Consider the following 143835-nt stretch of genomic DNA (forward strand, 5'->3'; position numbering starts at 1 on the left):
AATCTTTACTTTTCCTCCCTCTCTTCTCCTTCATTACCCACGGTGCTGTGATTGGTGGCAAACATCTGAGAAGAACTAGGGTACCAAGTCCTGCTATTTAACGTGTGCTTTAACCAGCGAGCCGTGCTTCAAGCAAGTGAAAGCCTTTCTACGTCCTTCTGCTAAGTGAGAAGTTCTTAGGAAAAAGGAAAAAACCAAAAAAGAACGAAAGGCTTCAGCACCGTTTGTGCAGGCAGGGCGAGGAGAGCATGCAGTGCGTGGGATTAAGGCTCAATAAAGAAACCGAGCATACAGAAGTGGAGAGGGAAAGAAACAGCTTCAAAAGACTGACACAAGAAATTCTGGAATGCTCCAAGGTGACTTTATAAAGTTTTATCTTAACTTCGTTCTAAATATACAGAATAAAAAACGTCAGCTTCAGCATTTTGACATCAATCATCTCCGCTAACATCATGAAGGTAAGAGGGGGGCTTTTTCCAACCAAGAGCACGTGCAATGCAGCGGGACACGGCGGGGGTTCAGCTGAAACAGCCTTACCACGAGGGACATGCAACGGTTTGTATCCAACCTGTATTCATTTATATACATTTTGATGGTCTTGAAAGTTACGGAAAAAGCAAACCAGCCACCCTTCAAAATCAAAAGTTACCCTTAGGTCAGCCTGAAGTTAAATCAGGGAACAGAGGGTATTAAATCATCAGGTCTGGAGATAATCTGGATGGACATTAGTGTTAAGCACCATTTAACATCACATTGTCCACCCCGTGTAATACAGCTCAGACTCGTAAAGTGTTTGTATCTTACCTTAGCATTTATAAGTTTGTCAATGAAACGTTTGCTCTAATATCCAAATTGCTTTCAAAATTAAATAAAAACTCGTTATAGTTGAAAATGGATGTTAAAAAGTTTCCCCCATTTTGAATAATGCTGATTTTTAAACACAGGGAAAGATGTGTCACTTTTCATGTCTGCTAAAACCCGTTCTGGGTTTTTCTTTCCAAGCTCATTTGGTTTTTTCTTCAGAGGACATCTTCTGCTGCAGTCGCTTGGCATAGCTTTGGGCCATGGAGTTGATTATAGACAAGATAAAATAACAAACCATGACAATCACCAATTTTTCAAACATCCACGATAGCCAGTTTTCCCCCTGAAGAGACAAAACAGAAGGAGGAAAAGGAAGATTAGTGGAAAAGCTCAATGGAGAAGTCTCCATTTTCTGGGCAAAGGGAAAACCCTGACCCCAACCAATGTTTTATTATGTAATTTATCAAATTAAACCCAGGACCCGAGTGCAAGCTGACAGGATTCCTGCAGGTCCCTCTATAGAGCTGACTTTAGTCCCCTGAAAGACAATGCAGGCCGGCTTGCCAAAGACACTGCAGGGCAGATGACGAACCCTTGATCATTACTAGTGTCCTCATGAAGTGATTTATTATTCCTAGTATTGTTTTGTCTTTGCTAACAATTCATAGAGCTCAGAATTAGCAGCTCCTGACCGTCATTCCCTGTCGTGGCCATTGCAATGAAAACAATCACGTCATTGGTTAACACTGGGTTTTTCCTAAACTGCATATGCTGTGTTCTCTTCCAGTCAGGGTCCGATTCTTCAGGTGTCCCTGGAAGTTACCGCCGTGACCCCACAGTCCCACTCCCAGCGTTTCCCATGGCTGCCCTTGTACTGGTTGTTGTCAAAGGAGGGCAGCAACGCACTACATACAAATCCCTTCAACACGCCGAACAGCAATCTGCATATTCAGTTATTCCGGCCTGACCCTCCCGAATTTAACCTCTTCTGTGGTAAGAAATGGGCAAAGAAACATTTATGAGAGCTTCAGGGATGAGGTGTGAAATGTGAATTAATGGATTTTATCTCAAAATGCCTCAGTATCCTGAGGATTTTCAAGTCAGAGGTGCTCCTATCCCGTGAAAAATTCCGGGGATGTTTTCCAACATAACTTTTTTTATTAATTTGGTGGTTTGGGTTTCTTTGGTTTTCTTTTTTCCATACTTCCCCCCCGCCTGTATGAAAGGGCACTTCTGCCCCTTTGTCCTGGCTATAAACACCTGATTTTTCTTCCCCTTTCGCACACTAAAGGTGTGGGGATTTGGTTTCTCTTATTGGGTATCCAGCCACAGATCCCACTGGCTTCTGCAGTACCGAGGCTGAAGTTTGTTGCAACTTTTTGCTGCTTAAACTCATCTTTCCAAACAGGCAGCTGAGATAAGGCAGAAATGCGCCTGGTCTTGCTTTACTGTTTTTTTTTGCCTTTAAGTCCAGTTGCACGCAACTGCAGCAAGAGCTTTAATTCCCAGGTTGCTTCTACAGTGAGATTTTAGCTATTCCCTGGGCCATCGCCAGGCTTTGAAAACAAGGATCAAGAGTTCCATCAGTAAACCTGACAAGTCAAAAGCCAGCCAGAGAGGGGAAAACGACATAGGGAGGGAGGGAGGCAGGGAGGTTCTTACCTGGGGCACGCCAGTGTCAGATCTGTGGTGAAGTTTTATCCTCTGAGCTTCCAAATATTCTTGAAATGGCTTCTGAAGAGAAGGACCTACACTTGGAATAGCACTGATGCAGAGTTCATCCCAGAGAACAGGACAAAATAGGGAGAAAAAAACAAAAACAGAAAAACAAAACCATTGTTTTTTTTTCTTTCTTTTTCTAACACTTACCACTGACCCAACCAGAACAAAGTTCAGTCTGAGCTAGAGCTCAGAGGGGCACGGCTATGGGAGAAAAGAGATAACCACGCAGTGAAGCGCGCTGCATCTTTTTGATGCATCTGAAAGGGAAGCATTTCCCCAGGTCCTCAAAAAGGGCTTAAAAAGAAAAAGCTTTCAGAGCAAAGCAGTGACAAGGCACTGCTGGTTACACAGAACACTGCTGCGAGCGAGAGCATTTCCTTATAGCCAGGGAGAGGCCAGCTGAGGCTGTGCACTGCTGCGGTGCTGAGAATCAAATGAATGACTTCTGAGAAGTCCCACATTTATCACCAGCAGTTCCTGTAAGAACTGGTTTGAACCGATTAATAAGGAAATGACTTGTGCTTGTGTCATCCCCCAGTTAAAAAAGAAACTGCTCGCCCTATGACTTGCCCCTATCTTCTCCGAGGAGACGGCCCCTTTCTCAAACTAAGTCCTTATTAGGACAATCTGTGCGTCATCCTTACCCAAAAAGAATGCATTAGCAAATTCTGCAGGCACCTCCCACAAGTCAGTGATTAACAAAGGAACAAAGAAGGAACTATGAACCCTGTTCTGAATCATGCCACGGTTTATGGCAGATGACTTGCACAAAAGCTACAATACGTTACCGAACACCTTGTCCTTACATTAACGTTAGAAAGATCACAGATACAGGTTTGGAACCAGGAGCCCTCTGCTGCCTCTGTTGCGGGAAGGTGCTCCCACCGGACAGCCTTGCAGCAGCCTCCAACCTCCATCCTGCAAACACCAGAGCCTGCCCAGGCTCCACCAACCCCAACCTCTGTGCCCTGCCTGAAATCTACACACGGGGCTCTTTAGCAAGTCCAAGGAGCCTTAATAATTGTCAGGACACTTTAACGAGCCCCAAGCAGAAGAAAGGAGCACAAGCAACACCACGAGCTGAGCTGGTGTGGTGAGAACTGTTAAAATGGACAGTTTAGTTATAAGGAAATCGAGATGGTCCTCCCCATTCAAACAAAAGCAGAAGGCTCTCTTAATTTCTGCATTTCAACCCTTCCGTTTTGAATCTCTACACAAGTACTTCAGGGGGATTGAGTGAAACACTTCAAACACCAAGATGCACACAGTTTTACACACTCATCTCCTCTGGCAGTGACTGCAGGAGGGCTCAGCAGTCTCCTCAGCCTCCTGACACAATCTTCCCTTTTCCAGGCTAAAGCCCAGTTAAAACCCCACAGCTCCCCACTCTTAAGTACGTACGAAAAGGCGCAGACTGAAGCAACACCGTGACTTGCCCTCCTCCACTACCTCTATTTCCTTCGCTAGCCAGAGGCAAAGAATTTCTGTGAACATATTTACAAGGAGAACGATTTACAATCGCTTCCCTCATGATTCACCATCACGATGGTACAAATGGGCGAGGAAATTCCGCGCCTGCACTGGTGAAAACGCAGGGGGAAAAAACCCCACCGAAACCTGAGCAGAGACCAAAGCCCATCCAGTGCCTGCTTTACACAAGAGTACATCAACGTTGACAAAGGATTCCCGGTTTGTCAGCACCATCCCTTGGGAAGCCGAGTGTTCCGGGTGAAACCTCTCCCAGTGACTCGCTCATCGCTCGGAGTCACAGTTTTAAGGGTTACACTTTGAGGCTTCTTTTCTTTTCCAGATGCCACTTGGATGCCCAGAAAAGCGACTGAAAAGGAACAGTTTACTTTTAGCCTTCTGCAGGGTTATAAAATGAGGACTATTTAAATGATGAGAGATGAATGACTAACAGAATGCTTGGTTGCTCAAATGATTTCTGAGAGCCGAAGCACATCAGTGCCCAGTTCACATTCAGCAGCCGAACAAAGCCACGAAACCCAAGCTCTGACAGACTGAGGAGATCCTGGGCACCAACACCCAATTTCACCATTTTTTTCACTAAAAATATTCAGGTTTTTTTTTCCTTTTCCCCTTTTGTGAGCATAACTGAGAATCAAGCACACAGCAGGCATCTGAATAAAGCTGTTTTGAAGACCTGCAAGACCCTGACTGCAAGGACCCTGGCTTCTCAAACTGCACAGCCACAGGACTTTAATGCTGAAAAAAGGGGGCATAAATGTAACTAAGGAGTCAAATGAAGCAGACCAACGTCTGGGAAATAATGAATCCACAGATGAGGAATGCAATTCCTGAAGTCCCATCTCAGTGGGACAGTGTCGGCCACTTGTACTCTTTTGACAGGAGTCAATAATTTAATCAACCAGCTAAGGTATGTGTCACCTCATATCCAGAGCGCAGACATAATCTTACCTCTTAAAAATCATAATCTCACATCGAATCTTAGACTTAGAGCTAAGCCTTAAAAATCAGTTTTCATTTTATTTAATTACAAACCAGGCAGTGCTTTTTTCCCTGCAGACCTAGTGAAATTCAACTCAATAACCCTGTTCTTACCAAAGGAGGAGGGGGAAGACTTGTGTGCACATCTTCAGGGGTTACACTCAAGCCAGATACAAGTACATAGGCAGAAGGGACAGATTTGCATCATAATTCTGTGCGGCTTCCCAAGGACTTAAAGACAGACCTTCAAAAGCCAGTTTCAGGAGTCAAGATGCAAACCACAAGCCCATTTACACATCCGACTTCAGAAGGGAAGATGCGGGAAGATAAGCCTGTTTGTGGAACTATCTCAAACCAATTCCTTGCATTTTCCTTTGAGAATCAAGCCTATTGTCTTTCAAACAGGGAATATGAAAGAAAATAAAAGGCCCTTAGTGCACAACAGAACTTTGTTCATCCACACTCTGGGGGCTCTATCTGCCAAAACAAAACACACAAGAAAAGCCCCAAACACACAACCTGCTGCCCCTTCTTACAGCTCTGGGCAAGCTGCTTAAGGACTTGAGCTTTAAAAGGGGAAAACATAAATAAGAGGTCATTCACTACAAGTTGTTCACTGAAATAAGCCACGAAGTCGGCGGCACTGGTGGTTGTCATTGCTATTAATGAATTCTGCACCTAATCAGCAACAAGGATGCACTCCTAGAAGGAGCGGTGCTGCTCTTGTGTCCTTTCAGCACAATTCACTTGGAAAGCAAAGAGGCTTGCTGCACTTTTACCAGGAGATCCAGACAGAATTGCCTGGGATTGGGGGGGAACTCTGAAGAAATTCTGATTCGGAGGAAATTTCTGAAACAGCAACCATTAAAGCACCAGATTTTGTCTGAGTTCCTCCTGCTCCTCTGCTCAAATCGAACGCTTCACAAGGGACTGAAACTGAAAACAGGCTTCCAAGAAACTGCACTAGCTTTTGGCCCAGCCTAAATTCAGTAAAATCATCACACTGCAGTAAAAAACAGTGCTAGCACTCTAACACTGCAACACAAACACCCGTTGAGAACTCAGCTTCACTGAACAAGCCACTGCTGAAGCCTGTTTCAGAGTTACCCGGTATCTGTAATTAAACAGATGCAGCTGGTTGCTTCTGATTTCAAGCCATGATTCCTATGTAAATGAAAAATTATATTGCTCCCCCCCCCCCCCCAACCCCAAATTTCACATCTCTCTGAAGCAGCACGCACAGGGATCCAGCCAAGGCACTCCAGGTTTAAGCATTACACCCTCCATGTACAGATTGTGTGAGTTTGACTTCGAAGGCTTCCATTCGGTTACAGCAAAGCCGTGTTTAAGACACACCACAACTGATTCAGTTGCTTTTCAAAGAATGACCGAGCCCCCGTGAAGTCTCCAGCCAGGAAAAGGCAGGAGGGATTTTGGGAAACCTGGTTTTTAACAGAATCTTTGGAACTGCAGGTAGGAGCTTCTCACACACCTGGGGGTGAAGCCCCAGCCAGGGAGGGAACAAACCAAGTAAGTATTTCCCTGTGTCAGTGCAACAAGGAGGAGGAAGTTAATCAACACATGCCACGGCATTTTTACTGCTATTAAAACTACTTCTTTAAAATGATTCTGTCCTGATCTTGCCCTTCTGACAGGCACGGCTTTAATCTCACCGGATCTTTAGGAGCAGAGGTTACTCCTGAGCTATTGAAATTTCATAACCTCTGTTTTCCGAACTAATGACAGGCTGTGCTGAATGCTGCAGTACAGATCTCAGGCAAATGCTGCAGTTCAGTGTCACTGCAGTAACACTGCACTATGAAATCTACCAGTTCACGATTTCGGATATAAAGTTCCCATCTTACAAACACACACGTGTGCCCTTGCCTGCTTTTCCAGAGGGAAATGGTAGATCTAGCAAGTTTTTCCAAGGAGCACCGAAGCTGCCGTTGCAGAATCACCTCTTAGGAGCATAAACATGATGGGGTTCACTGCTAATTAAAGTTTCTCATTTGTAAAAGGCCTCTTGGAGCCGGTGATGATTAAGCAGCTGAGTAACTCTAAGCAGTTCTTAAAGTCCATTTATTCTGATAGAAAATAAAGATGTAAATACCAGCTTCAGGAGCATCCGGTTCTGAGCTTTATACGTACCCAGCGGTACCACTGGAATCAGTCCCATTGATCAGGAAACGTTCAGCACAGCAGGTTTAAAAACACGGAGGTTGTTTGACCATGGAAATAATAATGTGAAGGGAAATGAGCAGCGCAGGCATCGAAGAGATGGTGCAAACAAGCCACCAGGCTGAAGCGCACCCAAGCCCTGCTTGGGAAGGTGATGCAATATTGAGTCAGAGCCCCATTTTATGGATGATCTCTGGAATAGCCACAGCTGTTAATTTGGGAAAAACCCCAACGTTTAACTGTTCACATGGGGACTGGTGCTCTCAGACCGCCTGGCTCTGTCCTCGTCCGGACCCTCCCCGGGTCTGGGGACAAACAGCATCGTACACAGTTTGCTCAGATTCAGCTATTTGGGCTACAGAAAAACATCCTTTTAGGAAATGCCAGCGCTACAATCCACAAGGACACAGCATCAACAGCGAAGCAAACCAGGAGGAAAACAGCATTGTGTGGTTGGTTTTGTCCCCACAAACACATTCAGCATCTCAGGGTCCTGCTTCCCCAGAGCAAGCATGGCCAAAGGCCAGGGATTATCTCCTTCTACAAAATAGGGAGTTAAGTGGCAGTGAAGAATGTGACAAAGGAAGGAGGGAGCGTGCTGGGCTGGAGCTTCCAGCACCTCCAACCCTCTTTTAATAATGTCTTTAAAGCAAGCCCAGCTCTTGACAGCTAGGCCAGAGGGCCAGAGCAAAGGCTTCCACCTTCTAACAATTGCGCAAAAGCTCATTAAATCATCACACCCAACACCCATTCCTCCCACAGTTTCTCTGTGTTAGATTCACATCCCTCCATTCCCCTGTAAGAACATAAGGAAAATCCCTCCCACAGCTCAGAAGCAATCTGAAGGCATTTGGTAAGAGGCACCGTATTTGGTTATTTTGGCCATCCCTCCCTCAGGAGGAGCTGGCAGTTTTGTTCCAGCGTGGCACTGACTTGGGAAGTTCAGAGACTTTAGAACCCACTGCAAAACAGATTCCGACAGGAACATTTTTATGCCGCTGGACCATCAGCAAGGCTCATTAATTTGCCCCCTGTGCTCACAGCCTGCACAGAGCACCTTGCTCCTGCAAGTGATCTGAACCCTCAAGGGTTAATTTTTTCCCAGACAGTGATCTAAACAGGCCCAACGGTTAGTATTTTAATGAGCTGTCATTTCCTGTGCTGATAAAGATTCTCACAGTATTTAAACCATCCATTTCCCTGAGGCTCCACCAATACCAGGACCCGGCAGTGACTCAGTGGACCTCTGGCTCCCTGACTCAGCCCCACACTGATGCTGCTGCAGCAAACCTGGACCCTGGCTCAGGGGGAGCGGCCACAGCAAAACTTGGGCTCCCCAGTCCCCCAGGGAGTAACCACAGCCTCCAGCTTCCATCCCCACCACCGCCACTTGGGCCAAAGAACATTCGGTGACTTTGAGATGTTATCTGCGTTCAGGGTTCTAAAACTGCAGAAAATAAAGCTGGTTCATGGTCAGGATCAACAGAAGCATTTTGGAGGGTTCCAAGGCCACGTGGCAGAGTCACTTGCTTTAAGAGACGAAGAAAGAAAATGTCTCATTTGAAGATTACTAAGCTAAAATTGTTACATGTTTGACGTCATTTTTACCTTGAGCTATGCTCCAATACCCACGTTAAGCAAGCTGTCTGCAAAACTGTTGGGTTTTTCCTCTGGGACATTCTGTTATGTTAAAATCAAGGCTTTCAAAAATAGGAATTGCAACATCTCCGAACCGCTGGTTCAGCTCTGCTCAATGCGGCTCTTTGTAAGGAAACTTCTGTTTGTGTTCTAAAGATGGATTTTTGAACACGAATCATAATAAAAAAGGTTTGCTTGTTCGGAGTTAAAACCTACAGGCCTTTTGCAAATAAACCCGTATAATTCTGTTGTGATCCACTGGAAGGTTTTCAACACCAAAGCTACTCAGATTTCATCCACATCTGCGTTCCTTTCAGGGCACTAAAGCCTTTTTTGTGCAGACCGAATCCATTGTGTAGAGGGTGTTATTACGAGGGCACAGTCCCACAGGTTTCTGATATACTTGTGGGAAGAAAGCTGTTGATTTACTGCACCAAGGAACGTCAGGTGCATGGGGATAACCTTCCAGAAGCAGCTCTCTCTGGGGATCCTGCGGTCACTGCTCAGTTATCCACGTTCTCAGCGTTACTCGTGGTTGAATTCTGCTCCGCAGGTTTTGTTTTAAATGCTGATCAGAACCTGCTTTTCAAAATCTCCTTTACTGGCGAGGCCAGTTAACAGGATGTGGACTGGCAGGCATGCAAAACAAAGGGCCACCCAGTCAGAAGGAAGGAGTGGCAGATAGGGCTGGGCTCCTTTGCAGGGGGTATGCCCAGAGGACATGAGGCAGAGAAGACGGGCACTGGCCATGCGATGCAGTCAACCCCTGCTGAAGCCCCCCCCTGCCCCAAGCCCCACATACAATGCAAACCCACAAAAGGGCTCATCCCACTCCAGGCCAGCTGATTCCTGGTGCCCTTTCTATCCTTGCAGATTCCTGGCTTGTACTGTAAGTAGCAATCTAAGCCTACATTGTAAATTAGCCTTGAAAACCATACACAATTGTTAAGCAAACTCTCAGTTACCTCAGTCACCATCATTTCACTTGTACTTTTTTCTGTGAAAGGAACATCGTGCTCCTTACAAGAGTCAACCGAGATTAAGTTGTGAAGCAAAGAATTACAGCACAATAAATAGCAGCAAACTGGTTTGTCAAGGCAGCAATTCAAGTCCCTGGTACCAAAAAGCTGGTTTTCCTTTAAGATGTGCAAGCATTCAACCCGGCCCGCATAGCCAGTAAGTAAGCATGAACATTTGCTCCCCTAAAGGCAGAGGGTTAAGAAGCCCTTCAGAAGCAGCGATATTCTGGGGGAGGTTGCTGAGTGACACTTCACAGTGTTATGACACATCTCACCCACGGATCACAGCACTAACAGCTTCCCTGCTGAAATCTGTGGAAGCATGCAAAGGTTTTGTTACATGCATTTCACTTGTTTCTATTTAAACTTCAAATCAGTTTACTGACTCCGCTCACTAACCGAATACATCAGTTTCTGCTGCTCTTCAAATCAGGCGTATTTGCTCCAGGCAGTCATTCACTCCTTTTGTTAAGGAGATCGCATACCTGGTGTATCACATGAGCACTTCTCAGTGCTCAGCCTCCCTCTGAGTAACTCTCACAGCCTGCAATTAAGACGTTCTGCAGCCTACAGGAGTTTATGGTTAAGGTGCAGAGGGAATGTCTCTGCCTGAAGGGCGGGATGTGTCCAAGGGATGCAGCCCTACCACTTGCCACTGAAGTTCAGATGCTTGTGAGGCGAAGGCCACGTGCTGCCTAATGCTATGTAAAGCGCGTTTAGAGGTCTGTTGAAGTTCTAAGGTGATCAACTCACTGTCACAAACATGCATTACAAGGATGCTGAACTAACAAAGCTAAGGTGAGATTGTTTTCTTTCCTGACATTCCACCAGAACTGATGGCAGGCATTTCTGAGGATGGTGTGTGCTTTGAGAACCGTTCTTCCTGGGAATTCTTAATCCACGTCTGCAACTGCCACTTCCAAGAAAACACGACTGTGATTAAAAGCAATGTGCTTAGTGTGACTTCACAAACACTCCTGCAGCTGCAGGTAAAAAAAACAATAAATGGAAAGACTTAGGAGCCAGAATAAACCCCACAACACACATGCTAATGAAACATTTTACGTGGCCTAGGTTTGGCCCAAACCCAGCATTTTACATGGATGATCAGTAAGTTGAACTCTTGTGCAAGTGACGGAACACAAGACAAAACTAACACACCATCTTTCTTCACCAAAGCTTATGAACACAACAAAACCTGAGGGGAAACATTATCCTCTACTAGCATTCTAGACAGCAACAATACCACTGTAAACTATTAACTGCCAGAACAGGCTGATCATCACCAGCCGCATGTGAGCTACCAGTATATTTGTAATCCTCCTCAGCTTTGATTTCAAGACTTGTGCTCAGGTTCCTAAACCCATACAGGTCTCCTTGTCCCTTCCTGCAAGGTTTGCTGCACCTCCCGTCCTTCTCACCTTTTCTTTCAAACCCTGGCTACCAGCAGTGTTTTACCACCATTTCTGCAAACAGCTGCTTAATTTCCTGCCACATTTTCTTTTCCTCTCTTTCTTCTCTTAATCAATATGAGGAGTATTTTAAGAGTCTTTTGTAATGGAGACCTAGACAAAATTGTGCAATCAGATTACCCTAAATTATATTTAAAAAGCCTTGTTGCAGCAGGCTGGGTGTGCAGCGCCAGCAGCATCCACTAACAGAAGTAAACAACATCTGGGCTATGGGCAAGGTCCACAGGTGAATCATTTCTGCTTCCTGACCAAGACTCGTGGAGTTAGAGACATTTTCTCTGGCTTTTAAAATCAAATATTCTCAGCCTTTATCTCATAACTGAATCTTCTGTCTGGATTTTAGTTATTCTGTGTATTAAAACGCCCATTATTTTAATGTATTGTACTTAGCCATTTCCTAGTGAAAGAGCAACATCCCAGGCAAAAAAAGTCTTAAGCCATTGTGTTGGGTAGAATTTGACTAAAATAAAGTTACCAACCATTAAATGAAACTGCATTTTAATTTAATAACAAGGGATTTAATGCAGGCTATTGTTGAACATGTTTTATGCTCCGCTCTAAAAGAAGCTGATGAGGTAATGCTAGCAGACAGCTTGACAAAAGTCAAGGATACCGGGACATTCCGAAATCTTGCTGTCTCCCGAGAACATTTTTTAACTCTGACATCAACCATCCAATAAAATCTGAATCCAGCAGAGGCCTTGTGAATGCATTCGAAGTAATTCAATGCAAAATTATCTCCAAGACAGATGAAGCTGGAAAAAACTACTAGTTTTGGCTTGAAGAGTTGCAGGAGAGTAAATCTTTGGAAGCATACCTGACCTAGTAACAGATCAAAAGTCAGCAGGAAAGCCTCTCCTGTGACTGATAACTGACTAATGATGGTTCAAAGTAACCACGCTTTTCTCTCTTATTTCCTTTAAATAATGTTCAAAGCAGCAAATTAATTTTGGAGTTTGGTACACACCAGACACGCAATCAGAAGATCAGAAGTACTAATGTCAGGATTCGTTTCATTACTGAAAGGCCCTAGAATGTTCGGTGCGACACTCCTTTTTCTTTGTCTAGCATTACTACTTCAGGTTTACGTATTTTAAAAGGAATCATTTCCAGACATTCCTCCTCTGAAACTGTTCTTGTGGAGTGTGGCTTTTTGGATGTTACCTGAAAACAGCTACTACAGTTTGTGTAGCAAAGTGTCCATCAATTCACACCATAAAACAAGTAAAAGACCTTGCAAAAACAGAAAACACCTTAGAATTTATCCTACGGATCAATAATATGTACCTAGTGAAAAACAAAACCACAGAAAGTGAAGAAAAACCCCAACCCACAACAATAAAGCTATTTAAATGTTAGAGACCCACATTTAAAACTTCAAACCGGCATCCCTGACTTTAAGCTGATCGGTGTGCTGAAAACAGGCAGTACCTTCCCCCCACCCCAAGAAGACAATTTTTCCTTTAAACAATTACGCATGAATTTTTGATGCAATCCACCTGATCTGATCTAGCTGCCTACATTTAAATTAAGCTGCATACTTTGTTCGCATTCAAGCGGTTCATGAAACATCTACATGTTTAGAGAGGTGCTGTTGCGATGCCATTTGCTGGATTACCAGGCAGGAACTGTTAACACCAACAATGCATGTTAAAATCACAATGAATTTAATGACCGAACAGATAGGTATGAAGCAAAAATCTAACATTTCATCATTGGTGTCCAACCTCCATTTAAACCCACTGAGGCAACATGGAAGTATGTTGTTTTACTTGTCCTCCCCCCCACACTAACTCTTCCTCCTAGTGCTTTTGCTTAGCTTTCCTGTTTTAAACTGAGATTTTAACTTAAAATATAAACCAGGAATCAATTACTGAAGAACTCAGTCCAAAGAAAAAACAAACCTACAAAAAACCAAAACCAACAAAAAGACCCCAAACTTTCTCAGAATCTGAACCGTTCACCCATGAAAACTGTCCCTTCTCCTCCCCAAAACCCCAGGAGGATGGAGATAAAACTTTACACAGCAAACTTCTCATTCTGGTATTTTATGAGAGATTCAGTATTTTAAATGTATGGGGTAGTTTAAACTATAGAAAATGTTTACTGTCACCTTGAGACACTGCATAAAGCACAGCAGTTCCTTCAGTTTTTGTCACAGGATCGCACTACAGCATTGAAGAAAGTCCTTAAAACTCAGCCTGTTTGCAGCTACCAGTGTGGCGATCTGTAACTGGAAAAGTGGTATCACATTTCGGGGTGAAAGTTAACTGTTGGTGCTGTATACTCAGGCCATCTGACCTTCGGTGCTATTATGTTTCTTGAAGTGCTTGAAGCCTTTGAGGGGAGGAATGAAGTTGCAAGGAAGACCTAAAATAATGTGCTGGCCAAAGCTTGCGCTTCGAAGCAAAGCGCAGTTTTCAGCACAACTCCAGTATTTTTCCACTTAATGAATGTTAAAGAATTACTCACCCGATTAGGGACACCATCTGCTCCACTATATGTTTGCTGAATGTTATAATAACGAAGAGTTTCTGTAGGAAGGAAAACATCAGTTAAGAGAAACATCTGATCAAAAGGGAAGCAGAGACAATGGGGTATGACAATTTAGGTTCCTTTCCAGCCAGACAGCTCCTCCAGCACTCACACACGGTTTTCCCTTCCCTTCCCTTTTCAAGATCTTTATTTTTCAATACTCTCTTCAAACAGAGGCAGGAGAGCAAAAAGCTCTTTATTATTCTGTTCCCTCCTAGGCTTCATTTCTTGCAGTGTTTGTGTAAGCCTGTGTTACTAACCATTCGCATCCTCCCCAAACTTCAATTCCCAGAAGCTCAAGGTCACTTTACTCCGTCAACAATGTTTTAATGGAAAAACAGTCATCACTGTGCAGAAAAATTCACATCCCCTTACACAAACACACGCACTTAAAGATCGCAGAAGGGAAAAATAATAGAACTTTTAGTCCCCTGGTTTGTGTGCTTCAGACAGAGACAAAACCAAAAACTACTTAGTGAAGAGCAAATTAAGAGCCACAGGGTACCTGTCTGTCCAAAACCCCTTAGGATGTCAGTCGCTAATGCATCGGCCTATTTGGAACAGAGCAATTCCAATAAAACTTCTGTGACATAGCTTATTTTGCAGAAAATCCCAATGTCCGGAATTTTACCACTCCCTTCTCTTCTAAGTTCAAATTTTGTTAAAACAGCCTCTGCAAATTCCACTTTTGGCACACTTGACAGCTTGTTCTTTTGCAAAGGGTGAGCAAGACTCTGCGCAGATGAGTATGCACACACACAAACGGTTCCCACAGTCTCCTTAAACCCATTTAAACATGATCTAACGAGAACTGCATTCACCAGTCTGGAAATAAGGGATGTGACTGGGACTACACAAAATGGTTTTGTGGAGGAAGAGGCCAGTTAAAAGCAGCTCCGGGATGGCCACTGCACCCGAGTCACTCGCTTCCTGTCTAGAGAAAGATTCATTAGAAGCCTTTTCCATGACTCTTACATTTCCTAAATTCCAAGTTGCAGCAAGATCACTACAAAATCAAGGCTATTGCACAAGAGTGTGCCTGAAATTAAGCATCGCAGAAAAGAGACTCCTAGTAACTAAATGTATTACAAAATAAGATGGTTTACCAACTGTACAAGACACTGGGAAATATTTTTTCACTTGCATTTGATGTGAGTGGGGATTACTACAAATTACATGGCAAACATTGTGCTAGCTAAACAAGGCAACATAAAAGGAATATTACACAAATACTGTTCACTTTCCTATGTTGCCAGAACTGAGTCTAACAGTACATAGATTTAAAAGCAAAAAAATTCAGATAATACAAAGTAAGCGTGAGGGGAAAGTTGTGCTAATTGCACATGAAGGAATTTTCAGATCTGTTTGTTGTTTCCTCTCTAAGGACTGGACAAAGCAAAATAACCATTTACAAAAAAAAATAGGAAGAAAAAAACCCCAGAGGGTTGAAAACTGAAATATGTTCAGGGCAAAAGGAAGATTTTCAAGCAGCTTGAGGAGGGTACTAGATGAGTAATTTTATAACACTAATAGCTTCTCCTATTTTTAGTGTAGGAACAGCACAGATTTTCAAGCAACACAGCTACAGACACTGCACCAGTCCTAAGGAGATGCTTAAAAACACCCAAATCAAGTCCCATCTGAAAACACTGGTTGTAATCATTACAAATGGAGCACTGTAGTTCATGATATAGCGCTAACCACACCTCCACCAGTAACGAATCACCAGGGAATCAACACTTCATCTTTCAGTGCACAAAATGGTGACATATTTTAAATGAGAGACGCAACATTTTTCAAGGCAAATGGAGATTCTGGTTGCTAAATTCAGAACATCCAATACAGCTCCAAGTTAGCAAGAAAAACTGGACATGCTCTGAAATCAGGCCCTTTCAATATATAGCCTGAGGACACCAAGTATTGCTAACCATGCTTGAAAGCTCTGGATGACGTGCCCAGAGACTCAGACTGCTTTCTGCAGGGCCTGAAAGAAATGGGGTTTCCATACACACTCAACTGAAATAGAAGGAAGCACTTAAAAGTGCCGCTTAACCAGTGAGGGGTAGCTGCAGTGCTCTTTGAAATGAGCATTCGTTACCAAAAAGGCAAGTTCATTATGAGTACGAAGTCCTTTCAGTCTGGTAAAAACCGTAGGTAAATAACTTGGCTAACCACCAATTTCCTGAGCGGTGTAGGCAGCGAGCTCATTAGTTTGTAGCTATAAATTATTCAGTTTTGAGCATAAGAAGCTGAGCAGATCCTTTATTGTAAAACCTTTGCACCAAATTAATTTCCATTACTCAGGTCAGGAAGGGAGACTCCAGAATTCATTACCAACACGGTGTAACAGTCAGAAAAGAAACAAGTCCTCACCCCAGAGCCCTGAGGGAGGTGTAGTACTTGCCTGGATGTGCATTTTAATTACTGCTTTCCCAATCAAGGTTGCACCAAAGAAGGTCCAGAAGGGAACCAGAAAGTGTCCACATGTTATCCCAGCCAGGTCAAACAGAGGGTTTGGAATCTATGAGGTGCAAGGGAGAGAAGTTTGTGAACTGCAGCACACATTTAGATGAACAGGAACACGACAGACTTTGAAACTTTGAAAAATGAACATTTTCCCCTTATCCAACTTGATCCAAAAAACTCTTGCGTCTTAATACTTACAAAAATGCTAATGTCGCACCACATAACTCAAGTTATAACTCCCATAACTCTGGGATTCAGCTAGACAATATCCCAGACAATTCCATTCTCATGGTCCCTCCTTACCCCTGGATTTTAAAAAAGCTAACAAAAAGTTTTCCATGTGAAATGCACAGAAACCACAGTAAAGCCACTGTGAGTGATTTATCAAATTTTCTCACTGACAAGCACATCGCTCTTGGAGGCCAGTGTTTAAAGTGATCCCCAGTGACTTCCATCTGAGAAAGTGCATTAAAATGTGGCATTTGTAGTCATATGTATCCAGTTTAAAAGCACTGATTAGATTTTATTAAGCATATGCACTTCATTTAATTTTAAAATATGCCTTAAACTGTTGGCTTGATGTTTGGTATCGTGATACTATCTGTAAAATATTCCTGAAATTAAACCAAGAAAGTATCCACATTCCAACCTTTTACACTTAGCATGCAGTTCAAGGGCAGTCTGTCTGAGTGAACTCATGGGGTATGTGTAATTCACAGTAGCAGTGTATTACTGGGCTAATATTCTGCAGTATTGGTGTTGGTTTGTTACACAAACAAAGAAGAGTGGAGGCTGTTAAAGACCATAAAACATATTAACTTTGACTGAATGGAAATCTGAAATCTCTGAGAAAGCTTATGAGGGTTATACATAGCTGTTACAGACCAGCAATTCAAGTTTATAAGCACCCACATCACCACCTGCATAGGAAGAAATCTGAAACAGTCTCTAATCATGCCCCGAAACGGTCTCTAAACATGCTCCACTTCAACCAACATGATTCTTAACCTCTGACAGCTGTCTTAGGCATAGGAGGCTAGTAAATTATTTACTTATACCACAGCCAGATAATTCTGCTCTTCTGAGCCAAGTCTGCTCTAGGTCTCAAGCATGTTCTTGGTTGGATGGTTCGAGGGGTTTTTGCAGGTTCACGGTCCATTTTAATTTCTGTATTGCTGTCACCACAGAGGGAGCAACATGCTCTAGGCAGGGGTAACTGTGGATATCATCAATACACCAAACATATCACAGTAAAAGTTACTCAAGTCCTCGTTGGGGTGTTATTAGCTGGCCAGCAAGGTTTTCGCTTTGGTTTTGGAAAGCAAAGGAGTACATGCAGTACTAAGAGTTGCCATAAAAGCCCACAAAGACAGGAGGGCAAATTCTCACAAGTCACAGCAAGCATTTCCAGGGTTAATTCTGGCTTTGTTCCTTCCCCAGAGCTGCCTTCACATAGAAAATAAGCTCCAGCCAACAATATGGCTTTCTTATTGCCACCAAACAATATTACATTCAGTTGACTTCACTGGATAAACTTGCAAAGTCTTAAATTCAATTTGATTGTGTTCTTATGTAACATTTAGCAGCCACTGCTTGACAGACAACAACCTGCAGGCAGGACAGTCATTACCACTTTAGAAGCAAGCTCTCTAATCATAAAAAATACACCCAACTGCCATGATAAGGGGGGCAAACAAATGAGACACCCTCTGGCACATGGAGAAGCAGCAACAAGCAAGAGAAACCCTGAAACAAAGCCCTGAAGCTCATGGGGGGGATGCCTGAATGCAAGGAGCACACCGTTGGGGGACTGTGCCTCGCCTAGAGATGCAACAGAAACCTGTAGCTGTGAATCCCTTTGCTTTATCAGTGCCTCTGCCATGTTCAGCCTCACCCTTTTCACTGCTACTCTGCAGTTCTTCTGCAAACACATTTACAAACCCTCAAGTGTCCTGTGGTGGAGTCCTGATTCCTCATCCCGCTCCCAACCCAGGACAGCCCACGTAAGTCGAAGGGAGCTTAGAGTGCGTGGAGCAGCGCAGCGAGTAGGTAAGAAGTTAAGCAAATGTTTAAGTATTACCAAGCAGGAACTACGAAGAGTTTGCACATCACCTCACGTGTTTACCAGCTCCTTCCTCACGTTCTCCATTTATCCACACTTTTCCTTGTTCAGCCACTGCAGAAACTCCTCCCTGCCATCTACAAGCTGTTGTGATTACACAAGGCAGACAGAATAGCCTATGCAGTGATGTCTCACAAGATGGTGACTAAAGAATAGCGAGTCAGAGGCAGCAAAGGAGAAGTTTAAGAGCTTACTGACTGGAAAGATTTCAAGAACAGGTTGTAACCTACATTTCCACTCTAAAACAGTTCAAAAGATGAGCAGACAGAAGTTCTGTTCCAGCAACGTTAATGAGATTAATTCTTTCCAGCTACCACAGGTTACTTACATTTGAGCAAAGAGTTAGCATTGTCACTTCTACAATTTAGGAAATTACAATTACAAGGTGCTAGGCAAGTGTGGAATTAATACCTCATCATCTGAGCAGCTGGCTAATGGCTGTGGTTATTCCAGAAGAATGGGATCGTAGGGGACCTACACTTCCCCCATCACCATGAGCACATTTCTGTGCATCACATCCCACATTTTGTGAGATAGAAGCATAAGGAACATACTCCTGCCAGTTTTCACTAAGCTTCCAGATTGAGATTTAAGCCTCAACTGGTTCAGTTCCTCTCAGAAACAGTATTATCCTAACCAAAACACTCAAATATCATCAGTGGAGACGCTTGTATGACCTCTAACTTAAAGAGGAAAAAAACCTACAAGTGGTTCATAGTTCATGCAAGTTATGACTTTGAAACTTGCTTCCTTGTTCTGCTTTCTAGTTCCTAATGACCCAAAGATATCTCCTGAGCAGACTCAAGAGGAATTACTGTGGATGGATACCCTAATCAGGATTTATACAGGTAGTTTTCCACTCATCAAGCTGCATATATCTTTGCATTTGAAGGTGTCAAGCACTATAAGCTACAGCACATGAACACCACAGTACATAAAGAAATTATAGCAATGTTCCAGCAGAATTTATAGGTAACAATACAGCTCTTGCTGTATCTTGCCAGCTAATAATCTGGGCTAGGAAGGTCCCAACAGGGTAACTGTCAGTGGGCATATGATCTGATCTGCCAAATACCCACTAACACAATGAGCAGCATGTGCCCCTCTCAGAGAGCATGTGGCCTCAACATCAAATGCCAGGAGCACCCCTGATCTGAAACAGAAACATAGGGATGTCTCCAGTTTTAAGAATGTCTTAGTTCAGTTTCTTGTAAGTCATCTTTGGTGAACTGACCTGTTTTTATCAGGTTTCACCACACCATGTTCATGTGTAGAATGAATTGTCTTTTGAAAAAAAAAGGCAACCATTCTTTTGTGATGGACTAAAAAGGAAACAGAACTCTTCCAAACCCATTATCTTCCAAGGAGAACTAGTGTCAAGAGGCCCAACGCTGAAGCTGAAGGAAGGGATAACAACTGTTCACTCCGCTTTTATGCAGCATTCACTGTGTTTGGTACTAATCTAGGACTGGAGTTTCTCCATGCTATTGTACTTGCCGGTACCACAACCATCCCAGTTCTCTAAGCACCACAGAGAACACAGAAATAGCAAACAAGGCATGAGGATCCATCTGGACTTGAATAAAACCAAGTCACAGTTCACTGCATTCATTCTGATCTGCAATCTCTGATTACAACCCCTCTGTTACTGAAATGAACTTACTGAAGCACAGGCCAAAATGCCAAAGAACCCAACCTTCTGCACCAGGTTCTGGACAGCCAGTTTAGCCCGGGAAGCAAAATCCTGCAAACAAGAAAATAAGGTATTAATGAGGCAAACCTCAAAATGAACATACCTCAAAATCTCTGTGTTTTCAGTATCAATACTCCATGCTTTGGGATTAGTTGACTAGCAACTGGGAGAAGTTTTTAAAACACAAAGGCCAATTTGAAACTCTTGGCTTAGAGGGAAGAGAAGGAAATACACACTGCTCACTGTGACCACCTGAGCACCCACATGCATTGAGTTCTGTCTTCCAAAACTCTGCAAGTGGCACACTAATATGGAAATGGGGTTTCTGGCATTTATTTCCCTGTACCTTTGGAATGCCAGGCTGCTAATACCTTATTCCTTCAACAAGCAAAGGGAATGGATTCCTTCAATACCATTTACAATGTTAAAAATGTACTTTCTCAAAACACAAAGTCAGAATATAATAATTCCATTATATCCTTCCATCTTTTCTCTGAAACACAGGATCTCAATCACAGTAGCTAATTTCAGGCACCCTCTAAAATAGAAGTGTAAAAATCACTAAATCCAGAGAGTTGAATCTAAAACTTTAAAAGCAACAGAGGTGACAGAGGTTATAACACTGGAGCTATTCTTTACAAAGCCATACTAAGAACATGCTGCTTGCTTTTATTTTGTGGTCCTCGCTTTCACCCATTCTCATGACAAACATTAGCCCCAAAGTTCACCCAGTACACAGTAAACATTTTAAAAAGCAAACCTAAAGATTCTCACAAGCAGCTTGAGTGAATTTATATAAGAATAAAAACCTTTTGAAGCAAAACTGCCCATAAAATTAATAACAGGGCCAGTCTTATCTACCCAGGCTTGACAAGAGCAGTTATAGAAAGCTCACTATCTTTGGTAAGCAAACTTGAAGAAAATAATTATTACTCTTTCAAAACCTACAAATAAGCAATAAAAAGCTTCTTGTCCAGTAGCAACAGTCACTGATTTACATTTTGTAGAAAGCTATAAAATCTCACAAGGAAATACCTTTAAACAGTAACTGATGATACTGTAAGCCCCACACTTCAACAGTGTAGAATTTTGAACATCATTAATTATTGATTAAAACTCCAAGAAAATTCATAAAAATTTAATTTAGGCCATTTTAACTGTTACAATTCTATTGAAACATTCAGTGCTACATGCCAATGACAATGCAAGTAATGACAATTGCTTGACAATGTCATGCATATTTAAAGCCTGAACTATAGACCTGACAATTTTCTATGCCAGATAAAAAACAGAGAAACGAACAGAAATCTGTGAAGGACAATTACTCTTTTTACTGCCTTTTTCAAGCAGTAACTGTTCCCTATTATAGTGCTTTAAAGAGAGTTTAATTCTCAACTTAAAAAAAAAGCAACTTCTTGAAATAATAATTTTATTTATTATACTTGATGCTTGAAAAAAACCCAACAACTTAAAACAAATACTTCAACTTAAAGAAAAATGCCAAGTAAATGAGATTTCCTTCACTTTACAGTCTGACATTTTTAACCATAAGAGAACATAAAACCCCTTTAGAATACTCTGTCAGGGGTGCACTTGCTAATTTTCACCAGGAGTAACACCCTGGCATTGTGAATGTCTCACTGCAAAACGGAATAGTTGAAATATTCAGTCTTTTTTTGAAAACTTATTCCTGCTAGTTTTCTGTGCAGCTTCTAGGATACACACAGTACGAAGGAGTGTGTATCCTAGGGAGGCTGATACCAAACACCTGAATTTAGGTTAGTAAAAATGGCTCTGGAACAGGTCGATGTGACAAGTAAAGTAAAAGTTTTCATGTTTTTTCAATAAAAGAGGGCATTTTGACACAAGTTGTGGTAAATAACAAAACATGGTGATTTCCCAGGGAGCCAAGCCCAAAAATCTTGCAACATCGAGGGCAGTTCCTTGTCAAACTAAAATCCTCTCATCATTATTTTCAAGTCAGTAAACAAAACTGAAACATGGTAATATATGATCATTAATATAGGGCAGCACTAACATCCAGAGTCGGGCCCATTGAGGATTTAGGACAAGAACTGAAAAAGATGCAAGACTCTTCTGCAGAGTGTGATCACAGAGCTATCAGCAAAGGAAATCAAATGCAGCACACTAAGGAGATGACAGGTATTCTAATTCTTTAACCCAATAGAAAAGTAGAAACATTGCTTCAGAATTTACCTACAAATTAATTGAAAATTAAAATCTGTGCTAAAGCCCAGCAGCAACACTGTCCTTTCTACATCAGATTTTGCTCTTTGAAAAGGTGAACTGAAAAAGCAGTGCCTTACATAGGAATTTCATAAGATGCCTCCCTCCCGTACTCTACAACAAAGCTGAATGTAACCATGATATTTTCAGTTCCTATTTTGTTCACCATTTCACAGTGCTCAGGGGGTTAGAACAATCTTTTCACTTTTATAAGCCAACAAAATTTTTTTCACAGCTCCATAAATCTCATTGTAAAGCAGCTTTAAAATAAAACACTGCAATGCAATTATTCAAATATGTACAGGGCATATTTCAATGGAAGTTGTTTCTATTCTAATGTTAAGATATCTATCCATCATCTTAGACTGCACTGCTAATACACTGTTGTATTAATTTTCACAAGCTGCAATTGGAAACAAGCTCTCTAGCAAGTGACCTATAAAGTAATGCTTGCAGCACAGCTGGTTTAATAAAATATATTATACAATTACATCTAGATTAACTGTTTTAACCTAGTGTAAGCACAGGGCACCACTTTTCATCAAATTTCTTAAAAGCAAAGAGCCTCCCTCACCCCCATTTCTGGCTGCTGCAAAATTAAAGTTGCCTTAAAACTACTTTCCCCCCCCTCCAGCTAAAACCACCATTTTTGTTAGAAAAGCAATGATGAAAGTGTTGAAAAAAGCATTAGAATTTTGCCTCTCAAAAAACCCACCCCAACCAGCATTGGGGCAATTTTTCTCACTTTATTAATTCATAACTTTTTTTTTTTTTTAAGTTATTTCTCAGTTGTTTCTGTAAGTTTTTCTTTTTTTTAAATTCATTGTCTATTCCCAACTGCTTGTAGAAAGCAGAGCTACAGCTCTCAACATTTCACACAAGAACTTCTGGTTTGTCTTTTTTAAACTTTCTAAATCAGCCAAGAGAAATGAAGGATTTTCCCCCCCTATTTTCTACGATCAAATGTAATCATAGCGATGAGTAATTTGCAGAATAATATAGACACCATGGTTGCATTAAAACTATGTATTTGCAGTCTTGACATTCACTTGAATAAGAACAGCTCAGAAATACTTGTTTGGTTGCTTCCTTAACTTTCATTCGTTAAGTCTTTGCAACATCTGCAATAATAATAATTTAAAAAAGCCTTAAAAGTTTCATTTCTCGGAGAACACAACCATCAGTTTCACAACTTTCACCTATTTCACAATATAATTTTTCTGTTATAAAGCCTGCACAGGGAACAATCTCCTCTATTTTTTTTTTAAGCATCTGAAATAAAAGCAAAATAACTTCCATAACTTACTGCTTTAAAAGAAAAAAAGTAAAAAAGTAAAGAAAAGTTCAGCTACTTACAGACAAAACATTTTCCCCCAAAATTAAAGCATCTAGACTGGACTCGACTCTCAGCTAATGTGATTCATTCGCTATAACATTTCAGGATACGTTAGCTCACTATGTCCCTTTCAAAGATAATTTGTTTCTTTGGTTTGGAAATAGATTTCCTGTGACTGCTACAATACAGGCAAAGGAAGGTTAAATGATTAAACATTACTTCATTGGGTTAATCATCAGATCTCAAGAACTGGAATGGAAATAGAGGCATAAAAAGGTCAGAGCTGAAATACTGATTCACAAGTCACAGCTGGCGGCTCAAGGAAGTTTGCTTCCTATCTGCCTTCAGTAAAATGGCACATTTTGTTGATACCAGCATTACTGCATCTTGCAAAAGCAAAAATCCCTCCCAAAACTCCAAACCTAAAGGGATAGTAAAGAGAAATTACACGTTTTGCTGCTGAGCAAGCTTTACTTCAATATTCCTCCTGTATTATAGTACAGCATTGAGTATAACTTAACGTGGACCATTTATCCCTATTAAAAAAACCCTCCTTCTTGAAAGAGCAAAGGGACAATTCTGTCTTAACTACAAGGCTTTGTCCCATCCCTCTGTTCTATTTTGCTTCCATTTATAATTTAATCTCTATTTCTTCTTTGTCTCTTCATTATGAAGTTGCATAAACTCTGTATTTGAGCAAAGAACATCTCACTAGATTTAGCTAACAAGCTAAGGGAAAAAAATAACTACAAAATCCACTTTTTTCCCTCTGTAACACTGATTTCTTATCAGAAAACAGAATGGTCACAGTTTATTGCTCACACTGAAATTTCCTAATTCCCAAGAACAGAGACTGTCGATGGATCCCTAGCAAGATTACCAAAGAGCTCTGAATAATCGGCACTGGACTGGTCTCCAACAGAAGATACTTTCTCAAAAGACTGCACAGATGAGCCTGTAATACAGCAGCTTATTTTCTAACATTAAGTTGCAATTGGTTTTTAGGAGCATCGAGAAAGCTGTGACTCCCTCGCACAAACCAGCTCTTCCTTGTATGCAGCAGGGATGATAGCTGTCAATACCTGACAAGCCTGATTCAGAGCTCGAAAGATCTGAGGCCCAGAAAACTTTTTCCTATCACCATTTTTTTCTGCTGTTAATACATCAAGCACGTTACAAATACTGGCATTATTGGTATAGTGGTGGATATAGCACAAAGAGGAAGGCCACCAAAGGAGGGAAGGAACATAAGAGACTAAATCACAGGTTCATAGCATGTGCATTTTCTAAGAGTAAGAACAGAGTGCTGTAACGTAGGATACAAGTACTAATGCTCAAGCAGGATATTGATTACCTACCAGATGGTAGCCTTAAGTTCAAAATAAATTTCTGGAAAGCCTGGAAGGGTTTATAGAGGATTTGTTACTCTAATAAAAAACAGGATTGGGAATGAACATTAAAAATACAAAGACATAAACAGAAACCTGGAGTCAGTGTGTTGCACCTTGACGGTTTTCTACAAGCAAGGAGAACACTTAAGTTGCTGTAGCAGTAGGGTGCTGGCATTAGGGTGCTTAATGCCAGCAGACTCCCCTGTTGCCAATGTGTAACTTACATGTGAGAGAGAAGTGGACAATCCTTCACTACCTGAGTGTAATTTATGCTATATTTTCTTACTAGAAACAATATTTAATTATGCAAATAATGAAGAACTTTTTTCCCCAAAGACTGAAGATGATGTATGAAGCTACCATCTCAGATTATTAAAATTATAAAGTCCTTAACATTTAAAAAGCTGCCTACAAAGACAGTGCTCCTTTTTATGTAAAAATCTGAGTTATGTTAAAAATGAGCTGCACAATATTTTGTTTCTTCGGCTTTCTATTACAACACAATGGAATCAAACACAACTTATGGGAGAATGACCATTTGTGGTTAGGCAATGAATTCTAGAATTTCAGAAGACTGGGAAGAATTATTAACTCATTGATATAACATATTAACTGCAGAAGAACAGTTTTAAAGAAGTCCCATAGCTACCTAAAGGCTGAGAGGTTACAACATATATCCATGCTAAGAAAGCAGTAGATCAGCAACAGTATTTAATGATCCACACAGTACCCTGGAGTTAAGATGAGGAGAACAGAGATCAAGATACAGTTGACAGTCATTGCCCATCATTGCAAACAGTTCATTACTCAGTGACCAAGGAAACCATTTCATACTTCTCCTGCAAGACATCAAAGGCAGCAGGAATATTTTGATCGTGGTTCATGACAGTACTGATCTCCCACTCCAGCTGCAATGACTCTCAACATCTAAATGTGTATGGAAAGGGCTACGGATTTCTGTTCTAGCTTTCTCAAAAATACTTCCTGCTTACTGTAAATACGGGGCAAACTAAAAGGGGTTATTTCCATCTCGATGCCTGGAGAGAAGAGGGGATGAGAGATAAGGTGTGAACTTATCACTCCAAACTCTGGGGAAAAAAAAGCCATATCATGGAAACAGGGCTCAAAAGACAGTTAAAAAAGGGTTTTCAAGGATTACTGAAAGCAGCTAAGGGAAGGTGGCAGATCTAAGCAAGCACTCAAGTCTGATAAAAGAAAGGTATTTACACAACAGGCAAAGCACAGACATTCCAGATTAATAGGACTGGCTAAAATTCTGAGCTTGGAAAGGAAATAAATTTCACTTCACAAGAAGTCAGGGTTTTCTGAGACATTAAAATTTGGAACTGGAATTGGGTAATGATGCAGGAAAGTTACAATAGAAAAATACTTCCATGTTGAAAATGAAAACACAGGTTTAGAAAGTACAATATTAAGACAACTGAACAGCAACAAAATAGTGCCTTTGACTTCACAGGCTTTACCAAAAAGACAGCAGTACCCACAAAACCTCACTAAACAGACTATGTCAGAGATCTGAGGACTTAAAGCTTGTAAGATTTCAAATCATCATGCAGAATATTCGTAGGCAAGGATGCCTATGCAGTAGATACTATATACAAATCCCAAATCATCAAGAAATCAAGTATACAGGTCAATTCTTCTACCAGCCTTTCCTAGGACAAAAATGCTGTACACAGGTTGTTGAGGGAAATGCAGAGATTTATTTCTGCAGCTGTTTGTGTTCAAATTCTTGACGCTGGTTGCATGTGAAGGGGTGAAGCTGCAATCCACAAAGATAATCAGAAAGATGCTCATCTTTGGGACTTTGTAAACTCAGACATATGAGTAACTACGATTAGTTCTTGTATAAAAAAAAAAAATTGAAGTTTCTCCATAGAAAAGGCAGTTAAACTTATTGTCTCCATAATCAGATTTTAAAACTGCTATAAGAAGAAACCAACATAAGAAGCAATAGATAGACCAGTGTTCAGAGCCGAATCCTTTGCAATTCATATGGGAGCAGAGTGTAATAGAGTGAAGTGCTCATTCTAACAGGAAGCTTTGCTTTCCCTGATCATTTAATTTGAACCTGTCTTGAAGCAAGAGTGTGAAACTTTTAAGCATGAGTTAATGGGTCCATGATGTGCTAAATAAGACATCCCATTAACATGAGCGGGAAGGAAATCAACCACCTCTGGATTAAGCAGACTAAATCCAATACCATGCTGAAATTTATAAGAAATGTATCAAAATGAACACGTTATAGAGCTTAGCAAGTGAGTAGGCACTCTCAAACTTAACACCAGCATTCTCCACAGCTAGAACTGAAGCTCTCAGACTTCTACATAAAAAGCCCTTTTGATTCACGCTAGAATAAAGAAATTTTGTAAAGAATAAGACACAATTAAAGGAAACAGTCTGAAGGAAGAGGAAGGAGCATGTCCTTTCAGTCTTATCAGATCTGCCCTATAGAGCGGTAGCCCTTTTAATCACACCCCCTGCCACCTCTACTCCTCAGTTCAGGTCTGCGCAGTAGCAAGAAGCAACATTCCCCTTGACACTTTGCAATTTTACAGTGCACAAAAGAAGATTACCATTTCTTTGCTTGCTAAAGACCTACTTCCTATTCACATCTTGTAGGAGATGTGGCACCTAGCAGAGCCTGCAGTCAATTCTGTGGAAGACAGTTGTCAGTCTGCATGCCAGGTAAGCAGCAAGGCCTGTAGGACAGTCCAGCGTTAAAAGAGATTACCCAGGGAGGCTGTGCAGTCTCCAGTCTTGGAGGGCTTCAAGATGAGACTTGACAATGCCCTGAGGAACCTGAGCTGATCTGAAATCTGTGCAAGAAGTTGGACTAGAAACTCCTTCAGGTCCCTTTCAAGATGAACCTTTCAGTGATTCCATAACGAGATACTAGCAGGCACCTACTGAAAGAAGAATGAAGTAAGTGAACGTCCTATCACCCTGGGTCCCACGCATCAGCCATTGACCCCTGCAGCTTTTGCTTCTGCAGCTGAAAGCATATGCTGGCCTTGCCCCCACCAACATGCTGGCTGCCTAAAATACCACTACAGAAGCACAGTGAGGGCAAATCTGACAAATCAGAGCCAAAGTCAGCAGCACTGAAAAAAATACACTGCTCCTTCACAGAGACCTTACTTCTAAGTTAAGAAAACCTATGCTCAGAAAACATGAGTTTGAAAGTAAATGAGCTACTTCTTACACTGCTGACAAGTCCTTTTACACACGCAAGTCTTCCTACTCAGCCTAGCCAGCAGATGTACAATGCTAAGCATACCTCTTGCTTGTTGGAAGTAGCAAAGGTTCCCAGACAGCTTAGAGAAGTGGTCTGCATACCAGACTCTTGTACAACACAGATATTTAAACAGTGTCTGGAGCAGGAGCAAAACCAACCAAGCCATTTTCTTGATTATGATACCATAATTAATGTCTATCAGTTACTGAAGGCTCTCCCTGAAAAAAAGTATTTTTGAAGCAGCTTATCTGACTCAAACTTTTGATCATTTATTGGTCTTGGAATACTGGGCAGTGAAACACCAAGTACTTAGGACCAGATTTTTCCCTCAGAAACTTGTGTTGCACATTCCTGACACACACAGGACGGGGCATGCAAATCCAGTGGCAGAGCTTAACTAACTGCTTCTCTGCGACTGCAGTGCAAGATTTCCAGCCAGCTTGGTGACATTCTTTCTGGAGAGGATCATTTCTGTTGTAAAGCAAGAGATGTGCTACTGACAAAACTCCCCTGAGCTAATATCCCCATGCTGAGTGAAAATATTGCAAAGTAATACAGATTTCTTCAGTGGCTCCATAATTTCCAATTTATGTATTTACTAAAGTAATTTTACACACTTTAATGTCAAAATGACAGAGGAGTTTTAGGGAACAGAAAGAATATTTGAAGAAGTTTAAAAAGTCATCTCTAGATTACCATTAGCAAAGGTAATGTAATGCTCATTGCTGTTTTTGCCTTATCTGTAAGCAGGTGTGCAAATGAATAGAACAATGCAGGCACAAGACTACCCCATTCTCTTGCCAGTGTCCAAAGAAGTACAGCAAGGAGGTGGCTTACACATTTGTTACTCATAGCTCCTATTGTCTACCCTCTGCCTACATTAACTCTTTGCTACCTCTTTTCTCAGGAAACCCTCTATAATGTGTTCCCTTACTTAAAGCTTTTATTGACTCATCCCAAAGCTTTGGAGAACAATTTAAAACTAAGCTGTTCCTTAGTATATTTACTGGTTATTATATTGTCCATGGAAAAAAACAACCACATTTACTATTAGTTCACTCTCAGTTTTCCATCTCTCTCCAGCATTCATGAGAAGTTTCTAAAGTAAAGCTTTAGAAGTAAAGTAAAACTGGTTAGTTGTGAATTTCCATTTAATTATGGGTCGTGGTAAAGGAGGTTAAGATACCTCCCCTACATATATTAACAAATGCAGGCATCAAAGCTTCAGGAGCACAGTGTGCAGAGACAAGCCTCCTGCTGGCAACCCAATCAGGCAGCCTAGACCCAAACACCAGCAATCTCTTGTTCAGCACCATTAATAAAGAGAGGGAGCTGATGAAGAAAAGGGGTGACTGGAAGACTGAACAAGACAAATTATGAACAGGATTTAATGCTGGGTTTACCCAAGTTATTTCTGGGAAAGCAGAAAAAAAGAAGTCGAGGTTTTCTAGTTACTGTATGTGACACTACCACTTCCATTTTTATGACAGCTGCTTTATAAAAACCTGCTTGTGGTCTGCTTTAACTTCTTTTTTCTCATACCAAATACCCTTAAAATATTAAACAAGCCAGCAGCAGGGAATCCTTTTCAAGCCAGAACTTATCAGGTACTAGTTGTTAATTTAATCATGGGAGAGATCCATCTTTAATTTGGCCATCTTCTTTTACACTGCTAATTAAGTAGCTTTTTTGCTTATTAGTTGAACCTAATCATTCCATTTGGATTAAGTCACAGTGTCATGTCAGAACACAGTGCTGGGTTCTTCAAGGAACCATGGCTGGGTGTGGTAACGTACTTTGTTCTGCTTCTGCAGAGAACCCCCACACGAAGATGTGGAAAAGCAATCCAGCTCAAGACACCGGACCTTTCAGAAGTGTGGGAAAGATGGCTTTAACATGTGTCTGACTGTCACTATCATCAAAGTTCATCAGTTTAACTCCTTGCAGACAAGGAGCCGACGCTCTGAGCAGGAAGTTGCTTGGTGGAACTCCTGATGCAATGCAAACTGAAGCAGTTGCAGCTTAGTTTAATACAAACCCTCTTGAGTCCACGTTGACAAATTCTTTAACAAGCCCTGTGGTTACAGGGAAGCTGGTTTCAGTCTGAGTCACTCCTGTTCAAACAGTTTACTGGAAATGGAGGGGAGGGGGAATTTTCAGAGAAGTCATGTGATGGCCAGACAAACCACAACCAGTAAAGGTTCAGTGGAGTCAAAAACAGGTCCCAGCAACAACTGACGCTCAGCGTGCAGATGGCACTCAACCACTTACAAACGAGTCCTGCTGCATCTCAGCATTTCTATGGATTTAACCCTTTTCCGAGTTTGTGTTCTTTCAGATCAGTACAGTTTGGAAAGTAAACAAACAGCACTGGCTGATAGTATCATAGGCAACTAGAAAATATTTTTACATGGAAATTTGGCTGCAGCAGCGCTGCACAGAAGCAAAGCCTGATGTGTAAATCATTAGTTCTTAAAAATATGCCACTTAATGAATCCAAACACTTACAGTCATTAAGGATTAGATATACAGCAAAGATATTAGCTCTTTCTCCTCTTAGCAAGAAGTACCATGATGCAGCAAGGGCCCACGCATTACATGTTATCACTAGGTACCTTGAGGGAAGCTGGTATTAAAAACTTCATTTTCACCAGAAACCTCTGTTGGCTTTAAGTGTTTCAGCATGACAGAGAAAAGATGAGAATACTTAACAACCAGCAACTGTTAAACTGGCAAAAGAGAGTCCCTGCACACGTACATGTAGACATGAAACTGTACAAAAGTATGCTTGCACTGTATTATTACCAATGTGCTGCCCCAGCACTAAGTAGTAGACTCACTTCCCCCTAATTGAGAGGTTGGTTTGAACGGCTGCACTGGAGATACTGCCCATGGCTAAAAGGGGAGCTCTGATAAAAAAAACTTCTTTGCTCTGGAATTCAACTGAAAGAGAGTTAACAGCAACGGAGATACCATTTGAAACATTTGTAATTTTCAAATGCTGCCTCAAGTATTAACAAACCAGACCGGGTTGCTCTGTCTCTATAGCATGCTGGGCTCTGCATTGTGTGGAGCTCTAAGAAAAAAGAGCCCTGCTTGTAAACCACACTCCTTCTCGAGGGCAAAGTTGCTTGATCCCAACAACAGCAGCCACAAGGCAAGAGAAGCTCCGATGCTCCCTTTATGTAACTGGGACTAACTCGCCGGTGTGCTCACCCAGGGACAAACAGAAAGGAGAAGTGACTGTTCCTTTAAAATGAGGGGCTTTTTCTGAAGTATGCTAATGGAAAGTACAAGACAGACTTACACATCATCTGCAAACTAATCAGTTTGCTCAAAGCCCAGCTCAAAGAGACAGGTCACTTGGATCCGAGATTTATGACAGAAAATCCATCAAGAGACTCTTTAAAGTAAATAGCATTTTATCCTCTGTAACTTGGAATGGGGCACTAAACCTTTAAGCTGTTTAATCCTTTTAGGTTCTTTTCTGTGTTGTATTTTAAAGCGCCAAGCCAGCAAGCACATTCCCCTCACAGATCCTTCAGGCTGGATGTTATATTCACGATCTATTCTCACCATAGAAGAGCCTCATCTGTTTCTCAAAATTACCATTGTTTTTGAGAAATAGCAGCTACAAGCTTTCTAAACAAAACACACGCAGGCAGAAACGTCAAGCCATTTGGCTTTGCCTTGTAGGCATATAGCAGCTCAGCAGAAGTAGAGGGGGAAGCTATTCTTCCAAATCTAACACCCATTTTCGTGCCTTTCAAAAAGGCAGGATGAAGCGAGACCTTTATCCTGAAAGAAGGCTCCTGTCACTTGACGTCAAACATTTGTAGAAGCCTCCATGGCATAACACACTTGTCATATCCCCCTTATGCTTTCTTAAGCATAAAGCTTCAACTTGGGAGAGTGGGAAAAGCTGGTGTAGGTAATAAAAGTTGTTATTGAGCTGCGTAAAAATAGACATCGTAACTGCTCATGAATAGCAATTCCAGAACAAAGTGATAAGCTACGCTGAAGACTGGGATTTACTAAAGGTCATAGGAGAAGGCAGGCCTGTCTCCCACAGACATCTAGCAAAAACACGCTTGAAGCCAGAAGCAAAAAGGAAGTCATATTAGCAAATGGAAAAACCCGAACTGTCAGTTTTATGAGCACAATACAATTTAATCGGATTGTCAAGGCCTCATGTTAAAAGAGTTTTATAGAAACCAAACCACAAGTGCAGTTTGAAAAGATGATTTTTTTTTTCCTGGCCATCCATCCATCCATCCATCCATCCGCAGAACAACATGCTTCCATCCAAACCCCAGTGCCAAGGAAATAAAATCAAAAGGACTGGTAAACAGCACCATCGCTTCTCTCAATTACACACCACCAGTCGCTTACGAAGGGCACTCAATGCAGCTCGCTATATTTTGGCCTGTCCTGACAAAATGCTCTCTAGCAAAGATTTTCTTCCCAAGAATCTTACTGTGCGTTCTGGAAACCACCCCTGGCTGCTCCCACAACTGTACACGCATATAATTTGCTGGGAGAGTTTCAGTAAACACAGATAGCATTTCAGCTCTCGAGTCATGTATTCGACTGGTTTCGTTGGGCTTTTTTTTTTACCACAACTTGATTTTTATACAGTTAAGGATTACTTTGCAAAGCAAAGACTGATGAGAGAGTAAAGAAAGCATATTCCCACCCCCACCCCCCCCCCCCCACTGTATCTGTAAGGAAATAGAAGAACTTACAATAAAAGAAAAAAACCTTTGTAACTTTCTAGTAGGGGAAGGCTCTCAGGAAACACAGGGGGTACTGTCAGAATTACTAGACTGTGCCCTGTATTTCCAGACAAACCACTTTTTCTCATGATAAAAGCTTCATCCATTCTTTGAAGAGGAGGAAAAAAGTAGAAGTATGTATTTGTATAAAGAAAATACTTTGGCAGAACAGTTTAAAGACAGCAGTGCATGGTAAATAGCATCTGCTGTTTTAATAGCAGTCTCATGACCCATTTCAGCTCAGTGGCAGACAAAACAGGGTGAGAAGGAAAAAATACCAAAGAGAAATTCAGTGGCAAGTAGTCTGAGGAAAAAATGTGACATTTCTTCTAATTGAAAACTTGCTGTGAACAGGACTTGAACTCCTGACCTGAATGAAAAGTTATCTATAATAATACCTGACTGACGCACAGCATCAGTTGCAAACTATGTTGTAACACAAGCAGTTTTCAGTCCATCAAGAAAATAAATGACAAGAGAAACAAAAAGGGATTCAGAGCGGTTTGGTTACATTTTCACATCAGGAAAAATATGTTTCCTCAGGCTGATGAATGGGTCATGCACTAGCCCTGAGGATGTTAGTGGCAAAGCAGGCAAATGTCATCCGAAGGGGATAAGCTGAAACTGAAAGTCATCTCCTGGCCCAGAGAGGCTTTAAATGCAGCTATAACAACCATGATTATGGAATAGCACATCCTCTACCACTGTTCTCTTAGCCTGCTTCCTCCCTGCATTTACTGTGCTTGTTCTTGGAAGTCTAATTAAATGCAGTATTTGTAGCAAATACTTTGGCCGCACTACTGTATCTGCTTCAACAAGCTGCATTCTTGTCTTCCCATCACCAGAGGTATCTCTGCCCTGTGGAAGATCTTTTTCCATCCCTGGGAAGTCCCTTGTGAACTCACAACAACTGATTTTTGGCCCATTCCCACTTCATTGGAATGGTTATTTACTCCATCTAGTTGTTCCGTGTTTTATTAATTCTGTCTGCTGTTTTGCACTGTTCTTACTTGTGCAGTCTCTGCATGTTCCAGCATCTCCTCAAATTCCTGGTACTCTTCATCATCAGGTTCAGCACCAGATAGTCGGGCGGCCCTCGCCATAAAATATGGAGGCAGCTCTCCAATGGCTGTGCCAGCACCCTGGGAAAAGAATAATTCCGATTTATTTTTGTGTTTATTCTTAAATAGGAAACATGTGATATGCACAGCCCCATGGACATTTCAAATGATCAGAACTGATGAGACCAGCTCATCAGTTTGCTTCCATCCGCCAGGCCAGACTTCTCATGATTTCAAACATAATGCTGTTCCTTTGAAACCCCACCTTTCTCCTTTCCGTGTGTAGCAAAATGCAGTTTCTCTCAGCACAGCCTATTGTGCCGCAAGTCAGTGGCTCCTGAGCCATGATCTGCAAGGTCAAAACGACGTGATCTGTGCCTCCCTGGGGCCCTGCAGAGTGGCACGTTGCCCAGCTCCGGCCAAGCTCTGGTGGAGAGGCTGCAGCTACTCACTGTGCTGCAGGCGGATAGCCAGGGGCCCCGATGTCCCACACGATCCCTGACTCAGCACAGTGCTGCCATCTCACCCCACCGCATGATGCCAGACACATTTGCTGGCATGTGACAGCCCTTGCTCCTGAAGCAGCATTCGAAGTAATCTGGGAACTCCTCCCTGGTGCCGTCATGCAGTTTACTTGTTCAGTCATGAGACTCGGTGCAAGTGTTTATTAGAAACTAGGCTTGAGTTTTACTACAGCTATGGGCAAGGAAAATAAGGTTAAGCAAAGCATGCTTTTTTTTCCTCTCCTTTAGATGGAATAAAGGAAGCCAAAAGAACCCGAGATGAAAGCATGGTTGCTTTCTCACCACAGGAAAATTATATTTGTTTTCTCAGGACATCAAATGACTCATTTCAATCTTGTGGGTAAAGGCAACTTCAGCTTAACCAAGGAAAAGAAAAGAGAAAAGAGAGACAGCTAAGAGTGAACATATGGATAAACAGAGGCTAATGAAACAGGAACTCGGACTAAACTCAGAATGGTTTAAATATAGGACAGGTAATAGTACAATAGTTGGGCACCACACTGGAAAAGTGTTAGAACTTTGCTACATGCAGATGGCTTTTCTCTCTTAGGATCAGGAGCAACAAATGCTTTTCTACTCCTTTGAAGAAGTGTGACAGCTTTTCAATTTCCTTTGTTCCTCCTCCATATGCAGCTGCAAGCAAGGGAGAATTCCAGCTGCTGTGGATATTCCAAATCAACAGGTTGTGGTTTTCAATACTGCCACTCTCTGCAGTTACCCCACTGGTACATTCCTGGTTTAAGCATACAGAGTGCACAGCCTCACATGTTTATGCCCTTGTTTTCCAGAGAAGAAAAATTTAGATGAGTGCAGCAAGCTGAACTTCATCAATCTGCCTCTTTCTGGCACAAGGGAAGATAAGCCTGAAAACAGTAGCAACAATGCTTCAGAAAAATTAACTTGAGGTTATGTTCGCAGGGTGATGCAAGAACAAAAAGTCACATTGCTTCTCCTGGCTCTGCCAATTTGCTTTGGCTTCATTTTGCTAACCGAGGAAGAGGTTTGCATGTGTGTACTGGACATGAACTTGCTTTAAATTGGGTAAGTCACATGCTCTTTATTACAAAACATTTCAGAAGCGCAACAAAAATCATATGATTTCATGTCTGCTGGAGATAGGTTCCTTAAGTGCATCGAAAAAAAGGGCAGCAATTAAGGGATCCAAACCAGTAACTATTTAACTGCTTTTTGTAACATGAGCTGTCCATTTTCACCATTGAACTTTACGTGCCAGTTTTACGTGGAGATTCCTTGGACTAGCAACATGTTGGAAAGACAGATGCTAATCAAAATACTTCTAAACAAATACATTTAGAGAAGGAAACTGGGAAATTACTCCATTAGAAAGAGTCTTAAACAGATTTTATCCTGGTCAGGACACAGGCAGCCTGTTCTGCTAATCCTGAGCAATTAAACATTTTTATTCTTTCCCCTTATTTCTTGTAAAAACAAACAAAAAAAGCTGCAACACGTTAAAAATGTAGGGCACTATTGAATTCCCTGTCCCTGTGGGATGGAAGGCTGCGAAAACTGGCACACACCTAGCAGATTGTTTTAGGGAGTCCTTCTGCAGGCCAGGACTGGTGGAGCCAACTGTTATGGTGATTGAAAAAAGCATCTCTTTCATTTCACCTAATAATTCCTTAGATAGTGATATTTAATCCTCGTAACACTCATTATCAGCAAAAAAAAAGGCTATCACTGACATGCAGGGGACTAGTAATGATTTTAATCTCTGGAAAAAACTGTACCTGATGTAAATTGGCTGAAACAGCTGCCCATGTTTTTGTGATCTGAATCAAATCTCCCGGGCCGATAAATCCCTGCACTCAAATCTTGCAGGATACTTAGTCTGGGTAGCTTTAGTCAGAGGTCTGCAAAGTCCCCACTGGGACCGACCTGCTTTCACCATTTCACATGAGAACATATTGCTACCACCCTCCTGTCTCCCTCCAAATAATCAAGGAGATTGGCCAGATTTCACATTGGAGCCTTTCAGCATAATTTCACTTTATGAGTTTAAAGACAACAGGCTGCTGGTGGTGGCGTGTCTGTTCTTCACAGGGCTCCATGTGTTGCATTAGGAGCACATCTATATGCATCCAATAATTCCTTTTCTTTAGCATTTATCCAGTATTTTTCATAATTTCAGGTTTTACATCTAAATAGAAGTTACTGGTTCCATTAAAAAAAAAAAAAAAGGATTTGAGCTCCTTCAATCATACCCAGATAAGGAATTAAACCTCATATTCCTGATTTCAGTGTAAATTATTGAGGTTTTTTTATACCAATGTTCCGATTTGCAGAAAATTGGCTTTTTTACGTTCTGGAAGTCACCATTACTTTCGTGTTAAGTGGACATTTGGTTTTAAGAGTGACAGAATAAAAAGTAAGCTTCTTCAACAGCTTCCATAAAAAGGTGAACTGGAATTATGACAAAAGAAATATACTGGAAGAAGCAGCAGCAATTGCCAACTTGATTTGGCTTACAGGAAATTAGCAAGCAATGTTTATGTACTCATGCAACATTCCAAGAAAGCATAACATTACACTAGACACCACTGGTAGACAGAGGATGCTCCCAAGGGAAAATCTAGTGGAGACAGAGTTCAGTGTGAAAAGGTAGCTGACAGTGAATTTGAAGGCGAGAAGAAAGGGGGTGGATGGGGAGGGTTGGGGAAGGGAGAGAGTGGGATACAAATGTTCTGGCTCCATCCCATTCCCTTCTCCTTTTCCTAGCCTGAATCCAGAAATGCAGCTCAAATGGGAGACTGACGGTACTGTTTGTTCTCCCTCATGGCTGCTTAGATGGATAGATGCTTTCAACGCTTTCAACTCTATTAACTCATTTCTAAACTACTTAATTCTCATCATAGTTTAGTTATTTTACTGAAGATTAAGCAATGGATGTTTACTCAGAGCTACATTTTTATTTTGCAACCCTAGAAACGTAATTGTAAATGCCGTTTTTATTACTCCAGTCTCCATTAAACAAACTTAAGCACAGGAGGATGAGGAAGAAAACAAAGAGAAATCTTGTATTTATGGTCTTACAAGTACTTGTATGTTTAGCTACTCATCATGCATTCAGGCAATTCTGTCCTTTCCTTAGAGTGAAATTTAAGATGTACTTTGCTTCTTGAGAGGGCTGTAAGTCCACTTACTCAGTTACTGTTTTGACTTTGATACTGCTATACATTAGCCTGTAATGTGTGCAACCTAACCCGAATTTTTCTAAGTAAAACAGCTGCTGGTGATTTTAAAAGTCACAGTGACCAAAGTTGCCTTAATATATCTTTCCATATCATTAGAAGGAATACAAGGGCAGACATCACATCCCATGTGTTTTCAGAATTTCCTCTCTCTCCATTTGAATTGTACAACTAAGAATAATTAAATCATCAGCTAGAACAGGAAGCTGAGTAAAATAAAGTTAATTTGGCATGTAGTTCACAGCAGATGCATCTGTGTCAACTGCGATTCAAAATAATCTACAGGGCATGAAAAAAAACATCTTAGCTGACCAAAATCCTTCCAAAAACTCCAAACTTCTATAAAAAGAGCTGTGGGAGAGGGGGTGGGGGGTGGAAGGGAAGGACAACGGAAAGGAAGTTCCAATGGCAGCATTTCCTCAGACCCTGATTCACTGAAAAGCTAACCTGCTTTTCCTGTTTTAGTGAAAAGTTTGCCATGAGGGAAACAGGCAGAGAAACAGAAATATAAAGATATGCACCATAAAACTCTCATTTAATCCAATCTATCGATGCAACCCAGAAGAATATTTCAGCTATGATATTAGGGGCTGAGTCCTTCCTGTGAGTAACTGCAACTTCACTCCAGTTACAGGCTCCAGATTTCCTAAATTGTTTCTTGCTTAACTGCATGCAGTGTTAAGACCTGACAGCTGCAGGATCATTTGGGATGCAGATACCCTTTCTGAAACTTACCTTCTACATCAACAGCTTTGAGCACCTGAGCCTTTTCTGCTAGCGTTTAGAGAAGTAATCAGCACTGCAGCTGATAAAAGACTGCTCAATAATATCCTATTACTTCTCTGTAAAGGCATTAAAATTATCCAGGGCTAGAAGGTTGATCAGGAAAGCATCTATTCACATTGTATATACACATGATGCTGCTGGCAGTGCAAACCATCACTGTTTTGCTAATTCAGTAATTTGTGTGTTTGTTGGACACAAATTATTGCTGGACACAGAAATTAAGTGCATAAGTTAAAATTGCTCAAATTTTATAAACCAACACTTACCCACATGCAGGCCTCCAGCCTGACTTTTGAGATGATAGCCCATAAAGAAATGGATCCTTCAGTTGCCTCCTCATCAGGGCAGATGATCTGATCCGGGTAAGGAGGCTCAGGAAAATTAACCGAGTTACATTCATACGCAGCAAGAGTAACTGATGCTATGTGTGGACCCTGAAAAAACACAAAAGCATTTTAGGTCAGTTATAAGAAAAGTTAAAATTAAAACCCCACCTTAATCCCTGATGGACAGAGCCTAAGTTAAAATTCAGTGTTTCTCACTTTGGGCATTAGTAATGCTACCTATGTAAAATGTTGGGGGTTTTGGGTTAAGGAGCCTTTCAGCTTTTGCCATGCCACGGTATACTAGTATGAGGTTATCAAGGAGAAATGAGAATCCTGACTTCTTAAAACCAGGAAAATTTTCAAAACTTTAAAATGTTCTCCTTAAGGTATTTATGAGCTACAGCTTTATTAGAGCAGGTGTTTTCCCTACTGCTGCTTTTAGAGGATGGAGGCATTCAAATTCTATATTACATTTTTCTTTAATGACTGGTCCTTTACAACGCCTTACAGTGAATTCCTTAACTTTTGGGTACTCCTCCAAAAAGCAGCTGCTTATTTTGTGCCAGTTTGCTGCATATACACAAGAATGATCTTTCTGCTGTTTGCTGAAATTGGTTTGAAATAGAATTCAAAACTTAAACCTTATTTAAATGCCATATAACTGAATTACTTCTAGTCTCCATCTTACAGGAAAACATTATTTCAGAGAGACCTCCAAATAAAACTAGCACACAAATCTATTCAAGAATTGAATTGCTACATATTTAAAAAAACCTGAAAGAATTGCCATTATTTTAATACAATAGAAGTGAGAAGCAATTCTAATAGTCTACGGCCTGAACCCTAGACTTGTAGCTAAAAATGAAATCCCTTCGCAAAAGGTCAGGGAAGCATTGTCTGGGAAAGAAGGAAAAGTACGGAAAGGAACTAAGAAGAAAAGTACTGAATTGAACCAAATCTTTCCATAAAGTTGCAGATTTAAAGAAATCTTCAAGTTTTCTTTATGTGCAGATCAAATTACACAAAGCTTGACTTCTGCTATTAATTATTTCATGGGTTTTAACATCATGTTGGGAAACGTATTGTCAACTATTTTCTTTTACGTTTTTTCCCTTAAATGAGTCATATTTATTAGACCAATAAGGGACCCACCCAAATCAAAGCTAAATTTCTTACAGAAGAGTGAGCGTGATAAAACCTCAGCACTGCCATTCCCCTGCACAGCGCTTCCAAAGCTCACTTTGAAATGTAGGAGCCAGAGATGTATGCAGAGGACCCTGCAGGTTTCATTTGCACATTAAAGGGTGAAATTCCACAGGAGGCCTCACATAAAAGGTGAATCCATTGCTTTTTCTAGACTTGCTGGGAAAAGATTTCAGTTGGGTTCAGTCACATCAACATTTCAGGTCAGAGTGGAGAGACCAGAGCACTGGACTTATGCAATTACATTGACACTGTGATCTTCTAGTGGCAGTGAAACAAGAATGTTGGAGAAAAACACCCCAAACCAGTTGTATTTTCTGTATGACAGTTGTGACTACTGTTGTCACATGTAAACAATGCAAACCAAAACCATTCTTATGGCATGCAATCAGTACAAGCCAAGCTGCTCTGATACCAAACAAATTCTTTTATTTATTCCTTGTTATGGGAGAATAATTCAAAGTGCTTTGGGTTACATGAATACACAGATAGACACAGCCTGCTGAGATGGTAAGGCACAGTCTGTCTTGCCAAAGGTTCATTGAAGTAAGACTGAAAAAGAAGGGATCCAGAAGTTGATACACAAAAGTGATTTTGATATGGAATGGAGAACAAAGAATGGATGAATGAACCTATGACTAATAAGATATAGTATTGACATTTCTATAGGCCTCAGAGGCAGTGAACTCCTTTTTGGTGCTTGTAGCAAGATCATCGCCGTCCCCAGCAGGTTCATATCTAAACAAAACCCACATCTCTTTTACTCAGTGAGGACAGACGCAAAGAGAGTAGAAACTTTCCTAAAATGGTCAAGTACATTCATAGCAAACCTGGGAACCTCTTTCTCCACCGTACGCTGAAATTTAGGGACCTTGATCCCAAGCCCTGCTTGCCCCTCCCCAGCTGGACAGATACCTTGGGGCAAAACAGGTCTCAAGCCATCTTCTTAAATGAATGGTTTTCACCAGTAGAAATTTGCAATAAAACGCTCTTGAATAGCAAATCTGCATGGAGGAAATCCCCACTGTACTTGAGTTGTACATGACCACTTCCTATGTTCCCCTGAGAGTAAGGGTAAGGTTGCTGCCAAGGCAGTGAGATACGGTGTGTGAATTAAGTACAGTTTTCAGTTCCACAAAATTTGGAAGACATACCCAGGTACAGTCTAACTACAGCCAGCTGCAATGGGAGACTTGGTTTCAGTTTTACAATAGTAAGAGACAAATTTAACCATGACTATAGCAAGGCCTCCACCCCCTTGCAAGGTTTCAGTGTTGGCATTACCAGCATTTCTTCTCAAACTGCACACCGGGTGTACAAAGACAAGATACAACTGCAGGACAGCAAGGAATGACAAAATGCCTAACTGGAGACTGCTTGCTCCATGAGCATCTTAGAATCATGGAATGATAGAATCAGATAGGTTGCAAAAGACCTTTAAGATCATCAAGTCCAACCTCTACCCCAGCACTGCCAAGACTGCCACTAAACCATGGTACTAAGGGCCTCATCTGCAGGTTTTTTGAACACTTCCAGCAATGGTGATTCCAGCACTGCCCTGGACTGTCTGTTCCAATGCCTGAGCACCCTATGCAGAAGGAACTGTTCCTAGGACAAGGGGTAACACTATATCAAATCTAAACAGGGGAAGTTTAGATTTGATATAAGGAGGAAATTCTTTACTGTAAGGGTGGTGAGGCACTGGAATGGGTTGCCCAGGGAGGTTGTGAATGCTCCATCCCTGGCAGCGTTCAAGGCCAGGTTGGACGAGGCCTTGGGTGATGTGGTTTAGTGTGAGGTGTCCCTGCCCATGGCAGGGGGGTTGGAACTGGATGATCTTAAGGTCCTTTCCAACCCTAACTATTCTATGATTCTAATATCTAAATCTAAACCTCTCCTGGCACAGCAGTTTCCCCTCAACAGAGCTGCCATCCTTGAAATGGCCTAATGGTCTCCAAACATTGCCTCGTGTTAATAGAGCTCTCCCAGTACCAACAGATATCTGCAAAAGGAAAGATTTTATGAGTAACCAATGGAAAAAAAGGCATTTCACAAAGCAGCTGTAAACGGCCAATGAGCCACCTGAACACTATGCCAACTGGACACAATTCTTCCACTGCAATGTAAACAATTCTATAATGGAAAAAAGTTGGAGTTATGGAACCCACAGAAGCCACATTTTAACTGGAATAAGAAATAAAGCATAGACGGTTCACTTAGAGTGATGAAGTGTGGAGCACTGGAACTTGGAGTCAGCCAAAGGAAAGCAGAAGAATCCTGTGTCCTCCTCTGGCAGCGCAGCCCGGCTGTCCTGCTAGTCAAATGGACAACATCGAGAGCTTGGCAAGCTGCATGCAACATCTCCAACATCTGCTTTTGTTCTAGCTCAGCTAGGAAAGCTTACACAGAGCAATATACTTTCACAAAGCCGTGGTTACCAAGCACCTCAAAACAATGGCTGGCTAAACAGGACTGGTTGCAATGAGGGTGGGGGATCGGGAAGAGTGGGAGGGTCACTGCATGTTTCATAATGGAGGTACCATTTTGCTTTATATTTAGCAATAGTGGTGGTTTAACTCTGCATGGAACACGGAACCAACTTCAAATGGGCTTTAGGTGCCACCTTTGGAAACTCCCAGTCAATTTACACTCTCATGTTTTCTCTGTGCTCCTTCCTGCACCAGAAGGATTGATTCTCATGCAATTTTTTAATCCTCCTCACAAACAATACCTCCTTCACCCTCTCCTCCTCCTTCCCCACACAGGGCCACAGAAAATACTCTGAGTGTTTTGCCTCTGCAGTAGCTCAGTTTATTTTAACACCTTAGGAAAACCTCTATGATATCCCCTCTTTGACTCTAACTACACCTTTACCTTTGAAAAGAGCCTTTGCAAACCAGCTTCAAACCCTGTCATACCAGACAACAAATAATATACGCAGGCGATTTAGTAGACATGCTGCTTGCCAAACCAGGAAGAGTTGCTGAAATTCAAGGCATGTAAGATCCTGAACACCAACTGTCTTTCCGTCACCCTCTTCCAATGATTTTTTTTCCTCCTTTCTCTTTTAAGTTGCAGGAGGCACTAACAAGGGTGAACAGAGAAGAAACTGAGAAACATTCTGCTGACTCGAGTGAGAAACATTTGCTTGCCACTACTGACGACCAGAAGGAGCCTGTGGTTAGGCTGGAATGTGATTTGTTAGAAATAGCTGTACAATTTAGAATCAAACAAGACAAGATCTGGTCATCAAGATCAACTCAACATAAATCCATTTTTAGCAATAGTAGTTTAGGGGAGTTTGGAAATCCCTATCTAGACAACCCTAATGCCTCACAGAAGGTAACTTCGAACTCTTGAACCCCCCAAGTTAAAATAGACACTGCTAAACCACAGAAATAAATTTAAATCCTGTATCATGAGATTTTTAGAAAGTGCAATCTTTTAATCTATAATTTATGCTTGGAAATTCATCAGTGCAAGTAGAAAGAGACGGCAGGCACATGTAAAAGAAAAATCAAGAATTTAAAACCCACAGAAACATGCTGATATGTATAATCCTCACAACAGAGGAATTTTCACCGTAAGGAAAAATGACTGAATATCCAGTTAAAAGTTAGTAATCTTTTCACATTATTAACCATTCTGTGCACCTAGACTGTGAACATAATAACATCTATAAACAAACTCCATATCAAGCGTTGGTTTCTCACATGCCCCTTCACAGCACAGCCATCCTGCTGAAGTGATACGAGCACAAGAACAACTCCATCTAATTTTAACCTTTTATTTTGGGGGAAGATACAATTTTAGACTGGCTCTAACTTAGAAACATTTCACAAAGAAAAGTGATACGTCTGCCAGCAAGAAAATATTACACTGAACTCACTGCTGAACTTCATGCACTAAAAATCTGCTTCCCTCCATGGATACACTGCTTTTCATACTGGGTTCAAGACTCAGCCCCTCACAGGGGGGAAACGTGTCATGCTATTTGATTAAGATAAATTGAAAAAGTAGAAGCTTGCTTCTCATGGGAAACATCCTGCAAGTGTTGCCCCAGGCTGCGACTCATCTCATACTTATCTATGGAGTCAGTACACCTCTCAAGAAAGTAACACTGCATTACAACATCTTTTATATCCTCAAGAGCAGTGGACAACTACCCACAAAGAAAACTGCTCTGTGATTAAGAGGGGAAAGCTTGATTTGGAGGTGACCATTAAATATGTCAATCTAGACTGTCTGTCTGTGTTACAAGATTAAAGTGTCTCGTGATTTTATACAATGTCTGGTATGAAGTGCTGGCTGTACAACGGGGCTCAGAATGAAGAAGGATCCTGTACCTAGGGCATCCTCAAGTGACACAAACATCCATCAAGTGGTCAGGGCTAGTTTTAGCACATTGTCACGGCATTTCAAGAGATGCATTAATTTTACAATCATGTGTCTGTTAGCAAGTTTCTATTCCCACTTCAGTCAAGCCTTGCCCCACATCACAAAGCTGATGGAAATTCCAAACGATGAGCCAAAAGCTCTGAATATGACTGAACAAAAACCACTGAGGGAGCAGGCACGTGGTACCATTGCATGTACAACAGTGCCACGTTGCTGCTTTGAGGAATAACACAAAAAGCAGATATTTTGTAAGCCTGTACCCACACTACATTCTGTAGGAGCAAATAGACTGATGTCAGGAAAAGGCAAAATTGGAAGCATACAACTTTATACTCCGGTGCTGACAGAAGACAAACATAATCTGTCAGCATTCTCTCCTTGCCCTTTCCTAGCTATCCACTCATTATTTCTGAAGAATAAATCACAGCATCTATTCAAATTGACATTAGCAGTGATGATTTGCCTTAATGGCTCTAATTGGAGCTTGTCTTGCTATCATTATTTCCAACCTATTCAAGGAAGCAGTGACATGAAAAGTGTAAAGTTCAGGCTGTGCATTAAAAAAAGAGAGCAGAAACTCCCAGGGAACACATGAGGAGATAGCACAATGTGACCTCCCAGCAGAGTTATGAGATGCAGAACCAGGGAGAAGGAAGTCAAGAGCAGATAATGAAAACAAGGTGTCAGAATCTAAAAGGTAAAGTCCAACAACCTTCAAAAGGGAGAAGAAGGTGTACTGATCACCTAACTCCTCAGCTCAGTACAAGTTTAAATCACTACACCTGGCCAAGATGCTCAATACAGCTTAAATATTAATATGACATTGATATTTTGTGGGGTTCTGGCAAGTCAAAGTAAGGTATCTAAGACTGCACAGATGGAGGTGCTTCACATTCGCAGCTTCTTACCACAGTTCCAGCTTCAGATAAACCACCCAGACTGACGTACGCCACTTCCAGCAGCACTGGAAGCCATACATGGAACTCGCAGCCACACCACGTCGGGCTGACTCGTGAGGTCCAGCAATTCACAGTGGGGCAATACAGGAGGTTATTGCTTCCAGCTGATCCAGCCCCTCAGCCAGAGGTTACCACCTGGGAGCAGGACAGGGGACTGGCAGTGTCTGCTTGGCAGTCGCCAGGCTTGCACTCAGCCGAACTTACAGCACCATCGGTTTCAACTCACGTTAACACACCAGACTGAGGACTTAGCCCAAAGTCCCCAACCTCCCAGCCTGAGCTGCAGCAGCTGAAGGGATTGCTCTTCCACAGCATAATCTAAACCAGAGGCGTTGGGTTTATTCCACACAGGTATGGATATCCAACACACAGAAGCACAACGGGTGCATGCAGAGGGACTAAGACACCAAATGAGTACTTTTCTCCTTGAAAATACCATTTTTAATCTCAGATTTTCTAAATGCATGCAAACCCCCAGATGATTGCAGAAACACTCAGGTTACACAACTAACCTGGCAACAGTTCAATTCACTGGCCCCTTCATCACTGTATTATTAACATTAATGCTTAAGCAGAACAGAGCCCATGAGCAGGTGTTCCCTTCAAGAGACGGTTAGCAAAAGTGATTATTATTTTGAAGTTCTGTGTTGATTCAAGTATTCCAGGATGTTTCAGTTCATTGTAGAAAGCTCAGGACAGCTGGAGGAAGTAGGTTTAAAGGCATGAAGGAAACAAATGAGAGAGGAAGAGTCACAACCCTCGCACAAAGAGGATCCACTTCAACTTATTTCAGAATTGATTTCTGTCTTCTGCACGCACTGTGTGTTTTTCTTTCAGCCTCCTTAACAGGCCAATAGCAATCTCTGTGCTCAGATTACTAGAAGTTGACAAGTGAATCAAAGAACAGCAGGGACTGGAAAGGAACACTTCACTTAGCAAAAATAATTCAGGGCTGGGAAAGGGAGCACTGCTGCACCCTCCCACCTGGCCGGGGCAGCTCGGCTTTTGTTTCTCTTTTTCCTTTACACACAGAACCCATAGTGTTCTGGGTTACTCATGCTAGTTTTGAACCATCCACGTGGAAAGAGCAAAACTGCTCCTGAAGCTGACAATCACTATGAAAACACTCCTGTATTAAAGTCATGAATCAATAAATGGAGGGGAAAAACAAGATAATAAGCTCCATGGATTTCCAAGCTTTTCTGCATATTTCATGAAAGTGGAGTAAGCTCCATTGTGTAAGCTCTTCTTTTTAGAAGCACTTTGGTAATTTCAGCAGGAGCCTCCTTACAAGCTCAGCTCCTGGAATCAGATTAGAAAGAGAATTCAGGTTTATTTTTAAAAGGTTTCAGTAGTCCTGTCAGGAAGAGGGGGTTTTGATTTGTGGTTTGGGTTTTTTTAAATTATGGGGTTTATTTTTAATTACTTTGAGATCCTTTTGTTTAAAGCTGATGAGGTCACTATTGCACAAGGTGTCTGGATTTTAAACCTTCAGATTCTAACCTAACCCGGTTCAGACAGGGCCAAAGTACAACACATTTCAGCTGCAAACCACCACACAAAAGCGGTGAGAGCCAGAACGTGCCAAAGCCAAACCCTGGAACCAATTCAGAACAAAAGCAAGACACCGAACCCTCAAGCCCAAATAGACTCAAGCTGGTTTCCTAAAGCCAGCTCTGTCAGTAAGGACACTATTTCTAATTCACTTCTCTTTAAAGGCAGTTTTCCATTCTTTTCCATGGCCTAAAAGTATTGCTATGCTCTCTTGCAGACTGCTACAGAACACCCCAGAGGAAGAGCTGACAAACACACACATTACAGTTCTGAAGAAATCCGAACTCTCGTGTGACACCCCTCCGCCCCAAACATTCCTACTGCACCTCACGTTTCCTGTTTGTGTTAGTCCACAACCCGGCCACCAGCAAAAGCCTTTTCAGCAGTTGCTCCACTTGGCTCTGTCAGCAAGCAAGCAGAGATCCACATTTCAGACACAAAAACACACACAGCCAAAGCTCGCGCCGCACTTTTGACCTGCGTGGAACTTGCTTCCATTCATCCCCCTCCAATACAGATGTTAACAGACCGGCCGCAGAGGGGGTGTTTATCACCCGCTTCCTGAGCAAGACTTTGCCATGGGCATTCATTAATTCTAAGCCCATTTTGTTTGCCCCAGCCTCATCTTTTGCAATCCATTTACCAGAGCTGAACTGAAACCAGATCACGAGACAGAGCATTGCATGAAGATGGCAATGGCAGCGGGTCCCAACCCGGCACTCCACCTAGTGTTCCTTGGTCCAGTGCCCTCCAGCAGCTTGTTCATTTCACTCTGTGGCAGCAAACTGACCTCTCCAAGACACACAAACACACGAAATTCCTGATGAGTTATCCTCAGTCATCTTCTTTTGGTAACTGAGTGACTCGTGCCATTTATGCTTTAACACACCACCAAGAGAAAACATCTCAGGACTAAGAGGAAAAAGCTGTGTGCTGCTAAACCCAGTGTTTAGAGTCATTAATCATAACAGCTTTATTTCCTACAGAACTAGATCATGATTACTATTTTTAAAATGCTGTTTCTAAAGAATTGTGAAAAACCTTTCATGGACTTTGGGAAAAAAAGCCAGCAGCCTTGTTTTCAAAGTGTCAGAATAAAAAGGGTTCTTGGAAGAGTGGCCTGCTTCCCTATTCCTGCACTGCAGACCTGCTCTGTGCCAGCCCTTAGCTCAGTGCTGATTTGCAGCATGAGAACTGTTTCCCAAAAAGACATGTAAAATTCTACATTTAGTGCTGACTACAACTAAGGAAGCAACATTAAACTAGGAACCAAGACAGCAGAGAGTGTTCAGACCCTTTATAACACAGAGCTCTCAAATCACAGAAACAGCAATAAAAAGCCTATTATCAAACTAACAAAATTGACCTTTCCCTCCTACAGGGGTGTTCTGGTGACCAGCAAAATCCAAATCAGATGTGAACCAGAATTAACCAGGGGCAGTAACATCTCTCCGCACTGGGACTGCTTTTAAAGCTACTTCAAGCAAACTGTTTCCAAGCACTCTCCTTCTCAGCTAACCCCAGGATCTCTTCTGGCACTTGGAATTCACACTGCTCCAAAGAGCTGCTGGTGAGAGCTGCTCAGAAGAATCCAGACAAATGACAGTTTTCAACATTGGAAAAACAGCTAACGAAGCCAGGGAAAGCAAACAGCCAGAGTCATTCATATACTGCATCTGTTGCATAACTACCTCTGTGATTTGCCCAGCTAACAGGCTGTGCCTGTGAACAGTTTGATGTGGAAACAGTCGCAGGCAGTAACTGGAGGGCTCTATTTAGGAGAGGTGCACCTGTGTCGCAGCTGCAGCACTGAGGCTCACTGTCTGAGCAGGTGCCCACATGCCATCAATTCCTACCCCTTGGCCCTTCATGGCAGAGACAATGCTGCAAGCCTCAGCAAGAGCTCTGCAGCACATGGGTGGGCCCGAGAGCATTGTTCTCCAAGCATGTAATTGCATTCCCAACAATCTCACTGTACATACACATTTAAAATGAGCAATTAATTAAAAGCAATTTTGAAAACACTTACTGAGCCTGTTCTCTATTGCCAGCAAATCCAGGCACTAAAGCAGAAGAGGATGTGCTGGTTTGTAACTTTTCATTTCTTTGAATCAAGAGAAGAATAAGTTTTACCATAAAGAAGAACTGTGATTAAAGCATAGGGAACATGAAAAGTAGATACAGAGTAATGTAAGAGTTAACATAGCAAGTTACCAGGTTAACGTGTTGGATTTTGAGAGACAACTGCTGAACAACTAACAAAGCAAAATAGTTTAAAACTCCTCTTTTTGGAAGCTGGACAGCCTAATTGCATTGTTTCCAGATGGGTTAAATCCAGAATACCATTCTGAAATAATTTACCACTAAAAGATGCATCAACAGCTTTAAGTTAATACTCCATGTTCCCGTTCAGACAAGGCATAGGCCCAAATTGAGGAGCTACGAAGCAGTGTATTACTACATTGATAGCTTATTACACACACATATTGCTGATGCGGCTGTATTGACAACATTATCAGTCCAGATCCTTATAATGGCAACACCCGACAGGACAGCTCTGTTTTTACAGCCCCAGTGCCATCTAGTGGCTACAAAGCCACATAAATTCCCCCAAATTATGAACTGTTGGGTGCTCAGACAAGCCTTCAGTGCACAGAAAGTGCTGACTGTGCTTAATTCGATCACAGATCACTAAATCCTGCACAGGGGAAAAGAGGAAAACGAATCCCTGCTTCTCTTACACTCAGTGCCTTCACGGAGTTCCCTCAGAGTAACAGAAACATGCCTTAGGTATTTAAAACTAACAACTATTTCTCCTGCAGTGCTACACATTATATACTGGTCATACAGCTTTATTACATTATATTCTATAACCACTTTCTAATTATCCAGTGCCATCTACTTTGTCTGGTTTTTATGCCTCCTAACAAAGATTTGTAAAACCTTCCCTCCTATGTTCCAAATAGATACCTTTACTCTCACAATATTAAACTAAATTTCATTTCCTAGGTGATACACCTCCCTGTAGTCTTTGGAAGGCTGTTCACCTCCTATACACCCACCATAAGCTATATTGATAAGCCAACAGAGAAGCTGTATTTTGTATAGACATTATTTTAATGTGAACTCAGGTCAAGGCTTAAATATATCCACTAACTTTGCATATCCCACAGGGAAAGGTAAATGATGTGTTATGGAATTTAATTTGATTTCTAGTAAAGTAATTTAGAACTATTTAAACACCTGGATTGTTGAATACAGAGCAAAAGAAAGGTCAACTAATTCCACCTTCTTTTAGAAAAGAGGTGGTGCTGTCTTAAGAAGACCTCTTTATGTGAGAAAAATCATCTTGGAGTGGCCTAGGGTATAAAATAAAAGCAGTTTTGCTGCCCTCTCTCTGTCCTGCTGCATAGGCTGGCAGAGGACCCGAAGTGAGCTGAGTTTGACAAGCTCACCTCACACATCACTCGATGATGATTTGCCTCTGCAGCGAGGCAGAGCACCTGGTTTCAGGAGTGATGATTTTGACTGATTCTCCCTCTGTGCAGCGCATGTGTCTTACTGTCCCCAAGCTATCAACAGCATCATCTCCAAGTCAGAAAAATCCATGTATTGCCAATTCACTGCTGTCTAATAACCATCCAGTGTTACATAAAAATGTTTAGACACTGTATTCATTAGCTTTACTGAATGTTCATTTCCAATCATTTAGACTGACAGCAATATTTTTGCCTAGAAGGCTATGCATGCATAAACTTATTTCTGTTTAGCAGTAACTTCCTTTCTCTTGTACCTTCTGCCTCTGCAGTCTTTAGGAAAGAATCTACACTAAGAGCAAGGCTATGACTTGCTAATGCAAATGCAGCCCATGCAGATGCCATTTGATCTAACAGGCACTGCCCTGCTGTGTGGAAAAGCACGAGTTTCTTGTTTCTTGTAGTGTTTTCTGTGTTATTGTTAATGATTAAAGCAGTTCTGAAAGTAAACATCTTTAATTGTTCAAAATACAAGATGACATTTGTTGCATAAACTGGTTTTAATTATCTTGTGGCCATGAATCCTTTTCTTAAATCCAGGACAGTGGTTTCATAAACAAGGAATTAATCCAATGGCCAAAAGCAAAACACACCCAAACATTTCCCTGTCTTTCCTAGCTAAGTTGAGAAAACAACCTCATATAACATTTCAGAACAGGTATTATCTTCGTAGTCATTTTTCTTGCTATTATTTTCAAAGCAAAATCAATACTTTAGCATAGCTGCTTATTTCAGCTGTTTCAGCTAGAAATGACCATTTCAAGCCACCAAAAAGAGTATGCTGTAAAATTTTAAACGGAAACATTGGAGCTGCACACAGGCCAGAAAATGTATCATTTAAATCAGGAAATCAGAGGATAGAGCATGCAGATTCTGACTCATTGTTTCAAATGAGGATTAACAACAGTTCAACAAACGTATCATATACAAACTACAAAACAAGGTTATACAGCATAGAATATTAAGAGCATTTGCTAGAGCCCAGGAACATTGCACCAAGTATTTATTTTCCTTCAGAAGTACTTAACATTAAGGACTCATGGAATATTCTTTATTCACATACTTTAAAATATGCAACAATAACCTGATTCAGAAAGAACATGGTATGGAAATATACTTACCAAATAGAGCAGAAAGGTGTGGAGACCTGTTCCAAGTCCAACAGAGGACAGAATGCCCAGTCCTACCCAGTAGGCACACCAGAAGAACTTCTTCTCCATGTATCGCACATACTGAAAAAGAGAAGTCACAGAAGAGAAAGAAAAACCAAGAATGGTGATATCTCCTCGGGGAGAAAGTTAAAGCTACAGAGTTATCTAGATTACAGTTGAAACAAAATCCCAGATACTTCTATTTGCAATTTATTACAATTACAGCACAGCCATGTAGAGAAAAGAGAGTACTTCAAAAGGAAAAGCTCACATGCCTTAGATTCAGCAAGTTTCCAAGAAGATAAATGAAAAGCTCAGGCGTATGAGATGTGAGCAAGGAGCAGCAAGCCCCAGTGTCTACTAGAGCCCAAGCAGTGAGCACACAGCTCAGGGAATTGCCTGAGCAGATTAAATAAAGAATTAACTGAATTCTTAGAATTAACTGCACTCTCAATGTGTTGAATGCTTTATCTTGAATTAACAGCACTTTCAGTCTGTTGAACGCTTTATCTTGGACCAGTGAGTAATCAGGTTTGTTACTTTTAAGAAAAGATTAAAATGTTGGTTGTGTGTTGCACACATAAATGAGGGATTATGGGGAAGTCACAGCAAATTCTGGACATAAAAAGTCCACTTGGGTACACTGGAGAAACAGGAGACAGTATCCCCCTCCCACTGCCACGAGAGCAATGTGAAGGGGATGAGCCAGGTCATCAACTTCTCTGCATCAGAGCCCCAAGAAGAGGTGCCATGTTATACTATCTAGGTTTGTTCCTAACAGGCTCAAGGAACCCTTGAGCATCACTGCTCAGCCATGCCTTGGCGCAGAGGAGGTCCAGCAGCCAGTCCAGTGCCCATGCGCCCCAACACCAGTTTGCAAGAGCCATCTAGTGGCAAATGTTGAACGTGTCACACTCCAGCCTTCATGCTGACAAAGCCACCAACCAAGGCAGTTTTTAATGAACTGCTTCATGGCGTTTGTGCACCAGGAACAGGACACCAATTTACCATCTACCAACTTGCTCTGCGTGTAAGTGCTTAGATCTCAAGCGTGGGATTGAGCGAGCAAGAACGTGATGAGCTGAAGCAACTCATTTCCTTGCACTGCAAGACCCATCCTGGGAAGCCAGGATTCATGTTCCAGCCCCAAGTGTCCCTCAGGCAGTAGCACACCAGAGCAGTTTGTATGTAGCAAGTTCTCTGAGACTGGGAACCTGCCGATTTCAGAGTCAGAGTGGAAAGACGATTCAGCTGCACAAGGAAACACTCTGCAAGGTTTAAAACAGCTGTCTGCCCTCAGGGAAAACTCAAAGAGAAAAGGGGAGAGGAAAAGTGCAGACAACACTATCACCTCATGCTTTAGCAATGGCTTACACTTCAAAGGATGCAAAAGCATCAGTCTTCACGTACACCAAAGCACAAAAAAAGGTTTTAAACAACCATATGAAAACAATGGGGGTATGAGAAGCATCACAGAAACAGATTTAAACCATGAAACCATTTTATATCTAGAACTATGCTTATCCTAGCTGGTCAGAAGGCCCTTCCAAAGAAGCAGATAAAACATTTATTTGGAACCCAAAAGTTCTATTATGACTCAATTTAACACTGTGTCTCAAGAGCTCACACCACTATTAAAAGCTTGTTAACAGCAGATGTGAAGGGGGGCTGCAGCATCAGAGGTGTGCTTATTCGGGAACAGATGAGAAGTGGAACACCTACAGGCATAACAGAATAGATCAAACGATACAGCTCATCATTCCCCATCTCTGAAACACAACTCATCCACACACAACAGAGAGGAGTCATGACATGAGAAACAAATATCCTTAGTGAGTAGGAGTTCAAAAGATACATTACTATTTCATGGAGACCCCATTCAATTACCAGGACACCCAGGGACAGAAAGCATTATCACTAAGGAAGGTAACTTGAAATCCTCGTACCTGTTGATGTGTTCCTTCAATGCAATACGTAGCTGTGAGCACTGCGAGCATCAGTAAAAAAGCCACCAAGATACTTCGCCGATGCCACAATCTTAAAAAACAAATGGCAGTTAGGGGGTTTTCATAATTTAGCACACATTTCAAAGTAACTGAAGTTATCCCACAGTCTGGGTCTGTGTGGATGCAGCCAGCAGGGACAGTAACAGCTGACAAGTTTGCTTGAAAATAAAAGCATAAACGTCCCCAAGAAAAAAAAAAAATCTCCGGACCCTTTGGTCCTTAAGGAAAAAATCTCTGCTTTGCTGTCAAATGAGATCAAAGTTTGTGGGGTTTTGTCGGGGGGGGGGGGGGAAGGAGAGGGGTTTGCTTGTTTGGGTTTGGTTTTGTTTTTTAATAAAAGCAAAATAACCACCTGAAAATAAACACAACCTGAAAACAAATAATCCAGCTTCTGCAGCCAAGATTGTCCCAAACACAGCGCCACCACCAACATCCATGATTAAGCAAAGTGCAATGCAGGCATTGCACTGGTCCTGCACAAGGGATGAGCAGTGGGTGGAACACAAGTGCCAATTTCACACTGGGTACTGGTGGGTAGAACCACACTGACAGCAAGAAGAACAAACTTTACACTATTTTGGTTCCCCTGATGTATTGAAATTAATCTCTCTTAACAGCTCAAAATTTAATAAATACATTTTTGCCAATTATTAAGCATAAGGAAGCTATTACAGTAAGGGGAGAAAAGTGTTTTCCTGTGGAAGCTGATACCCAAATACCTTTGAGCCTGTTAAGTTTTACATACACAGTCTGCTTGATGCGTATGTGGCCACACACAGCAAATTAGCAAATACATTTACTGTTTTCTGAGAAACACTTATTATACTGTCATTTAATGATATAAACTAGCAAGCACTAGGACCACTTACAAATCTCAGACATGAAATAGCAAACTCTGAAAGTAATTGATCTATTTAGACAGAAAAAGATAGAAGTGAGACATGTAATATAAGAGTCACAATGTTTGCTGTTAAGCAAGCTGAAAAAAACAGTGTAATTTTTGTTTCATTTTAAAATAATTTGTGCTGCTTATATTAGTATGACAATTGGATTTAAGTGATTGTCATAATTTAAATCACAATTTACTTACAGTGGAACACTGTCTATCTGAGGTCCAAACAGCTTATAATAGTCAATATTATTTTCTGCAAAGATATTGTCATGCTAATGCCAGACAATGTAAATGTGCTGCACAACAGAGGGTGCGAGCGCTATCTGTAACGGAATTTGATGTCTAGGAAGCCAGGTAATAGCTTAAAACAAGACCTCAAATGTTATCTCTGCTGGGTTTAAATAAATGCTTTAAGGTTGTCAGAAACGGCTAACACAAGACCCAATAAAACACTTCTTTAGAGCAACTCCTGATGATAGTTGAGGGAATGCACATAGTAAACCAAGCAGGTTTGGGGGTTAGGTTGGGCAGGGTGTAAAAGAGTGTTAAAGACTGCACTACATAAACCTGGTATTTTTCATACAAATAATTTCAGAAGATCAAAATGGAAAATGGAAGTTTCTCTCCATGGATCTTATGTGTCAGCTCCTCAGTCATAGGCCAGAAGGGTCAATGAGCATAGCCCATTACCACCAATGTCAGCTCATGCTGCAAAGGAGTGCTCCAATGGCTAGAATCACCCACAGTGATATTAGATCCTATCTTCCAACCGGGAAAATGACTGTAAACTCAATCCCAGACACAAGAGATTCCAGTAACCAACACAAGCACTAGAGTGGCTGCTACTCTTGGCTTTTGTTTGCCTTTTGACACTCTAAACCCTCTCAGTCCTTGTAGGTTAACAAACAGCTATGCATTTCAGCACTAGCAGGGGATGTTAGGACTGCTACTCACATGTTTCCTAACTGAAACAAAAACTTTTTATCCAGTGTGTAAATAATGCTTAAGGAAAGTGCTTTAATATATCATTTCTTCCTGTGAAATGGCCAACATAGCTTAGAAGCAAAGTCCTCTCTGCAGCATCATAAACAGCACTGCAAATTCCACATACTCCTGAACTCTGCCCTATTTGAAGATCATTCACCAACACTAGGACATACATTAATAGATCAGTACTTAACACTGTAGTCATAAGTACAATATATCTTGCCTTAAGGATCCCTAACCACTGACTCCTTCAAATTGCAATATTCAACTCTTCAGAAAGTAAGCTTGCAATTTTCCTCTACTGACACCTTACTGTATTTACACTTATGTAATTGAGGCAGAAGGTCTGAGTACACAGCTGCAAGTGGGAGATGTTCCAGCAGCCACCTTTAAGGTACAAAAATAAATATGTTTTCTGAAAGAAGAATTTTAAAGTTGTGAATCATCAGGGAAAGTGAGATGTCAGAATGACCTACTGAATCAGAGCATGGGTTTCCCCAGAACGCTTAGTAGAACTTAAAGAAATTATCTTTACTTTATGGTCCATTCCTTCAAGTTTATTAGAGTTTCCAGGAAAAAATACTGCAAGGTAACAAGCGGTTGTCTCCACAGTACAATATTCAACCTCTCTTCTCGGTCCCTTCGCTTCCGTTCACTCAAAGAGGAATCTGTAAATGGAAAGCAACAGAAATGTAAAGCACAGGCTGACAGTTCAGATCCCACCTCCCCCCAAACTATACTGACTTTTTTTTTCCCCTGCTTTGTTAGGCAGTTAATGTGAGCTCCCAATCATCTTTTCTACTCATCACAAAGCATTTGCTTCAAGTGCATCAGAAATCTGATGGCTTTCTCCTTCATGCAGCTGGCAACCATTCAAGAATCTATCTGGCCCAGGGTGCAAAAAGCCTGGTCTATCTGTTAGCCTTTATGCAAGGTACTGCGCTACCAGTTACAAATCAACTAATATGTCAGGCCAAATGCGACTCTATTCCCTGTACGGAGACCACATCTCACTTTGAACTTCTGAATTTGGCTCCCTTCCAAAGCTATGCTCAGACTCCTCCAATCAAACTAGATTGAATTACACATGATCCTTACACACTTCAGTCAGCATGCAACTGGGTAACAGCATCTGCCCTCCCAGTCAGGATCCTCAGGCCATAGCAAGCCTTGCCACACTGCTCAGCTTCTCCAAAAGGAGTCCACCAGAGAGGAAGCGAATCCTGCTTTTACATCACAGTCCTTCACTGGGCTGACACTGGTCATTTGCTTGCTTTCAACTGCAGTTAAAAGCAGCTTTGGTTATAAATGCAGACCTCAACACTGCTGTAACACCAGTCACTGTACACTGCCAGAACAGGTACAAAAGAAAGGTTCTAACAAAAAATGTGCCATTTTATGCTTACAGTACAGTCCAGATTAATAAAAACCCCAGCTATTTTATGGATGAGAATGGCTATCAGGCTAATGAGTGATAATAATTTTTAAAATTTTAAAGAAAATGAATTCTGAAATGAGAGAAAAATAACTCCGAAACAATGGAAAAATACTCAATAGTGCAAGTATCCAAACAGACACCAAGCTTGTTTTAAACATCATTTGCTACACAAAGTCAAAACACGTATCCTGTTTTGCATACATTTAAAGCAATGCAATAATATTCATAAATTTTAAATTTGTAAAAAGCTGTTGCATTTATAATATTAATCTCATCTGAATCCTCAGCATGATGTAGTATTTCAGTCTTACTCCAGTAATTGAAACATGCTGCCTTATCAGATGCTAATATTTACATAGAAATTGCATACCTCATCCGTCATAGTCCATTTGATTTTATATTCTTTAGCTGAACTAACAGAAATCTTACAATGGCAGATGCTGGATAACATCCACATTCCCTCACAGTTACAGAATGATTTAAGCCTTTAAGGCTTTGATTTGTTCCATACATACAGTTCCTCTCTAAATTTTGCTGTGTTCATTGCTTCATGAATTTCCATTCTCTACTTGTCTAATAAAAACGCTCCAACCTTGTTTTTTATGACCTTGTTTTTAGTAAAGGTCATAAAAGACAATGGTGTAAGACTGCAGACAACTTGAGAAATCACTTGGTTACAAAACTTAATTAAATATGGAACTGGCACATTGAAAGCTGAAAGAAAACAAGCCAAGATGAGGACAATTTCTGTGCTGTACTACACAGCACAGATAATTCAGAGACACAAGGCTCTTCGTGAAATGCTCTCAGGTTATTTTTCATGAATCCTAAACATTAACTTAAGCCTACTTCAGATGTACCAGTAGGAAAAACAGAGGCAAGGCTGGAGATGAAGCAGTTAAGGTTTTGTTGGTGATTTGTAATTGAAAACTAGTAAATTACAGTGAAGCTAAATGTCAACAGAAAAGCTAAAAAACTGGGAGACTAATAACTGGATTTCTCCCAGTGTAAAACAGATTTTTATTACCAAGTACTAACTTTCCAGTGCCAAAGGGTGGGGCTGGACAGTCAGACTTTGACAACCACGTATTTGCCAACATAGTTCAGCTTTCTAGCTCAGTTCTATTGCAGCCCCCATTGGTACCCAAGTCACCTTTACAGGGCTTACATCCAGAGGAACTATAGAGTAAGAACTCTGGAGGGAGAAAAGAGTGTAAAGAGAAAACTGAATGGAAATACATAGCATAAAGCTGAGAACATCAAGTCATTTTCCACCTACCTGTAAAGTTTCCATTGTGCTGTTCTTTGATCATTCCTACACGTCTCTGGTCACAATCTGTTCCATTCTCTGCCATTTCATAGATCAGTCAGGTATGGGGATCTTGCAGCAGAAGAAAACCAAAAAGCACAATGTCTCAATTTCTTGTTATAAAGACTCCATTTACTTCACAGTCAAAGGATACAGGCATACATCCAGCAGTTCTCCAAAGCCAAATCACAGTTATCCCACATTACACCACCAGAGAAAGTGATTCAATTCCCACAATGACAGAGATTAAAACAGTTCCACCTACAGAAATCTAAATTTTTTACTTAAATGACAAAACTCCCTCAATTTCAACAGTTGAACAAAAGCTTGTTAAACAACCTCTTCTACTACTCAGCTCACTGTTTGGGCTCCAGCAACAGCAGAGCTTCGCACAAACCTCAGTTCAATACTAACAGAGAGACACTTAAGTTTTGATTCTCATGTTAGAAAGTATCTATACTGACACTAAGCTTCCAGGTAGGTACTATGCAAACAGGCCTCAAAAACCTCACAGTCTAAAAAACTGGCCCTCAATATGGTAACTAAGATACAGAACTGCATCTCATGTTTTGCACAGTCTCATATCTCTAAACCAGGAAAGCTAAACCCTTCAGTAGATGAGAGCTCTCTGATGGAAAGCTGTTTCGAAAAGCATACATTCTGTCTGCTAGTTCAGCCAATGGTTAGATCAACCTTAAAAAGCCCCAAAGAACAGTTGTGGTATTCCTTATCCAGGAGAGTAAATAGCGAAATGATTGGAAGCCAGCATAAACTGGCATGTTGCAAGAGGTTTTTTCTCCTTAAAAACCAAACAAAACCTGAACAGCTGACAATACTTATGCAATCAAACACAAAGAAAGTAGCCAGTCAGACCCCTTGCTTTAAAACCCCTCTTTGGAATCTTAAAACAGTTTCTGGAATTTTATTTTGGAAAAGAGTCCCACAGAGCTAAAGCATCTTATTTGCATTGCATTTCTCCCTGTAAGCAAACATGATTTACAGCTTCTGACATGCTGCTTTTGTTGGAAAGAAAAGCAGTGTGGTATTAAAATGACAGGTTATATAAAACTGTCTAGTGGAGGAAATTAAAGTTTTAGAGAAAAAATACCTCCCCTGTGATTTATGTCAGGCTTAAGAACCATGCAGCAGCTCGGACTTGGTAAACAGGGGTGAGATCAACTCTTTGACTCAGACTGCAATAATGCTGTCAATTTTGTTTTAATAAAATGTTAAAATATTTCACATACTGTATTGGCTTAATACTGCCAGGGCTACACACATTGATTTTAGACAGATGTTCTTCTGAACAGGTACAAGCCTTGTGTATTACTTGTAATACAGACAAAATTGCTAGCTAGAAAGTGATTATTATTTATTACTTAAACTCAACAGTAGTCCTTCCTTCAGCACCTTCCTGAAATGAAATGTGCAGCAATAGAAATCTGTCTACTTAAAACAAGCTAGCAGAAACTAATTTCTTGCATGTTACCATTTTTAGTCATTGAAACTTGGGCCCCAAAATATCCAGACCACCAAGAAAACTAATAGAACAGCCTTGCAAAAGTTTGCTTCTGAAAAATGCTGAAAGGCTCCATGGTCAGCCAAGGACAACAGAGGACTGGCCCACTGCAGTAGGAGGCTTTACAGCATCACTCTGCAGTCATTTGCAACTCAAGGTTTGCTCTGAACTGCTATTCAAACGCCAGAGAAACGTGAACCTCGTCTCCTCAGATCAGTTTTATAGCAGTCTGACACTCTGGAAGTCAGCAGTCACAGCAGTACTGAGCGGTGGATAACCAGCCAGTTGCTATGGTGATACCAGGATCAAATGTTTAGCCATCTACTAATTTCGTTAGGACAGGAAGTCCCTGTAAATGGTAGACTGCTTCTACTGACTGCACTTATGTGGGCTTATTTTTACGTATATAAAAATATGTATTTATACACATAGAATGTAAGCTATATCCACACATCTGAATATTGCATACACATATAAAACTCAAATTGCAGAGGGGAAATATTTAGCTTTGGCATCCACAGTTAGAAAACCTGATGTTCACAGAAAAGCTGCTTAAGAAGCAAAAGCCATCAGAGCTGTTCTGCCCACATCACCCTTAAAATAAAAAAGTTCTGGCTTAGGGAACTTCAGTCACATTTTGTTGGTTTAAACATAACAAACATTAAAAAAACCCAAGAACTTAAGTGGAAGCTGCATGTTCCTCATTTTGAAATCCATCTTCTTTCCTTGTGCAAATCCAGCCTTCAAAATTAAAGTCTCAATTGGTTTGGTCTCTGCTTTCATCTTAATTACATTTACAGAAAGTTAATTTACTAATACAAACTGCTCTCCCTGTTTGATGCTAAAATCTGGGCTGTGCACAACGCTTCCTCTCCATGAACTGAATTCCACAGAAATCCATTAAACATCTTACTGGCACATAAACCCCATCAATCTCTAGGGATCTCAGGTGCACTGTTACATACATATTACAGCTCTCCCAAGCTGAACTAATAGAGCCAGTTTTACCCTGCCTGCTTAGAAAGGCATTATTCTGGGATTAGTTTTGCATAACTCCACCTCAAGTACACAAGTCAACAGTGACAGCAAAGCAGACACATAATCCCTTTGCACACTTGTGTAGTGAACAGCTGTCAAGGAGGTCTTAAAGTTCAACCATTCTGCAGAAAAGCTCTAAAAACTTGTACTTAGATATAAAGATGACTAGGCTATCTGATACGTATCACATGACAAGTCTAAATGGGCTGCAATTAAGAAACCAAATTTTACTGGTTTCAGAGAAAACTCCTTGGTTTATCGAAGTCTGATTATTTTTAAAGCATCTTAGAATAGGGCACTGGAGGATGCACATCCAGAAAGCTCGGCTCTCAATCTGCTGTTCTGTTTGGTGCCTATTTGAATCACTAATGTCTTCTGATAGAGATCAATGGGAGTGGGAGTCTGACCCAAAATGGAGTTATCATTCATTAACTGAGTCCACATTCTCAAGTCTATACCAAACCCATGATAGCTCACAACAGGAAATTAAATTCTATTTGCTAAACAGAACTTCACTTCTTATGAATGCTGAAAAATACAGAGCCCATATCTAAATATAAATTTGCTTAATACATGGAGTAGTATAATATAAGTGTTTAATAAACATAAACCCAAACTATTTAAAAGAGAAAAAAAACCCAAACCAAACAACAACTTAGAGCAGTTTTTGCTTGAGGGTTGCTTAGATCATTTGTTAGAGCTGTGCTCACACAAGAACTTCTTTGTAGGGCTGAACAAACAGCCCACAATGCACTATTCAGCTTTAGCGCAAACCATAACGTTAAGTATAAAAAGACAATTATCACTAGTCAAAAATGTAAGTTGGTTAACAAAAAAGGCTTATGGCAACTGTGACTGGCACTTCACAGCATAAATGAGACAAAGCAAAACAAGCCATTAGAGCATGAGAATGTACCAAAATTAGGCACCGCAAGCTCTACACTCTGTAATCAGAGAAAAGGACAAAAGCTTCTTCTTTGCTGAAGCTCTGGGGAGCCTGCTGGAGCACCCAAATGTTGGGTGCACTTATGTAAAAGCTTAAGAGAAGGCAGTTGGGTGCTTGTGGTCTCACCCATAGGTGCCAAACATGGACTCATGTTCTATACTAAGGATTTTTTCAGGACTCCTTTCCAGTGTGCTGGAACAATTAAAATTAAACTATTTTAATGATCTCAATGTTTTCCCAAGCACTGTTTGAATCGCTTACCACTTCTCACTTAGAGACCCTAGGACTCTGACTCTCATCTCCATCAAAGTTACTTGTCACACAGCTGCTAGACCCGGATTTATACTCAGACCATTTTGCTGACGTTTTCTCCCAGCCACCTTAGCAACACACCATTTTGTCATTTCTTGCATTTTAAGCCAAATGCTCCAATCCTGCTGGTATCTTGCTGCTTCTTTCTCCCCAGCCTTTCTGATAATCATTCCCTTCTTCCTTATCTACATCACTGTTCTTCATAGAATCAATTCTGTGTTCTTCAATTACAATAAAGAGAACAAAAGAATAAAAAAAACCAGACCTTCTCAGGTGGATAGTAATTGCACTAAACTAGACAGAGATACACATCTGTAACAGTTTGGTTTCAGTCATCAAATGCTCTGCTCAGGCAACAATTTTCAAAGGGACTAAGTTAGCAGTTTCTTGGCAAAGTAAGACTTTGGAGAACACTTCCCTTCAAAAGTCAAAGACTGCCTGGCACAGGAATACATTCAGGTAAAGGATGAGATCAGTCTTGTGAAACATTACATACCCTTTCAGCTCCGTACAACTATGTCACTCTTCACTACTTCTATATCTGAAGCCAGTAGAACAGACAACTACGTCCTCAGCTCTGTAGACATTCAAGACCAAAGTGACCGCTTCTCCAAACCTTCTGTCCCTACAGAGTAAGATAACACTGTTCATCATGTGATATAAAACTGGCACAGTCCCTAACTTGGAGGTTAATAACTTCCCTAAAAATGACAGGAAATACAAAATGTAACTGCTTGATTTTTTTCCAGTCCTTAACACTCATGGGAGGCATTCAATTAAAATAAATTAGGACACATCAGAAAGACATTCAAACCTCCACAGAGTTCACTATAATGGGTGACTTTGATATCAGTGCATTTATTCCCATACTAAAAATATTTTTCTAACTAAAATAGTTTAATCCCTCAAAGGAAAAGTAATTCAGTTAAAGACGACAAGTTTCCATTTTGTGGGTTATGCCTGTCTACACCAGACCTATTTTCCAATTCTTAGCCAAATACCAGTTCAGAAAAGTTATCTGACAATTTGGAGCTAAAATTTCCAGTTTTCAAAAAAGACTTTGGGTGGTGTTTCAGGAAAGAATGATTTAATATTGTTACAACACATGTTTCAGGGGTGCCACACATTTTCTTTTGAGGTTACTAAGAGTTCTGCCCCTCCTGTTTACGGCCACTGGTTATTAAGCTGCTCTCTCTGGTGGACTTTCTCAGGTGAATCATGAATATTGATGGTTGCCTATGTAGAGCGCAGCAGTAGAATTGGGTGCTATAATAATACAGTAGAGTCATCACACAGTATTATAGATGAAGAGGCACAGAAGATGGTAGGAAAGATAAAATTCATTTTGTTTGGGTCTCTGCAGTGATCTCTTGCTGAAACTTTAAAAATAAATAAAATAAAAGGAAATGGCAATAAGCGGGAATGTGAATATTATCAGTGTAGCATCCCATGCTATAACCAGCTCGCAGATCAGTCCCGTGCTCTTTACATTGGCAGGAAGCAGCAAGCCTAGGGTGCAGACTGCAGCTGACAGAAAAAGACTGCTCCACTGCTGCTCAACTAGCTCCTGAGGAAAGCACTCCAAGGTTAGCAGCAAGGGTGAAACACATTGCTGAGGGGGTGACCCATGACCACCACAGGACACCTCCTCAGAATCACTGCTGTGCTGCCATACTAACTTCACTTTCCCAAGCGCCCAGCTTCACCATATCTAGATTTTGAATGAGACAGCATTATAGTACACTGTACTTCAAGCCCTCTCTCAAACAGGGAGTCAGGGACAAGAACTACCACAGCACTGATCAGTGCTATGATAAGGTACCTCTTGGGGAGGGCATGACATGTATGCCCAAGCAGCCCTTCCACCAAAACTGATGATTTGAAAAGTCTGATATGAGCAGAGAGAAAAGTTTTGGAGAGAGAAACCACAGAGCACTACAAAAAAAAGACCATAGCTTAATATTCAGGTGACTGGACAAGTACCTTTCACATCCTTAGTTCCAAAGGGCTATACACAAATCCATGCTCATACTACCTGCCAAGATGTTTGTCTCACAGCACTTAGACAACATTCTACATTCAGGTGGCAGTCAAACGCTGCCATCAGCCCCCCTAAGCTTCCAAAAGGCACAGAGGAAATAAAGGTCACAATTATTGTGACAGGACAACACACCCTGCACAAAAAAAGCCTTGCAAAAACTTGGCTGGGAAAGAATGAAGAGTTAGAAACGTAAGAGTATAAACCCAGCCTTAAGCATCACCACCTGGCTCCTCCAGCAGCTTGTGCACAGTGTAGATTTGGCAAGAACTCTGCCTTTTATACTATCTTGTAAGTGCTGGGAGACAGGGTCCCCACAAAAAGATGTCTGAACCTGCCCAGCTGTTCTATCCAGAGTGCTTCTTCTGAAAGAGGAAGTACAGCACAGATGAAAGGGAATGAACAGAAGTCACTGCCAAGCCCCACAGAAAACTGTAGCTGAAACATGCTCCTGAGACAATGACTTGTGCTTTTCATAGATGGTATCAGTCTCTAACTGTAACCAATTCAGGTTACACTATGGCTGCCTTGACCATTCAAATGTGAATACAGATTCAAATTCACCACACACATGCTGAGGCTAATTCTGAGCCTTGTAGGAGAGAAGACAATTCTTCTAAGAAGTTTGAAATAGACTGAACAAGTGCCTGCCTCAACACAACATATTCCTGTTTCCTGGGTCCACGTGGACAGTGCAGCCTCAAAACCAGCAATGTCCTGCCCCATGACTACAGCTGCAACCTGCCACAGGAACAGAAAAAGCTCAGTGTTGGAACAGCTTCAAGGCTGTGCCCTTTGCTCTTATGGAATAGCAAAGTCCATCCAGCTCACACTTCTCCACAAGTACCAGAAGTTAAAGTTCTACTCTGCAGGTAGTAGTACATTTCCCATCACCATTATACCAGAAAAACTGGCCTACTCTTACTATACATCAGTAAGTTTTCTGTTTTAAAACCAAGACTTGTTAAGAAATAAGATCTCAAAATACGCACTATTTACACAGAACAGTCTAAGGAGAGATATTCACAAGATGTAGTCAGACCTCATAGCAGCCACCCAGTATCTGAAGGGGGCTTATAACGATGCTGGGGACAGACTCTTCATTAGGGACTGAGTGACAGGACAAGGGGTAACGGGTTAAAACTTAAACAGGGGAAGTTTAGATTGGATATAAGGAAGAAATTATTTACTGTAAAGGTGGTGAGGCACTGGAATGGGTTGCCCAGGGAAGTTGTGAATGCTCCATCCTCGGCAGTGTTCAAGGCCAGGTTGGACAGAGTCTTGGGTGACACGGTTTAGTGTGAGGTGTCCCTGCCCATGGGGGGCATGGCAGGGAGGTTGGAACTGGATGATCTTAAGGTCCTTTCCAACCCTGACTGTTCTATGATTCTAAACACTTCTGACATTCAAAAGATGTTTAAAGACAAGCACAGGGTAAATGTTTCAGGGTGGGAACAGTACAGACATTGCAGCTAAGAGGCTTGCTTCCAGTATACTCACCTTCCTCATTACCACTACCCACTTAAAAGTTACTGAGTCTCCTCCTATCCTTTCCCATAGAAACTACAAGTACCATGGATTTCGGCTGTTAAGTAGGACAAGAAGCTTACCCCAAATTAGTAAGTAGTGCTCATCTCCCATCGACTGACTGGAAACCTGTTTTTCCAACCTCTCATCTGAAACCAGGGGATGAAGCCATCACTACAGCTGTCACTTATGACCAATAAGGAATAAAGACAAGTCCACCCACGCTGCAGAAATAATGGATTGAAAGAAAGGGGACAGACATACTGAAGGCCATTTTGATAGGCAAACTTAATGCACTAAGAAGAGCTTGCCTATGCCATCATAAGGTAAAAAGGTATAAAACATGAGAAACCCCAGTCAACCTATCTGGCAGGAACCAGGGTGAAACAACTTCAGAAGAGCGTAAGTCCTAGCAGTAAAACTGCACCAAAAGCCACTGCTCAAACAGAACACATATGCTTCAAGGCATAAATGAGTAGTATTCCTCCACGTCAGAGTGTTCAACCCATATCACTAACATTGACTAAACCAGGACACCCACCTGTTGGCAAGCATATGCCAGAGAACACAAGGACAGGAGAGAACCCTGAGGAAGTGATGTATGTGCAGGTCAAAGCAGATAACCTGGATTCACAGCACTTTGTAAATAAAGAGTCACCATCAAACAAACTTGTTAGCCCTTCCCTCAGGTCACCTAAATGACTTGCCAAACATCTAAGGGTCAAAACTAGAACAAAACGGGAATGTCAGTGCTATATTATCTTCTGCAAACACCAGATGACATTGGCCAGAGAATTAGGAACCAGACAAACACATCCAGGTCCTTAACTTTGGTCAACAGGGATAAGACATCGAGAGTCTACATGGATTTGGGCCTAAATCTGCAGAAGGCAACAGCAGTCTATAGGAACACGATGCAGAAGATGCAACCATCGGCTCAGAGGGAAACACAACACATTTCTACTGGAGAAGCACACAAAGACCATCAGCGCCTGACTCCGCAGCCAGAAGGATGAGTTTCTCCCTGTGTCATCAGGCACCGTCCCCTGGGCCACAGCAGGGCGATTTCACCGTGCAGTCACCGGGTTTTGTCCAGCCTCAGGTGAAACGCCCCGAGCACAGCAGGTCTCCGGCGGGCCAGGGGATGAATTAGCAGCAGCAGCGGAGCTATCGCCCTGAACGGCAGCAGCGACGAGCTTCCTCCCGCACTTCAAGGGCCTGAGGCGGCTTCCCCCCGCCCCAGCGCTCAGCCAGCGGCCACCTCCCGGCTGCCTCACCCGCGGCTCCCGCCAGCTCTCCTGCCTGGGCCTCTCTCGCCACCCCTCCTGGTCACGGTGCCCCGGGACGCCGCCGCCACCCCCCCGGGACCGGGACTCCCGCCCCGCGGCCCGGCCCAGAGCGCGCTGTCACCGCGGAGACAGAGGAGAGGGGGGAAGAGAGCGCGACCCCGGGCGCGGGTGGCCGTGAGGGGAGCGGCCCCGCTGCTGGAGCTGAAGGGGCGGGACGAGGGAAGCGCCACGGGTGCTGCCGAGGGGCCCCCGCCGCTGTGGCAGCCCCGGCCCGGCCCCGCCGCACTCACCACGCTCCGAGCCGGCGGCTCCCGCTGGGCCCGGGCCAACGAGGAAGTGTGGGCGGGGACAAGCCCGCCCCTTCCCGCCTAACCCCCTGTTCGTCACTTCCGGCGCGTCTCACGCCCTCCCGCTCCCGGCCGCCTTTGGTAGCGTCATCCGCGGGCGGCGGCGGCGGCGTGGTGTGGTGTGCCCGGTGTGCGCGGGGCAGGTGAGCGCTGGGAGCGGGCCCGGGGCCTGGCGCGGCCTCGCCTCCGCCCCCTCCTGCCGCAGGCTCCAGCGGCCCCGGTGCGGTCGCTTCCGGTGCGCAGCCGTTGCCGCCGCAGCCCTCGGTGGGGCCGAGCTGGATGCGGCTCCGCTCCGCACCCCGGGCAGGGGCCCTGAGGTGAACGTGGGCTCTGCCTTAAACCCTCGGCGCTTTACCGCTTCTCCCAGCGTTTTTAAGCGTGAATTTCGCGTGATTCGCGGGTTTGTTTCTTTGCTCTGCTTCCCGAGACGTTGTTCGCGCACCGTCAGGGTGCTGTGGCGTTAGAGCTGTCGCTGGGAGCGGCTGTGGCCACGTACCCGGGAAGGCATCTCTGAACTGCTTCCCCAACGCGTGTGTAACGAGCACCGTTTGTCTCCACGCACCCGGGTGCGCGCTCACCCACTGGCAAACCCGACTAAATTCTGTTTTCCCCTTCTTTCCACAGTCAGTCTCCGGGTCCCGTCATGGATACCCTCTCCCAGCCCGGCCTCCTCAGTGTCATTGCAGGAGTTGCCTGCGGTGTGTGCCTGGGATGGGGCATTCGGGGGAGGTTCCTCCGGCAGCCCTTGGTGGGAGGCAGCGCGGCCGCCAGCAGCAGCCTGGGCAGCGAAGCCATGGGCGAGTCCGGGGAGTTCAAGATGGTGCTGATCGTCCGCAACGATCTGAAGATGGGGAAGGGTAAAGTAGCAGCACAGTGTTCCCACGCCGCTGTGTCTGCCTACAAGCAAGTGCAAAGAAGAAACCCTGAGCTCCTGAAGCAGTGGGAATACTGTGGACAACCGAAAGTGGTCCTCAGAGCTCCAGATGAGGAGACACTGATCCAGCTCCTGGCTGATGCAAAACACCTTGGACTGACTGTGAGCTTAATCCAAGATGCGGGTCGTACTCAGATAGCTCCAGGCTCCCAGACTGTCCTTGGGATTGGACCGGGACCAGCTGATGTGGTAGATAAAGTTTCTGGTCATCTAAAACTCTTTTAACTGGGGACCAAAGAAGTCTCAACACATTGGTATGTAGAGCTAAAATCCAGGTTTATGGATTTTTACTCATATGTTCTCTCATTATAAATAAAATAACCAGGTTTTGTAAGAGATTCCACGTTTGTTTCTCCAGCTTTTCCTCATTTTAAGGTGGGTAAAAAGATGCTGGGCTCAGTGGGGTTGAGGGAAGTAAAGCCAGCAACATTTTTGATACCTATAAGAAGGAACTTGGTGTATTGAAGATTCGTGCAACTGAAGATTTTATTCTAGGTTAATGGCTGAAGAAAAGCCTTTGTGAAGTTTAAATTAATTTGTCCCATATGCAAAAATGTCAGGTTCCTCCTCTCTACCTTAACAGAAGGTATTTTTAAAGAGAAATTCTTTAATTTGGAAAAGATGAGCTGCTGTAAGCAGTTAAAATTGACCCGTACAACTGGGGGTATGTAGCCACCTTCCTTACTCATTGAGTAACTGATGCAATAGATTGTAGCCAAGTTAAACTGGCTTTGCAACTGAGGCCTTAACAGGCTATAATCAGGTCTGCGGAACAGCTGTAAGCCTTGCTCCTTTCTGGATCTGTCCATGCAGCTGCTGCACTTGCAGTAATCTGCAAGCAGTTAAGCCAAGTTCTAGGCTGAATAAGCTCATATAAACAGCTTGTCCTGCAGGGACTAAATTAAATCATGTTTTACTTGGGATTAACAGGTTCTCCTGGGTATAAGGAAGCACGCCATCACAGCAGGTGTTGGGCAGAATTCAGAGCACACTGATCATGGCTCTGCAAATCCACTCTGCAGCTCCACTGTAGCTTAAACACAGTAAAAGGCAGGTTCCCTGCACTTGTAAGTAGGGGGACTTTGAGACTGTTTTTGAACAAAGCTATTTTGTGAGAATTCTGCACTTTTACAGCCTTTTAGCCATGTCTCACAGTTGTGAAATAGGTTGTAGAAGAAAATAGAAGGATTTGCCTCCATCAGTCAAATTCACAAACTCAGGGGAGCTGAAATGCAAGCATAAGCAAGCGTAACAAACAGAACAGGTTTTTGTACTGCACCTCTTATTTAGGCATAATACTTCTCAAAGACTGAGACTACTGACTGTAGATTTCTGCTCCAGACTGAACAAAAGCCTACACACACTTAGAGCCTGCGGCAGGCGAGTTGCCTCCAGGTGCCAACACCCATCATGACACTGCTGTTGCACTGACAGGACCCCAAAACCTCAGTTCAGGTTTCACAGGAGGAAGCAGGAAGGAGATGCAGCTACAGAGCTGGAACCTGACACTGAGAATAGGATGGCTCCTGGTTAAGAGACAGAAGTGCCTACAGCTACCACAAATAGGGCTCATTACACTCAAATATGACAGTATTCATAGAGAAACATTTAAGTCAATTTTATTTGAAGCTAAATATGTTTAAGGCAACTTACATACCTAGAACATGATCTCAATTTAACTGACATACCCTACTACAGTCCTAATCTATCACCTGGTCAAATATGCTGTAGTTGGCCACAATGCAGCCAACTATTGAAAAGTGCTATTTTCTTCTCTCTGGCATAATCTTTCTATAGAAAAAGCATTACATATTTTCTTGTATCACCCCCTCAGTGCAAGACACCACTACCGGTCTCCATTGCTGCTCTTCTAATGGCCCCTCATACCTTTGAATGTACGCACTTGCACGTCCTGTACTAGCACTGTAATACTTGGCTTGAGTTTGAAGGTCCTGTTTGAAAACAGTAAAGTGAAGCTACCACTATGCAGCATGTCCACAGTCCAGTAATTTATTTTTTAAACTGAGTAATTTCAAATTGCACAAACAAAACTGAACAGCAATATGCTTGAATTCTCTCTTCTGTACACTCAAAACAGTGATCTAAAACACCACAATATCCAACATACACAAACCTCAGGGCAGGGTTAGTAAATACACAGATTGGAATCATGGTGCTCTGTTCCTGAATGGAATGTCCCACAAAAGCACAGGATACAGCACAACATAAGGTCATCTGTTACATATGGAGTGAGCAAAAAGACACTAGCATTTTCTATATGCATAACTGGAAAAACCTGCATAGGTTAAGAAAAAAAAACTCCAACCAACTTGTACTCATTTTAAGTCAGGCAAGGTTGTCTGTACGCATTTTAAATTCTTTTTGAGCTATGCAATCCAACCAAGGCAGGATATGCTGATTAGTGTTGTCTCTTGTCAGCGGTCTTGCAAGGTCAAATACAATCTTCACTTTAGCTTTCTCCGAATATACAGTGATACTTAAATGCTGTTTAGAATAGACAGTACATACTGTAAGCTGCTCACATACAATGAACTTAAGATTCAATATTAGAGTGTAACACTATAGAGTGCAAATCAGAATCTTCACAATAGACTTAATGGTAATAAGCAGTCCTGCAAAAGCCCACTTGAACAAAGTCGTTTAAACTATTCCCCTTTTAAAGTCTAAATGACATGGAATGTGAAAAAAGATTTAACGTAAGTGATTCAAATAGTTTGCGCTAGAAAAAACAGTCCTTCATGAAGTAAAGGTTACAAGAACACGAGGCAGAACTCTTGCTTTTCCCTGTTATGAGTTAAAGCGGGGAGGGACGGTGGAAGTTTCAGTAAGAAAATACACTAGCTCCAAACTGACTTGTGCTGCATCTCACATGCTGTACCCAAAGCCAGGCTGCGGTTGCCCATATGGGGGTGCGGTGTAGCCATAGCCAAAAGGTGCTTGTGGAGGAACTGCGACACTGGGTCCTGCTGTCAACATTAGCTGGGGCTGACCTGGAAGACAGAATGGATTCATCTTTATTCCTTGGTACCGAGAGATCAGCCAGCAGAATGCCTGCAACCTCCTTGTAGACATTTGTATGCTTAACAGTAAGTCCCTATTGACCTGGTTTGGGGTCTTCAGAAGCCAGAATGGCCATTTTCCCACAAAACCTCAGGATGACAGATTCTATGGTTACAAATACTACACTGTGAAGTACCGGGACCCAGATTCTTGAATTCTGGGGTAAGAAGTTTAAGTTCTTAGACATCTGATGCTGAGAGAGAAAGGAACAGCTTCCTGCTCCTGAAGCAGCAAGTTCACCCAGTCCCAGAGTCAGTCTGGCTCTTAAAACAGCACTTCCTGCTCCAATTGCATTAGTAACTCTGCCTTGCTGAGGGCCAGAGCCCTATGCTAGAGTGAGCCTGATGCAAAGGCTTGACCCCTGCAGCACTGAAGCAGAGGCACCTTCCAGAACATTCTCATAAACTGCATTCACTACTCTGATAAGCAGCTGATAGTCAGACACTTACACTTCAGTAAGACAGCCCAACAGTTTGCAGTTTTTATAGGGTGGCCAAGACACAGCTCCAGCCTGGTTCACCCTTACAGTAGCCAGCAGCCAAACATTTTAAGAACATTAAGAGTGCACACACAACTGTTGCAAGATTTTTTGCTTTGACAGACAGTGTTGATTGGATTACTTATTGAATCATAGAATAGTCAGGGTTGGAAAGGACCTTGAGATCATCTAGCTCCAACCCCCCTGCCCTCAAGGCTCTTGTCACATTAGGACTCAGAACTAGGTTTTGTAACATCACACCCTGTGGCTTTATTGCTAATATTCCACACTTCTTGTACTGCTTCGCGGTGTGGAGACTAGAGCTGTCAACTATACAGCAAAGGCTCCTTTATTACTGGATAGAAGTCACATTCTTACTAGAATTAGTGGGATAACCTCAGTACAAAGGAAATACCCAAGACAGACAAAGCAAGCTGAGCAAGATTCAAATAACGCACTTGCTAGAAGTCTGGAATTATACAGCTTCCACACTCCTTTCCTTTAGGAAGCATTTCTTTAATAAGGTGGGACAATCTTAAATCCTGCAGCTCATACGCTCCTGCTAAAATTGGATTAGAGTGGTACTTTATCCAGTAGTTTGGAACACATTTCTTCAAGACTTGATTTCACACAAAGAACATTCCCATTTCCAAGGATACCCTTGGAAAAGCCGCAAGTAGAAGAGTGGTGTTTTTAAAGCAGAGCACGCTACTGACAACACATGAATTAAAGCATTACCATAAACAATAGGTTGTGTTTCTGTAGCTTGCTCCTCTTCCTTTCTCAAAGACTCTGATGCATCCAGTTTATCCACCTGGAATGGAAACCAACAATTAAAAAAACTCTTCTAAGAAGAGGTACTTATTCATGGCAGAGAAGTGGAAAAGCCTTAGTGGTATGTTAACACCCATCAAGAAAAGGAGACCATTTATAAGTTAAGATCAATTCAAGTAGCAATGTTGGTACTGGTGCAGTCAAGATTGTCCGTTTCCTGAACCCCTAATTGAGGGATTTGTGGAACTTCTTTGAAAGCTCACTCCAGGTTGAAGCTTAAATGAAAGGACTTGAGCTACTGCGACATCAAGTAAGCTCATCAGTCAGTGTGGCTCCAACTACTTCAAACCAACAGCCTTTGGACACAGATTTTAGCACAATGTCAGTTGGAGACCTTTGGCGTTGGAACAATTGCTAAGATAATGCCCAGACCTGGAGGAGTTTCCCTGAACATTGAGGCAAAGGAATCTGAAGTTGGTATTTGTGTACAGCAGACTGCAATAGCATCCGACATGTCACTTGAGCCTCAAGATTTCACTTTCCAAACTCATTCACTCATGCAATTTAAGTTCAAATGCAGAGAATGCATGTGTATAAGACTTGCTTTTTTCCACTCTAAAACTGTGTGGCAGTCAGCCTAAACCCACAAATACTCAACTTGTTTGAGCTTAATTCACAGTGACAAGACAAGACTAGCCAGCTTCCCTCTGCTGCACAGCAAGTGCCATTGTGCTGTTAAGCCCACCCCTAAAGAAAGGCAGGAGAAGAAACTTATTCTTATGAAATACTCCTTGCTACTAAAACAAATCCAGGGAAACTCAGCGTTACTACAGTGTAAGGCAGGCCCTGAAACTGAAACCACAAAAAAAAAAATAAAATCAAGAATTGGTATTTGACCTGAGAGGTAAGATTTAGAATTAAGTCAGAGACAATCATGCCAATTACTTTTTAAGACAGTAAGACAACTCACAAACCAGATTAATCTCTCACTTAATTTCCTTAACAAAGGAGTTTGAAGACAGGTTTCCTGCACTTACACAGGGTCAGCTATGCTAGCATTCATGAGTTGAACAGTTCTTAGCTTAACTGCTACATTAGCAAATACTTGCAGGCAGCTCTAATGGCTTTCTTCAGGTTAGTTGTGAGTTACAACATGTGTTCCAAGAACCTGTTAATCTGTAACCTCAATTAGAGGCATACATCCAGGAAGTGGCATAAGTCCTGAGCTTCACAAGTTCATTCATTGACTGGGCTTTCACAAGCCTTTTTGTTGCCTCACACCAGTATCTGGCTTGCTGCTCTCAAAGTGCACAGGAGTGTTTGCCAGTGCTTCAAGACTCATTTCCAGGCACCATGCTGAGAACTGCGCTGTGTTTAAGTCAAATAGCAACACACTCAACACAGAAGCACAAGTTTACAGATGCAAATCCAAGGAAAATGTGCAGAGTTTGCCACTCAGCAGAGGCATTTGGCTTACACACACTTGGAAAGTCTCCAGCCCAGGACATTTAATGCAGTTTTGATGCCTCCCCTCAGAGCTAAACAAATACTGACAACAATAAGCGCAAGTTTGAAACCAGCCTGCAGGATGGTTTTTACACCACTTGCTTGAGCATCACCAGGTTCAGTACCCTACAGACTTGTAGCAAGAGTGTTTTAAAGGCTTTTCCACAGGGACTGCAATAAGCTGCAGAGGAAAAGTAACATGCATTCAATGTTATTGTGTTATGTGTGCATGAAAAAGAGGCAAAAGTACTGAAGCAAGAGTGAGGTCTGAAGATGACTGCCATACAGGCTCCCCCCAGAAAACCACACGCAGCCCACAGCAATGCCTTGTAGCTTAAGGAATAGTGGGATGTAATTGCAATGACTGCTACACATGCGTAGTCTATGCAAACACTGCAGTTCAATTACCTTTTTTCACACACACGCTTTTTTACTGCCTCACTTACTAGCTGCCGAAGGACCTTACACTACGCATTTTAGTCAGGTTAGCCTTGAGTTCCAGTGGTGTAATTACAGACATCTTGTCACCAAAAAGGAGTCTGCATTTAGTCCATCTTCAAGCTATTGGTCAGTTTGTTCGTCCTTTCCTCCACCACATTAATGGAAAACTCAACACTAGGGCTGACCTCTGGTCTGAGGAGAATCAGAGTGGTATTTGTACAGAAACAGACAGAAATCTAAGGGATTTGTCCTTTGGAAGGGCAAAATTGCACAGCGGAAGGCAAGCCTCAAGAGCAATAAGCTTTTTGTTTTGTTTGGTTTTGTGTGTTTTTTTTTTAATGAGGTAGCAAGAGAAGTTTAGTGAAGCTGAGGGGCTTGGAAAGCAGTCTCCTTTGCACAACTACAAGAAATTTACTACAGGGAACAGAACCATAGACTTTCTCTAAGAGCTGAAGTTTTAAGTTGCTATGTGAACTAGAGCACCATGTGGATTAGACTAGCACCAGAAGAACTGGACACCTGAGTGAGGAAGAGTGAAAACGTCTCTTCTGAAGCAGCTAGTATCTACGCTGCCTACTGTCAGCACGCATTAGTAATGATCAGAGATCAGAAACTGGATCACAGTCCTTGAACTAGCAAATGCCTTATCAATTTATGGTTCAGAGAGAGTGGTGCCAGACTTAATGATTTCTTATTGTAGGAGGTTCTTCCAGTCAGATTGATTGTCCAATAACAGCACTTATGTATCCCTTTGATACCAAGTTGACTGTGATCCAACCGATCACCTGCATACCCTTCCTGAGGCTCTATTAGCTCATCAGTAGCAAGTCAATCTACTTTTGTCCTACAGCACTAGCTACTTTTAGAGTTAAACAATTTGCATATGCTTTAGTGATATTGTTTGGGGAAAAAGCAGTAGCAGCAGTGTAGTAAACATAGGAAAGAAAAAAAACTCATGCAGAATCCTTAGACTTAGTCCTCCAGACTTAAAGATGGAAAACAAGAATCAACTTTCACCTTTTCCTTTATTGCATCAACCTGCAAAGGAATTCAGAAGGTGCAGCTTAGAAAAATCAAATTCCATATTTAGCATATAAAAGGTAGAAACAACAGCGTCAGGGAAGAAATTATTAAGGTACAGGTGAGTAAAACCAAAGATACACCAGAAGTATCTGCTTTAGAAAGGCAGCTCTGCTTGTTGCTAGATCTTACTGCATTGATTTCCTTAGCTATACTACAGTTATATACTAATCCTTTAAAGATTAGTATTTCATGACCTGCTAAGAATCCTACCCCAAGACTCCTACTCTCAAGGGAAGCCTAGTATTAGCTTGGTACATCAGGCATATCTGACAAGCAATGTTACCACTTAGATAGCTCCCCCCCTCTCCCAAAATACAACATTTAAGGATAGCAGATTGGCTATAGGATTACAGAGTAGTCCTGCCTTCAGCAGTAACAGCCAGGCAAATCTTCTAGATAGGCACTCTAGTCTGAGTTAAGCTTTTACTTATCACAGAAGGAGTCCTAATCATTAAGGAATGTATTCCAAAAGCTTCAGCTGGGCAAATATTGCTAGCAACACTTGGTATCTGGTTCAGTCTGTCAGAGCATTACCAAGTACTTTCCCCAAACTAAGTTGCTTCAAGCAAAAGCTGAGTTGTAATTAGTGCCACTAAGCATCAGAGCCACATTTTAGAGTTAAATGCAAAGCAGACCAAGTTAACTCAAGATTTAGCTATAAAGCTTTTTTTGGTATACAGTCTAGAATTTAGTTAGAGCTAAGATTCCTGACTGACACAGCATATGAAAAGCCTAAATCCTGGAGTTACTTTAAGACACTGCCCATGGTCAGGCAAATACTACTGATGTAGGTTCTGTAATTGGTAGATAGGGTGGAGTCTGCAAGTGTTTCAGCCTCCTAGAGGGCGAAGTCTCTCCCCAGATGGACTGAAAAATAAGGGTGGACATGGACAGACACTTGACAAAGCCCAAATCAATGTTAGTAGCAAGCAGTCTCAAGGCATAGACCACAGTGACTAACAAGCTTTCAGCATTGGAGAAGCACATACTCTTACCTTGGTCAAGTATTCCTTCATGACCTGAATGAAGTATGGCATGGCAAAGTCCATGATGTTGTGCCTCCACGCTGTTTCCAAGACAACATCTGGCCTTAGGAGATCATAGCAAGTGAAGAGACAAGCACCAAAGCATTCTCTCTTGTTCTCCTGCAAGAACCACTGCAACAACTCTTCTGCCAATTCAGTATCTTTGGATTCTGAAGCATACTGCATTGCATCCTACAACATGAGAGAGCCTGTTTAGCCTGAAGTACCACAGTACAATCATCAATACTGACGTGCTATTTAACTAGCCTGCAATCTATCACTGACATTAGCAGACAGGAGACAGTCTACCACTTGTTTCCAAGAAACCTGCCCGTCTACTGCACTTCTGAAGTAAGATTTGCCACATTAGAAGCCACCTAGTGGCATCCAAGAAGATGCAGCTTTGCTAAAAAAGTCACAGGCCTCCAAAGAAGCCAAGTATGCTAAACCAGACCTCTGTGGTGGCCTTACCTTATACAGTCTGTCTTTCTTACAGAGCTCTACACTCTGTTTCCAGCGATTATTTCCTTTGAAGAGATAAGCAGCAATCCTTCGGAACTCTATTAGCTCATGTTTCTCCAAACGTTGAGCAAGAGAAATGTTGTCAAAGTTGTCATAAGCATCTATAGAAGTCCTAAGAGCCTAAGCAGAGAAAGAAGTTATTCACACCTCAAATGTACAACTGCGTCCACAAAAATGCAAGCATTTTCCATACAACTTAATTCTGTATTCCTGATTCTAGGAGGATAAAGCATTCTCACCAGACCTGAAGAGATTTCTGAGAAGCCAGTGTTTGATACACATGTAGTTTAGGATGTTCCAGTTTGTGTTTTCCAGTACTGATTGCTGAGGTTCAGAGCCTCTGAATACCAGACAGCTGTTCACCAAAACCAGTAGAACTAGACATCATAACTGTCTGCCCTTTCTGTGAGTTTTCCTTAACATCCACTTTTTGCCTTAAATACGAACTCATCTATCACACTCAGAGCAGCCAGTCTATCCCCAGAGCCCAAAAAGCTCTCAGAAAGCTCCTAACAGTTCTCCTCTTAATCCTTGGCTAGTCACCACTAGTTCAGTTTGAAGTGCCAAAGAACATTTACTTAAGGAACTCAAGTTCAGCAAGCAGGTAAAATCTACTGAAAATGAGGGAGAAACCTCTGCTTCCAGACATTACAGACAGAACATCAGGTTAATACTGACACAGAAACCAGCTTGAGTAGAACTTTGCAGTTCAGGAATAACTGCTTCTGTTATATGCAGACTATGCAGCATGCAAGTTGGCACCTGTTCCAGGCACTAGTTTCAAGATGAGACTTACCTGGTAGTCTTCTTCAATAATGAAAAGGTTGTTCAGGGACTCATTCACGGATTTGTTGTTGTGATTTTGAACAGAGCGCAGGTAAGGTTTAACCAGTGGTAGCTGTTTAACCTTCAAGGAATCAGGTAGATAAATTTAAGTCAAAATTAACTTTCTGTAGAGGTCTCCCAGCATCTTCCCTGACAGACAATGACATAGCCAAGTATTTTAAAGTGCCACTAGAGCTAAATACTTTTCCAACTGTAACTTTTTCTTTGATTTGAACAGTAGGAAAATTACCTTTGTGAAGAAGGTGACAGCACGAGTGTGGTCAAGTCGGGGAGACAACACCATCAGCAGATCATTGAGCAACAGAGGTTTAAATTCCAAATAGAACTGAACTGCCTTGTAATACAGTTCCACATTGGCCACCTAGAGATGAGTAAGGATGCACATTCAGAGCAGAAGCATAACTGCAGAGAATCTTCGATATTCCAGCACAACTCAGCCACCCAAGACTCACTCTTGTCTCTAGAAATCTCTTTAGTTACTGTAGTTTACTTGCTTTGAAATTGTGCAGTACTATCAAGAACTCTGAAATTTAAACGGGCTACTAGTGAAGGAAAAAGAACTGAAGCAAACACAGTGAAAGGAGGTACAGTTCTTGCTGAGTAATACCTTTGTGATGATATCTTTGAACTGGCCTTCTTTCCAAGCATCTGTTGGGTGATTCATCATTGTGATTATGGCATTATCATATTCTTCATACTTATCATACAAGAACACCAATTCAGCCCAGAGGTGGGCTTGTTCTGCAGCTCTCAGAACCTAAGCAAAAGGCAGATCAGAAATTCCAGTTAACATGTATTGCCATTAGTGCACATCAGTGCTCAGGCTTTAGCACTATTAATAATCCCAAGAGCAGATACTGCAAAAGCTAAGGTACAGGCAATCCCAACAGATGTGTTTTAATTTAAGGCCTCAGACTTTCACCTTGGGGATGTTGACTCTGGACCAGAACAGCTCCAAGTGCTCCCTCATCTTCTGTGGCTTGAACTTGGAGTAGAGAATTGCTAGCTCTGTAAACATCCCCATGTGTGCCCGCTCAAGTCCAAGTGCTGCTTCCAACATAGTTATCAGCTCTTCAAAGTAGCCACGATCCTAAGACAGAGATGTCTCATGTTAGGAGCCAACCTTGCTACATTTCCAGTTTTCAACAGAGTTACCATGAAAGAATTTAGACTATGACCATAAAACAGGAGTTAGCCTAGTTACCTGGTAATAGTTAATGAGCTCTTCCAACTCATCTGCATGCACTACAATATGAAGTCCACACAACTGGGCCAGGCGGAACTCTTTTCCGTCAACACAAGCAAAGCAGACCTGGAATTGACAATTATATTATTGCTTATCATCAAAGCTTCTGAAGAGGCTACAGCTCTGAAGTCCCTTAAGTTATTCAATCAGTAAGTTTACCTCTTTCCATGTGCGAGTGCTGTTTGCTTTCCGAGCACCATCCACAGCTGCCTGGTATTCACCTAGGTGAACCAAAGTTGAGGCTAAGCGGCCAAAGTTGGACACATTGTTATACAACAGCTTAGCTGCTTCATACATCTTTTCATCGTAACAGCGATCGCCAACCTACAGGAGAACATAACCAGGTTATTCTTGCAGCTTTTCAGTCAAATGCTTACATAAAACATGTAGTGTTCAAGCCATTACCAAAATGGAAACGTCTTCAAAACCCAAGAGAGAGAGAAGTCCCAACACCCCTGTGGTTAGCAAGGCCTAAGGAGCCTGCTGCTGTGATTCAGTAAAACAAACTCAGTCTCACTCACTTGCTGGATATGTGCATTGTTGGGTCCATTGATAAACTCCTCTAGCTCTGCTAGACGGTTTGTTTTAGCAAGAGCAAAGATTAATTCTGTTTCCACATACGACTCCCGGGCCTTCTTGCGTGCCATCTGGAGATACTTCACCAGTTCCTCCCAGTTTCCTATGAAACAGAGTTCAGAACACTCACCTTCCTGCCACTGAGAACATGTGTGCTGAAGCTATACTACCAGCTCTACCTTGTCCAAGTATTTCTACAGCTATTCCCCAGCAATCAAGACTAGCCTTCATACTGCACATACTATGTTAGATTAATGGTCACCTTACAATAGGCCTAACTAAAATCCTGGTATTTAACTTCATGCAAAGACGTGCTTAGTAGCACCTGCTCTACCAGAAGTCTCCAGCTACCTAAAGAAGGCAGTTATAAGCCCACCAATTATCTGCAGATGGAATACGCTATCTTCCCCTCTTCTCACTTAGGACAGTTTTTGAAGAACCAGATTCCTCTACTTGCATCAAGACACAGGTTTAATACAACTGCAGTTTGAGCAGGCCATGCAAAAGAGCTGAGCAACACCAAAAGCAAGGCTTTAAATAAAATTTAACCATACCACTGGCATTGGCAGCTTGAACAACTTCCATGTACGAGGAAGGATCATCTGCTTTAATATATGAATCAATCGCTTCCTTTACCATCCCCTTCTGAAGCTGTGCTTTAGCCAGCTGACTCCACACAGCAGGCTCATTGCAGCGTTCAGCAAATTCATACGCACGATCCAGGTTGCCAATATGCTCTATTAATACCTAAAGAAAGGGTTACCATCATCAGCCACTATCTATAAAGGTCAGTTTTTACAAGACACTGTGCCGTGGTTTATGTTACTTCTTCAATGGATTCACAGCTGCTTTTAAAACAAGGGCTACTCTATACAACCCATGCAGCAAGAGTGACAGTAGGCTTAAAGTGTCACTTACTAGTGGGTTTAATACAAAACATCTGTTCTACTTCAGAAGAGAAAAACACTGAACAGCTTCGGTCACTTTGCTAATTGGTGTTAAGCACTAAAGTCACAGGTTAACAGCAAAGTCCTTGTGTGAGGATGTACATGTCACAGGGAGATACTACAGACTGATGTTTTTCAATACCTGTACAGCTGATGTGTTGACATCAAACTTCCTGAAGATAGCAAACGCCTCCTCGAAAAGCTCATTGCTAATAGCTATATTGGCTATGTCTGGAGCATCATAGTTATCCAGGCGATTGATGTATTCCATGACACGGGTGCGATCAGCCTTAATAGCTGTAAGAATGAGAAGGTTCTGCAGATTCCTAAACAGAGAAAGAAAAATATTAGTACATGTCAAGTAATGAACAGAAATTCACCCTTCCCTCTGGAGAAGGTATCAGTTTCTTTGCTGTTCCACATTACAGCAATTTAGTACCTCTACCAAGTATAATTTCAAGTTTCCCAAGACTTAATTTTGACTTTACACACCTGTGCTCACTGAACACAGAGTTATCAAGAACTATTTTCTCCAGCAGTTCAATAAGCTCATTTGGAAGATCTGCAGTCATGAAGGCCTTCACAGTAACAGAGACTTCCTCAGGGTCTTGCGTCTCTGACAGTGCAGTCTGTACAACCTGTAGGCAGAGTCAAGGCATTGACATATCAGCTAAGTGACACGCTAGCAAGTCAGGCTGGGACAGCAAAGGATTTTATTGGTTTGTCAGTTATACCTGGTCAATCAGTGGTCTTCTGTAAGGGTTGCTTTCCAGCAGGACACTGGCCCACAGTTCAGGGTCCTTACGACGAACTAAGTAGCGGGAAAGACTTTTGAAGAGGGAGTTCTCATTGCACACCTAGCAAATGGCAAAGTTTATTCAGAGTGCAGCCACAGCTATTGAGCCTACAGTTGATGAGCTAACTGTATTGCAACATTAAAGAAGCCTGAGACGCATGCTAGAAATCTCGGGCTTTGACACTTTGATTAGCCTCCTATCCTAGGATGTCCAGGGGAGTCTCCCAGTTCTAAGATGCAGAGGGATATTAAATAGCTACCTATTCTATGAGACATTACTAGTTCCTAGCTTAAAACTTTTTAGGAAATAAATGCTTCTGACAGTCTGAGCAATCCACATGCCACAATACTCAGGTTAGAACTTAACACACAATACAGCTGCCTTGGCATACATACATTGATAAGTTCCAAATCGCATTGTCCACGCTCATAAGCCACACAGGCCAGGTGAGGGTCCCTCTTTTCACAGTACTTGCCAACAACACGACTATCATAATAAGGATTCTCACGCAGGAATCTTTCCGGGTTGTTGTTGCTATCAATGTATATTTTGGCCAATGCATTGTGAGTCGCAGGCTCCTCACAACCCTCATGAATTCTTGCTTCCAGCCAGGGCAGAAGCAGTTTCAGCCTAGACGGAAGGAAGTAGGTTTCATATTAGAGAGACTGAGTGAATAAGCAAGTATCCACTTGCACAATATCTTCACTACAGAAGTCAGCTTCAGTATAGGACAGTCAGTAACTAAGAGTTATGGTACTCCCCTTTGACCTGAATTCTGTTTCATCATTACATGGTGTAACTTTCTGACACTGTGAAGAACATCACATGCCAAGAACTATCAGCTGGAAGCTGCTTAAGGGAGATCCGCACATCAGGCAAGAAGTAAAGCAGACTCTTGCTACTTGCCCAGCCAACATCAGTTTCTTGTTCTGTCAGTATTAGCTGTACCTGTGTAATGAGGGCATGCATGGACAGATGAGCAGTACTACTGTTACCAGTCTGGCAGCGTTAAGAGACTTGCAAAAGTTTAATACCTGTTTCTCTTCTCAACCTCTGCAACAAGCTCATCAGTTGAAAATTGACCTCTCACTACAAGAATAAGGTTCTTTATCACATCTTCAGAGCAATCCACATCAAGCAGTCCCCCAATAACAACAGGCAGACGACTTGGATTCACCTAAACAGGATTATTTAAAGTCAGTGTATTGTCATGCAGCATAGGCAGTCAATACTTATCCCTAGAAGTAGACATGAAGGCTGTTTGTTAAGATTCTTATCCTCCTGCCTTTACTCCCAGCTTCCTGAGGTTTCAGACTAGCTTGAAAGTCAATTCTTCAGTGAACAGGGGTTCACACCACAGTTCAGTGGCTCACTAATACTCAGTCCCCACAGGAGAACTCCTGAGCAAGCCAATTTGTCCCTGCAGGAAGTATAAAGAACTTTCCCACTCCTAAAATGCTGGAAGTTAGAGTGACCCTAAGAACTCCAAAGTTATTCTACCAAGTTTCCTTCATCAACAGGTACATTAGCTGGGGTTACTGCTCTGCTTGGCTGAGGAATAAGAGGAGACCTGACTCACATAAGGGCTACCTTTCCAGAGGCCACCAACAGCTACTTAAATGACAGTCTCAAGTATGAGTCTGCAGAACGCTTAGAAGCGTAATACCTATAGATCCATATAAACCTAGAAAGACTGATCAGTTTTATTCATTAAAGCCAACGAATTGTAACTTACCTTCTGTACATATATCTCAATATATTTTTGGAGATTATTTCTATACAAATACAGCACCAGGTCGTGCACAAAGTCAAAGCGATCACATACAATGATGAGTGGCAACTGGTCAGTGAGTTTAGCTTCCTATAAAGAGAAGAGCTTTAGTAATTTGGTTTTGTTCTTTGGCTTAAACAGACAAATACAGTCACTTAAACTGTTAAAGCAGCTGAATTTGGAAAGCCAAAATTCAACACTCAACCAAGTAATGACAACTTACTGTTCAACTAATTGTTTGCAATAGGGAGCAAGTAGGAGTACTCACACCCACTTCAGGGCCTACAGCAAGAAGCTTTTTGAAGTTTAACCCTGCTCTTTTGCATGGCAGAGTCCACAAAGTTTTACAACACATACAACTATTACAAGCCTAAGCTATAGACAGCATTTTTAGTTGCCACTGATGTTTGGTGTGCAGGATTAGCACTCTGGGATTTCAAAAGAATTTAACCAAAACTAGATTAAGTTGTGGCTCCTAATGTAATAGCTATATGGCACTCAAAGTCAACTCTGTATATATCTTGTGATACCTTCTAACTACGGATATAGATAATGGTAAGACTCCAGCTAGTAGCAGTAGTACTTAAATTGCTAATCAGATTAGGTATCTAAAAGCATTCCAACTTTCAGCATAAGATTATACAATGATTACAGTACAGAAGCTTAGTCTATGTGGCAGACAGTATTCCGGATGCATTATTTCAGATCACTTATTCGAACATGCACATCCCAGAATATAATCCTACATGTCAATTACACTTAAGGACTTTACACAGGAAGGCCTGTACTGGGAGATTTACCTGGTACATGTCCTGCACATTCCAGACATGGAACAGCACAAAAAACAATAGCTTTCATCAGGAGTTTGACAGCTTGATAACATCTTAGGTGGCTCAATCAATTGACATACCTTACACCTCAGTGACACCAGGTTATTTTTATGGAATTCTCATTTGAAGAGTTTTGCCATCTTCAGATATGATCAGCAAAATCCAAGACTATGCTATGTAACCAACAAACACGAAGGCAGGAAATGTTCCCAGATAAAACTTTTTCCCTCCCACACTGTTTCTCAGTTATTCCTAGCAGTGTTGTATTTGTTAATAAGCTCAGCGCTAGCAACAGGCTACAGAGTCTGAACTTGAGCACACAATCTTCTTTTCACTCTTCAGAAATGTTTCAACAATGCTCCAAATCCTAGCAAGTCAGTTATGTACTTACACTGACTGGCACATCCTAGCAGAGCTAAAGTGTGGTTCACTTGGCTGAAATTTCAGCAAGTACGTACAGTGAGATAGATCAACCCTGAACTCTGACAGCATTTATGGAATTAATTTACACAATTCACTTGTTGTTACTGTAACTGCTCAGCTGAAGCTGATTACACTGTAAATAAACATAAAGTTACGAACTCATTAAGGTTTTCTCAACCTCCAAGTAACCCATTTCCTACTTTATAGCAGACATCTGTAACAAGTTCTAGATGAGCTGGTGCTGTCACTACAGTTTGGGAGTTCAAGCCAGGTTAACCCTATTAAGAGCAGCAAGGACCTGATCTGACAGCTTCTCCATTTTTTAGGTATTGTTCCAGGTTCAGGCTTCATTAAGAGGTACTGCCGACAGGGTAGATACCTCTGGTTTAAAAGGACAGATGGATCCTTAAGCACAAAGATTAAGACTCATTTGTATTTTCACACAGCTGCCTCATTCCACTGATGACACACACCATGTTTTATCAGAACCCCAAACAGGCCAAGACAGTCCAATGCTACCCAAGCATTACCTTGAGGAAGTTTTTAACACGTTCTGGATCATAGCAGTTACTTTCCCTGCAGATTCTTTCCACTTCTTTAATTTGTCCTGTCTTGCACGCAGCTTGAATATATTTGAAGTGCACATCTGGATCCTGGCTGAAGTTTACAATAGAGCCCAGGAAATAAAACAAACCTCGGAGGGAAAGAGTCACCATGTTATTCTGCTAAAGCATTTGATTTTGATCACCGCTAGCTTTTAAGCAAGGCTTCCAAATTAAAATACATGAAAACTTGAATCTGACTACTGCAGAAGTTTAAGAAGAACTGAAAAAGAAAAATTCAAGCATTGTAATTGTTTTAGGAACACCAGACTACCCTAGCAGAGCTTCTTGTTGCTCTCCACGTATTATACAGACTAATGTGTTACATGCAACGTCAATACTGATGTATCACCAATTGTCATAGGTCAGCTTAGATAAAACATCCAGCACGTGCCTTCCATACACCCACCACACAGGAGGCAAGGAAAAGTTTAGAAAACCAAAATTAGTTGTGCCCAGCAGCTATCATCACACCTTTCACTAAAACACACAGTGCAAAAGCTGCTTGCCTTGACCCACAGCTAGAGTTCACTGAAAGCTGATGCCATGTAATACTGGACTACTTTAGATAAGTGACAGCCAAGTCACTTAGTCAAGAAAGATTCACTCAGCCACACATCTGCAGAGATTTAACCACCAACATACTGCCATGCTGACAAGATTACACACAACTAGTCTTGTTGAGAAATACAAAAGCCTGAAAGCCAAAGGCTACACAAATTTAAGATGACCATTTTGGACAGAGGACAAAGACCAGCAGCTTCTTCAGTTAACTCTTTAGGCTGTCTACAGCTCCAAGCTATTTGGTAACATTTCATAAAACCAAAATATGCAACACTGATTATTGGTGCCCCTGTTAATGGGCGAACTTTAAGGTTTAAGTCAGGTTTCAAGACAGTTTTCAGGCCTAGGTATTTAAGTTCAATATTGGTTTTCTGGATTTCAACAGACAATCCTTCATACACATGTCTGATGAAGTGAGCACTAGCTCCTTTTGCTAGAGGCAAGGGCACAAACTTACCTTCAAAGCTCTTGAAAGACTCAAACAGCTCAATAAGTGACTGTGTTGAAAGCTGTTCATGGTATTTTGAAGCTACCTGGACACAGATCTGCAGGTTCTGACGAATGTTAGCAGACAACATAGCACGCAGACACTCCAGGGAGTCTTCTACTGATAAGGAACCAAAGTAATTCACTAACCACTGCAAAGACACAGAAGGCATTTTAGGCCCGAGTAGAACACTCTACACTGAAGTCAAACGTAGACTCAGAACGTTTGATCTCATACCTCAGGATTGAGAAGATGAGTGTGAACTACTGCACGCTTGATGTCATATAAGTCTGTGAAGTGTTCAAGTGCTCTCTGTAGCAAGCCAGCTTTCTCACACAGTTGAGCTATGTGAGCCCGGTCATAGTGAGTAAACATTTGGTTTCCCAGTATAGCATCTGCAACCTAGAAGGAATAATAGAAAGTTTTCATTTAGATCCTGAATTCTAACACTTAATATGGACCACAACACAGCACCCAGTCTAGCCACCAGCAAGCCTGATCTAGTAATTCTGAAAACATACCTGAGGTGCATGCATGAGGTTCATCTCAAGTAAACGTGTTTGCAGGGGGCCTTCCGAGGGACGATTATTCTTCAGTGCATCCAGCAAGAAGGCTGTACATTGCTGAATTAAATTATATTCCATGAAGACATCTACAATCTGGAAAAAATTAAGCTTTATTAGAAGCTGGAAGCATATTTACACAAAGTAACATCAAGTGCAGCTCCCAAAGCCAAAGTCTTCATTATGGCACTGAAATAAGCTACCATTTAGCATTCTTAAAAACAAGCAAGAAACAGCATTGTCCTGATAAGGGAAATCTAAACTCATAGTTTGAAAAAAAAATTTATATAATTTTTTTTTCCTCTTTCTCTTGTGGTGAGAAACCACACCGTTACCAATTTAAGGCCTTGAACTTAACATTTCATAGCAATAGTTACTTACTTGTGTTATGTCTGCAAGAGGCTCTTCGTCTTGAACAAGCATTTGTGCAAACTGCTGTCCTTGATCAGGGCTGATTCTCATTACATTCCTCAGCAAAAAAATCCAATCTGGAGTATATCCAACCTGAAGAGATAATGAAAAGTAACTACTCAACAAGAGCACACACCTTGTTAAATAGAGAGCTCAGTAAAAGCTACTGTCAGTAGCTTACACAACCCAGACAGGATTTCCTCATTTGGTACATAGGGAAGTATGAAAGGACACACGCATGAGGTCTATCAGTAATTATTCATAACAAAACATTAGGCCAAAGTAGGGACTACACAGACTTTCAGATTCCCCCACAATTCCTTTTACTCACTTCAGAACATACACTGGTTATTCTTAATCACAGGACAGATGTGGCAATTTAATTTCCTCTCACCTTCTTAGCATACAAAACAATCTTCTGGACTTGTCCCGTTTCAGCAAAACACTGGATGACTTTGTTAGGTACGTTGGCTCTCAGATAGACGCTAAGTGCTAGTGTAGGATCTACAGATTTTACAAGGTCTCCCAGCTCCTCTGAGCACTCCAGCTGTTTAACGATATAAATACAGTCAGTCCACCCTGACCATGCCATGCAACGCATTAATACAATCTTCCTCATTTGTCTTCCTTTTGAACTTCTTAACAAAACCCCCAAAACCAAACCATAGGGGTCAGCTTGAGAGCATTATCTGCCTCTTTCTGTAGTGATCTAGTGGACTCCGTTCTTTACGCTGTTCTACAGGAGTCAGTACTGTATTTGTAGAGCTAAAAAGAATCAGGTGATACATTATATCAGCATGTTTCTTCACCTAATTACAGAAATGTAACCACAGCTCAAAGCATATGCAAGACAGTATCCAAACACAAGCCTGAAGTTGTTGGGAAAGAGCAGCAGTTCAAGCAGCTTTTCACACTGTTACCCTGCTGTAATTTTAAGCAGAATGACTGAAGCTCTTGGAATATTCAATTCTCTTGCAGTAATGTGGGTCATAGATACAGGTAGAGTGAACATACTTTGCTCAACTGCTTGATCTCACCAGCACATTAACGAGTTGAACGGGTGAGTTTTCCTGGGGAGGGGAGGAGGCTGACAAGCCTGTATGCCCCTTTCCTTCCAGAGCTCTAAAGAAATCTACCTCAAATTTACCTTATCTTCCTTTAACCATTTTTCCAAGAGCTGTTTGCGGCCCTGCTGAAGCACTGGTCTGCAGAGCTCCAGCGACTCATACTTATTCAGCTGCCCTTGGTCAAGCAGAATGCCAAAGTATTGGAGTAAAGGGGAAGTCTGTCCTGGCTGAGCTGGAACACTCTGGAACCGGCGTATGGTGTCTGGAGTACGCAGGATTCCCTGCCAGAAATAACAGATGCATTTTAGTTTTCTGTTCAGCTACTGTGGCTTAGCAAGAGTTCCTCCAAAGAGCTGAGGTTACAAATGTTTGCCCCAGTGACACTGTTTGCCAGCCCAGAATAAGTCAGAAGCAGTACAGTTGAACATTGGCTCAGACACTGACTTCAAGATGATCCAACATAAGATGTGCAATAGCAACCTATTGAACTTGTTTCAGCAGCAATGCAGATTTAAGTCTGGGAGACATTCCTACAGAACTGAGACACCATGTCCTTGCAAGCAAGTTCCTCTAATGTGAGTTTAATCTCTTAGTCTGTTCTTTTTATCCTTAGATGCAGCCCCAGCTAGAGGCTATCTTCTCAGAGACTTTATTTAATCACTGGAAATGTTTACATTAAGCCTTATATAGACATTACTTCATTATTTATTCCTTTCCCCTTCTACAGACGTCATACAAGCTTTAAAACTTTCCAGCATACAATCAGTACTCTCGGCACATAACATACAGGTTCTTCCCAGATACTTTAAGTACTGCATTAGGACAGGAGCAGTAATGAGATTCTAGTCTTGCCCCTTAGGAAATTCAGCAAGCTTTATTGATGCACGAAGCTTAAGCCAGTAAAGTTCAGCACTGTTCTGAATATCAGTCTATTACCTTTGGGGCATTAGCTGCCACTTTTGCTGCCTCCGAATAGTTCCCTTGTGCAAACAGTGCATTGAATTTTCTGGCAAAGAGTTCCTCAGCACCAGCCAGGTTGTTGCGGACAGCCATTCGTAAAGCTAGGTCAGGATTCTGCAGCACATTTGTGATATAAGGAATAATATTCTCTTCTTCCACACACACTGAGAGCACCTGAATAAATCATCAAGGAAAATTTCCAGTTAATCCAAACACAAAGAACAAGCCAAGGCTAAGCTAACCTCCAAGAGGAAAGGTACGGCATACATGAAAACTTTCCATCCCTTGATAACTGCAGTCTTGCAATTTTATTTAAGAAACAGATCTTTAGTTAGAAAGAGCCTCTAGATCCAAATACTGCATCAAGACAGATGATTAAGTTAAGTTGAGGTATTTACAGCAGTCAGAAATACAGGAATATAAGTACTGTCTTTCTGTAACCTGTACTCAATGTCTAAGGATAAACTAGGGACAAGTCTTCTACTCTGTACTACCCACACTCAACACCAACCTTTGCAGTCAATTCAGTCTAAAGGCCTAGCTGTACAATGTTAGTGGATGTACAGTGTTAGTTTAGATGTGTATGCAGATGAGGTAGCAAATTTGGGGCTCAGAACCCTGTCAGGCCTCAGATGTTCTGAGCACAGGGTTCAAACTTAACATATTAAAGACTTCTATTAGCATGTGCTCTGCAAGAGGATACAATTCGCCACCAGAAGATGGGTGTATTCTAGCTCCATTCTCAACAGCAAGACAGTGTTTAGATTTGTTTAGATTCACTGACTGCCATTACAAAACCCCCAAAATTATGCAACCAGAACCAGAATTGTAGAAGACATTAGAAGTCAGATAAGCTGCACTCCTGTTCAACTATCCACTACTACTATATTCCTTACGCTATTAATCTCGCTTGTTAATTTCTGGAATCTTTTATACACTGATATAAACCCTACAGTGTATCATTAAGGGCCAGTGGGATTAGCTAAACAAGTGGTTTCCCAGCCAAGCTTCCTTACTTGTCCCTTTCTGTTCACGCCAATAATTCCAGCTGTTGCTTCATGCTGTGCTGTAACAAATATGGTCTCTCCACTGATTCTGTTCATGTAGATACAGGTGCCAGTTTCCAGGTCATACAAGTGGATATAGCCATATTTTGTTATGAGAAACACCACATCATGCTTGTCACTGATCTGCAAAACAGGCATAAGCAAATTTAGTATTGCACAAAACCAATTAAGTACTTCAAAGAATCAGCACACAGCTGTGCCATTTCTGGACAACTAGAAGTGCTGTTATATTTTTACTTAATATTAGAGTACTATCACAGTAGAACAATATTTCATAAGCTTGACATACAGTTAAAAATACATTAATACTTCTTCCATAAATAAGAACACATTGCCTTTGAATGCTGCCTCAGTCGCCACCTTTGCTTAACACCACTGAAGCAGGAGCATTCCACCTGCTTAGTGCCAAGCCTCAGGTCAATATACTGGCCATCCAGCTTTTCAGTGCCCTGTTACAGTGTCACATCGCCCAAGAGAACTAGACTTGTTCTTGTCTCTTGTTTACAGCTGTCATACCTGCATGGCAACAGGAAAGTCATTTTGTGCTTCAGGAGGAAAGAAGACATCCACTGCTTTCTTTGGAAATGGCTGATTCCCAGTAGGTGGTGTGCCAACTTCAATGATATGGAGCTATGCAACAGATAGGATTAGTCTGTTAGTTCTTGTACTTAATTTATGTAACAATAGATTCAACAATGAGGATACAGCAATTCTTTCACTGATGAGCCTTAATCCCAAGCTTATGCAAAAGATAAACTAAATCAGTCTTCCTAAATATTTTTACTGGCTAGAAGTGTGGCATACTGTATTCATGTACCATAGATGAGGGGAACAGTTAAACATGATCTTTAGTTACTCCTAGCTACTCAGAAGTTTAAGGATTCAGTTAGGTCACTTTACACACACTCTTTCAACATGGTTAACACTCCACACTGACAGTCCTGAGGATGTTTCTCTGAATCTAGCTTTGGTTTTCCTGTTTTAGCTGTCACAGAGTAGCTCACTTAATTCCAGTGTTAGTATTAGAGCACTAGTTACTTGTCACTAGTGTTTAATTTTTTTCATCCAGTAATTTGGAAATAAGTTAAGCCTGATACTGGGGATCAGCACCAAAGAAAGATTACAACAGCTTTTCCCTTAAGCTTAGCCTGTGAAGCCAAGAGTCACATGTTTCAAACAGCTAATTAGGCTGGCCATGACATGCCACTTCATGAGCTCAAAACAGCTCCTGCTACATCAGGTAGTCCCTGCTGTAAAGCTCTGTATGCACCAGTTTTCATACATATTACACTGACACAGTCCTTCACTTTTTTCCTAAAGGCAACTTCGTGCATTAAACCACTTGTTTTTGTGGGAGCAGACAACCAGGGTTAGTCATTAAAGATTACAACATATTTAGAGCCAGTCTTACCTTACCCCCAGCCTGCCCTCTTACTGCAAAACAGAAGAGAGTAGATTCTTCAGCATTTCCTTCCATCTTGAACTGCGCAAAGCTAGCCGCATGTCCCTCAATTGGTTGTGACACTTTTCTATCCACAGAATATAGCTGCATTGCTCCCACAACACGATTTTGCTAGACAAGACAGAACAAGAGTCAGGGGTAACACACACTCGGACAGTAATTTCATTAAAGTTAGCATTGGTAAGTATGTTGTCATACCCAGCTGAAGTACCATGCCAGGCTTCTCTTACACAGGCATCACTTAAGACTGAATATTGTACTATGCTTATACCATTACTGTAAGAGTTTGACTTATTTATGTTTATTATTTGATGATTAAGACAAACATTTACATTCCCAACAATGTTTAAGAAAGAAAAAAATCCCTATCAGTCTTGCTGCTACAGAAGGAGGAAACAAGACAAGCTGTGGGCTTCCACAGCAGGCCTCCCTGGTAGCACGGTACCTGTGCAGATATGCCCGTTAGCAGTAGCCATTTCTGCTTAGCATCAGTACGGTAGTTGATGATTTGGCAGCCAGCAAGACTAGAATGGCGATCAAACATTTTCACAGGCTGGGACTCTCCCTCCATACTCCAATGGTAGACTGCATTATCCGTTACAAGGGCAACAGTATTCAGAGAGATCCACTTCCAGAAGGTGACATCGTCTGTCATTGTATGAGCCTTCATTTTGCTCTTCATTTCAATGTTAAATATTTGAAGCGTTTTCCCAGCTAGAAAACAACATTGTTAGCCAGGTTAGTTTCCACCTGTTCCTTCAAGCACTGGTTAAAAGTAGATGAGCTGCACTATGACACTGAACCCCCCATGAATTCCTTCAAGAAAGCAGTCAGATACTGGCAGTATCTTCAGTGACCAGCCATTACTTTTAACCAGACCACACTCCTAGAGCTAATTTTATCAATTTGTCACTACTGAGCAACAAAAACAGATGTGGAATACAAGTTGGTAGGAGACAAGAGCTTTAGCTACACAAACAAGTTGTACAATACTTCATGTACATCAAGACCAAGCTACAATAATGCTGAGTCTCTTGAAAGTTATGAGGGCTATGCCAGTGCCATTAAAAACTATGTCCACATCTGTTTTAAGTATAAGAAAAGCACAACATGGAACAGTCAAGTCAGCAGAGGGCTTTCATAACTGATCCATTAACCAAAACCCTTGGGTTGCACTAATGGGATACATAGCTACTGGCTGCAAACCAGGCTAACAAACTGTACAAGGAAAGGAATCTAGGGACCAACACAAGCTCTAGAAGGTAAGAGGAAAAGTTCTCCTAGTTACACCGAATGGTGCATACATACATCCTGAACAGCCACTTGCAGAAATTCCTACCAGTTTTTACAACACAGTGGCATATAAGAAATTATTTTTTCCTGTTGAGAAGGTAAGGAAGGTTCTGACCAACTTCTAGTTTTAGGAGACAGCTATTTAAGCACATGCTCCTGTAGCCCAAGGTGAATATAAAAGACCATGTGAAACTAGGTGCAGGCCAGAATTTCTGCTGCAGTTACTAACTGTACTTGGCTTGATAAAGTCACAGTGCCATACAGGCAAGTGCCTTCACTCACCAAGGATTAGTTTAGTTAGAAGACATTATTAGTTCTGCTATTGACCCAAGATGCAGAGCCAGAAGTTTCTCCAGGGCTTGAAGAAGGCTGTCTAACAGAGTTACTCAGGCTACAGGCTAGCAGTTTGTTTCTATATCTAGTACATCTGGACCTCCACAGTGAAGGGAAATGACATTCAGGGAACATGTATTCTACATGATTTGCAAGGTAGAAGAGGCAAAATTTAGACTTAAGTCAAAAGGGTCAGTCCTGATTATAAAAAGCTTAAAATCAAGATCCCTATAGCTTAAGTACACTCTGAATCTTCAGGATTTCCTTGTTTGGGAGGGCATGAAAAGCCTCTGAATTTTAGGCTTTCAGCTGCTTAACCACCACTGTTCAGCCATGTGCACCATAGATTTGAGCCATTTTATTCTGCATCTTCTTGTCATAAGACACAAAAGGAACTAGTACAGTTAATTGAAATAACTCACCATCTGCACACACAAGAAAGCATTAAAGTCGTGACAAAACAGTAGCACAGTTAAGTCAAACTTAGACAACATTGAATACGTATATATCTTTTTATTAGCAATACATGCATTTCTAGAGTGACAGTATTTAAGGCTTCTTGGGGAGAGACTGAGATTTCTAGAGACTCCAGAGGAATGCTTGTTCTCTGTACTACCAGAGATAGCAAGTTAGCTGACCTTGTGCTTTATCCAGCACACAAGTCTTTCCTGCATAGTTTAACTCTTCTTATCACTGACTGATATAATAAATATGCAGACTGGTACACCAGCCTCTTCCAGCAAGGCCAGACTAAGGCCTTCAGGAATATTTCCCCTCCTCCCCAGTCTTAGTCTTCCTCTCTGTAAAGAGAGGCTTAGTTGACAGACCTTATACACTGAGGAGATCAGCTCTCACTTCCCTCTAGCATAATTCCAGAACTGAGCCTACACTTCCCTTCCAGCTCTCCCGGCGCAGAAGCTGTAAGCGTTCCGACCAAAGCAACAAACCCTCATCCTAATGATGAGCAAATACCAGAAAACTTCAACTGAAGCTTACTGCCCAGCTGTCTTCAGAGTAACTTAAAACGATTTAAATTTGAGCTCCCAATAAGCTACGGAGAAGTAGTAAAGGATCCTCCCACATAAACTGCCTGAGACTTAAGTCAGTCATAAACTAGTCTTACAGAAAGCTCTGCATCCATTTCAGACATTTCTTTATCAAGACTTCCATACCATACCTTTTAATGCAATGACTTTACTGGCAGGGTTCATGATAGCACTGTCAGCTGAAATTGGTCTTCGGATGGGGTTGCTGGGGTCATTCATGTCAATGATCACCACTTGAGCCTGTTCTCCTACTTTCTCTCTTATGCAGATGAATTTGTCAGACTCCATCGTCAGAGTGCTGAACCCAATGTTTGCTGGGTTGATGCCCAAATTTTGGAGCTGGAAGAGAAAGAAAAAAAGGCTTAGCATTATGTTACTGCTTCAATACAGCCATGAACAGCTTTTGTGAAAGCCACAAGAGACACAAGGCTTCATGCATCTTTTCCTAACAATAAAATCATACTATGCAAAATGGCAGGCACACAAATTCTTGTGCTTCTTCAATTAAGCCCAGCAAGCTTCCTGAAGAAGCCCTTCAGCATTCAAATGCTTGATGCCTTGTCTTCAACGTCCATTTACAACTTCCTGTTTTGAGAACTCAACTTTTGGGCCCCTCATATGGTTTGAGGCACATTGAGCTTGCCTGCTCCTGGTAGCTGTGCTAGAGTTGCAGCTTCAGTAGTCACTCACCAGCTTTGCTTCCAGAGTCCTAACTTACTCCACTGAGCCTGGCAGCTCTCACTGTTTCAAGCTTAACATCACATGTGAGGGGAATGAGCTTTATCTTTATCCTTGTGGAGTTAAAATAGCTACCTGTGTAGCAATTAGCCTAGTCCTGTCTAGCAGCAAGGCTGTATACCACCCAGGAGGCAGAGCTAACATGACACGGATATTATTGAAATTAGAGATGGCTCATGCACAATCATGCTTCACACAGAAGATACCAGTAAACCACCTCCTTTTCTGCTAAGCCAGTCTGCTTCTGTAAACCTTTAGATGCATCCCTTTTAATTATGTTTTAGTACAGCTTGTAATAAAACACAGTTTAGGTAGGAGCCCTTCATCACGTTTTTAACAGGCTAGTGTGTTAGGATGTCAGCAGTGAAACAGTTTATTCCATGTTTAACAGTGCAAATGCAGAACAGTTCACTGCACATCCAGATACCCCGCTTCTGGGAGGATACACCTTAAAAACTCAAGCTCGGTTTTCTACTGCTGCAGGAATTATCACTTTAATACTTCGAATACTTTTCTCTCTGGGAAACAACTTCAAGCCCAAGGTCTCCCAAGAAGGGCCAGACCTTCAAAGCCATTTTAGTACTAGTTTTGTACTAGTTTGTAGCAAAACACTAGGCTCTTATCAGCTGTGCTCTGTGCCAGCTCTGAGGTGACCACGCCTCAGCTGCTCTGTTCCTGCCTACTTGCAGCTTCCGATAAAGAGGGTGTTTTACTACACTTCCCCTTTGCCATGGCTCTTAGGCAGCACATGCAAGGAACGTCTAAGCCGTGTCACACCCAGTGAACAGAACAAGCTTCACAAAGAGCACTCCAAAGTATGACCTATACCACATAGTGAATCAAGACAGCTACATCTTGGGACAGTTTAAAGCTGAGACTCTAAAGCAAGTCAGTTTTAATTCCTTGGGTTTGCTGAAGGAGAGAATTTCTAGACAATTCACAGGGGTTGTGTATGGTTCTTTGGTAACACTGCATTTAAGTTCTTTCTCCTGAAAGGCACTATTTCACTGAAGCGACTTTGCTCTTAAGTGAGGACTTCACCACTTGAAGCTCTTCAGTCAGGTTTCAACAACAGCAAAACCACATTCAGGGTCTCTAACGTTTAAGGGTTCACTTCACAACTAACTCACAGGACTTAAGGTCATGCAGCTTTTCCTTTTCAGAAGATTTTGAGATAAGACTATAAGCAGAACAGATTTAAATGTAGTTCTTGAAATCAGACATCAAGCTAGTTACCACAACTGACTAGCCATTCTTCCACACCAGAATATCTACACTTCCTGTGACTTAACACAGTGAATGGCTTCATTCAGAAACAACTCTTTTTACATCCATCCACCTGACAATAAAGCCAAGAAACTTTCAGGTGAAAGACAGTGTTTTATCAGCTCTTCCAAGAGAAGACTATTAACACTACAGCTATTTAAAAGGATAGTGTTTTCTAGTAGAGAGAGTTTGTAGATCTGCCAGGCATGGCTATATGCAACCCAGTCAAACCCTTCAGGAGAGAAGGTCTGAGGATGCAACAGTTTCATCTGATAGAGCTGGAGAGACTTATTAGGATGTGGTGTTTATTTTTGCTAGGGCTGCAGGCATAACAAGTGCAAAATCACTTACCAAGTATTCAGTTTCCTTGTAACTGGTAGAGGAGGGTAGTTTCAGAGTGCCAAGTACTCCCTCCACCTGGCAGTAACTCACAACACTATGCAAACAAGCATTGTGGACAGAACAAATCAAAGCAGTAAGTCCTAGCAGATGGCAGACCTCCTCAGGAAGGCCTAGACATAACCTCCGAATCAAAGTTGCTTGGATACTGTAAGGCAGATTTATTTTAATCATGATCAAACTGCCATCTGAGGTATCCAACCCTAGTCAGTAGTGGAAGAGGGACTTAAAAAGGACAGCATTTTCAGAGGCTAGATATTTCTTTGAAAAGATTTACTCAATTGGCACTGGAGCTCTGAAGAAAGCTTGGAGAAGCTTTCTTATGGAGGCAAGACCATTAGTGAGGTCTTTAAGTACACAAGCTCTTTCTGCTAAGATCTCATCTTTTAACCTCAACAGATCCAAGCATATGAACCAAGTTGCTTCAAGCACCAAGGCAGGAAGTTGACTTGATCCATGACAACCCCTGCATTTGATTACACAAGGGCTCACCAGCCAAGAGTGGCACTTGCTTTGCTCACCTGGTAAAGCTAATGGTAACTTTTCTTGACTGCACTCTGATCTGATGCTCAGAACTCATGTGAGTATAGATCATTCCCAGAAGTATAGGTTCTTTTCTCCCCCACACAGGCTAAAGTTCAGGAGTGTTTATAAAGCTAAGCAAACAGAGAGTAAGATTACTATCAGGAAATGTGATACTCTTTTATTATGAAAATGTCAGTATTACTCCACAGGCAAACTCCTGAGTTTGCACTACAACTGAGAGTACAGGGCTTTATGGCAGATTTTCTACCCCTTCTCCTCTGACCACAAACGGAAAACATACCAAACGTTTAATATTGCATTCATTTAGGTCCACCACCTTTCACCAGCTCATAAGCAAGTACAAAAGACTGGGGAAGAAAAACAAGGAATTGTAAAAAACTCCTACATTATACTATGAAAACCACTTACTTGGCTTTCAAGCAGATACAAAACCAGAACTTGCTATCTGTGCTTGGGCAACCAGTTTACAGGGCAAGTTAGCTTACACCAGCATCTGTTAGAAAGCTCAGTTATACCAGTCTCCTGAAAGCATGCTGAGAAGAAAGTGTTCTATGAGTTAGCTGCTCCATTAGAGTGGAATCACAAAACAGGTTGCCAGAGACAGCAGCATCTCTTCAGTTCAGCAGATATGTCACCCTGAAGGGCTCATCTAACCCAAGACTGGATATTTCAGTCAATTGCAGGCTGTACTGAATCATCACATTCTATGATGGCATTTATCTCAACAGCATTGAGACATGAATCATTATAACATAGTAAGTGAAAACCTGATTAGCAAAATCGTTTTTTCTCTGGAAGATGATTCAAGTAGGTTCTTGGTAATTTATTCAGAGAAGTTGTCCTATTACATGCATGTTTGACACCAAACTGCATGGTAAAACTGCTGACAAGAGTCTCTTTGTTGACCCCTTCCTGGAACATTTGCTTTCTTGTCACAGTTTGCTTAGCTGTCAAATAATTTCTCCTTGCCTACAAGGAAGGGCACAGAACTGCTGAGTACACATTTCACCTCGATTCTCACACTCAACAGGATATAACCACCATTCCTGTAGCCACAAGCAGCTGCTTAGTCTCTACCCAGAGACTCCTTATCTACATGCAGCTAGAAATCACATAGCTGGAAAATAGTCAACAGAAAAGCGCCCCTGAGAAGCACAGAGCTCCCTGATGCGCACTGAGTCACATTAGCTCTATTGCAAGACCATGCTTTGTCCAGTTTTGACTGAACAAGGCAGACACCTGGCTACATTGAAGCCATTCGTTTAGTTCCATCTGTGAAAATGAGCAAAGCAAGCACACCACACGAGATCTGTATATGCACTGATCTGTTTGAGCTACCGCAAACACATCAGTGTAACATGAGCTCCACAGCCAGTCAATGGCTCCAAAGTACTTCAAGCTTACCAGTACAAGGTAAGAGTTGGTGTTTGTGACAGGCTAGGAAGTTATGTTTTCAACAGATAAGAGACCTCTATAATGTTCAAGAGCTCTTCTATATCCTTCCTATTTTCTGCCTCACCCTCAACGGGCTGAGGTAGCCATCCGGTCTCAGCAGCACCAGGCAAGCTGTGTTGTGACTATTGCAGCTACAAGCCACTTGAGTGCAGAACCACTGGCTTTTGGTTCAGCCACCCCCGCACAAAGTGCTAATGAGCACCCCCACCTAGACAAGCAGGCCTCTTGACTTCAGCACCTGCTGTGAGGGCCAAACCAGGAAGAATAGCTTCTAAATCACTTAACTAATTGTTCCCATCCAATTAGTTGACACACACACACACACACACACAGAGCTCAAGGCACCTTGATTCTTCACGGCATTCTTTGTTACAGATTCTCCATCCGCAAGAACACTCCAAACTCGCTGGTTTTAGGAATTCAGATCCACTAAGACGAAGAAGGCAAGAACCCCACCAAAACAGCATTCAGCACAGCAGGCATCTGATTCCTGACCGAAATTACTAACAAAAGACTTAACTGCTTCAAGCTAATACTGTTATAGCAGAGATTTAGTGGTTTAGGATATATTAAACAGTCTCACTGCCAGCAAAATACATGGAAGAACTTTGTTGTTTGTCACTGCTAGAGTGAAGTAGCAAAATTCTAAGTTTTATTATACCATGCTATCCAGTTTTATTCAGTTAGCTCTTTGCCATAGCTAGCTATAGTTCCAAGAGCCATCCAAGTACCACCACACTAGATCAGCACAGCTGCCATTCAAGTTTGTGCCATTAATGACCAATAGGTACAAGAACCCCATTCGTACGTAAAAGAGTAGTTCTGTCTCAGGATCAAGTGCACAGCCTCAGCTGACAGGTTTCCATACCGTCTAGACAAGTCTACAATTTTCTTTTAAACACACTGTGGTTCAGAGGAGCACTCACTGATGCCTGAAGTCACACCAGTAGAGCAGTGTGCCTGGCCCAAGGTCAATTTTTACATATTTCAGGGTAGTGGGGTAAACTAATTTGCAATTACAGTTTGTCACTTGCTAACTAGTCTGGCTCCTTCTCGCTCATCAGGAACTTGTTATCTTAGAACAGCTCTGTGCACCTACTACAGTAAGCGGCTGTGGTTTACTTTCACCCTCAAGTATGCAGTCACCAACTTATGGAATGCATAAAACCTGGGTATGAGAAACCAGATTTGCAATCACTTGACATACCGAACTCTGATCTCCCACTACATACCCCTTGGACTGTTTCCTCACAGCTAATTGAAAAGAAAAAAGTAGCACTATAAAGCTTTATAACAGGAGTCCAGTAGTTTTGATAGCACAGGAATCAAGTTTTTCCTTGGAAACTCCCAAGGAGAAGGTTTCTGCACAGTGTATTGTTGATATTCTTTTGTGCAAGGCAGGCATCTACCATAGACAATACACAGATAACATCCTGCACATCTGCAACTACTGAGATTTCGGAGCTATGTAACGGGACAAACAAACCAAACCTGAAGCCTGACTACATGTTTTCAGACTTCACTTGGGAACTATTCGGAAAGCTTACTTAACCCTAGAAGCTAAATACTTGCCACATCTTACTTGCCCAAACTAGACTTTTAGCTCAAATTGCAGGCACAAAGCATGCTGTACTGTGTATCCAGGAGACAAGACATTCAGGAGCACCACAGTGCAGGGCTTCTGGAGCCTTCACCTCTTCATTCCCCTACCACCCAGCCAAGAGACTGACAGAAACAGACACCACCAGTGCACCTTGAGCAGCGCAACATGGAGTGCAACTGTGCTCAAGCTGGAGATCAGGAAAGCTTTGTACATAATTACATGACTATGTTCTGACCTGCAGTAGTGGATCCATGGAGAATTAGTGTCATACCACATGTACTGCTGACTGCCAGTCTTCCAAATCAATTAAAAGCACCTTTCAATAACGGCCTAACAAGAACTTTCTCCTTCATACCCATCACCTTCCTTTTTATGAGTATGGCTCCAGTTGGATACCTTGTCTTTTGTTAAGCACCAACTACAAGCTTGCAAGTGTTGCACAACACCTGTATGACAGGTTTCCTAGACAATGTAGGTCAGGCACAGTTCAAGAAATTTTGAGTCCATGAGGATCTCCTATGAACAGCCTGGAATAGGATAAAGGAGCTCTAGGTAGCAAGAATGCAGTAACATCCATGTTGCTCTGCTCAACATTTACTCCAACAGTAAGTCAGAAGTTTCAGGATGAAAGCAGCGTCCCTGACTAGTCAAGTTCCTCTGAATTTTTTTCAATGAAATAAAATGCAGAAGTTCAGCAGCTACAGCAAGCTGAAGGGTTCTGGGCAACATGCATGCAGGACCAGACCGCTATCCACCAAACCTTACCAGCTTATACATGCACCTGTAAAAGATACTGGTGAAGCCAGTGCTCTACACTAAATAGGAACAGGGGAAGAAATACAAATAAATGGATAAATCAGCCTTTAGTCAGAACAGTCACGTTCTACAACAGCGTTGGCCCTACCAGTACTTGTGGAGTGAAGCAGATAGTACTCATGTCATTAGAGACCTGGTAGTGGGTCACATGCAAGGTTTGTATCTTAAATAATGCATCATAGATACATTCCTACAATACTTTATTAAGAGCTGGGCTACCCAAAGGGATGAGTTTCACCCAAGTATACTGAGCCTTCTCAACACCCGGTTCTAGGCCATACCACTACCAGGAGAGGATGCTTGCTCAGATCTGAAGCTCTGGCCAACACATGGCTGCTCCCAAAAGAAGAGTCTAGGGCTACATCTAAGCTGTGAATTCTGGCCTGGTTTTAAACTGATACTGAAATAAAATTACCAAATGCTCAACAGTTACCTAGCTAGATAAAAACCAATCAGAGCAGCATTCTTAAAATCTAAAAACAGCACTATGGACAGTGGGAATTTACACAGCAAAGTATTTTGCAATTGTTCTTTTAACAAGGTGTCTATGAATTAAATTCTTTCCATCTGGGTTAGAAAAAGGTCACTATAAACAAGCAGAGCCATCACTGTGTTAGTGCCCACCACAGTCCTCATTAGTTAAGCACAAACTGCATACAGACACCAGCACCAGAGGACCCTGCCTAGGTACGTCCAGGTAACTTTTATTAGACAGCTTCTCAAAAAACACTCCTCAGTACTAAAGCCAAGCTTAACACCATCACAGCTACAGCAACTGCAGACAATAAGCGCAGCTCTTATACTTCGCCCTATAGGCTTGTCAGATAGGAAGTCACATTGCACAACTGGATCCTGCTTCCAGACCCCTCCCTGTGCTCCAGCTTCACCCACAGACATTAAAGGTGTGTGCTCATTTGAGAAGATAATCTTGCATTCCTGCAGCAGAGTAAGTTTAGATTTGTTATTAGCACTTTTAGACAGCTGTGTTAAACTAAAGGCCATCACATGGAAGTAGCCTATTAGAATGTGGTTATGGTTTAATGATGCCCAAATGCAGCCTTTGTTGGAGGCCAGCAGGCACTAGACAGAAGGTGCAGACCTGGCACTCGGGTGCCTGCACTGCCACAGCTGTACTGTAGGGAAGCCCGCAGTAGCTTCCACGTTTCACTGCAATACGTGTATTTTCTTCACGGAAGATGTCATTACAAGTCAGAACATCGATAAAATGATTTATTAGGTCCCTACAAGAACTCCTACCCTCATTAGAAAATACTGAATCAAGTAAACCCGGAGCCAGCTTGGTCACCCCGTTAATCCCTCCCGCCCTGCGCATCCCCTGCCGAAGCGAGACTCCCGCTCGCCGTGCCCCGCAGGAGAGGGGCTCTCTCCTCGGAAGCGAAAACGAACCAGCCGCGCTCTCCCCTCCCACCGCCGCACCGCCCAGCAAGTGCTACCATGGGCACGGCGCCAGCCTCGCCTACACCACCGGTACGGACGCACTCCGCCACCCGACCGTGGGAGACCAGGCGGGGACCGGGCAAGGGCAGGATGCCCAACGCCCGGCAGCAGGACCCGCACCTCAGCCCCTCACAGCCTCCCGGTTGTCCAAGAGCCCCGCTGCGCCCCAGCTTTTCCCCTCCGGCCCAGGCCCTCCCGGAGGCAGCAGCGGGCGAGCTGGAAGGTGCCCTTCGGGACGGCGCGGTAGGCAGCCGGAGGCGGTAAAGAGCTACACGAGCCAGACACCGACAAGGCCCGCGGGAGGGCGGCCGCCCCGCAGCCGGAGAGGCCCGGACCGCCCCACCGGCCATCAGAAAGGAATCGCAGACAGGCCCAGGACCTCTCGCCCAGGCACCGTCCCCGGGCGACTCCTCCATCCGAGGGAGCGGCCGGCCCGCCCCAGCACCCAAGGCCCCTCCGCGCCCACCTGGAGATGCTCCTGGAAGCGGATCGGTAGGATCTGGGCCATGGCGGCGGCAGCAGCAGGCTGGGGCTCCAGTCCGAGGCCGGACCGGAGTCGCAGCTCAGTGGGGTCCGGGCGGCGCGGGGAAGCGGGGCCGCAATGGCGGAGCGAGAAGTGAAGAGCTGCGGCGATACGGAAGCTGCCTCCGCCGGCGGAAGGATACCGCCGCGGAAGGAAGAGGGCTCCCCTCACCTGCCGGGACCGGCCTTAACTGCACAGGCCAGGCGGAAGGATCAAGGCGCGCGGCGTGACTCGCACGCCGCGGGACCAATGGGAGCGGCGGAAGGATCCGCCACCGGAAGGGACTACTTGTGCACGCGCCGCCCCGCCCCCCGCGGCCTTTTTTTTTTTTTTGCCACATCATGCGACCGGGGTGAGTTACGTCACTTCCGCTCCGCGCGTCTCGCGCCGGCAGGTCACGTGGCGGGGGACAGCGCGGCCGGGCAAGGTGACTCGCCCGGGAAGGGGAGGGGAGGAAGGACCGCGGTTACCATGGAGACGGGCGGGACCGGCCCGGCCCGGCCCTTCCCCTCCCGGCCCCCTCCGCTCCATGGGTTGCTGCTGTCGCGCCGCACCCAGCACCCCTCGGGGGTTGGGGGTGATGAGTTCCGTGCCCTGCACTACAACTCTTATTTAGAAGAGAAAACGGCAAGCGTAAGCCGGCACCGACCTTCCCTAGGGCTCCTGCAGGCCCTGGAACCCAAGGATGGATGGCCTGAAAGACGTCATCATGAACACGTACAGTACTGTAACAAAACTCAAAGCTTTCCCCCTGTGTTTACCCTGCACTGTTACTCCAGCCCATGGAAGGATTCTGCTCAAGGACTGCAGCATTCCAAGCTTTACCAAGGGACTGCATGTGCTGGAAGGCACGGCCACCCCAGCAGAGCTCACCAGGCTCTGCTTATTTTGCAATCTCATGGTTATTTCCTCAGACCATTTTTGCTTTGCCTGAATTCACAATTTCAGAGCCTCTGAGCAGCCTTGGAAGGGGGAGGGTAACCTCCCTCCAGATTAAGTAAAAAAAAAACCAAACCCAAACATACCAAACCCAACCAAAAATTAGGATCTGCCAAGAGATGCACAGCCCCAAGCAAGAGTGGGCATTACAGCTCCTGAAGTCAGATACCGTGTGGAGTGCGGATGCCATCTGACTTGCTAGGGGCTACACCACTGCAAATATAAATCAAACAGCAAAATTCAGACTATAGGTTTAGTCACAGAAAAGAGCTGGCTTCTGAAATGCTGAGCCCGAGCAATAGCATGAAAGAACAAACCCCTTTTCCATCTGAACCTGGATAAACAGCCTGACGGAAGAGGAATTGTAAACATGCCACTTCCTACAGAGACTGATCGCAACCAGGAATAATTGATTCACACATCCCCTTAGGAAACAGAAGGGCATTAACCTCCCTGCTGCTTCTACACTCTGAAACATGGAGCAGCCACTGGCATTGCTGTTTGCTTCTCCCGTGGCCGTTGACAATTGCGGTGTTGCTCAAGTTGAGCCTCTTAGCTGACGGCAGCACTTGACCCTGCAGGGAACTGGCAGTAAATGCTGCAGCCTCTCCAGCTCTTGGAGTTGTGAATCACACCTTCTTCACGAGGTTTGGCAAGTACGCAGACCAGCCTCAGCTTTTTCATTTTAATAGGTACAACCACAGATAGAAGAACAATTACCAGATCCACCTTCCTTGTGAAGAATAATATCATATATTCCCCAGAAGAGAATCCCAAGGTGGTTCTAGAGTTTATGATCAGCTACAGCCTGCACAGTACAGAGGTGGAATGCTTAATGTTTTACACCAAATGCTAAGGCTTAGTTACAACTTCAGCAGTGTAAGCTAGTTACCTGAAAAGCAATTAAAGGTGACAAACAGTGCGCACAAATGAGGCATGAAAAATGACAGTAAGTTTTTCCAGGTTTTTTTAACCTCTTATATAAAATGTGAATTAGTACAAATGGAAAAATAGCAAGACAAGCTCCACACCAGAGCACTGGAACATTTTAAGATTAAGGTGACCTCTTTACTGAGGAGGAAACAAATTTTATGATGACAAAGCAACACAACTTTCTTTTTTATATACCTGAATTGAGGAATAAAGCTAGTTATTTCCCTGGGTATTTTCTACACATTTGAAAACAGACATTCTACACATCTTCAGACCAAAATGCATTCATTTTAAAAATAGCAGTCATCAAATTCATAAAACCAGCCTACTGGGCAGCAGGCCTGCAGGACCTAGTACTGGATTGACTGCTGAGTACTGGATTGACTGCTGGGTTGTTGTGGGTTTTTTTTCCAAATGGAAAACACACAGTGCTAAGTCATCCCTGACAAAAATTATGCATTGTTAGCAAGAATGTGAAAACATCTACAAAAAGTACTTTGCATTCAAAGACACCTTCACCCAGAAGCATCACTGTACATGGTACAGCACAATACAGAGCAGGAACAACACTGTCTGCAAGAGAGAACATTGGTGGCAAATGTCCTTTTGAATTTAGATCCTGATAGTTCTGTTATTAAAAGAGCACTTCATACACTGCTCAGGAAAATGTGTAGAGCATGAAGACTGTATAGCCACAATCATACAAAGAAGTAAAATGGATAAAAGTGGCAGTTCCATTCCTTAAACCTTTAAGGAAACTTTATTATTAACAGCAACAAGACCACCAAGGCCTTTCTAAGTCAATTAAATGCTACAGAACTGGCCCCATACTAAGTACCACGTCTTCATTCCCATTGAGGGGATGGGCACTTGAGGCCACTAACTTGTTGCCAGTGACATGTAGCAACAAAATTCACCTTGGTAATTTTTCCTTGCTGGATGCAGCAAAGGAAGATTGTGTTTTATGCTTCGGCACTCAAACTTACCACAAAGCAGAAGCTTTCCTTCATTCTGGTTAGACATTTTGCATTATGCAAACGTACCCAGAACAACTGCACCAAACTGCTTCTCCTCCTAGTGGGAGCAGAGAAACTACAACTATTACCCCATTTCTTTCAATGGGCCACTTAAACCCTGGGCTTTTTGCTGCTTTCTCTCAAGGTAGCGAGCTCGGGCATCTGATATTGACTGATCATCATTCCTTCTCTCCATCTTCTTTACAGAGTTGTCCATGACTCCTTCTGGAGGGAGAAAAAGAGAGAGAAATACACTCTTCTGTGTCAAAATAAACCCCAGCATTACAGTTCCTACTATTTGTAAAATACCCAAGCCCTCCAGCAGAATCTCCTATGTTTTTCAAGTCCCAGTCAGTCATTTGAATGAATTCCAGAGAGGACAGACTGTAACTCAGTGGGAAAGGGAAAAAAGTGAAAAATAAAATCATTCCTTAATTCCCATGGCAATTTGTATCTGGGCTCATCTCATCCCCAAACAGATCTCTTGCTTTCTATTGAAAGAAATACAATGCATCTTGTGTCCTATGCACCTGTTTCTCCTCTAAATTACATATCTCAGGCTGATGTTTAGGCAGGAGAAAGATGGCATGATCTGTATAAATTTCCAGAGGTAGGAAAAAGGGAGAGGATAACATACAGATAAAGGAGTGGGAAAGGCCAATACTCCAGATCACACACCATTAGAAACACACTCCCCCTGAGCTGAGACCTTGGGAGTGCTTCTCCCAGAAGAAAAGCAGGAAATATTTTCAGTTAAAAATAAAATTTACAATAATAATAATACTAAAAAAATCATTCAAAGACTCTGAGTGCATAAATATTGTGTGAATGAAGCAGTCACTGCAGCCTGTTCCCAAGGCTCTGGAGCTGGGCACCATATTCTTCAACATGAGGAAGAAGCTTTAATCGGCATTCATTATTGGAGTATTTGTAATTATTCTCTCTTGGAGTCAAATAATAATTCAGCTCATGCTACAGCCCTTCCTTCCATTGGGCACTAATGAAGCCTTTGGCAGCTAATCAGCCACCTATCTATAACAAAGCTCCCAGAAATAAAGTCAATACTAAGCTCAAATTAATTTACAATTGCCTGATGAAGTGAAAAAGTTAAGAGGGACAAAAAGAACAAACCTCAGCTCCTTGGGCTTTATCAAAATAGATGAGGCTCCTCTGCATTATCCAATACTACAAATATACTCTCCAGAAAAAATTATAAACAAATCCAATTCATGTTTTTAGCATTTCAAATAGTTGTTTGATACAATAATGCAGGACAGAAAGAGACAGTGAGCTGAGCACAGGAGTCTACATTTTTTGTATTGTTAAGAAAACAAGAGAATTTCTACAGTCAGTGCCTGTACTGTACAATAAATCAATGTTTTGAAAGGGTCATCTCAGGAGTAAGGGGGCCCTTTGAATACTTGGCTGCCTGGTGAAACCTGCTGACAGAGGAATTCAAAGAATGTCAAGCAGCCACATCAGTTAGCAGGCATCAGTTTTAATTAAAACTGACTATCTAAACATATGGCATTAAGTTCCTTGTCAGAATGAGACATTCACCAAAATGTAACACTTTTCTCCATGTTTTTTGTTTGGTGGGGGTTTGGGGTTGTTTGTTTTTTTTTAATTCCTGCCACCACCCCATAGCCCTTAGAACTTCTCTCTCTCAGGACCGTGTTATTTTGGGTATCTATGGCTAGATACCCTTCACAAACTTAAATAACAGTCACACTCAAAATGCTTTTATTCAACTCTGTGTTAAAGTTCTGCTCCTGTCAGCTACAGTAAACCAGAAGAAGGGGGGAGCATGATAAGAACCAGTAAGCAAACACCACTACATCCTGCACTGCAGAGGCAGGAAAATAAGGATTGCAGAGCTGTAGTAAGACATGAAAACAGCTAGATCTACACGTATCAAATATGTTAAGCACATCCAGATTAATACCGAATGCATTTAGTTGCATAATATATACACACGTCCAAAACAACCCTGGAAACTATACATGCCATAGCTATGGAGTAGTAGTGCGCTTACCATACTGCCTCTTAAGGTCCTCCTTATTTTTCCACTTGGTTATTTCCTCTTCAGTTACTTCTTCCCGTGCCACACTGCTCAGTTCATACGCATCAATCTGATGCAATCTGGGCAACAAGTCTTTGACCCATTCATAGCGAATAGGACAAACTGTCCGGACGTAGATTTTGGATGTCACTGTGACATCATGGAAGATGATCCACTCAAGGAGAGTCTCCTGGTTGTACAGCTGAAAAATTAAAAGATTATTTCAGAACTGGTAAAAGAATTTTTATTTCTAAAGCATCCTCCACTGGAATATCTTCCAATGCAGACACAAAAATGAGAGAAAGCTGATGTTACCCTAAACGTTCAGACAGGGAAATTAAGGCATATAGACTTCCTTAAAATTGCTCAGGAATTCCAAAGAGCCAGAGAAAAAACTTCAGCATATGTCACACTCGTTTCATAAGCCAAACATTTACTAAATTTGAAGAAGTGAGGCTTTTCCCCACTCTCAAGATGAACACTGATGCTTCTCCTGACCGTAAGTCAGGACAAACCAAACAGAAGAGCAAGTGTTTGCAGGGACCAGCCTCTTAATCCTTTTATAGAACCTTTGCCATTTTATTAACAAACTTTGGTAACTTACTGTAGATGAAGGATGGATATACACTATGCTGCCATGTCCATCCATTGTGCAGAATGTCTTGGCTGCAGATCTGAAAGGTTTGGGGAAAAAAAAAACCAAATTAAAAATGATGAAACATGATCAGACAGCAGCACTAAACTAAGCAAATCAGCAGCAGTATAGAAGAAAATACTCAAATATATAAGCAAAGAAAGAGCCTTCCAGAATTAAACTGCAAAAAAAAAAAAAAAAGAAATAAAATATAACTAATTTACTGCAGAAACATTGCAACATAATGCAATAATAAACAGGGCTTGTGATTGAGACTGGAATTGACAGCCATGATAACTGGAGATTTCCAAGACCTTTAGTTTCGTATCTGGAACTACTCATCACCTTGCAAGCTCATTTCACAGACAGAAAAAACTACTGTTCCAAGAATGTAATGAGAATGAAAAGCAGTGTACTCACCAGGCATCTAGCCCTGTGCAGAAACACCACCTTCAGCTGCAATTGCTGCTTTTAACATCACACAGCCTTACTGTTCTGTTTCAATATGCAGGTACACCTTTAAAGAATATGTGTAATATCTTTTCCACTCAATTCTGCAAACTTCATCACTTACCTCCTAGCTACATTGATAAAGTATCCTGCACATAGACATCTTCTTAGTATTTCAGTTTTGGAACCTTCAAATGTCTCTTTAGGGAAGTCTGGCAGCTATGTAAACAAAAGATGTGAATTAGGATCTTTCCTAAAAAAAAAGTGGCTATACTCCTTCCACCCCATGGATTTTAAACTTTGGATTTCTCACCATACAGAAACCACATAGAAAGGAGAAAAACCCTCTTCTTGCTTGTTACCAGCATCATATCTGTTAGTTACAGAAGCTATAAGAAAGATGCTCTAATAAATATTTAAGTGGATTAGTTTCTACTGGAGAAAGACAGCAACCATGTGGCAAAGGCTCAGTAGTCCAGTACATGTCTCAAATATAAACTTATATAACTCAGTGATATTAAAAAAATCAATTTTTACCTGTTTCAGTTTACTGATTATTTCCCGAAGCTGTTTTTCCACACTAAAAGCAGATTTTAAAGCTCTCCAATGGATCCAGTATTTCTGGCACCAAGCTGAAGGAGACTTGCTGAGAACAGAAATACTTGTATTATAAAGAAGCCCTTTGTCAGCTGCAGGCAGAAAGTTGCCTCTATTTTTGTTATGGTCTTACAAAGAAGGCAACTTACACAGCCAGCTACTTTGTTTGTTTAAATAATACGTGTCTTGACAGAACTTACAGATCACAATAACAAACAAATCTACAATTAGGTATGAGTACATACACATGCATGTATAAAATATATCTAAAAACCATCAGCAGCTGGGAGTAATGAGCAATGCATAAACCACCTAATGTAAGGAATCATGTTATACCTTGCTTTGCACTGTTCAAAAATATTTAAGAGGGTTGCAAAGTCATTGCATCCTCCCACTTGTGAGGAAAGTTCCTGGTGTTGAAGCTCAGCCTCCTTTTGTTTCTGAGGATCACCTAAGGAAATAAGTTACATCTCATGTTAGCAAAGTAATTTTTATTTATCACCCCTACTTAATTTTCTATTAGCACTCCTCCAAAGTGTGTTTGACAGCCTTGGCTCTTTTCATGTTATTTTCTAATCTGTCTCTCCTCTGCAGCTGCATTTACTGTTCTTCCTCCTTCTACTACTACTGAACAAGAACAGGTATACGCTAATAAATCTGTGATTACTTTCATCACTCAGCACTAGAGATGAAGAATTCCAGTCTCCTAGAAAGAAACATTCTATGTATTTCTCTCTTACAATCAATTCAGATGTTGACATGGAAATATGTCAGAGCAGTGACCTGAAACAAAGAGCTCACAGGGGTCAAGTGAAAGTTTTGTCCTGAGAGAAAAACAAGACCGTTGAAACCACCCCATCAAAGCACAGTCTGATCTATTTGTCCTCGTACTCAAGTGACACAGTAATGGAAATCTTAAGTAAATAAGAGACTATTAAAAATGCAATCTGTGAATTTAGTGGGAATTTACCTTCACTAAATACTGGGAATGTACCAGGCAAAAGCAACATTTCCAAAGTGTTACTTCAAGATTTAAATACCCAAAGAATTTTGTCCCCAGAACAACCCATTCCTCTTAGCAGAGAGGGATATGGCTGCAAAGGTAAATGCATCCTTTGCTGCTCTCCTGCAGACAATGCCAGAAGTTTATGGGTATTAAAAATAACACCAACAAATTCAGAAAGCCTTTTCATATACGTAGTGCACATGAGCAAGTGCCTTCAGGATGGGAGTCTGTGTCTGTGTCCTAATGTACGGGGTTGCTGGAGAGTAACGAGCATGCTGTGTGTTAGCTAGCTGAACAGATAACAAGGGCATACTGCCAGATGGAGGATGGGAAAGCAAATGCACATTTGTGGGAATGGCAAAGACCCCAGAGCAGAATCCAGGCTATCAGTACTGTCAGCAGTGTCTTTAGCTATTGCACTAATGGGCACAGTTAATAGACTACAGAGATAACTGGAAAAAAGCCAATGAATGACTAGAAAGGACAAAGGTCTCCCAGAAAGGCTATGCTACCTATAAAGACTATATGTAGCACATTGAAGGGGAAAGAGGGAGGCAGACAGTAAGGGAAAGAAGGTAGGAAGGAGGAAACAGGAGAGTGAGTTTAGTGCTAGTGAGAGGTGCGAGCTTGGAACCACAGCAGAATTACATTTTCCATCCAGAAAAACACTGAAAATTGAGTCAGTGTTCAGCCTCTCACAGTAACTTCACAGGTTTATTTGGTTAAACAGAGTTATTGAACAGAGAAGTCAATTCAGAGGCAGCAATCCCATTTGTTAAGAATCAGTCCCTGTTGTCTGTACTTAGACCAACAGCAAAACATCTGCTGTAGTGCAGTTTGGATTTCTGGAGGTGTTTGGTGGGGTTTTGGTGTGGTTTTTTTTTGGTGGGGTTTTTTTTTGGTTGTATTTTTTTGTGGGTTTTCTTTGTCTTTCCCTCCTGTGACACAGTTCCCCCCCTTACAACCTCTCAGCAATCCATTCACCCATATGTTGCTTTACAGCTCACAGCCTTAAGACAAATACAACTCAATTCCATGCTATTTTGAAGTCATTGGAACAGCTGTTGTCCAGTTCCTAGTGTCCAAAGTGCCCTGACTCCAAGACTACAGAAAGTTATAAAAGCATTCGAGCAAAGTACCATTATGTGTTTGTCCTAATCTTACCATTCTTCTCTACAGACCTGCTACAATGCACTGTGGGAGACAAGGCACTGCACTTGAGGATGCTTCCTCACACTGTAACGTAAGTGTTTTTTAAAGCATTCATTTAATGTCTCTCACCAGTGTTGGGCCCAGCTGAAACACACTTGCTCCTTGGCAGCAGTATCCTTACACTGAAGTAAAGGCTTGTGCTACCATTGTTCAAAATACAGAATCAGTACCTGCTTTATAACCTTGAGATACACCTATAAGATACTGTGGCCTCACAAACTATTAGCACCAAAAACTACCAGGGGCGAAGCTGCAGGTCTCCCAGTGAAGCATGTGTGCTGCCTGACGATTGCCTGGTTGGACAGAGATGTCCCTGTCCAAGCAGAATTCCCCTCTCTAACCAAAGCTGTGCTTTGGGATAAGGGGCTTCCTACCTGGACGAATAAAGACATTTTCCACAGACAACATGGCTGCTATGGGAAGCAGCAGGTCTTCACAGTCAAGAGAAGCAGCTTTTATGACAGCACAGGTCAGGTTGGGAGGGAGGGGAAACTGCACCAGGAATTCACCCAGTCTTGTCACGTGGCCTCTCCTTATCCCAGGAAAAAAAAAAAAAAAGATTCAAATACCAAACTGAACAAAACTGTGTTTAAACATAAATCAGAACATGCACACACAATGCCAGCCACCATATACTGATAAAGAGCACGAAAGAAGCATTTCCCTCTGGACTGTTGCAACACCACAGTCTGTGTGTGCCCAGGTAGGTGCTGGAGACATGAAGCAAATGTCACTAGCAGAAGAATGTTTCACCTTTCTCCAGCTTCCTTATACCTGCTCCATGGCAGGCAAACCCAGCTCTATGAGTTTACCAGATGCTTAAGATTAAGAGGGGTTTAGTTTATTAAAGAATTCCTGGAAGCTTAGGATAAGATCTCACTTCCTGTCCTGTGCTCTTGGATGGGCTTCACAGCTATTGCCTAAGTACCTTCATCACAACAGTCTGGGATCTGCTGTCAAGAACTACAGCACACAGAGCTGAGGTAATTTGTCTGAGGTCACTCAGGAACTCCAGGACAATGTGGAGAAATTATTCTGTACCTCCCAAGTCCTAAGCCAGACTCTAACCCTAATTTTACAGGCAGTATATTAAAACAGAGTTGTTAACTTCCTGGTCTAATAAGGAAACATATTCTACTGCTGGGGGAAGTACTTTAATCCACACGAACAACTCCCTAACACCAGTTAAACCATTAAATTCTTGTAGAGACTACACCCCTTTTTTACCTGTCAATAGCATCACACTGGTAAAGTTCTTTGAGAGCTTCTAAAATATGCCTTTCTTCAGGACAGTCCAAATAGGGAAATCTATAGTAAAAAGTTAAGATTAAAAAACAGAAAATAAAAAAATCTCACTGTTCAGATTCAGAAAAGCTTTGTTAGTTTTCATATTTCTTAAAATATTGTTCTAAACTTCCAGTACAGGTTTGTGACCCAAGTGCACATGAGCATCTTCAGCATATGGGCATGTAACTACATGTACAGCCTCAAGCTAAAGAATTACCCTGACAAATCCCAGCATGGCACTTGCAAAGATGAACTGAATTCTCTGCATGTGTATGATTCTAAAATTAGACACTTCCACAGAGATGAAGCTTTTGGGATATAAAACATGGCTATTTTAAAGGAACACTATTAACTACTTAATTTTGGAGAGAAGGAGCTAGTTTTAGCAGAACCTCAAACTGAACTGGGGCTCAGGATCCAATCTGGCACTAATGACTGGGGAGAACAGCAGAAAAGCTGATTGTATCCAAGTGCCACAGCTGGCCAGAGACAATCCTACCTCCTGTCAACAGGCTGTTGGAGCCTGTGCTGCCTTGCTGCTGACAGGAAGAAAATGTTAATCCCCCCTCCATGGAGGTTACCTTATGACATCATGCACAGAAAGGCACTTCAAGGTCAGGATGACAGATGTCAGACTGGTTCTCTTGATCTCTGGCACAGTGTGGTCAGGCATGCACTGCTCCCAGAATTCTTTGCTGTACAGCCGATAGCTCTTTCCAGATGATGTCCTGCCAGCTCGGCCAGCTCGTTGCTTTGCTTCGCTCCTTCCAAACAGAAAAGCAGGGGAAAAAAAAACAAACTCTTGATCCCTTCCATTATTATCCAAAGCAGCACACTGTAACTATGATAAATTAATAGCAATTTCTGTACTTGTAGATGGAAGATATATTACACTGTACAGCAACTGAGAACTCCAGCTATACAAGAACTAGCAGCATGAAGAAGCACTTCTGTACAAGGGAAGATTTTTTTTAAGCTTCTCTGAATCAGACTGTTGTATTCAGCAAAGAGAGGATAACGTGTGAGCCACTGTTCAGACTACAGTCAATGCATTGTCAATGCCTTCTTACTGCGTGTAACTTACAGAAAGTTTTGTGTCCTGAACCACTTTCTGCTTAGCAGCAAACAAGAAGGCTTTAAATTATGGAGCCTCAAAGCCACCTTACACCCCTTTTTTATTAAAGATCATCCAACACACTGTATTGTCAGAGCAACGCCAAGAAGCACCAAACACGTGACCTTTTTAAAACTCACTTTGAAATGGGAACCACCTCCAGTATGTCCAAGCCAACTCGGGGGTTATGATTCAGCTGCTTCACAAATCCACTATCTACTACATATCTGAAAAAGATTCATACTCTGTCAGAGATAAAAACAACAGAGGTCTCAGGAGACAGACAGGTAACTGCCACATGTATGTAATCAAAGCGAGAGAACACATTTACCCTACAACTGCTGCAAACAGGTCATTGCACTTTGCTGTTCAGCTGCAGCCCTGCAATGGTTCAGTCTATAGGATGTTACAAATAATACCTCCCAGCACCCAAGGAGATTATGTTCATTTAAAGGAGCTGAGATTTGGTTTCATGTTAGGGTCCAACAAAATTAGTCATCTGTAAGACTACATAATACTATCAAGGGTTTTATTATTCAGTACGTAAACAAAAAAAGGTAACAAGTAATCATTGGACAGGTGTAGTAGTGGAAGGAATTCAGACACATCTTTTCAAATTTAGTAGAACTTCCTAAATTCCCTGTTACAGCTTTTAGGAAGAACAGGAAACAGTACCTGACTCCTTCAATCGTCAGAGATGTTGCAGCAATGTTTGTTGATACCACACATTTTCTAATGGCTCTGGGAGCTGGCAAAAATATTGTTTTCTGTTGATCTAAAATGACAGTTGGTCAGTCAAAGAATGCTGTGTTACAATGTGCTGATTTCAAACTGTATCTCTAACGCTGCGCAAACTCAAATGCTTAGTGAAAGTCAGTTGAATGAAATCAGAAAGTGAATCACATAACATTCTAAAATACAGATTTGGCTCTACTTTAGCACATACCAGAAATCAAAGAATATCTTCTTTACTGCTTGCAAAATCAAGATTTTGAGATCAAAAAAAGGCCAACCCTCCTGGATATTTCCTAACCCAGAACTAGGAAAAATAAACAAGATGGTCTTAATAGAATCTTCACAAAGGATTTGAAAGTTTTTAACAATCAGAGCAAGTGAAGGTGAAGATTCAGTTAAACGCTCCATGTTTCCAGCAAGTCTTATTTTAACATGTAACAAAGCTGCATGTGCAGTTTCTATTAATTCATTTGCCTTTCCAAAGAACAAAAAAGGGGAAGTGGAAATTCAGCTTTCCCCTGAAATTTTCTCACTCACAATACTTGAAAAATATAAAAAACTCTTTAATTAAAAATTTCTCTTGTGCATCTAAACATATTCAAATACAACAGCCTCTTAGAAACTGCCACTAAATAAGCAAGCAAAATACCACTCTCAGTCAGGAATCCAACACCTATCATGGAGCAAGGAAGAAGCTCTACCTTTCTTTTATGCAACTTTTCATTTTGCTCATTCAAGAAGGTAAAAGTTTTGCTCCCTCTCTGCTGATCATTACCAGTTTTTTCCTCACAGCAGTACTTCCACATGGAAACTGTTGTCCTGCTCTTTTGAACACTTATTCAACCTCTTGGCATTCTACATACCACACCCTCATATTTAACCACCACACTAAAGTTCATCTGAAAACACAGTGTCTGTGTTCAGTAAAGGCCAAAAGGCCTTTTAACTTTTTGAAACCAACTGTAGTATTGCTGCCAAATAAAACAGACTTATTCTGATAACCCGTACTTTCTTGTATTGTGTGACAGGCAACGACTTCTATCTTCCCTCACAGGTCTACTCTCATCACAAAAAACCTACTGGTAATATAATATGTTTTCCATATAAAATAAAAAGTGCCTAAATAAGACATCTGAAGTTTTAGTTACACAATATCCCCTTTCTAAGCTGGAGACCTCAATGCCATGAATTTTATCTGCAAGATTCTGTGCCAGTACACAGAAGGCTAAAGTTTGATAAGTTTATGAACATGACAAAAAAAAACCATAGAGCTACAGTATTGTAACAAATGGGTTAATGAATGCCATTTTTTTCCAATTACAAAACAAATACTTGATTAGGATACTATTTATAACAACTCTTGAAGTTAACATTTATGGATATCAAGTTCCATATGATGTCATGCACTGACCTGTTGACATTGACCCATATAATGGTAAGATAAGCAGGCCTTCAATAGATCGATCATGTACTTCATACCGGTAATCAATAGATTCTGCTTTCTTGAAAAGTAAGTCACAAGCTCTTTCTATCTCAATTTGACCTAAAAAAACATACAAGAGCATGAAAACACCTTATGTAGCTGCAACTCTGCCTTCCTAGTTTGCAGCATCTTGAAACAAGATTGTTTTGCCAATGTTACAAGAATCATCAATACAATTACAAGAAGGAAGGACTATTTGTGAGAGTTAGATAAGAAGGTGACATCCAGTCTTACCATAGTACCTCTCACCAAGGCTTTTCCTTAAAAGATGAATGACTAAGTGCCTGGCCCATACACTGATGTAGGGCTTTGCAGCTAAAGAAATTCTCCCTTCCTGAATTAGCAAGAAAATAAGATAGACAAGATGGACAACACAGAGTAAATCTGGCATAGGAAGAAAGGATTTTTAAGCTAATGTCTTCTTATCTGATCTCATAGACAGGGATATACCTAAACATACTCTGAAAACTGTCACTTCACAGGACTCTGTGTGCCAATCTGTAACTTTCCCTTCTCTGCTTACTGCTCTGCGACAAATTAGAGAGTAATTGGAAGGACTGCCTTTTTGGTTTTTGCTGGCAGTGTCATGCTTCACTTGGAAAAGCCATCAGTTGTTGAAAGAAAAATTCTCACCTGTCAGAAAAACCAAGATATCACCTTCTGGTTCATTTAAGTGGATATCCAATGTCACTTTTACAGCCTGAAACAACAAATAAGTCAGTAACAGCTGGAATCTCACTCTAAAACTCATAGACCTAATTCATCCCTATACCTGCAGAGATGCTAAAAACACAGCACTATAGCAGCTAATTCTTGTGGTCTTTCATATATGATAACCACACCAGAAGAACACAACACAGAAACAAAGTAAACCAGGCCAGACCTCTGTAACATACGCCTGGCTGCCAGTGTTCCGGGGGCTGAGCAGGTTGCAGAATATTGACTTGACAGGATAACTTCTTCCTGGAATATGCAGCACTGAACAGTGTCCAAAGAACTCTGAGAGCTTGTCTACCTCCAGGGTGGCTGACATCACCACCACCTTCATTGCAATCTTCCTGTCTGGTGGTTTCTTCTGTAGAAATAGTTTCTTCAGCAAACCAAATAAAATATCCTGACAGAAAACCAGAAATAACTTCTATTAGTGCCCTAGTTTACTAAGAAGTGCCTGATGAACTTGGAAGGGACTGATTTTATCCTGCTAGTATAGTGAACACAGAAAATCACATTTGCAGGGCCTAAGCACTCAGAAGAATACACGCACGTCCCCTGGCTGGCTTGTAAGCACACAAATTGGTTTCTAGAATATAATGATTTTTTGTCAGCTCTCCTCACTGCCTATAAACACAGTGAGTGCAACTTAAAATTCTTTGGTTTTCATTTTTGTACTGTCACACTCAAGCCATTTGCAAGCAGTTACCTAAGACCCATTTAAAAAAGTCATCACCTCTGTCCAGCATACGTTACCTGACTGAATGTGCACCCTCCTTTGCTGTACTATTTATTGTTATGACTTCAGCAAGTCTGTTTTACTCTGCAGTGCTCTGGATTAAAAATCTTAGATACAGGTGAAGGAGCAGAAACTTCTTACATCACCCTAGCTCAATTACTTGCAATACCCTCAGATGCTTGAGGACAGAACTGGGATTCAGAAAGCATTTTCCTTTTTCCCCAGCTGGACTGGCAGATTATCTGCTGAACTGGTAGGCTGTTTTGACACACAACATAATCTATTGAGGACTGAGTGACTTGAATCTCACTTCACTTGCCACAGAAGGGTTAGAGTGACATTTGATAGCTTTTGGTACTTAGGTCAGTCTAGATACTTCCGTGAACCCAAAAGCCTTAATCTCTTTGCACAGGCACATACACACCCTAAGAAACATCAGGCCTTACAGTGACAGAGATGTTTTAGGGGTTTGGTAGTCTGTGTGTGGCTTGGGGTGTTTTATATTAGGATTCTAGAAAATTTGCATTCATTGTGCTGGCTTCAAATTCCTGGAAATTCGGGGAAAGTATCCAACAGTCAACCAAGTTTTAACTGCTTTCAAATGCAACAACAGCTACAATTCCAACAGGATTACATGACACATCTTATTTTCAGATTATGCAGCATGTCATAAACAGAGAACACAGCAGCAATTCCATGGTCTTAGGACAGCAAAGTTTAAAGCACATCCATGTGAAGTCAGTCAAGGTCCTTTCCAACCCAAACTGTTCTATGATTCTGTGACTGGGCAGAAGTGAAAGAAGGGTATAAAGAGAGCCGAGTAAAAGAGAGAGTAACCCAAAAAGACAGATACAAGGTGACACTCACAGTGCTGAGGCTCCGCTCATGGGCTTCATCCAAAATGATGATACTGTACTTGCTAAGAAGGGGGTCTACCAGTATTTGCCTCAGTAAGCAGCCATCTGTCATATACTTGATGGCAGTATCCTGAAAGGTTTAATTAGACATTAGCTGTTATCCTGAATTTTTACTTCCAAGCAAACACTTCTACAAAGATCACACACTTGTCCACAACATACATCAAGATCACAGGTGTTTGGAAATGTTTTACTTGTAATGTGTTCAAAAAAATTAAATCAAATGAGTTATATGATATATATAACTGCAGCTTTCCCATAGTTTGGACAGACAGCTTCTCAAGGCTGAGACCTTCTGTGTGCAAAGCCCCAGGAGAGGCAATAGGGCTGTACCACTCCATACCTATGCCACAGCCACTGACCCCACCATGACAACAGGGCCAGGAACACAGAGCCCTACCGTGCTGGTGCAGTCATCGAAGCGGACCTGGTACCCAACGACACTGCCCAGTGAACAGCCCATCTCTTCTGCCACCCGCTGCGCCACTGAGATGGTGGCAACGCGCCGGGGCTGGGTGACACCAATGGCTCCGTGCTTGGCAAGGCCTACAGGAGAAATGGGGAGAACACGGACACTGAGTAGTGCCACTCAGTCTGTTTATACACAAGCACCAACATAATACATATATGGCCTGAGTTTCTTTGTTTAAAGGGTTTAATCAATCATAGAATCCCAGACAGGTTTGGGTTGGAAGGGACCCCAAAGCTCCTCCAGCTCCAACGCCTGCCACGGGCAGGGACACCTTCCACTGGAGCAGCTTGCTCCAGGCCCCTGTGTCCAACCTGGCCTTGAACACTGCCAGGGATGGGGCAGCCACAGCTTCTCTGGGCACCCTGTGCCAGCGCCTCAGCACCCTCACAGGGAAGAGCTTCTGCCTAAGAGCTCATTTCAGGCTCCCCTCTGGCAGGTTAAAGCTATTCCCCTTGGCCTGTCCCTACAGGCCCTTGTCCCAAGCCCCTCTCCAGGTGTCTTGGAGGCCCTTTAGGCACTGGAGCTGCTCTAAGATCTCCCCTTCAGGAGCCTTCTCTTGTCCAGGCTGAACAACCCCAATCACGTCACCTCCCGTCACCACAGCCACGGGCAGAGGCCGCGCCCCCGCGATGTGACAGCCGCGTTATCCGCGGCTACCTGCGCCCATTCCCACGTCTCGGGGCCGAGGCCGCAGAGCCGACGGGGCTCTTAAGGGCTTCCCCTCTCGGCGGCCGTTACCTGCCTCGAAGAGGTACTTGGGCAGCTGCGTGCTCTTGCCGCTGCCCGTCTCTCCGGTGACGATGAGGAAGGGCTGCTCCTTCACAGCCTCCACCAGTGCCCGGCGGTACCTGCAGATGGGCAAGCTGGCTCCCGCCATGGCGGCCGCGGCCCCCGCGTCCGGTACAACACAACCCGCACCCCCCGACCCGGAAACACACCCGGAAGCTGCGCCGGCGCGCGCGTGATGACATCACTGTTGACGCAGGAGCATGCTGCCTCCTCCTTAAGCCCCGCCCCACGAAGCCACGCCCCTCAATGGGCCACGCCTCCTGCTCCGGGCCGGGGCGGGCAGCCGGTGCCCCGCGCTCTTAGCCGAAATCGTTGTGTTTTCCCCCAAATCTGCTGCGGTTTCTCACAGTGGGACTTGCTCCTTCCTGAGGGGCGTTGCCCATGCAAGGAAGCCAGAGGCACCTTTCCTCTGGGCTGCCTCTGGCTCGCCCAAGCCCAGCGCCTCAGCACCTCCAGGTGTAAAATCACAGAACCCCAGACGGGTTTGGGCTGGAAGGGACCTTAAAGCTCATCCAGCTCCAACCCCTGCCACGGGCAGGGACACCTTCCACTAGAGCAACTTGCTCCAAGCCCCTGTGTCCAACCTGGCCCTGAACACTGCCAGGGATGGGGCAGCCACAGCTTCTCTGGGCACCCTGTGCCAGCACCTCAGCACCCTCACAGGGAAGAGCTGCCTTACATTTAAGCTGCACTGCCCCTCACCATCGACAGGGTGTGGGGAAGAGACATGATGAAGGGAAAACAGCTCCTTAAAATGACAAGTCTCTGTGATTTACCACGCAGGATGAGTTTCTGCTGCCTGAGGCCAGACCAAAGGCCACAGCTCTCTAGCAGTGTCTGTGAGCTCACAAAAGGCCTGAAGGTGGCAAGCGATGTACATTGAACTTAACACCAGCCTGCAGTCCAGCTGCCCAGCTTGTGCCTAGCTGGGAAATCCCTGTTCCTGCTCCAGCACAGTGTTTGCACTGTGTCTTGTCTCTATGTCATAACGTTTGTTTCCTTACGAACCCTGTGTCTGTTGATGTTTCACACTCAGGCTATATATCAATGACAAGAATCACACAGTGAATTTGTCATCATACCGTGACTGAATTTAGGCCACCTACTGACTCCGGTTACCATCAATCACCTCAATTTCTACCTCTGACACAATAGGAGGAATATTCACCTACAGGCTCAGGCATCACTGTGAGGGCTGAGCGCTTGCAATGCACTCTGCAGCTTGGAAAATGTTCCATCAGTCCTCAACGTTGCCAGCTTCAGGTATGTCTAATCTGAAAGTGTTTGTTTGGCCTGTCTACAAACTGGTATTGTAAAATCCTGGCAGACAGATAAGCTGGTTTTCTGCCCTTCATTTCTAAAGTAGCCAGAGATAAGACAGCATTGCAGGAACTGTGTCATGACAGTGCCGCAACTAGGAGAGATACCTGATGTTACATCTTGGGGTTTATTGCTTTGAGATGTTTGCAACAGTCTGACCAAAAAAAAGAGATTCCCTTCTCTAGGGATGAATCCCTTCTCTAACAGTGCACAAACTGTCCATCAGCTACTGACAAGTCATTTGTGCATGGGTCTTTTCTTGCAACACGCAGATTCCTACTTTGGGTAACACTAAAGTGTATAAATCTGCCATTTCTCCCTGAGGCTCTCCAGCAGCAATTACCTGAAATAACTTAAACACTCCTCCATAAGCATGAAAAGCATGTCAGTCTGGCAGCAAGATTACTGTAAGCAGTCTATAGCTCTGTTCATTCAGGTACGTAATGGAACGTGCCAATACACTACTTGTTACATCCCTTTAGGAAAGCATATTTATTGCCTCACAATGTACAAATGCTGTGTTGCCACTAGTAACTCACCTAGTTAATGGTGATCACATACACTGCTGTATTATATCTGATTGGAAACTTCACACTTTATTACCCTTTTTGGTGTACATTTACTGGGAAGTGTTTTCATGGATCTATACGTCTGCATGAATGCATACACACTTGCACATTCTGCTTGATTTTATTTAAATCACATACTGCTTTTGGCAGGCACAGAGGCAGGTAAGGTTTTTCAATTTTCTTTTTGTCCTCTTAACCTGGGAATAGCAAATTTGGTTTTAATCAACCTCTTTGCAGTCTTGGACTTTGTGCTCTTGGAATACAGTGCCATTCATTTAAGGATTTCCCTCTGTCTAATAAACATTAATGAATCACACTCTACAATTCCCTTGTGATCTTATCTCAGTTTCACAGATGGGCAAAACAGAAACAAATTAAGGGGTCTGCACACAGCACAAATCAAATGCAGGGCTGGAGGGAAAACCTAGTAATCCTACCACAATTCCCTGCTCCAATCACTGTAAAAATGTGTTTCTATCCATGCAGCTGCTCTGTCAGTAACTGCCTTGCGCAGGGCCGCATGGTTACTTTCAGGTTTGCCAGGGAGACTGAAATTGCTCTTTTCCTAAGGTTTAGCTTTACACATAACTGCAGATTCTGTGAGGTGATAGAGGGCTGTATGTCTGCCAGCTTGCTGTGCTGAATTATTCCTGAGGATGTCTTTTTTTTTCCCTTTGGAGGAGAGGGTATTTTTCCTGATTAGCAGAGATGTAGTAGGATATGGGGAATATTCCAGCCCCTACTTGCACACCACAGGTTTATCCATCTTCCCAGAGGAAAGGCTTGACTTCCTGTGGAATTTTCTTGCCCTTGTCTTGCACAAAGTGGTCCATTCCATGATGCACACGGCATCCCTTGGTGCCTGTGAAGAAAACCACATCTATTAATTACATTGAGCGAGTGAAGGCAGATAATTGCCTTGTGCCTGGAATCTCTGAGTAGGGCCACTTTCTAGAAGAAAGATCCCCAGGCTGTGATTTCAGTACAGACAAGCAGAATGAACCAATGTTCCCTGCAAGCTGCACTCCTGTCAGACAACCAGCAGTTCTTCTGACAGCCAGGATTTTTGTGACACTGGCTTGTGAGTCATTATTGAGAAAGCGTCATTCTTAAAGCAGAGGATGAGCACTGTAGAAAGAAGGTGTTAGACACAGCAAAAAACAAAGCCCCTTTTACACCTCCATCTGCTATCTTACAGTGGCGGGCTACAAAACATTTACAAATTGGCAAGTTTCGTTTCAAATTTTGCTCTGCTTGTTAAAAACTGCTTCTTTTTGAAGAGAGAGTCAGCTGCTTTAGCCTTTCTCCTACATAATGAAGAGGTTTTCCTTGTGTTCAGCTCCATGGAAAACAGCAATTTCTAGAGAGCAACCTTCTGCCAGGATAGCCAGGTTACTCATAACTGCATTCAGAGGTTTCTGCTGAAAAAGGCTGCAGGAAATACAGTGCTGGCAGCTATCTGCACTTCTATTGACTTAGCTTGTTTTGTTCAGCAGGTGGCAAGAGACAGTGTATGGTCAGATCCGGGTTAGGAATTGCTCTGCCAGCATGAAATACCAGTATTTCTGTGCTGAGAGAGGATTTGCAGTGTCAGTCTACCATGAAAGCACATCTCAGCTGCAATCCTGTGCATGACACAGCCCCTGTAGAAGCTCCTCAGCCAGATCTCACTTAGCTGCTGCCGGCACAAAGGCTAAGAGAACTGCTACAGCAATTGCTGTTCCACTTGCTGTTGGCCAGACAACCCTGCACAGCTTGCACTGAAGCTGTAACCCTTACTCCTTCCTGAGCCAGCACCTCCGAGGGTTCCATAGCTCAGCCTGCACATGGCCACAGTGATAGCCCTGACATACAGTGAACCACAGTCACAGATTTGGGTCTCTGTGTCCCCGTTCCTCAAACATTTCTGCACAAACCTCATTGTCTTCAGCACAAGAGACCTGGCATACTCACTGCAAGCCTGAAATATTACTTTTAAAGGCCTGGGGTTTTAATTTCTTTCAAGCTGGTCTATGACAGGCTAGCAATTGATTTTGTTCATTTACCACCCTCACACGTCCACAGGCATCACCCTTTTTAAATTTAACTGCAGTGTCAGCTCTGCAGCTGCTTCTGAGGCCACATACATGAATGATTGCTGCTCCGGCCGGGTGCATGTCTGAATAAAAAGGTCACAGGCTGGCGGGAGGATTAGGCTTTGGCTTAGATTAGGCACTGGCTCAGCTGTTTGCATTCTCACACAGAACACGGTCCATCCACCCGTCCATCCGTCAGCCCGTACTCACGAACCAGACAGGTGAGGAGCTGACTATTGGACACACTTCAGTGATGCCTGTACAAAGCCACTGCCAAAGATGTGCACTCTCTGTGGTTTTAAAAAAGCTTTTACAGCAATCCTCAAGCAGCTCTTGGATCGCTGAAATTCTCTGTACAGAAATATACATGCAGAATGGCATGGGAACAGTCTCCCCGGAGACTGGGGTGGGGGAGACTGGAGAATACCTCAGTCTTTAAATGGTGCCTGAGATTTTCATGTTAAATTGGGACATTTTCTTCCCACGCTCACCTCAGAAGATGAAGGCAGGCAGCTACTTATGGGCAGTTAGCAGACAGCCCAGCTACTGAGAGCCATCAAGGCAAAAACATCCACCAGGCTTGGACAAGACCAATCTCTCCGTATCTCCAATTTCACTAATTCAAGGCCTTTTATACCTGCAGTTATGAAAGCTGATGGCTATTTTAAGACCTTCTCATGCTTGCACTTCTCTTACAACCCATGGGAGGCTTCTAATCTATTTTTGTATATTAGACATAATTTCTCTTCTGACTTCCTTATCAAATGGGCAAAATAATCAATAATTCACTTAGGCTCTATATTCCCATTAGAGTGTACCATGGCTGTGATTTAAATGTATTTCTGTGACTGTAAAATAAGCAGATGTCCTAAACTATCCTGGAATTGTCCTCTTGTATGTGACAGCATCTCCTTCTACCCAGAGGAGTTTTATTTCCCCAACTGTTAAATCTAGGACAAAATACTACCCTTTTGTTCTATATTAAGACCAGAGAATAAAAGCAGCTGACTGCTTTCCCAGCCTCTGCCCTCACGGAGGGGAGCACGGGGTGAAGAATTAACCCCTGGCATGACCTTTTCTTTAAAAGCTAGTCACTAAAAAAGCTAGATCTCCTCAATGTTTCCCAGAATCAGATGGCGGTGGAGACACCCATTGCCTCCCTCCCCTTCCCACAGCCCTCACCACACACTGCAGTTAAAGGCTTACTGGTGGTTACAGGGTAATTGCCTTCCACAGACTCATTTTGAAGGACCTCAGATTCATGTAGCTTAATTAAGACAAAAAAAAGCAAGTATGAAAATCTTCCATCCCTTACCACTGATGCTGTCTCACCTCCCATATCAGTAGTAACCTCATCCCTTACACCCTTCAGTCTGGGGTCAGTTCGTTTTGTAGGGGGGAGCTGGGCACCAGAAGATTAAGTGACTTGGCCAAGGTTACATGTGTCACAGAGGGTGTGCAAAGTGAGAGATGCCCAAGTGCCACATCCCCAGGTTAAGAAGTTTGGCTAGACCCAACCAGCACTGAAGCTCCTCCTTACCAGAGACTCATCTCTGAGACCCAAGGACAAGCAAACAGGCCTATCACACCAAAAAACAACTCAAGTATTTTTGACGTGAATGGACAGACCAGAGGTCGCATTTCCCAATTTCCTCTGGTCCCTGTGTTTAACTCTTCAGTATCATCAACCATGGGGGTCCACAGCACCCCACAACAAGGGCAGAGCACGTGGCAGCCACACATGTCCTGGCAATGACTTCATTTCTTCCACCAGATCTGGAAAAACAAAAACAAAACCGAATCCCCTGCATAATTGTGGCCTTGTTGTTCATGGATCTTAAATTGTACTCCTTCATGAATTTTAATGTGCAGACCATTTTCTTTCCACTAATCCTACATTAGGCTGGAAGCCTTTATAGACCAAACATTAGCCCTCCTTAGCTCTTTATTCCCTGCAGCATCGTAGCTGCTGTGTCCCCAGGCACTGCCCTTGTCTCAGCTGGTCTGACAGTTAGGCTCAACCAACATTAAAGTGTTTTCTTACTAGATACTGCAGTTTTGTGTATCCATGACAAAAGCAGCAGGCCTGTTGAACAGACACCCTGTGAACAGCACCTTATTTATCTTGCCCATGATTTGCTGATCTCTTGGCGTGTGTATTAGTTGCACAGCACTTGAGGCAACACCCGTCTGCAAATCTTTAGCACTATGCTTTTGTAAATCCCTCTTTCCAGCTAAAGTCATCTCCACATCAGGAGCCATCATGAACAAGTGAAATTCTCCTTTCCAAGGGATGGCAGAATTTCTGTGTTACTAGTGAGCAATACACAAGAACAAACCAGCCATGGAGGGTCGTACACCACCGGAGACAGTAACTTGCTCAACAGCCTTATTTAAAATGGTATTTAGATCTGAAAGCCAGGCAGGACTATTAGATACTCTAATCTGACCTTCAAAATGTAGCTTGAGCCAGTTATTTCAATACTAAATTTAGTAATTTGTTCAGCTGGATGCTTCCAAATGGAAGATACCTAGACTCGATTTGAAAAGATGACAAAGCCCCAGCTTCCTTTGGGAAGCCATCCGGGCAGGATCGGTCTGCCAGGTCTGCCTCAAGGAGCAGAGTGCTCGATAAATTGAGGCAAGATGTGTTTTTGGTGTAAATTGCTAAGAATATATCAAGCCCTGCACTTCCATGTGTCTCACAGAACCATTATTAGGTGAAAAAGAAATACTGTACAGTCCTCAGCTAGAAAGTTCTAAAAATCTGGGAACTTTGATGTATAAATGCACGGTGAGGACCTTTCTGGCCCTGACTACAAACATTCCCAATTGCCACTAATTTCACATCACTTGCAGAACCAGCGGTAATGTTTATTTTCTGAGATAACAGAGAATATCCTTAGTGTTTTAAGGATTCCAGCCCTGGGGATACTTTGTGCTGGTGTGTGCCATTAGTGCAACAGGCAGAGAGGCAGAGGCAGAAATTAATCTGATTTAAAATCTGATTTGACTTAAACAACACTGACCTTATGAGAAGTGTGGAGTCCAAACAGGCCTGCAAATGCCATCTGTTTCTTATTTCTATAGCGGGCAAGTTAAAATCCTAAATCCAAACAGCTCTGAGATTTGAATCCAGATTTTGCAGCTTGAGTCCATTACTAGCAAGGACGACTGCTAGCCCAGCACGGACTCACTTCTTCGAAGGGAATGCTGGGATTTATAGCACAACATTAAATGAAGGAGATGTATGGCTAGTTGACTAACAGCTAATCTGGGAAGGTACTTGGAGGCAGATTCATGGGTTGGCCACTAAATTGACCCACCTCTTTTTGCTCCCCATAAAGTTGTTATTGAAACACTTGGGGACTTCTGTGGTGTTTTGAGGGTTAACTGGCATTTGAGAGTCACTCAAATGCTCCTCGGCTGCTAGGAGCTAATAAAAACCTGCAGTAACTCTCTGTGTTACATATTATATTATGTTACAGGGTTTTTTTCTGCAATTTGATGTAGGAAAAAGAACCTAATCTGTAAAGCAAGCAGCTTTTTAGGCTGGTATGAAAAATAATAGTGGGCATAGTCAGAAAAAGCTTCATCTCTAACCTTTAATTCAAAAGGACAAAGCTGCTGAAGGCTGGTGTCTGAGTGTAAATGGAGTTTGGCGATACCGTTCCCATTAGTGCAGAACAAACCCATTAAATACATAATGGCTCCAGTACAATGCAGATTAGAAAAGTAAGTGTGAAACTGTAAGGGTCCTAATTATTTTCAATCCATCTACCTTTACATTAAACACCAAGTTCTGATGCTTCCCCAGATGCTGGGTAAATTGTTCATTTTTTGAAGCAAATGCTCTGTTTATAGGATTGCAATTACTCAGTATCAGCCTTTGTTTGGAGAAGAATCCCTGTCCATCCTCACTAATGGCTTCTTCTGATCTCATCTGACGTGGAGGATTTCTTGAGCATATTAAAAACATTATTCACTCTGCCTTTTTAGCTTAGCCAAAGATTTAATGAGTTCAGCATAAGAACTGTATGTTTTGCTGTGTTTCAACTAGATTTACTCCCTGATGGCTGATGCTGTGCACGCTGGTCCCTGCATATGTACACTGGCACTAGGGCAATTCTTGAACTGGTTGGATTATAGGTTTTTTTGGGGTAAGAAATTTAGTATTTAGCATGACTGGGTGTATGAACCTCAGAGTACCTTTGATGCCTGAAAATACACTCTTGTCTCACTGCCAGGGCTGGGTGAGCATTAGCTACCTTCTGTGCTGTAGACCTTTGTGCCCTATCTAGACCTGCCATTAAACAGCCCAGGTAGAACCTGAAGCTCCCGAGCCCTTGGCAGCCCAAGGCTGGATCCATCCTTGCCTGGACAAGGTAGACACCTACCTCCAGCACAGCTTTTTTCACTATGTACCACACACCTTTCAGCAAACATCCAGTTTTAACTTACTATCCTGTAAGATGGATGGCTCTCAGCATTTATGTAAAGTCCTGGTTTCCTGGCTTAAAGACACAAGCCTCTGGAGTAGTATTCCAAGATCAGGCAAAAGGCAGCAAAAAGCCAAGGAGATACTCAGGCTTTGTGCTGCTATGTCCCTTAATTTGGAAAAATGTCAGAAATACTGTGCCCTACACCCTGAAGCAGAACATCATGACCTTGAGAATGCAGGCTGCATCTGGGATTAGGTCTTTTTGCAGAACGTGGGTTCAAGTTTGATCTCTCACTGGTATTGCAGTGCTGCACCCTTACGCTCCTCCCTGGCACCACCGGCCCTCAGCTTCTTTCCAGCTGCTTTGCCACCTGAATCCACCACCCACCCCAGGATTTAAATGTTCTCCGTCATGGAGCAAACCCTGGGTGAATCACTTTGCTGATGAGGATTTAAAAATCTCTTTTTTTCCCTCCCCTTCTCCTGCACTTTGTGATGTTTAATTGAGATGCAGGAGTGTGCTCCAGTAAAATGGTTCATAATGGCTTTAAAGAAAGGGAAATATTGCTTGTTGGTTCCACGCCTCACAACGTGGGGCTCTGCACTGGCTCAGCTCACTGTGTGCCATGGATTTTAAACCACTGGCGAGTGCGGGGGGGGGGGGGGGGGGGGGGTGCAGTTGCATTCTGCTTTATCTTTTGTTGAAAAAAACCCAACCCAAACAAAAACCCCAAATTTGTAATATTTTCCCCCTTTCTCCAGCGGCCCCCACCCCCACATACTTGTGATTCAAGGGATTCTTTAGCAGGCTTTTTGCTGCAGTGTTTCTTTGCTCACATCTTGCACTGGTTATTGTCATTTTGTTTTCAGGCCTCTCCTTCCAGCATATACTTAAGATGCAACACGAGGTCAAAAGGCACCTTTCTCCATGCTCCAACTGATCAGCAAACTGGCCACGTGGTTGCTTTCCATTCCTACCCTTCCTTATCTCTGAAAGAGCAATTAGAAAATGCAGGGTTTATGTATATATATTTAAAGCTTTCAGAGGCATGAGACCCAGCAGACAGCAGGGAAATCCCTGCCTTAACCACCCTCAGAGCACCTCAGAGGGGAGCATCATCCATCACAGCTCTCTGCGGGCTCTCCTGGCTCGGTGGGATAAACCCTGTCCTTAGAAACCCAAGAGCAACCCCAAACCAAGGGACTCTGCAGCAGCTCCTCAGGCACAGGCTTCCCTCCCAGGTTTGGGGAGGATTTGCGTGGGGAAGGTGTGGTGTGCACCCAACGTGCACAGGATAGAGCAGGACAGTTGCAGCCCTTCAAGCAGCCTGTTCCCTCAGGAATCAAACAGCAGCCTGGGATAAGCAGACTCACGGGCTCCTCCTCATCTCCCCCCTGGAGCTGGGGAGCACCAGGTAACTCACTGTCCTCCAGCAGTGCCTTTACTTCTCCAAGTGCTTCAGGGCAAAATTCCATCTGGTCCAGGACGTTTTGTACCTAGCAGCGAACTGCAGTGGGAATTGCTAAGTGATGCTCTTCTGATTGAATTAATTGAACATAAACTGCTGCCTTCCAACCCGCTGCTGCATGACAGACAGAAAATAGGAACAGAGGCAGTGGGGGACCTCCTGGAGCCGCTTGATCTCACACTCACTTGCTGAAATAAAGCCATTCCAGCACCAGATCCATCTGCAGCTGATGGTCTGAAGTGCCTGTGGTGCGAGTGGCTTGCAAGGAGGTGCCTGGAGGGTTGAAAGGTCCATAGTGATGGAAACAACACATGGGTACTGCTGAGGCAGTGCACACCTGCTCTGGTGGAGGAGTGAGTAATGATGATAGTCAGTGGGTTTGATTTACCTGTTGTACAGAAACCCCTGAAGAGCTCCTTGTGTTCCTCACGGGGGAGATGATAGAAATCCCTCTTTTTCAAGTAATATTGGATATTGGGGAAGCTCATTCCATTGAAAACCCATAGACACAGACCCACTCCCTCCTCAAAGCTGCAGGAGGGAAGGAAACCCCCCTAAGCACAACAACCCACAGCAGTAATTTTTAATGCCATCTCACAAGATGTGGAAACCAGAGCCCCAGTAGCTCACGAGAAATGTGCATTTTACAATGTGTATGTGGGCTCCATCCTGAGAGCATGACCAGCAGCAGACTGCATTCCCCTTTGGGCAAGACGAGACTGCGGATGTAATGCTGGAGTGATGCATTTTCATGGTAGATTTAATTTTACTCTCTAGTAGTTAATTTTGTTCCTTTTCCTCAGCTTACACAGAAGAACAACCCAACAGGGCACAAGGGAGGCTGGACTGGCAGGGCAGGGCATCTTCTTCCCTGCTGCAGTTCCGCCAGAGGAGGAGGTCAATTAGCAAGCCGCAATCAGTGCCTGGGACAGATCAGCATCCAGGGCTCCAAGCACCATTTAGTGCTCTTTGCAGGGTGCTGTGGAAGGGAAAGGAAGATCTTGGGGTGCTCACATCTTGTTAAGTCCATTTAAGCCCATTGCTTAGAGCCATCTAAACACAATTTCAGTGTGGCCATAAAAAGCCCCTACAACAGCAGGTGCCTCAGCACCCCAGCCCTATGAGCACGGTACTCAGGCACTTCTCCAGCTCTCCAGGCTCCATTTACCCTCTCAAAGGAAGGGGGGAAAGAGGGGAGAAGTTAAAAAGAAAACTCTTATTACTGAAATGCAGAATGAGTTTTTTTCCCCATTCGGTACTCAACCATTGGGCCTAAACTACATCTCATTATCAAGTGTAGCTGAACTCTACAAAGAGCTCACTGAAGCAGCTGTGCAACCAAAATTTCCTCCATCCATAATGATTTTCACAGGCAAAGCTCATCAGACATCATGTGTTGATTATTATTATGTGCTAATAACTCTTGCTGGTGCACCCCGACAGGCTGAATTACTGATTTTCCCTAATTCTTTTTTCTGTCTTGAAGCATGGTCCCCTCTCTCTAATGTGCATTGATCTTTCCACACAACCTATTTGACAGACCTACAATTTAGAATTCAGTTACCATTTCAAGAACAAAACTAGCTTGTGATGCAGACACCAGTCCCCAGCCTCAACTTCCTATGTCTGTATTAACCTGCCATCTCTCTGCAAGCCAACAAGAAGACCCTCAGAGCAGCTGCTGCCTCTGCTCTCCTCACAAATGAAACAAATGCAAGAACTGGAGAGAGGATCAGGGAAAAGAAGCCGTGTGGTCAGGACTGCATTATGGGTGCCTAAGAGGTGTCAGGATGGCCATGGCACCGGGGAGGGCTGGATCCCACCGCAGGCAGCAGTGTCGGATGGAAGGAGAGCCCTGGCTTTCTGGGACTCGGCAGCTGAAGCACGACCATTTCGTTTAATGAAATGTTTTGAAGTGAAAGGCCTTAATCTGCTAATGGACAGTGTCAAAGGGACCTTGAATACCGCTTGCCAGGCTGGTTTGCAGAGTGAGCCCGGGCTTTCCCGGTGGTTACCAGCAGCCCAGGCACCCTGTGGTCCTTGGGCTGCAGCAGCCATGCACGGGCTGCTCTGCAGGAGGCAGCTCCCAGCCTCATCCCAATTAATCATCTCCTAATGACTTTCTGAACTGGGAGGATTTCCTTAATTATACCGCACGTTAGACTTTAATCAAGAAATCAATCTTCCACGCCACCCGAAACCCGAGGGTACGGCTCATTCATCAAAGAGCAGCCTGGGGCGTCCTTCATGCTGCACTGAAGCATCCCTCTACGATGCCACCGGCCATCCCCACATGCCCCATGGGTGAGCAAAGCCCAAGTACTCCATGGGCACGGCCCTGGGGGACAATGGTGTTGCCATCAGCACCGCTGTGTAATTCTCACTTTGCAGCATCCAGTGTCGACCCCAGCTGAAGCAATCTCTATCCAGCAATAGAATAATACAGCACTGGGGCTGTGGGGCAGGTCACACACAGCCCATGTCATGCAGGCAGAGCTCTGCAAGGAGAGGGGTTTGTCCCCTATTGTGTGCCTGCTCCTCCTGCCATAGAAGAGGAAAAAGCAGCTGCAACAGCTGGCGGAAACACACCCTGTTTACAAATACATGGCCATAACCGTACAGGAACAGCCTGCAAAATACGAATAGTGACTGCTTCCCCACAGAAATGATGCTCTGCTCCTTGGATAATGGGTTCACCTGCTGGAGGATGCTCTACCTCTGCCACGGCCATGCCCTGTGGCTCTTGGCAAACCTGTTAGCTTCCCTTTTCCCCTGGCTGTGGTGAAGCCGGTGCTGCTCTGCTCACACCCTCCCATGCCCTTGGATAGGCATCAGGAGCAGAGCTGGGTACCACTCAGCCCCACAGGGCCCCGGTGAGTTATCTCTCTAACAGGGAGCAGCAGCAGGAGGTTGGCAGTGGAATGTGGAAGCCGTGCGTGCCGGTGCAGGGCTCATTACTGGATCTGGCTGGAAGTGATTGGATTGGGACCCTGCGCAGCCTGTGCCCTGGCTCAGCTGAGCCCTGACATCTGCCTGGTTTTCCTGCTGCAGGATGCCAGGCCTGGCACAGCCCTCACGTGCTGGATAGAGCCTTTGTGCAGAGCTGGGTGCAGCGCGGAGGGGATTTGGGTTTCTCAGCAGGCAGCTGCAATGGTGGCAAAGCCTCGCGTGGCTTCACCTGCCCCCAGCTCACACCGAGATGGACGCAGCACCGAGCGCACCTCCTGCCTCTGCAAACCTTGTGATACTACAGGTAAGTCCTGGGGCTGCTGTGATCTGCTCCGTGTCAAACACCGTCCAAGGCTGCTGTGGTCCAAGGGGAAGAATATGCCCAATTAAACATTAACCTCGCTTTTTCGTTCCAGTGTGCCAGATGCTGAGAGGCTGACTGCAGCAGAGGATTTATCCTGAAGGATACCAGGCGCCCTGGGCAGACAAGAAACCCCTGTTTGAAGTGGAGAACAGCATGCAGCAGTGACGGCAGCGTTAAAGAGGTGCAGCCACTGCGGCACCTCCAAGTTCAGGTTATTTTTTTAGTGAAAGGAGCCTTTGTTTCTCATTGATGTTATTGAAACAGTTCCCTTTGCCCACAGGCAGACCCCCCCCCCACGACACCCACATTACACAGAGGACCCTGATTCTGCTTGTGTTCACCTGCAGCCCCGTGGTGTTGGAGCCTGTGGGGTCCCGCAGGGAACTGGGGATCTCACCCTGACCAGCTGGGTACAAAACACCAAGGGCAGTGCTTCACAACGTAACATCACTCAGCTCTCACAGCTCTCAATGGGCAGGTTTCATTTCCTCCTTTCTGGAGCAGCTGGTCCCAGCCAGCTTTATTGTCCCTGATACCAGCAGGAATGTTTTCATGAGCGGCTGCAATACCCAGCAAACAAGTGTCTGCAGTTTTCACCTCCAGGTTTGCTGGCCTGGCTCTCCCTGCACGCTGTGAAACCCCCATCGCAATAAGGCAGCAGCAGTGGCAGGAGAGGAAAGCAGAAGGGGTTTTCTCACTAGGGAAATGCAAATACAGGGAGTGAAGATGTAACATGGCAAAACGACTTAAGAAAGACGATTCTGGCAATGAAAAGGAGGGAGATGGGGCTGAGCTCTGAGCTGCTCTGGTTTTGAACTGAAGTGATGTCCAACCCAGCGTGGTGCACGTGTTTCCTCTGCAGAGCCCTGCTGCGCCTTTGTCAGCCACAGACACTCAGCCTGAGCTGGCAGTGTCCTTTCTCCTATCTTTCGCCTGCTCAGATGACGAGGTCACTGGGATGGGGAAGGGATTCGAGTACCTGCTGCCTTCCCCAGGAGCTAAAAATAACGAGTTATCAGGGAAAAATGCAAACCCACGGTGTCCCCGGCCTGCTAGGACTGAGCTTCATCTCCCTTCAGTCTGCACAGAAGCGGTGACACCGGTGCTGCAGGGTAGGGTGCAGCCCTGCAACTGAAGCAGGAGCTGTGCTCCCCTCCTCACCCCAGCCACCAGGACCCTGAGCCCCAGCACCGAGCTTCTGGGGGCATTCCAGAGACAAACGGGCACATTGTAAGCAAGAGGCCACAGGGCTCCAGTTGCTCTCACAAAGGATATGGCTTAAACCCTGTGGCTGCAGCTCCCAGTGCTTGTCGTGGTGCAGTTCCTCACTGCCAGCTGCCCATGCATGCGCACGACAGAGCTGGTTGAACGTCATGAAATAGAAACATTGCTCCCAGCTTACCTATTGCGTTCAGATATATGCAAATATATGCATGCAACAATTTACACACAGAGTTCCCCTGGGTCTTTGCTTCGAAGCTGGGAGGAAAATGCCCTAATTCCTGGGACAAGCCCACGGCTCACTGCCCCTCATACAGAGACTAAATTTGGGGTGGAGGTTTGGGGATGGATGGGCTTGGGGGAGGGAGGCAGGAGGATGTGCTCTGGGGCTCTTTGTTCAGCAAGGTCCAAGCCATCAGAAACATTTTAAATGCTGAGAGCCCATGAATAGATAGAAAGATTCATGGTCTGGGGCGTGATTTATGTGCCAGAGCACATAAACACCTGAAACAGGGTCTTTAAAAGGGCCTCAGACTTCACAATGCTGCTACTGTGGAGCTGCAGCAGCTCCGCAAGGAACCAACACGTCCCGAGAGCCCAATGCTGCTGGAGGGAGATGGGGGGAAATGAGGGGAAAATCAAACCTAAGCAGTTCCTGACAAGCTGCTCCTGATGTGTTTTCCATTCAAGAGTGGCCAGAGAGGTAAGCAAATATTATCCTGGCAAGGAGATTACATTGCGTTTACACCTAGTGCTGTTTGCTGAAGCTCTGTCTGCAGCCGAGCCCCAGCCTGCCGAATGTTTACCCAGCTGGAGGAGCCGCTCAGCCACCTTTGGATGTGCCAGGCATGCTTCGGGGGAGGAATTCAGCCTTTGTACGTATAGGAAGCCCTGTGGTTTTGTGCACTGTGATGCACAAGGCCCAGCGTCTGTTTGCTGGGCTGTGGCTTTGCAAAGCTTTGAGCCTCAGACAAGGGGGCTGCTGTTGGATGGGGCTGTGCAGCCACTTGGCAAGGGCAAGGCAGATAAAAGTCAAGTGTTTAACTCAGGAGGGCCCAACCTGCAGCAAAGCAGAGGGGAGAAACCTGCAGGAATGAGGCACGGAGCCTTCTTCAAAGAAACCTGTGTCTGTACTGCAAGTTTAATGGCTGGTGCACCCTCAAGACCCACCTAAAACCTGTCCCCTGTGATCCGTGGCGAGGGCACTGCCCACATCAGGTGCCTGTGTCACGCAGCAGAGCTAACCCAGGCTGGGGCCCACGTCTCCCATGGAAAGAGGTTTACAAGTCCCTGAAAACAGTGGCCAAAATGTAAATGTTCTCCTTGGGCACAGACAGGACATAGTCACTCGCTGCCACGCTGCTGGTCCCGGTAACCCATTGCTGAAGCACAAACGCAGGTGCCTCTGCGATGCCTTTGCTCATCAGCCTGGAAAGAGGCACAGAGCTCTCCCCTCCCCAGCATCTTGGTGCTGAAACCTGCCAAAGGTGAGGCTCGATGTCCTCGGACACCTCGGGAAGCGCAGGTCTGCGCTTTGCCTCCCATTAATCATTGATGTGTGGGGTGGCTTCGCCAGGCGGTGCAATGGGAGCAGTGGGGGACGCGGCCGGGCCCCCTCTGCCACCAGGACTTGCTCCAAATCTCCCCTGCAAGCCCTTAATCAGCTTTCACCTGGGATTAGCGCAAACATTCCCGGCCTCTGGCTCAAAATAGCTTTTCTTGCTTGTGGGCAGCTAATCCAGAGCAAGCCCTCTGTCCAGCAGCCAGCATCTGCTGCAAGGGGGCTTGGTTTGCTGTTTCCTAAGACTTGAACCTTGCCCAGTTCCCAGATTTCTGTTTGACTGGACACGGGATGCACACGCGGATGTTCAGAGCTGCGTTGCGGTGGGGACTGGTGGCTGTGGCTCCCATAAACCCAACCCGGCAAAGCCTGGCCTGGTACAAAGAGCACAGCCAGCCCGGTTCAGGCTGAGCAATCTGCAGCTGGGGGAGACTGAGGTTTTGCTCAGGTGCTTGCAGCAGGAGGGGGGGGCATAAACTGGATCTGTCCCATTCACCCTGAGCTTCTCTTCTCCTGCCAACAGCAAACAGAGCCAAAGAAACTCCCTTGTATATCTGAGGCCATCAGGATGTGGGGAGGAGCTGAGGAGGGAAAACAGCAGCCCCTTCTGTGGGAGCAGAGCTGAAAACCCAGACCGACAGCCCCCAGCCGCCATCAGCACCCATCAGGATGAGATGGATGGGAAGGGACGTGCAGCCAATCACATCCACAAACACCACGGGTGACACGGCTGTGATTAAATAAAGGACATTATTATTGCTGTGCTAATGGCTCGGGGCGCCAGCAGCACAGCCACCCGGCTGCCTGGGGAGCTTGTCCCCACCAGGCATGTGTTTAAAAGGTTAAATTCACCTTCACAAAGCCCTCGAGCAGGACCCACGTTACCAATCCCCCATCACATCCATAGGGACAGCCTCCTCCTGCAGCCCTGACAGCCAGGGCACAGGGAGAGGAGCTCAACCAACAGCTCTGATACTGCACTCACAAAGAAATCTGACCTCAGATTAAAGACAGCGGAGCCTCATTCTTCAGCCCGTTCATTTCCTCCCCTATAAAACCTGCTCCCACCTGGCTCTTTCCCACTCACCTGCTATTCCAGGGACCAACAAAGCCTGGCCAGGATTTCAGCAGCACCGATGCTCTCAGCCTCCCTCCCAGCTGAAGCAGATCAGAAGCCAGCAGCACCTGGGCAATGGGAGAGGCCCTGGTGATGGGCGCAGCCGATGCTGCATCAGTGAGGAGCTGCCGGGTGGGAGACAAAGGCCCCTTGGGCAGCGGTTGGGGATGCGGTGGTGTTTTGTGAGGGTCGGTTTTGGCTGCGCCCCTGTTTTGTGGCTCTGGTGCTTCCCCCAGGGCGCCCCGGTTTGTGCAGCATCTCCAGGAAGCTCCAAAAGGAACAAGACACCGGGGTGGAGCAAACCCCCTTGCTCGACAGGGCGAGACGGGGAACCCGCCTCAGGGGCTGCATCCTCCAAGGTCCCGGCTCGGGAAGGACCTGGATTCATGTCCTGAAACCTCCATGAAAGCAGCACGAGGATGGGAAAATCCTCATCCAAGCGGAACAGAAAACACCAGCAAGAAGCAGAGCTGCAGGAGCGGGCTCCCACCGCTGCCTGCTGTTGCTGTGAAGTGTCCAAACCCCACACGCAACCCCCTCACCGCGGGCGCGTTCCCGCTTTTGGGTCGTTCTCCTTCACCCGCTCAGGAGCTCCTGCCCGTGGGGAGCACGACGCCTGCGGAGGCGTCCCCTGTGGTGCTGGGAGCCGGGTGCTTGGTCCCGAGCCATACGAACAGGGCGGGCTGGGAAACCTCCGTGTTTCTTTCTCCCACGGAAGGCGGGTCGGGGATGCCTGGCCCCACAGCCGCGTTTCCCCAAGCCCCCGTTGCAGACAGAGGGGATCTCACTGATGGACGTCTCTGTTGATGCTCACAGGTGCCTACCCGGGTCTGTGCCCACAACAACCCCCCAGATCAGTGCTGAAAGGCCCAGGGAACCTGCCCAGCCATGGGGCTCAGTGGGGGCTTGGTGCCTTTGGGGGCCCCGTGGCACCGGGGCTCTGTTATTTCAGCCATCCCCTGCACGGGGACCCCCGCTCTCTGCACCCATGGGGTCACCGCCTCCCGGGTGACATCTCCATACCCAGCCTGTGGCCGTGGGGCGTTTGCAGTTTATACCCCAGGCTGGAGCCAGGTAAAAACAGCCCCGGCGCGGTCGGCAGCAGGAGAAGTGCCGCTGTGAACCCTCCCCGTGAGCAAGAATCCCCGCCTGGACTGGAGCCATGGGCCCAGCGGGAGAGGGGCCGGGGAAGCCCGGCTGTGTCTGTGGGGCTGAACCCTGAGCCCTTCACCCGGGAAAGGAGGAAAAGGGATGAGGGAAACAACAGAGAAGGAACCAGCAGCGCTCCCCCGCAGCTCCCGCGTCCCAGGGGAAGGGGCAGGAGCACGGCAGGAGCGCAGCGTTGCTCATGAGCCGGGGCTAACGGGCACCAGCGCTGCTGTGTTTGTAGCTCCGCTATAGCTCTGTGGTCACCTTCTGACAAAGCAACCTCACTGTGACTGCCGGGACCTGGGAGGAGCCCCGAGACCTGCCCCGCACTCGGCCCCCGAGCTCCCTATGGCCCCTTCTCGAGCCGCGGGTGAAGGTCACGGTGGGTCCCGCAGCGCTGGCACCTCGTGGGGCAGCACCTCGGGGACCGAGGAGGAGGCTCCATCCGTGTCTCCCCCCATCCCTCCTTCCATCTCTCCCCACTTTGCTCTCCCGCTGCGGAGCCTCGGGCCAAGTTCACAGCAGCAAAGCTGCAGCCAGAGCTCACGTCTGCTGCCGCCTGAGTCAGCTTATCTGCACCCCGCTATTAATAGCTTGCTTTGGCTTGCCTGTGCTCTAATTGCAGTTTAAGAACACGTCTAATGCGAGCCGGGGAGGGCACTGCCCCGCTTGGCAAACAGCGACCGTGCCCTGCGAAACCCATCCAAGCCCTGGCTGGGAATCGCCCCGGGAGCGGGGAGACCCCAACCCCGCCGCAGTGCCCGGGTACCACCAACACCTCCCGGCCGCGGGGTTTGCTCCTCACCTTCCCTGCAAGCACAGCCCTCGGCCATGCTGGGGATTTGGCATTTTTCCACTTTCATGGTACTTTCATCCATTTACTTTCATCCAGAGCCAAGGGGCTTATATGGGGCTGGAGGCTTTTCCGTCTGCGTCATCCCTCCTGCTTTCACTCGGATGCTCGGGATGGGAAGTACTGAGCACAACCGTTTTTCCCGGGAGGGAATTTCCCGGCAGGGCTCACATCCGAGGCGGCGGTGGCTTGGTGCTGGTGAGGTGCCATGGCCAACGCACTCGGTTGGCTTGGTGAATAAGCAGCTGCTGGTTCCCTCCCCATCCCAGCAGGGATTTCTGCTCCCGCACCGCACAGGGTGGCAGCGTCCAGAGCAGGTTTCAGTGGGAAGGCAGGGAAACATGGCAGAACTGTTTCCATTTTCCTCTCCAGATCACGTAGCAGATTGGAGGCAATAGCAAGGGTCAGAGCCCAAACCCTCTGTGCCCGCTGTGTTGGGCTGTGGCAGCAGCGGGCACCGGTGGCCCCGGGGCAGGACAGCTGCATTGGGCTTCCACCCCATCACTTCCTGCCGTGTCTCGTCTCGAGGCACAGGGTGTGACGGGAGGCTCCAGCCATCCCAGGCTGGACCACACTGTCCTGTGGCCTCACCCTAGTGGGAGCAGCCGACTGCAATGGAAACCAAACCCCTCTCCTTGCGCACACAGGACATGGACACAGGTGCTCGGTTTGCTGCTGTTCTGCTGGAGCTCGTCTTGACAACCCCTGATGGAAATGAAGGGTCAGAACCCTCGGGCTTTTCCAGTGGAAAAGCTGTGCAGCAGCTCCGGGGGTTTGGAGGAACAAGCCCAGCGATGCCCCAGTGGTGAGGAGCCGCCCGCACCAGACCCTGCTCTTCTCCAGGCACCTCCGTGTGCCCGAAGGACCAGGCCCACGTCTTGGAAATGCCCGAGGCCTTCCTGCTGTGCGGGTGGGGGCAGCGCATGCCTCATCCTCCCGTCCCTTGGGGATGCCACCGGCAGCCCCCAGCTCACACATCCAGCGCCAACAGCAGCAAATGCAGGTTTTGGTGACCTCGGGTTACCTTGAGCCCGCGGCAAGCAGCCAATGGTATCGACTGCCCCAGCGGCTGACCCTGTTTGCCCTCGCTATGAGCAGGGGACGTGTGCTCGCAGTCAGATCCTCCTTGGCTCCTCACTGGCCTCCCACAGAGGCTCTGCTCCAGCTCGCCTCAGCCCTTAGGTGCAGGTTCTCCTGCGGCAGCCTGAGCTGCACTTTGGGTTCAGGGCACTTCGCGGCTGGCACCACCACGTCCTCTATGGAGAGGGTTAAGTTGCTTTTGCAGACACGTGGGGAATTAAGGGCGCTCAGCCAGCCTGCGGCAGCACAGGGCACGGCCGGGCACTGGCATAGGGCACGGGGACAGGTCTCAGCCGTCTTCAGCACTGGGATGAAGAGGGATTGCATCAGCTCAGCCCAAACCACCTCAAATAAAACACTGCTTCCATTTGGAAAATGGATTTTTGAGCTGCAGGCACAGTGACCCTGGAAAGCTGCACCCCGATCACCTGGGAGCAGAGGAGGCATTCTGGTGTTTAAGTGAATGCTGCCAGGTGAGGTGAGCAGTGGCAGGCTGCAGCCAGCAGAAGTGATGGGCAGAGATGTCACAGCCTGTACCCGAGGTGGACAAGCTCCCTCCATTATTCAATGGAACTGCTCTGTATTTTAGTACTGAAGGGTCACTCTCCCTGCGTGCCCTCCTTCCTTCCAAAGCACAAGCTCTGCTTCCACACAGATTTTCATTGCTTCAGGACTGGTGTGGATCCAACCAGGAAAATCCTGTTTGCTGAACTCCTGCAGTGGATGCTTGACTTGCAAACACCCAAACGTGGCAGACAGCTTTACCAAAGCTTTGGTTTACCCGTAACAGGCATCTCCTGCCATATGCCTTAACAAGACAGGGTGCTACGAAGTGAGTTTTACCAACAAGCAAAACTTCCAAACCCACGGTGGTTTTCTGGCCATAGGGAATTTCTTCATAGAATCCCAGATGGGTTTGGGTTGGAAGGGACCTTAAAGCTCATCCAGTTCCAACGCCTGCCACAGGCAGGGACCCCTTCCACTGGAGCAGCTTGCTCCCAGGCCCTGTGTCCAATGTGGCCTTGAACACTGCCAGGGATGGGGCAGCCACGGCTTCTCTGGGCACCCTGTGCCAGCGCCTCAGCACCCTCACAGGGAAGACTTGATCCATTCTACTGTAGTGGGTGCTGCCACGTAACAGTGCTGACAAAACCCCTCATCCATGGGAAACAGTTTAATGTCTCCTGCTCCATTTGTGGGTTCCTCGTGTACTCAATCCTAGACTTCAGGGGCTCCACATCATCTCTTTGCTCAGCTCAGTGGGATCCTTGCCCATGACTACAGTCCCCAGGTGCTGCAGTGATTGTGCCAGGTAGCTGGCAGGTGTTGGAAAGAGGATAAATTGACTCCTTTCAAGCTAGATGCCACAGTTCGTGAGCAGCCACATTTGCACCCAGCACAGGGGATTCCAACAGGCACATGAAGCAGCAGGTTTAGTACTTGAAAATTTTATTTCCTCAAATGAGCACCACCACATATTGTAAATATGACAAACAATAGCCTCCCTCTAATACTGAAGAACTATGTACAAGGTACAAACACATGAGAAGGTGAAACCCAACTCTTTGAAAACAAACGGTTGCATTTATTACTGAAGCAAATGACCTGAAAGAATATGCAAAAAAACCAAAACCAACCAAAAAATGAAGATCAAAGAAATAAAATTATACACAATTTGTAAACACAAGAGCATCCATAGACAGGCTGGTATTGGAAATATTGTCCTTTAGCTTTGTCAGTGGGGAAAGCATTCCCATTTCCTTATGAAAAACAAACCAAAGGATACACACAGTTTGCAACTATGAGAATAGCTTATTTGTGGTTGTACCTTACACAATGCCATTCTGCTTGCGTTTAAATATGTTGGTTTCTTGTTTCTGAATTCGAGATGATTTTGTTTCCCCTCTTTTTGAACAGGATCCTGCAAAACCTCCAGCTAAAACAATTCTTTCTGAACATTTCATTTCTGAGCCTCTCACCCGGTGAGAAGAGCTGCTTCCCACTGAGCTGAGCTCTGGATCTCACCAACCTCTTTACCCAACCGGGTCTTGGGTGTCACCTCTTCATCCAAGAACTGGTTCACACGAAACATGATGCTCCTCTCAAAACAAGGAGGTGCAGTGAAATGCATGATTAGCACTCACACACCAGTTAGAAACCTGCAGGCAGAGAAGGTTCTTGCTTGATCATCACAAGAACAACAGATTTCGTGGCTTTTCTCTCGTATCTTCTTAAATCATGTGCACCAAACCCAGAGAACTGAGGAGCGTGCAACAAGAGTCGCTCAGCACTGAAACCAGCTCCTTGCTCAGCAAAACACAGTTCAGTGGCTTGTGCTGTTGGTCCACTTTGGGATAAACAAGAGACCCAATGAAATAAAAACAAAGAAGGGGGAGAAGGAGGGAAGTTAAAGACAGAAAGGAAAACAAAACAAACTCCCCCTTCCTGCCAGAGGTAAACTTTTACTCTAGTCTGGGATGTAGCAGCCTGGTTTAAAGTAAAACAAAAAACCAAACCCCAAACAAACAACAAACCAACAACAAGGAAAGAATCCAAGAGAAAACCAGGACCCACGTCCAAAGACTGAACTTCTAGTTTAAAAACAACAGCTACTTAAAAATCTCCACCCTCCATCCCTGCTGCCCCCAAGCAACCGGAACAGCAATGCAGAGGCTGCAGCTTACACCCAAGCCTGGTTTCTAAGCCTTGGTATCTACCTCACTCCAGCCAATACTGGTGCAAGAGAAAATTTCAGGCCCGGATCCTACAAACCAGGTCTCCTCCTCAAGAAAGCTGTGCCCAGGCGGAGCCTCCCTGGCACCTGCTGTGGGAGCACGACGTGACCCAGGGCTCAGGCTGCCGGACCACAAAAGCTGCTCCAGCACAGAACTGCAGACACCGGAGCGTTCCCCAGGCACCTGCACCTACCTCCCATCCCACACATCAGCTCCTGCCCTCACCCAGCCATCGCCTGCACTGGAGACCAATTCTGCCAGATGGAAGCAGGAATGGCTCCCCTCTCCTGCCACCTCCAGAGGAAAAACGGGTCAACCTCAGAGGACAACGTGTATTAGGATTTTTTGTTTCCCTTTAAACATATTTTCCAACAAATACAGAAGGAAACAGTATCATTTATAAACAACAG

General features: G+C 43.6%; 5 protein-coding genes and 1 long non-coding RNA gene across 9 annotated transcripts in view; 2 read left to right on the forward strand and 4 right to left on the reverse strand.

The window, feature by feature from the left end:
* Positions 1 to 339: 339 nt before the first annotated feature.
* Positions 340 to 67522, reverse strand: VMP1 (vacuole membrane protein 1). Its single transcript, XM_062617159.1, has 13 exons — positions 67431 to 67522; positions 62783 to 62911; positions 58442 to 58543; positions 56260 to 56392; positions 53786 to 53876; positions 51810 to 51920; positions 38979 to 39146; positions 34140 to 34271; positions 20092 to 20172; positions 16245 to 16361; positions 13778 to 13839; positions 2467 to 2569; positions 340 to 1147 (listed from the first exon to the last, which is right to left on the reverse strand). Exons 3-13 carry the CDS (start codon positions 58515 to 58517, stop codon positions 1004 to 1006), a joined length of 1218 nt encoding a protein of 405 aa, XP_062473143.1. The 5' UTR covers positions 58518 to 58543; positions 62783 to 62911; positions 67431 to 67522; the 3' UTR covers positions 340 to 1003.
* A 560-nt stretch (positions 67523 to 68082) lies between these two features.
* On the forward strand, positions 68083 to 68764 carry PTRH2 (peptidyl-tRNA hydrolase 2). Its single transcript, XM_062617142.1, has one exon. It carries the CDS (start codon positions 68131 to 68133, stop codon positions 68644 to 68646), a length of 516 nt encoding a protein of 171 aa, XP_062473126.1. The 5' UTR covers positions 68083 to 68130; the 3' UTR covers positions 68647 to 68764.
* Positions 68765 to 68928: 164 nt separating this feature from the next.
* LOC134162854 (uncharacterized) lies at positions 68929 to 83477 on the forward strand. The gene is made up of 2 exons (XR_009964466.1): positions 68929 to 69464; positions 83264 to 83477. It is a non-coding gene; the product is annotated as an uncharacterized LOC134162854 (long non-coding RNA).
* On the reverse strand, positions 70025 to 103652 carry CLTC (clathrin heavy chain). 2 transcript variants are annotated; one of them, XM_062617143.1, is made up of 33 exons: positions 103370 to 103652; positions 94754 to 94961; positions 92396 to 92664; positions 91900 to 92061; positions 91005 to 91118; positions 90438 to 90611; positions 89398 to 89595; positions 88542 to 88742; positions 87789 to 87941; positions 87365 to 87487; positions 86942 to 87079; positions 86658 to 86822; positions 86391 to 86571; positions 85298 to 85461; positions 83479 to 83604; positions 82778 to 82920; positions 82139 to 82373; positions 81681 to 81803; positions 81439 to 81584; positions 81089 to 81272; positions 80554 to 80746; positions 79945 to 80102; positions 79583 to 79747; positions 79382 to 79489; positions 79100 to 79267; positions 78785 to 78934; positions 78407 to 78538; positions 78128 to 78238; positions 77281 to 77451; positions 76780 to 77001; positions 75719 to 75739; positions 72719 to 72794; positions 70025 to 71432 (listed from the first exon to the last, which is right to left on the reverse strand). In XM_062617143.1, exons 1-33 carry the CDS (start codon positions 103409 to 103411, stop codon positions 71308 to 71310), a joined length of 5049 nt encoding a protein of 1682 aa, XP_062473127.1. In that variant the 5' UTR covers positions 103412 to 103652; the 3' UTR covers positions 70025 to 71307. The 2 variants fall into 2 exon arrangements, with proteins under 2 accessions (XP_062473127.1, XP_062473128.1); XM_062617144.1 differs by lacking the exon at positions 75719 to 75739 and having other exon boundaries at positions 103370 to 103651.
* A 2387-nt stretch (positions 103653 to 106039) lies between these two features.
* On the reverse strand, positions 106040 to 120648 carry DHX40 (DEAH-box helicase 40). 2 transcript variants are annotated; one of them, XM_062617145.1, is made up of 17 exons: positions 120472 to 120648; positions 119662 to 119807; positions 119212 to 119331; positions 117778 to 118008; positions 117528 to 117594; positions 116823 to 116954; positions 115352 to 115451; positions 114817 to 114903; positions 114144 to 114326; positions 113503 to 113583; positions 112650 to 112807; positions 110394 to 110508; positions 109998 to 110106; positions 109585 to 109679; positions 108981 to 109050; positions 108350 to 108578; positions 106040 to 106539 (listed from the first exon to the last, which is right to left on the reverse strand). In XM_062617145.1, the coding sequence occupies exons 1-17, from the start codon at positions 120608 to 120610 to the stop codon at positions 106400 to 106402; spliced, it is 2202 nt and encodes a 733-aa protein (XP_062473129.1). In that variant the 5' UTR covers positions 120611 to 120648; the 3' UTR covers positions 106040 to 106399. The 2 variants fall into 2 exon arrangements, with proteins under 2 accessions (XP_062473129.1, XP_062473130.1); XM_062617146.1 differs by having other exon boundaries at positions 120476 to 120647.
* Positions 120649 to 142122: 21474 nt separating this feature from the next.
* The window catches only part of YPEL2 (yippee like 2), a 78487-nt gene continuing 76774 nt past the window's right edge, over positions 142123 to 143835 (reverse strand). For both annotated transcript variants that reach the window (XM_062617157.1, XM_062617156.1), the window contains exon 5: positions 142123 to 143835. This exon is cut by the window's right edge and continues 3579 nt beyond it. The gene's annotated coding sequence lies outside the window, so the exon portion shown is untranslated.

This window comes from Pezoporus occidentalis, unplaced genomic scaffold (assembly GCF_034315485.1).
Source record: "Pezoporus occidentalis ecotype Australia unplaced genomic scaffold, CSIRO_AGI_Poc_V1 ctg192, whole genome shotgun sequence".
Lineage (NCBI taxonomy): Eukaryota > Metazoa > Chordata > Aves > Psittaciformes > Psittacidae > Pezoporus > Pezoporus occidentalis.

What these genes read in the sequence shown, in the direction of transcription:
- CLTC (XM_062617143.1), bottom strand. Translation starts at nt 103,411, where the DNA reads ATGGCCCAGATCCTACCGATCCGCTTCCAGGAGCATCTCCAG. An exon ending in TTGTTTTGTATGCTAAGAAG is followed by an intron (nt 87,488 to 87,788) that starts GTGAGAGGAAAT and finishes TTATCTCTTCAG; the next exon opens with GTTGGATATACTCCAGATTG. An exon ending in AGAAAGACAGACTGTATAAG is followed by an intron (nt 77,002 to 77,280) that starts GTAAGGCCACCA and finishes CTCATGTTGTAG; the next exon opens with GATGCAATGCAGTATGCTTC.
- VMP1 (XM_062617159.1), bottom strand. Translation starts at nt 58,517, where the DNA reads ATGGCAGAGAATGGAACAGATTGTGACCAGAGACGTGTAGGAATGATC. An exon ending in TTGAAGGAACACATCAACAG is followed by an intron (nt 51,921 to 53,785) that starts GTACGAGGATTT and finishes TCTCTTTTTCAG; the next exon opens with TATGTGCGATACATGGAGAA. An exon ending in AACATGCAGAGACTGCACAA is followed by an intron (nt 20,173 to 34,139) that starts GTAAGAACAGTG and finishes TCTTGTTTGCAG; the next exon opens with GATTTTGCTTCCCGGGCTAA.
- DHX40 (XM_062617145.1), bottom strand. Translation starts at nt 120,610, where the DNA reads ATGGCGGGAGCCAGCTTGCCCATCTGCAGGTACCGCCGGGCACTGGTG. An exon ending in TCGATGACTGCACCAGCACG is followed by an intron (nt 119,332 to 119,661) that starts GTAGGGCTCTGT and finishes TAAACCTTTCAG; the next exon opens with GATACTGCCATCAAGTATAT. An exon ending in GAGGTGGTTCCCATTTCAAA is followed by an intron (nt 114,327 to 114,816) that starts GTGAGTTTTAAA and finishes TCTGTTTGGAAG; the next exon opens with GAGCGAAGCAAAGCAACGAG.
- PTRH2 (XM_062617142.1), top strand. Translation starts at nt 68,131, where the DNA reads ATGGATACCCTCTCCCAGCCCGGCCTCCTCAGTGTCATTGCAGGAGTT.